The sequence below is a fragment of the Xiphophorus hellerii genome, chromosome 13, assembly GCF_003331165.1.
Source record: "Xiphophorus hellerii strain 12219 chromosome 13, Xiphophorus_hellerii-4.1, whole genome shotgun sequence".
NCBI lineage: Eukaryota > Metazoa > Chordata > Actinopteri > Cyprinodontiformes > Poeciliidae > Xiphophorus > Xiphophorus hellerii.
The window spans coordinates 28,763,961-28,903,377 of record NC_045684.1 but is presented as its reverse complement, the minus strand read 5'-3'; the positions used below and the strand labels follow the sequence as shown (position 1 = coordinate 28,903,377).

The following is a 139,417-nucleotide window of genomic DNA, read 5'->3' as shown; positions in this document are numbered from 1 at the left end:
TGGAAAAAATAAAACATTCAGTTTCTGAGACGATCCTTTGTCTGGTAACTTCATGGCATGATTGAATGATTTTAATGTTTCAGTGTCAGTCATGAGTTCTTAAGTGATTGTGCATAAGAGCAAAAGTGTTAATTGAATTTTTCCACATTTGTCCAGTTACAACAAAAATTGTACTTTGTGGGAGGATTTATGTCACAGACCAACACAAAGCAGTGCATGACTGAAGTGGAAGGAATATCACACGATTTTCATTTTTTTAAGTGTTCAACAAAACATGGATATCCATGTGAACTAACAGGCTGAATGAGTTACGAGTTAGCATGGGTTGTTAGGCCTATGCTAGCTACCACTGGAGGAGCTGTAGAGATCCACAGCACAGGTGGGAGAAAAAATAAATATGCAAAGCTTCAAGATGGCTTTGCACAGATGCAGTCTGACTAATCTTTTTTTTTTTTTCAATTTTTTTCTCCGAAGAGTTTTTGCAGCGCTAGTGGCTCGTATTTTTTTAGACAGGAAGGAGGGTAGACATGCGGCAAAGGTCGTCGGGACCGGGAGTCGAACCCGCGACATCCGCGTCGAGGACTAAGGCCTCCAAGCGTGGGGCGTGCTAACCCCCTGCGCCACCACAGCACGGCCCTGTCTGACTAATCTTGAGCACAAATTGCAATCTTTAGAAGTGCAAAGGTGGTAGAAACACTTGCTGAAAGACTTGCTGAAAATGCAGCTGAACTGAAAAATTTTTTATTTCTTAAAAAAGAAAGAAAAAATCTCAAAATGTGTCGTTTTTATTCCGAATTATAACCAGAAAATCCCTTCACTGCAAAACACTTTACCAAGTATTTTTGGTCTAGTTACTGGTGGAGATATCTTAGAACAGTTAAAATAAGACAAAAAAAACAACTTACAAGGAACTTTTCAGTTAGATATATGAGCTTGCTTTAAGTCAATAAATCCTTAATATAGATGAAAATGTACTAATTCCACTAGCAGATGAAATGTCTTGTTAAAAGTAAAAGTCTGCCTTGTAATGCTTGTTGAGAAGTGACTTTTGAATCCGTTCTGAAATTAGACCAAAAAAACTTGGTAAATCTTTTTTTTTTTGCAGTGTAGAGAATATGCTAGAGTTTGTGAGTGCCTTGTGACAAGATTTGAAAAAGCGTAATGGGTGTGAATACTTTCGGGAGGCAGTATACAATTTAATCTCAATTTATGTTGTTCAAAATTCACAGCACAAGTGCGCCTGATTTTCATTTAATCGTGTAATCCAGACTCTCCGTCTCACACAACACACCCACCAAGGAATGTGAGCAACATGTCAGCCCAATGACATAATGACATTTTTTTTGTTGTTTTAAGCCTGAAATTTATACAAAAACCCCTTTTGGTGCTCGACCGCAGAGGGTTCCACGGAGTTGTGGAAAATGAGAAACAAATGGCTTCAAACAAAGCTTCATCTCGTATGACCAACAAGCTCTCCTGTAAAACACGACACCACAACTATGCAGCTTGGCCAGGGGAGTGTTCACAGCCGTGTTATTGTGGATCTCTGACTGGACGCCAACTGGAAGGAGCTCAGCCACGCCAGGTCCTTTACACCCACTGCTCGGCCCCCGTCCCGCTCCCGTCCTTCCAGGCTGCTGAGCGGAGAGCGGTGAGTCCCGTTGCCTTGTTGTGGGATAAGTTGTCCTCCAGCTGGCGACACATCGGTCCCTCTGTCCTTGTGGCCGTTCAGAAGTTGTTGTTTTTTTTGTTTTGTTGTTGCTGTGATTGTTGTAGGAGAAATGAGGTCAGGGGCTTTTCAATTAAAGAGACGTATTTCCCTGCGAGTCCCATCCGGCCTCATTATCCCCGCGTCTGAATGATCTTCTGCAGCTGAGGCTTGTTTCACGTTGCCGAGTTTAAAAGGAGGAGAAGACGAGAGTGCTTTCCAGACTGGAAAAAGGATCCTCAAGGATCCACCAACAAAACATTGTGGTATGAAGATGAATTGTCTCAGCGGCGCCCATTCTTAATCAATCGGTTCGATTGATTAGGCTTAGCAGTGGAATAAGCTTCACTATGATTCATGGAAGCTCCACTTCTCTCCAAATAAGGCCTGTGATACCGGTTGATTATAAATGGCCTTGACCCATTTTATAGAAAGGACGAGATACTCACCACTCCAGTGCTATTTCATCATTTATTTCACGCACTAGTGAGCTCAATGAGAGCTGGAACTGAGCAGAGAACAGGGTAAATACTGTCTACTGGGTTGGAAATGAAGACTTTCAAAGGCACGGAAAACCTACCAACCGCCTCGTGTGTTAGCATGTAAAACCCCATTTTTACATGCTAACAAGACGCACAACCTTATTTGTATCGCAGTTTATTTACATAGTGACAATTCATGACAAAATGTAATCTCAAAGCACTTTATTAAAAAAAGAAAAGAAGTCATTTCAGGTTCAATCACACCTAGTAACAAAACCGTACGTTAAGCTCAGTTAATTCTGTACGTTAGTTTCATGGGTGTTCTATTTAAGGAAACCCAGATTGTATCAAGTCACTAGCTGCCTTTCCATTACAAATGTGCACAAAACTTTGTTGAGATTATGCTAATGTGGAAAAAAATGTAAATTTCGCAATTACGGTGTTCCTGTTAAATAAGAAACACAAACTCGCATGAATAAGCTTGTTCACGTGATGAGTCATAATAAAACATGGCCGCCATGATCCTCCAACTACTTCCTGTCATCTTCTTTGTTTTTTTGCAACAGTGGCAACATCATGAGACTGGTGTTTTGCAAAAAAATAAAAAGTGTTTCCATTGCACTTAATATAATAAACCGCTTTTGATTTGAACAAAAACAACAGGAAAAAAAAACCCTACCTCATTCTAGTGCCAAAACCTTATTGACAAATTAGTTGGCTTTTTTTTTCTTTACCATGTTTCCATTGAACAAATTTATTTTCAAATTGTCAAATTGCACAATCACATGATCAATGGAAAAGAATTTTTGCGACATTCTCTCCTCGATGAGCACGTTGTGACAATCCCTTGGTGATGTGTTGTTAACTTTATGGCAATCCCTCATACCGAGCATGCACATAGTGACAGTGGAAAGGAAAAACTCCCCTTTAAGAGAAAAGAAACCTCCAGTTAAACCAGAACCTGCCACAACCAACTGCTGAATATTTATTTTTTTTTTTTTACCCCTCCAGGGGGTCTTTTGTGGGCTCTAGTGTCCCTTATATGAAAGTAGGCTGACAGGAAACGGGGAAGGAGAGGGGGGAAGACATGGGGCAAATGTCGCCGGGTCTGGGAGTCGAACCCGCGACGGCTGCGTCGAGGACTCAAGGCCTCCAAACATGGGTCGCGCTAACCACTACGCCACCACGGCACGCCCCAACTACTGGATATTTATGCAATTACTTATATAACCTTCTGGTTTTTGTTATAAATGCAAAATTTTGTTGATCATGGCGCATATAGAAAAGCAATAAAAAGGGTAAGTCTCCCAAAGGGGTGAAATCTTTTATAGGCACTGTCGGCCTTATCTGAATGTCAGAAGAACATTCAAACAGGACCACACACATCTGTGTGTCCATGTACAGTGTATATCTCACTGAGTTTAAAAATCTATTTTTCAAGAGAGGAAAAAGATATTTGAAAATAGACAGCACAACAAAGACAATTATAAATCATAAAACCACATATATAAAAACTGAATCAAAATACAATATGTAGGGTAAATGAAGGAAGAAAAAAATTGAGCAAACATACCCAGAAAAGTAAAAATGTGACTAAAATGCTAATTGTTACAAACAAATACCTTATTTACCAGCTGATCTAGCAAGTGTTTCTGCACCTGATTCCAGTCTGAATCAGCAGCAAACTGGGAGGATTATCTGAGCGGACCTCAAGGTGTCTGCATCATCTGAATCCCTATAAACAAGATCAGAGAGCAGCTTCTGTATTCCTCCAAGCTGCTTGAGGAATGTGCTGGGTGTAAACTCTCAACAGGCCCTTTGACCTCTCACCCTCCCCGAAGAGAGGAGACTTAAGCTCATTATTATTGCCTTCGTTTTTTGTTTTTTTTCTAATTTTGGACCAGATGCCTAAGCAGGAGGAGGCATTGCACACCCTATGGGAAACGGAGGCACCTGATTGGTCAGGGGGGGAGGAAAAGTTCAGAGGCCAAAGGGAAGATTCTTCTTGAGAGGAGATGCCATCTGCTTATTCTTTATGTCTGATTAGATCATTTTAACTATGTTATGGACTTCAACAAAGACATTTTTTACAGCCTCTTTTGCAGCGCCTTAAAGGGGCAGTATTATGTATAATTGACTTTTTTGAGATTTACATCATGTTATAATGTTATTCCCTCATCAAAATCACACCTGGAGTGTTGCCTTGATTCTTTCATGCATGTTTGAGAAGCCCTTTTATCTCCATGGCAACCATCGAGCTGTGCAAAATGCCTGGTCGGGACTGAGCGCCGCCTGCAAGACACAGCTCCTCCTCAGAGCTTCTGTCTCACAGAGCAGCCCTCCCCCCCGACTCAGCTCCTTCAGACTAGCCAGCAGCAATTAGCAAACACCAGCTCCTTCTCAATGCAATACGAGCAAAAACGTTGTTAACAAAGGACCCATGTTGTGATGACTTCCTGAAGGCGGCGTTTCAGAAAGAGCAGGAGTTTCTTAAAAAGACAGAGACCCAAATTTAAGGCAGTAAATTACGAAATCAAAGTTCTTTTAAGTCAAATTTTATATACACAGTATTTTTATAGTGACTCTGTAGTTACTTGATTGAGCTATAAAATGGCACAATGTGGCTTGAAGATACAAAAGACCTTAAAAATAATAAAATTATATATTCTAGATTTGATTGAAACAAGGAATATGAGGTACCTGAGGTAAGGGAGAAATGATCTGGTCTTTTGCTCAGTGGTTCAAATTTCTCTTTTTAGATGAAAATAAAGTTTGCATTTCACTTGGAAATGAAGATCTCTGATTCTGGAGGAAGAGTGGAGAGGCACTTGAAGCCCAGTGGGACGTTTGCACTCAGTGATGGTTTGGGGTGCCATGTTATCCGCTGCTGTTGCTCCTCCGGGTTTTCTCAAGTCCACAGTCACTGCAGCTGTCTACCAGGACATCTTGGAGCATTCCAGCTTTCCATCTGCTGACGAGCTTCATGGAGATGCTGATTTCATTTTCCAGCAGGATTTGGCCCCTGCCCACACTGTCAAGGGTACAAAAAGCTGCTTCGACGACCATGTTGTGTCTGTGCTTGATCAGCAATGGAATATTGTCAAGAGGTAGACGAGAGACGCCAGATCCAAGGACACAGAAGACCTGAAGGGATCTGTCATAGCAACCTGAACTTCCATTTCACCTCGGCAGAACCACAGGCTGACGGCCTTCCTGCCACGCTGCATCGACGCAGTAGTTCTTGCAAACCATGAATTGAGTACATAGAAATGAACACACTTTTCAGAAGCCTGACATTTCTGTTTAAAATATCTTTTTTTAAATAATCTTCTGTAACATTCCCTGAATTTGGGGTTTGTGTTATCCATAGATCTGTGACTTGACGCATGACTGCAAGATAACCCAGACTGGGTTGCTTTTTCCCGTACAAGAATGTGTAAAAGAAATGTCCATAACACCTCGATCTGGGTATCTTTACTCAAAAACTCACTAACCCTCAACAAATGAATGCCTAAGCTACAAAAACTAGATGCTTAGTCAGCTGGTGCAGTAGGATCTCACCACCATAGCCTGCACACACAGGCATAACCCTGTCTTACACTGGTACCTGGCTCGGTGGAATCCTTAAATAGGACAGGCACTTCCATGTCACGGATCTGTGCATGTAGAACAATCTGTTTCTCCTGCAGGAAAACTTCTCTGCTCTGCTGAAATCAGCACAGAGGCAGAACACCAAGCTAAAAAGAAAGAAACATGATGCAGGTATAATTTGAATATAAATGAGGGTTTTTTTTCCCCCTCCAAAAAGGAAACGTTCCACCCTCTGTGATGAGTTTAATTTAGCACTCTCCTGCCTCACACAATGCCAGTGTCCTGTGGAGATTCCAGAGGAGGCTGACGTAAAGGTCGATTGGCAGAGAGGGAAATAATTCAGAAAGGTGGATAAATGCTCTTAGAGGAATTTTTTTTAAAGTCCTATTTAGGATTCCTTTTGACGGAAAATTGTGTCTTTGATCTAAACCACGACACTGATATGGTTATTGTGGGAGAGCTGCCCCTCCTTCCTCCAACAGAGAGAATATCTTCTGTTATCACTCACAGAGTAGCCTCTTCTGAAGAAGGGGAAATAATACAATAGCAAATTTGAATAAACCCGGGTTTAAGAGACGCACGACCAAAGGAAATAGTTTGTAAATCTGGACCAAGCGACACGGTTATCCGGACGTCACGTCGTGCGTCTTGCCTCCTCTGCAGGGGAACTTTCATGATAGAACACGACTGACCAGGCACAGTCAGGGACAAAACCTCACACCTGTCAGAAAACCGGGGAGTGTGTTCTCTTAGTGTGTATGTGTTACTTACACAAGAGGTGGAAAAGTTCATCTGCCTGTGGAGAGTCCCACATGGCCACAGATGGGTCAGGCCAGCACAGGAAGTTGACGCCATGCTCACAAGCCGACATAAAGTCACGTCTCTGACTCCTGTCAATGGCAGCTGGGTCTGATCAGGTTCAGATATTACATCATCGCCGGCGTTTGCCAGAGAATCACAACTAATACGAGCCAGAGTAACGTCTTAGCTGCGCGAGCAAATCCTCGTTTCATTCGCTTTCTCAGATTTTGACTTTACTATAGCAGCACCTGCAGACAATCGGTTCATCAAGCAGTGATTGATTACGGGCTGCAATAAATACCAGCCCACTGCTGCAGCATGCATGCAAAACAAGCAGCTACAGGGAAGATGGGCTGCTTTTCGCTCTAACCACGATGAAGAAATTGAAAAATTAGTTGTGGATTGGTTTTTGGGGTGAATGTTTGAGACTGAAATCCAAGAACAGCAACACACGCTGGCCTCCCTCTACCCGATAGCGGACGAAGCAAGTTCAGCAGCGATCTCTATGTCCGGCACTTGTTTCTCCACATTCAACGCTGACCCTGCAGTGAACAGTGGTTATGATCAGAGACTCTCTGCTTCCAGATACTTCTGGAACATTTCGAATGTTCTGAAATTCGAGAACATTATGTATTTCCATTTTAAAGTACAACATTTTAGATGTATGATGTGTTTTTCCATGGCCCTCAGTAAAGCGATTTACAGAACATTAAACATGGCATCTGTTTGTGCTCAGAATATATTCTGCTTTTTGTGCATTTTTGGTTCCACTTGACTGATTTTGTTTGGACTTGCAATGACAGAGAGCAACAGAAAAGGGCAGTTAAGGATTCAATGGCATGCTCATTTTTTTCTGTTGAGCTCCCACAAAAGAAAAGGAAACAGAAATCCTACCAAAATTAATGGGTGAAACAACACTGAGGAAATATTTACTGTAAATATGAACATATTGATGGTTTATTACACCGAAAATGATGAAAAACCCTGAAAGGATGTATATCTGGGAGTGAGACGGTAAAGACATTTGGAAAAAAAGAAACAGCCAGGAAGATTTTGTTGAGTACAAAATATAGATTTGAGTAGTCTGTTTTAAGAATTAGAGGGACAATACTTGAAGAGGTAGAAGAAGGTGGGTTACATTTACATGATTTTCACTATTAAATTATCTACAGTTTCACAAGAGATCATTGTTGCTGCTTTGTCACCTGAGCAACGTCCATGCTGCTGTGGTGACAGCAGTATCAATGTGACTGAGCTGGGACTTTTTAGTCCCCTTAAGGCAGGGGAGCTCTAGTCCAGTTCTCGAGAGCTACCATCCTGCAACTTTCAGAAGCATCCCTGCTTCCAACACACCTGAATCAAATGAATGGCTCATTACCAGTCTTGTTTAGAGCTGAATGACGACTGGTGAGGGAATTCAGCCATTTGATCTGGTCTGATCCTGTAAGAATGCATATAAATGTTGCAAGACGGTAGCTCTCGAGGACTGGACTTGAGCAAACCGGCCTTAGGGCCTCCAAAATTGTGACACATTAGCCACAAAGAGGACTTAGAAGCAGACAAGAGGTGCATGCTAACTCTGTAGGAACTTCAGAGATCCACAACAAGAGCTATTAGTCATGGAAAAAGAAAAAGCCACAAAGAGTCCAGTAGGCACGACTAAACATCCAACCTTCATAGACCTTGTGCTGACATAAGTGTTAAGAACCTAAATGTAGCCATTAATACTAGCTTAGACTCAATTGGCTTTGGCCAATGAATCCACAGTTCTACACATTTTAGACCAATTCTGGACCATTGGCAAATGTTTTAGGTGTTTCCCTTCACACACGTCTGTAGCACTTGATGGCTACAGAGGAAGTCAGGTGTTCTTGAACAGACCCATCTAAAACTTACAGGGTAGGGGTCCCTGAGGACCAGAACTGAGAAACCCAGGTCTGTTCTTACCGGTCCTTGCAGAAACTTTGTGGTTGGTGCCTATCAGCAGCGATCATTTGGGTGAGACCAACCCTGAAAAAGATGCCAGTACCGTTGAAGTGAAATAGGTCAAAGTGAATGCAAGTCTTAGAACAGGGCAAAAGTTCATGAAAATAAATCCAATTGAGAATCTTTGATAAGACTTAAAAAGAAACTGATGAAACTTTGCAGAGTAACAGAAAAAATAGTAGGAACAAAAGTATCTAGATTTGCTAAAAAGCTAGAGACACCGTAAGAGACAGTAAAGGGTGATTTTTTTTTCTTGTTTTTTTTTTTTTTACAAAGTAATGACTTATGCAATTAAACACCTTTCAAAATATTGCTTAAAAATTCCATCCACTTCACAGTTGCTTGCTACTTTTTAAAATCACAAAATTCCAATAAATTATTTATATAGCACCAGTTCACAAGAAATGTCCGGTCAGTCACTTAACCAAAAGAAGTAATTTCAGTTGATTACACAGAGATTATAATAGATTCTAGTGAGTGATGTTGAGAGGATTTTATCTTTATAAATACACCCTCAATGACTATATTTTAAAGAGAAGAGACAATTAGTAACAGATGGTTTTCTGTTATTACAGGACTGAATGGAAAGAAGGTAATTAGAAAGTGTGTTGTGCCCCCTTGTGGTTGATCTGATCTCATTTTTGGGGGTCATTACATAGAAGCAGTGCTCTATCTATTGTGTTTCCAACACTATTTGTAAAGTTTCCTTAGTAGAAAAAAATCCCATGTGGAATGTAGCAGGCCATTAGTCCTGTATACATTAAAATACGGCGGAATGACATAAAATTGCAATTGTGATCACAATCTCAGAGAAATTTCCAAGTCTTTTTTTTCTAGAAGATTTCTGAGATTAATCTAAAAAAAAAGTTTTTCCTGAAATTTACTCCTTTGTTTCTATCTACAATGGCCCTAATACGCCGTTTGTGATTACAAGCAACCACACACGGCTTCAGCCTGCTGCCACCGTGTGGCCAGTCCAAGAAATTAAATGACAAACCTTGCCGTGCTCCCACAGGGAGGAATTAAACAAATAACTTAGAGACCACATTAACCTCATTATGTCCTTCTTGAATCGCAGATTTGTTTGTAAATGTGACTGATGTAGCGATCACCGATTGAAGACAAAGACATAAGACATGTAATTGCTAGAACATAAAATATCAGGCCCCACCGTGGTACAGAAAATAAAATAATATATATAAAACAAAAAAGGGGCAAAGATCAGAATATGAGAGAAAAATTACAATACATCTTTGTATTGATAGCTAATATTGCAGTTTGATGATTAAGTGTGACAAGGAACAACAGCAGCCTGTAGCAGTGAACCATTTCAGGTGACTACCTGTTGAAGCTCATCAAGAAAATGCAGAGTGTGTGCAAAGCAGTGATCACAGCAAAAGGTTGCTACTTTGAAGAAACTAGAATATAAGGGCTATTTTCAGTTGTTTTACACTTTTTTGTTTAGTGCATATTTCCACGTGTGTTATTCATAGTTTTGATGCCTTCAGTGTGAATCTACAATGTCAATAGTCATGAAAATAAAGGAAACTCATTGAATTAAAAGGTGTGTCCAAACTTTTGGTCTGTACTATACATCTGGAGCAATCAGCTCTCTGATGGCTTTAAATATAAGGAGAATTTTGAATTCCACATTGAATTTAACTAGAAATCAAGGAAGGGAAGCTAAACGATCAACAGTACGATCGATTCTTTTAATTCTCGTCAGGATTCCTGCTGAAGCTGCAGGCTTTTTATTAAAAAAAAATGTTTACTTTCTGACGGTAAAGAATTAATATAGAATCCAGTCTTGGTGTCAAAAATTCATAGACTGGTTTTTCAGGATCACTTTGAGATAGAGAGAGAATATTTCTAAGCAGTATTTCTTCAGTGATATTGCTGAGGTTAAAGAAGGAAATTCTAAAAAGCTGTTTTAATAAAAGATTTGAATGACATGTCCTGGTGAAAGATAACAAGCTTCTTTACTTTATAACTACTTTTCCTTATTTTCTACATTGTCACCTTCCTAAAATAATGGCCTTAACCCTAATTAGGGCGAGGGCCGAAAAAGTGTACATTTGGGGGGAAAAAAGGGCCTTTTTCTAAAAATTCTGGAGGTCTAACCCTGGGTCGTAGGGTTACGGGGTCAATCTCTAAAAATCCGGTTATCCCTCGTTACCCCCGTGACCCACCCTACCGATTTTTAAGACCCCCGGTCTCCCCGTGAGAGACCCCCAAACAGGACAAACTTTTCACAAAAATCATGGATTTTGCTCCCTCGTGGCAAGATTCGCTGTAGTAACGTGTTTCTGCCACCAGAGGGCATCGTTGCCATCTCGGTGTTTCTCTCAATGGGGAAAACTGCCACTTGGGTACCGGACCCGAACTTGCCACTTGGGTAGTCCGTCAATGGGGGCTTGCCAACTGGGTATTCTTATCCATACAACTGACACTTTGTCACATTTTCACTCCATGGGGCTTGCCAAATGGGTGTTTATGCCTATGGGGGTGTTGCCACCTGGGTATTCGAGAACATGGGGGTTGCCACCTGGGTATTCGTGAACATGGGGCTTGCCACTTGGGGACCAGGGCAGATCATGGAGCTCACTTACCCAGGGATAGGGCACCCAAAGCCCGCATGGAGGTTGGGTGACAGACCCCTTGGACCTCCAGAGAACCAGGGGGGGGACTCATGGAGCTCCTTTACCCAGGGACAGGGCACCATGGGGCTTGCCACCTGGGTGTTTATTGCCACTTGGGGGACCAACACTTAAGCACCATTCGAACCTGGGGACCCAGACTTAAGCCAAATGGGTGTTTAGGACTATGGGGGTCTTGCCACTTGGGGGACGGACCCACACTTAAGCACCCTTCGAACCTGGGTACCCCACACTTAAGCACCCCTACGCGGACTACACCCACCAGCCCGCACGGCCCAGAGTCTCGTGCCCCTGGTAAGGCTCCCTTTGTGGACATGGCTTGCCACCTGGGTGTTTATGCCTATGGGAGGGTTGCCACCTGGGTATTCGAGTACATGGGGCTTGCCACCTGGGTGTTTATGTCCATGGGGGCTTGCCAGCTGGGTGTTTATGCCTATGGGAGGGTTGCCACCTGGGTATTCGAGTACATGGGGCTTGCCACCTGGGTGTTTATGTCCATGGGGGCTTGCCACCTGGGTGTTTATGCCTATGGGAGGGTTGCCACCTGGGTATTCGAGTACATGGGGCTTGCCACCTGGGTGTTTATGTCCATGGGGGCTTGCCACCTGGGTGTTTATGCCTATGGGAGGGTTGCCACCTGGGTATTCGAGTACATGGGGCTTGCCACCTGGGTGTTTATGTCCATGGGGGCTTGCCACCTGGGTGTTTATGCCTATGGGAGGGTTGCCACCTGGGTATTCGAGTACATGGGGCTTGCCACCTGGGTGTTTATGTCCATGGGGGCTTGCCACCTGGGTGTTTATGCCTATGGGAGGGTTGCCACCTGGGTATTCGAGTACATGGGGCTTGCCACCTGGGTGTTTATGTCCATGGGGGCTTGCCACTTGGGGGACCAAGACTTAAGGACCCTCCGAACCTGGGTACCCCACACTTAAGCACCCCTACGCGGACTACACCCACCAGCCCGCACGGCCCAGAGTCTCGTGCCCCTGGTAAGGGTCCCTTTGTGGACATGGCTTGCCACTTGGGTTTTCGGCACTATAAATGCTCTGCCATCTGGGCACACTGACCCTGGCTTCCCCCGTGGCACAATGGTTAAGGCTGGTGCCTCCCACCCGGCAGAGCCTGGTTCGATACCAGCTTGGGACGCAGAGCTGCAGGACTTGCCATCCGGGTATCACTTTCAAATGCATTGATGCCAAATGGGAACCAACATTCACGGGGGCTTTAAGGGGGGGTCCCGCGCATTTATTGGGCCAAAGGTGGGCTCGGGTCATCACACACACTTGGAAGAATAAACGAAACCAGGCACAACCTCCTCTGATGACCCCCTGCTCTGGGGGGGCTTTGCCAAGGAATGGAGCACCATAACCCCGCATGGAGGTTGGGAGACAGACCCCTTGGACCTCCAGACAACCAGGGGGGACTCATGGAGCTTCTGTACCCAGGAATGGAGCACCATAACCCCGCATGGAGGTTAGGAGACAGACCCCTTGGACCTCCAGACAACCAGGGGGGACTCATGGAGCTCATTTACCCAGGGCTAGGGCACTGAAAGCCTGCATGGAGGGCAGATGAACCACCCCCATGGACCTCCAGAGAACCAGGGGGACTTATGGAGCTCAAGTACCCAGGAATGAAGCACCATAACCCCGCATGGAGGTTGGATGAACCACCCCCATGGACCTCCAGAGAACCAGGGGGACTCATGGAGCTCATTTACCCAGGGCTAGGGCACTGAAAGCCCGCATGGAGGGCAGATGAACCACCCCCATGGACCTCCAGAGAACCAGGGGGACTTATGGAGCTCATTTACCCAGGGCTAGGGCACCCAAACCCCGCATGGAGGACAGATGAACCACCCCCTTGGACCTCCAGACAACCAGGGGGACTCATGGAGCTCAGGTACCCAGGAATGAAGCACCATAACCCCGCATGGAGGTTGAGAGACAGACCCCTTGGACCTCCAGAGAACCAGGACACCTCATGGAGCTTAAGTACCTGGACCTCCAGACAACCAGGGGGACTCATGGAGCTCAAGTACCCAGGAATGAAGCACCATAACCCCGCATGGAGGGCAGATGAACCACCCCCATGGACCTCCAGAGAACCAGGGGGACTTATGGAGCTCAAGTACCCAGGAATGAAGCACCATAACCCCGCATGGAGGCTGGATGAAACAGCCCCTGGACCTCCAGAGAACCAGGGCACATCATGGAGCACAAGTACCCAGGAATGGAGCACTATAACCCCGCATGGAGGTTGGATGAACCACCCCCATGGACCTCCAGAGAACCAGGGGGACTTATGGAGCTCATTTACCCAGGGCTAGGGCACCCAAACCCCGCATGGAGGACAGATGAACCACCCCCTTGGACCTCCAGACAACCAGGGGGACTCATGGAGCTCAGGTACCCAGGAATGAAGCACCATAACCCCGCATGGAGGTTGAGAGACAGACCCCTTGGACCTCCAGAGAACCAGGACACCTCATGGAGCTTAAGTACCTGGACCTCCAGACAACCAGGGGGACTCATGGAGCTCAAGTACCCAGGAATGAAGCACCATAACCCCGCATGGAGGCTGGATGAAACAGCCCCTGGACCTCCAGAGAACCAGGGCACATCATGGAGCACAAGTACCCAGGAATGGAGCACCATAACCCCGCATGGAGGCTGGATGAAACAGCCCCTGGACCTCCAGAGAACCAGGGCACATCATGGAGCACAAGTACCCAGGAATGGAGCACTATAACCCCGCATGGAGGACAGATGAACCACCCCCATGGACCTCCAGAGAACCAGGGGGACTTATGGAGCTCATTTACCCAGGAATGAAGCACCATAACCCCGCATGGAGGTTGAGAGACAGACCCCTTGGACCTCCAGAGAACCAGGACACCTCATGGAGCTTAAGTACCTGGACCTCCAGACAACCAGGGGGACTCATGGAGCTCATTTACCCAGGAATGAAGCACCATAACCCCGCATGGAGGTAGGATGAACCACCCCCTTGGACCTCCAGACAACCAGGGGGACTCATGGAGCTCAAGTACCCAGGAATGAAGCACCATAACCCCGCATGGAGGCTGGATGAAACAGCCCCTGGACCTCCAGAGAACCAGGGGGACTCATGGAGCTTAAGTACTTGGACCTCCAGAGAACCAGGGCACATCATGGAGCTCAAGTACCCAGGAATGGAGCACCATAACCCCGCATGGAGGCTGGATGAAACAGCCCCTGGACCTCCAGAGAACCAGGGCACATCATGGAGCTTAAGTACCTGGACCTCCAGACAACCAGGGGGACTCATGGAGCACAAGTACCCAGGAATGGAGCACCATAACCCCGCATGGAGGCTGGATGAAACAGCCCCTGGACCTCCAGAGAACCAGGGGGACTCATGGAGCACAAGTACCCAGGAATGGAGCACCATAACCCCGCATGGAGGTTGAGAGACAGACCCCTTGGACCTCCAGAGAACCAGGACACCTCATGGAGCTTAAGTACCTGGACCTCCAGACAACCAGGGGGACTCATGGAGCTCATTTACCCAGGAATGAAGCACCATAACCCCGCATGGAGGCTGGATGAAACAGCCCCTGGACCTCCAGAGAACCAGGGGGACTCATGGAGCTTAAGTACTTGGACCTCCAGAGAACCAGGGCACATCATGGAGCTCAAGTACCCAGGAATGGAGCACCATAACCCCGCATGGAGGCTGGATGAAACAGCCCCTGGACCTCCAGAGAACCAGGGCACATCATGGAGCTTAAGTACCTGGACCTCCAGACAACCAGGGGGACTCATGGAGCACAAGTACCCAGGAATGGAGCACCATAACCCCGCATGGAGGCTGGATGAAACAGCCCCTGGACCTCCAGAGAACCAGGGGGACTCATGGAGCACAAGTACCCAGGAATGGAGCACCATAACCCCGCATGGAGGTTGAGAGACAGACCCCTTGGACCTCCAGAGAACCAGGACACCTCATGGAGCTTAAGTACCTGGACCTCCAGACAACCAGGGGGACTCATGGAGCTCATTTACCCAGGAATGAAGCACCATAACCCCGCATGGAGGTAGGATGAACCACCCCCTTGGACCTCCAGACAACCAGGGGGACTCATGGAGCTCAAGTACCCAGGAATGAAGCACCATAACCCCGCATGGAGGTTGGGAGACAGACCCCTTGGACCTCCAGAGAACCAGGACACCTCATGGAGCTTAAGTACTTGGACCTCCAGAGAACCAGGGCACATCATGGAGCTCAAGTACCCAGGAATGGAGCACCATAACCCCGCAAGGAGGCTGGATGAAACAGCCCCTGGACCTCCAGAGAACCAGGGGGACTTATGGAGCACAAGTACCCAGGAATGGAGCACCATAACCCCGCATGGAGGACAGATGAACCACCCCCATGAACCTCCAGAGTAGTACCTATGAACCACCAGCACTCAGACACTTAGCACACCCAGCTAAGCCACTTTGCCACGAAGGAACACCGGTCAGAATACCCAAGTGGCAGGCCTCCCAATCCCCCACAATGCCCGTGGACCACACTACCCATGAACCACCAGCACTCAGACACTTAGCAGACCCAGCTAACCCGCTTTGCCACCGAGGATCACCGGTCGGAACACCCAGGTGGCAGGCCCTCTGAGCTGAAACTGAAAATCTGACTTGATTTCATTCCTAATACAAGAGCTCCATCCAGGGGATTTTGCATGAACTGCATCTGCACCGATATGGCACCAAAAGTGCCCAAATGGCCCATTCAAAGGAATACCGAGGTGACAAATAAGCTCTTGCAGCCACTTAGGCATAGTGGCAGAACACGGCGGTGTCAAAGCCTATGGGAAAATTTTGCCACTTCGGACCGTGACCCTAACCATTTTTTGCCAATAGTGATTTTTTAAACAGTGATATTTCTTTCCCCTTTTTTTGGCCAAAATAGAATTTAGGCAACAAAAAAGGCACAAAAAATGACTTAGGCCATTATTTATTTTAAGAAGATGGTGACATTTTTGTTTCTGAACCAAGCTGTGAATCATTTTAACAACAGTAAGGCAGTTTCCTGAAGAGCTAGAGGGTAGCTTAAGTTTATGGTTAATAAAATAATTGAAACAAGTGTGTCGCTTGTTCTCCCAACACTTCTAAGGCCAGTATTAGAGCAAACAGAAATGCCGCATGTTTTTCAGGCGCTGATTAGTGGAGGTGATTAGAGCACGTGTGCAGGGCCCGTTACCGGAGCGAGGCCGAAAAACAATCTGTTTTTCTTTTCAACTGTTTTAGTTTCCATTTGAGAGGAGACAGAATTCCATAACAAAGATAAAACTAATCTTTCCAACTGAAGGTTACTGGCATCCGGAGAGTGTGTACGTTAGGTTTAACAGGGTAAAAGTTAGCTGATCTTGGAGTTTTTATGGCTTTCACACTAGCAGTAGAAGATCACCTCACAGAGCATTTATCAAATGTATCGACATGTGTCTAAATAAACAGTTCTTTGTAAATATTACATTTTATGGTTTAATAATCTAGTGATCGGCATCGGCATATTTCTGTGAAGTAAAAGATTACTTTATCTTAATCTCATGTCAAGTTTAAGGCCTTTTGCACAAGTTCTGGTCAGAGAGTGATACGTTTGAAAATCTCTGATTTCTGAATGATTCTCATGCAAACCAAAAGATGACCTGCTACTTGTTCTGCTGCTTCAAGTCGTGCGATGTGGCTTCTCCCATTTCGCAGTGACACTGTATCAATATTTAAATAATAGGTACAATATGTGTTGGGATTTAGATGGTGGACATTTAAGCTTGAGTGAACCCTTCTGTTAACTAGAAACTCCAATGAGAATGTGACAGAGAAGTTAGGATGCAAGTTCATCTGAGGTAATAACTTCCAGAATATTATTTTACTTGAAGTATTAATGAGTGGTTCTGGATATTAAAAAAACCTGGGCCAGGTCAGTTCATGACGTAGAACACAGTCTTTTGAGTATCTGTAGTGGTCATCCAGTTACAACTACAACAACTCAGGAGGTAGAAGTTCACCCGGCAACAGGTGGGTTGCCAATTCAAACCCACGCTCCGTCCGTCTCAGCTGTTGTGTCCTTGGGCAAGAGGCTGTACCTTCCCTGCCTGCTGGCGGCGGTGAAAGGCCCGGGTCAGGGCAGTAGCTGTTGTTGATGTTTAAGGAATTGAATTAAAATCACACGTGAATAAATTTGTTCACACGGTAAGTCATTAAAAATCATGACAGCAACGGATGTAAACATTTGCATGAGATTTAGATGAGCAAGAGCTCATCATCTAGCAGAGGAGACGCCGGTGGTGAAGGAGAACATCTGGTCATCTTTTGGTGACCTCCAGATGAAACCAACGTGGGTCCTGCAGCAGGGCAATGATCCAAAACACACCAGCAAGTCTACCTCTGAATGGCTTAAGAACCACAAAATAAAGACTTTGGAGTGGCCTAGATAAAGTCCAGACCTAAATCCTATTGAGATGCTGTGACCTTAAAAAGTCGTTCATGCTGGAAAACCCTCCAAATGTGGCTGAATTACAACAAATCTACAAAGACAAGTGGCCAAAATTCCTCCACAGCTGGAAAACCCTCACTACAAGCTATCACAAACACCTGACTGTAGATGTTAGGTTCAAGGGTCAATCACTTTTTCACACCTACCCATGTGGGTTTTATTTTTTTCCTCCCTCAATACGGCAACACCTCCATGGAAAAACTGCATTTTGTGTTTACTTGTGTTGTCTCTTAAAATGGTTTGATGTTCTGAAACACTGAAGTGTGCGAAACATTTTTCACACCAATGTATTTCTCTTCTCAGCGTTTTAACCGTTCAGCCAGGCAGAGATTTAAAGAGGAGCGGCAAAAGCAAAAGAGATGTATCAGCAGTGCTTGCCAAAAACTGATGCTCTCACCCAAGACATGATGCTGTGAAATATTTCCTCTGCTTATTAGACTCACTAAAGACACTAGGGTTTATCACCGGATATAAACAGCTGTAGTTAAATGGCCATCTCGTTCCACATACAGTTTCTCAGTGGTACATTTTTATTTCTAAATCCATTCTTGGCTTGTTGCCCTCATATTTCTCTTCCTATGTGTCACCCGAACCCAGGATGTCGTCACTCAGCCTCCTCTTACTCTGCACCATCACTGTGGAATCGCCTCCGAAAAGAACGTAACTCTGATCTAATTCTTTAGGGTAAATTGAACATGGGTCAAAAATGTGGAGAAAATGGCAGCAGGGTGCCGCCTTTGTTGTTGATCTATCTTTTATTAAATCTTGATATTTAAGATTTATTATCTTAAATATTCTGAGACTGTACTTTAAAGATGTAGCAAGTAGCTTGTACATTTGTTTTTACGTATATTGGTCATTTCACAGATGATCTGTCTCATACTGTCAGGACATGGTGACAATTATAACAAATATGTAAAAAACATATATTTCTAAAATAAAAGTTAAATACTGCAGCTTTTATGATTTTATGTAATGTTGGCACATGTGAATGGGGGTCATGTTAATCCAGATATGAGAAAAAAACATGACAAAATTTCATCAGGGTTTCCCCCGGTGAATTATAGGCATGGCGGCATGCCATGCTTTACGAGCCCCACTGCCAGGCTAAGCCTTTCTTGTTTGTTTTTAGGAAAATATATATATATATTTTTTTTTAAAGCCGGATTGCAAGTGTCTCTGTTGCTCTGAGCGTTTCAGCAGATTTATTCCTAAAAGATATGTTTATAGAAGATAGGTTTATAGTTTATGCATTTAAAGCCGGACCAATCACACCAACTGGATGTCTTAAGTTTACCTCAGTGCGGATCGCTCGCCTATATTTATATATTTACATCAACCCCCTGTGAGGAATTATGTTTCTTTCCAGAGTTTTTGATTAGGGTAAGAGTTTAAAACCCGCCGCGTTAGCGCTGGTTGTGCAGCCCTATGTGAAAAGCAGGAATAGCTTGTAGTGGCGCTTTCAGAGGTGCGTTGAGCGAGCAGTGAGAATGATTTATAATTGTAGACAAAGAATTTTGTGAGGCTTTTCCATCTCAACACGCTGCCCAGCGCCCGGCTCTGTCTGAGCTGATAAAGTTTATGTCTATGGTCCCGGTTGGTCGGTGCGTTAGTGGTTAATGAACCAGGCTAACCTCATCGTGCAGGTTCAGCCCGGTGAGGAGCTTTCGCGCTCGCCACGTAGTCACGCATCAAGGTGGTTTTATATTATTCTATTATTATTTTTAGTATAAACCATATCAAATGCTTTGTCCACTTAGTCAGACAGAGTTAATGTGTGCAGCTCCGAGGAGATCTGAGGAACTCGTCCCACAAACTGGACCAACCAAAATAGTTTCTGTGTCCCCTTGTTAAAATCTCAACAGACACCAAACGGAAGAGCTACTAAATTTAACATTAGCAGCATTAATTTAAATCTCCGTTTGTTGCGCATCTCTGCGCAGTGCAGCGGATTTAACTCATCATGCAGGGCCGGTCCAAGGCTGCATGAGGCCTGGAGCACAATTTGACTTAGAGGCCCCTTTTGTTACTAAAAACATTAGCAACGCTAACAGCTTCTGTTTTAGATTTAATCTGGGAGGATGGGAGTAGCTTAATTGGCCAGCCTAAAAAGCAATAAGTTATAATTGCAGTTTACTAATTTGTATTTGTAAACAAACAGAGCTCAAACTCAAACATTAAACTCAAAGCATCAGATTGTTGCTATGGTAACAAAACAATTTAACTATGAATACTGTTCTTTGAACCTTTAGAAAGTAAGCTTGTCAGCTTCTTAAAATCTTACATATAAATATTAAACAATTTAAAATCTTTTAATTATGTATGCTGAAACCATTAAATCAAATTTAGCAGCATTGATCATCTCAATAAATAAATGTTACATTTATATAATGGGGCACCGCCAGGAATCTCCTGAATTACTAATGCTGGCTAAAGTAATGCAACGTTCCGGCCAAAACAACCAATCAGAACCAATAGGAGGGTCTTAGCGCTGTCAATCAACCTCGTTCACTCACTGCTAAATATTCTAATGGTGGAAAAACAACTTATCATTACAGGAAAACCGTTTATCTGCCATCATTGGTAACTATGCTAACCAGACTGAGCATTCACAACAGGCTGCGCTAGCTACAGCATAGAACAGAGCAAGAGGAGGGAGGGAGGGAGGGAGGGAGGGAGCAGCCACATAAGATTGTGATTGACAGCAGTAAAACTCTCCTGCCACTGATTGGTTGTTTCTAGAGAGCACTGGGAGAAGGCAGAGGAAATAGATTTTTCACAGATTATCTCTCATGCTGTACTGTCACAATATGATGACAGTTTTAACAAATATGTAAAAAAATATATTTTTATAAAAGTTACATACTTTAATATAAGCTTTAATTTCACTTAGTAGAGGACGGGTCAGGAAGGACGCAGGTTAGAGCTGCTGCTGACTGACTCATCTGTTGTTAAGTGGTAAAAGGTACAAGTTCAATATATGGATATGTTGGTAATTTCTTTCCTTAATTCATTAAATGCTGGTGAAATGGAGGCAAACAGTAGTCTGTAGCTAAGCTAACTATGCTGAATGGTTGATAATCTCACACAGTCTACCCACCTCTTGGAGAAAAACTGGGTTATAAATTGACACTCTTGTCTTTTTCTCTCTTATCTGTCAATTTTTTTGAAAACCTGATTGAAAAAAATTTTTAGTAGCAAAATAACTGCCACAGTTGTTCTTGTCTTCTACTGACTGCTGCTGAACATCGTCACCATCACCAAACAGGAACGAATCATTTCATGCAGATCCAGGGGAGTTCAGGGCAAATATGGATGTGTGCTTTTTGGTCTGGGAGTGGCAACATTTAATTTTTACTGATAAAAACAATTTTAGAAAACACAACACGATTAATTTTGTAATTGACAGGACCCAATTTTATTTAATTTCTATGAAAAAAAAATTGTTGAGGGCCCCCTGTTGGTCAGGGGCCCTTGGAATTGTCCTAACTTTCCCCCCCTATACAACGCCCCTGTTTATATATCTGTGGTCTGCGTTAAAATATTAGCATTTATGGAGCCCTGAAGGCTTGGGGGGCCTCATGGAGCCGCTGACTTAATTTGGATTAAACAGAAGTGCAAATACTTGATATTCATTTTGATTGTGTTTTTTGATTTGTTGTTTTTAAGACTAGCTGGGTTTAAATATCGTTTCACTGGCAATGTCTTCCCGTAACATATACGTAACTACCCAGTAATATTTTTACATTTCCTGTCTACTTAACATCTTCTAATACAAAAACACAGTGGACAGCCTCGGCCTCCGGGCTTACCCTGTTCACTCTCATCAGTTGAAACTAAAATCTGTTAAACATGATGTGGCACAACTTCATCCTCTAACTACTGTTCAAACCAACACAAACAGTGCATTTAGGTGACAAACATGATGTGTGCATATTTATTTTGATTATATGTGGCTGGCATGATGCAGCAGTTAAATATTTATCTTCTCTGCTTCTTTATACTCCAAAATAATTGTAGAAAATGCCACAAATTTTATGATTCATATATTATTTTTTAGACATATTTAATCATCAGTGCAGAGGAAGACAAGAAAGCACAAATCAGAGGAGATGAGCTGTGTGACTCCGCCACCGCAGCAACTATAGATAATCAGTTCATCACGCTGTGATTGGCTGCAGGCTACAATAAATACCAACTCACGGCTGCGTACATGCAGAGCAAGCAGCTTCTGGGGAGTTGGGTTGCTTCTGCTTTGACCAGACTGAAGAGGCATGGAAATGACTTATGGACTTGGTTTTGGGTGAGTGAACGTTTTTTTTTTTTTTTCTTTTAATCAAAGTTTACAGATGAAAGTTTTCTTTTTGGTATTAATTTCTTCAATGTTTTTTCCCTGAACAGAATCTTGCTGATTTGCTTAGTTCAAGCAGAACTTGCTGGTTGTTCTTGGGCTAAGGACGGTAAGAACTGCAAATCAGTCACACTTTGCCCTAACTGTCTCCATCTCTCTAAACGAAATTTGTCTCTCTGTCCTGCAGCACATGGACCCCAGAACAGCAACACAAACTCTGCCTTCCCTCCACCAGATGGCATACTGAGAAAATTCAGCAGCAATTTCCAGAGTCAACTCAAACAAGACTTCTTCTCTCCTCCCTCAATCCAGGTCCAGACCAGTAGTTTCAACACTAAGCCTGCAGCGAAAAGTGGTTACGATAGGAAGCCCTCCACCAGCGGCCTAACACAACCCCACCCTCAACCAGTTCAAAGCTCAGGGAGGCTGGTGAAGAACACCAGCTGGTCAAAACCCAAGAGCCAGAGCACTTTGCCTGCTCAGCAGAGTCCAAGAGTAAGCCAAAGGGAAGGCTACTCCTTCAGGTCAGCTTCCTCTTATGGGCAAAAGGGCTCATCAGCCACCTTGTTCGGTCCGGTTGGTCCTGGTCCACGTAGTTCTATTCAGATGCAGACGTTTGCTAAGGGTCGTGCAAGAAAAGTCCCATCAGGCCGTGCATCTCAGGGTGCCAACGTCAGGAGTTTCTCGCCTCACACTGCAGCTGGGAGGTTTTATCCCAGTCCACAGTTCGCTCTAAAAACCGGAGACTACAGGCCAAGGAGTCGGCTCACTAGCCTGGCTGGTCCCAGAAGTGGAAGAGAGGGAGAGTCCGTTCTGGGGTTTGCTCCAGTAATGGTCTATGACCTTCCAGAACCCTTCGGCGGCTCGGCCATCAGACGGCTGAAGAGACCTATTGAGCAGGCGACACCTCCCCAGAGGGCACCGCCTTACAAACCTGAACGAACAAGCAGCCATTCGGGATATGATTGGAGCAGGATGAAGCAGAACCAAGGGCGAGTCCAGAAGCCATTTTGGATCACCACACCATCACCATCGTCTGATGGTGAATCACCACCATTCACCATCAGACGGCTGAAGAGACCTATTGAGCAGGAGACACCTCCCCAGAGGGCACCGCCTTACAAACCTGAACGAACAAGCAGCCATTCGGGATATGCCTGGAGTAGGATGAAGCAGAACCAAGGGCCAGTCCAGAAGCCATATTGGATCGCCACACCATGACCTCAGAGGGCAGCGGCGTCCAATCCTGACCTCCCCAGTGTTCATCCAGCCTCCAAATGGTCTAAGTTCAAGCTGCCCTATAGACGCTAAACCTAATGTCTTCAATTTTAAAAAATAGTGTACTGAAATAAAACAAATGTTTTTTTAAAGCTCTTGTGTGTGTGTTTTTTAAAAAAATTCCAGTTATAGTTTAAGATCAAACAACTTTAGGAGCAAAACAACTTTACAGGACAGTATTTCAGGTGCTTCTCATACAGTAGTCTCTATGAATCAAATGTACCACAAGTATCTTATTCCATTTGCTCAAACACATCAAAAACTTGGGTCACTAGCAGAACTCAGTGGGCAAATTTGTATTTTGAGATGTTTAACAGATAATAGTAGCAAGAGTGAAGTCAGTCTTTGAAACAATAACACTATTTTTAGGGAGCCCCTATAAAAGTTTATTTTCTCAGACAGGAAATATAAGAATTCAAATGTAGCTTGCTTCAAGTATGTAGAAACTTTAAAAAAATCCCTGAATCTTTTGTTGTATATAATCCTTTATTTACACAGGAACAATCTCTTAGGTTTAAACTTACATTTTTAACATGTAAATAAGACGCTAAAGAAAAGAAGTGACAAAGCATCTTTGTGCTCAAACATGCAAACAAATGTTTTTTATATTTTCTACTAGACTTGTGTTGAGAGAAAATAGGTCATTGTGCTAAAGGGGAAGACTACTTCCTGCAGTGCAGCGTGACATTGGAAAAGTGTGTTGTGCAACCTTGTGGATAATCTTGGGAAATAAAACTGTTTTTTTTTTCTTTCCAAACTCCCACAGAGGAATGAGATCTTGGTAAAACAATTATGACTGTGTTTTATATTTCCATGAAGGCTTGTCTGTCACTATAGTCACTATCTTCATTATTGCAAAACCCTCCACTCAGACTGGAGGTCAATTACCCAGTATGTATGGCTTTGGACTGTTTGGAAAAGGTTAAAACCAAGGATCATCTTGCTGCAAGACAGAAGTGCTAACACTGCACTGTGCAGTATTCTGCAATCACCAGAGAAACTCTTATTTTGAGCTGTAAGGGTGGCAATGTAGCTCTTGTATTTTCCTAGAATAGATAAACTATTATCTTTTCATGAACAAAACCTGTAATTACAAAGTGTGTGTGTTTTCTGTTGGGCTATAAAGATGAGGTCCTGTTAAAAGAGCTCAATTTTAGAGAAGAGAATGCCTGTACTTTTTGATCTGAGAAGATTAAAGTCAGGATGTTTCTTTTTTCTTAAGCTGGGGACACAATTCAGCGTTTTCTACCTGATTTTACTTCTGATTTATACACAGAATAAAAGGATACACTTTTTTTTTTCTCACCGTCTGAAGTTAAATCAGACCAAACTTCTCAAAAGGTTTGACCCAAGTCATACAGTTTAAGTAGACACTATCCCTGACCAAATGTATGTAAAGTTAGGGGAAAAATCATGCTAAAATTTCCAGAATTTCGGAAATAGAAATAATTTTGGCGATTCTAACCAACCTAAAACAAGAAAAGTTTGGTTTGATGTAGCTGCAGAAGTGGAGGGAAAAATGTATTCTTTTTCGCTACATGTAAATATGTACAGTAGTTTCAAGCATGTTGGATGAATCAGGGTCGTCTTTTCAGTTAGGCTCCGTCATTCACTCTGTCTGACTTATCGTCCTCTACTGAGCTCTGAGAGATCCCAAACAAGACACCACCATGACATCAACATGGTGATGAGATGTACAGTCTCATCATCATGGCCAAAAGGCATCTAGTATTCTTTCAAATCTCATTGTTTCAGCTTCAGAGGGACAGAATTTCAACCCAAACTCTAAAATTATCCAGTCAAGGTCATGAACACAAAGTCTTTGTTCGGTCCAGCAAGTTAAAAGTAACAATAAAAGATCATCTTTTTTTTTAATGATCCTGCATTTGAAAAGGACACAAAACAGATGAATAAAGAAATAAAATATATATTTTTAAAATATTGATTTAAAAAAAAAAATCTTCTCAACAATAAACTACATTGTAAAACTTTAAATTAGTTTTTTTGTTTGTTTTGGAAAGGAATGTGTATATCATATCAGACCCAGAACATTAAAAGGACTTTGCAGGTTTGCCTCATTAAAGAAAGAGATTTACGTTGTGATTTAAAAAAAAAAAAAAAAAAAAAAGGGTGTTGACTTTAAAAATATAGATATTTTGTTGATTCTGAGCAATGAAACAAGATTTAGGTCACTTTTATGGAAAAGTATGTGGACACCTTTAATAAATTCATTAACAGCAGATCTGGATGAATCAAAGTCAGAGAGATGTCATACACCTATCACTATAACTTTGTATTACAGTCAACATTTATATTGTAAGATTTTAATTTGCTTCCTCCCAGTGTGACTCAGCCTGAAGTTGACTGCTAAGTGTAACTGGTTTGATGTAAATGAAACAGACTAAAATGTGACCTCGTGACCAAAAATACGAGAAAACCATAAAAAACATATCTGCATCTCTAAAGCAGACATGACGCAGCGGTTCTGACCGGAAACTATCTTAACCATTCATTTTCCAACTGAACTCATCTCGTTTCCAGTCGTTCACTGAGAACTGCTGCGTTTCGTCTTCTAACCAGACGAGGGCGCCACAGCGTCAGAGACACAAGAAAGAGCCAGCTGATATGAAAGGTGACGTCTGGAAGTTCCTCGGAAATTCAGCAAGTTGTTTTTTTTGCGCATATATAATCAGCCTGTTGGAAGCGTGTGCGGATGAGTGGGACTGAGCTGTGAGGGATTTGTTCAGTACTCTCTTGATGGGATTAGAACAGCTTGACAATCTCTTTACAGAGCCGAGGAAAGCTCTGGCAGCGCGTTCACCGCTCACTGCCACGATTGTTTGTCATGGCTCAATAAAGAATCCATGACAGATGTCCTTAGCGCTCTCTATTCTTCAAGTGACAGGTTTGAAGGAAGTTTTAAAGCATGGACGGGTTGGCAGCCGTTTCCATGGCATCGGGTTGTTTCAGTTGTGGTCTGGGCCAGAAAAGGTCCTTCCAGTGGTCACTACTGACCCTTTGCAACTACGTCCCTTAATCACTCGAGGCGCCATGATGGACGTTGGAAGTGAGGGACGGGAGTATTGAGCAGAGCGACTTAAGTTGTTTTCCCAAGTTTGTTTTTGCCAGTTTTGTTGGAGTCGAGCTAATTTGTCTGTGAACGTAACACACCTGGTTCTGGCTCATAGACGGCGGGATTTACAGAAGCTTGAAAAGGCTAGCTTAGAAACCGAGCCATAGCTCCTCCCTCCCATGACGTGTACATCAAATTACCGACTTTGCCTGAATTCACAGCACAAGATTTACATCACTGTGCCATAAACTGCGGTTCTCCTTAAACCGGAACAGCATTAGAAATATAAGACGAGACGCCAACCAGTTTTTTCAGTACATGCTAGGCTACATCACGGTGGGCACTATTTCCATGGTTACTGGTGGTTAGACTCGTACCTTCGCCATAAAGCAATATTTGATATGTTTCTAATCATATGTACTTATAAAGTATATGAACGTTAATCTTCTTACCTTGTAAAAAGTGCAAATCCGCGGTTACACCGAGGGCTGCCAGTCATGGTTAGCGGCTGCTAGCTAACGCTGCCGTGACCTCCCAAATTAAAAGTTATACAATAAAATGAAAAGTTTGGTTTGTATCCTTGTCCGTTTGTGCCGCCGACCGCGCAGCACGCTATGACCATTTTAATGTTAAATGAAAGCGATATTAGGCTACCAGATGTGCGTGTGTTGACGTGACGTGAGTCCTGGAGGAGCGGGCCGACTTTCAAAGAGAGTGACGTTACGTGCAAAGGGCCAATCATGGTTTATATGATGAACTACGGTAGCTCTTCAGGCCTCTTGAACTTTGCTACAGCTACAAAATGTTATTGTATTTTGCTGGGGTTTCATGAGACTGATCAAAATGGATTGGAATAGTACCTAAGAGGCTCAAGGGAACTCTGGAGAAGCTGCGGGGGTCTCCAGCTCAGGTGGGTGGATCTGTTGACAGGACGGCTGTCCAAAAAAAAAATCTATATATATTGACTTAAGCGCTTGTATCTTAGTTTTGTCTTATTTCAAGTGTATGAGGATATTTGCACTAGAAACTAAACCAAAAACAGTTGGTAATATTTTGTGTAACTTTTAACTCTAAAAATATTTAAAACCATATGTCATAGTCCTTCCAGTTCCCAGTTATGTGCTATTTTGTGTTTTTCTCTCACATAAACACCCAACAGAATTTACTGACGTTTCTGGTGTCCAGTTATTTCCGTCTCACTGACACACTTCACAGAGTCCAGCTCTTTCAGACAAAATCCTGGCAACTAAAACAAGGACTTCACTTAGTGGTTGTTTTTTTCCTGAGGGCATCTTGATCTCAGTGAGACTTCCTAAATGAACAGAACTTCAGTAGAGCCACATGAAGAAGACGCAGGTGCCTTTGTGTTCAAAGGACCAGCATGTAGCACCAGCTGGTGCTACATTTAGCTCATGCTGACTGTTTTTGCTCTAATAGATGCTATTTTGTTCCTTTCCTTTCCTTGAGGACCACAATGGAAATAAATATTTGCAATTTTTTTTAATGCTGTCTGTTGTTGCGTCGTTTCCTCTAACAGTGCATGTTCTAAGTTAAACCTCCTGCCATATTTCCGATTGGTTATTTTACAGCAGTCCTTTGTCAATACTTTAAGTAGGAACAATTTTTCCACAGCTGTCTTATCAGTGGGGGTCGGAGGGCTTTCTAAACCACCCACGTAAATATGTCTGACAGGATCAGCAGTTTTTGATCCAGGTACAAAGACAGCGGTGCATCGTCGTGTTGGCATGTCAATCATGTCATGCGCAGCAAACTCTGCTGAGTGGTGTGCCTGCAGAGTGATTCAATTTCAGAGATGTCAGCAAAAAAAAACCCCAAAAAACTGCTTCAGTGCCTGAGATGTACAAGCCACATGAAGAATGTAGAGCTTGTTTAGCTTCCACAACCAAAGAGTCTGATGTATTTTTGGAAAATCATTCATAGTTCATGAATGAGTTTCCAAAAAATTTTTTAAGTAATTTGAGCTGCTAGCATGTCATCAGTCCGTCATTCAGAAATGGTCTTTGGTCAGAGGCCTCTTCTGACTTGTTTCAAGACTGACTGCTATCCTTCCTGACCCATAACATCACCTTCCATGACAACTTGGAAAATATTTGAATGATACGAGTTATGGCAACATTTAATTTCCCTTTCGGGCAAAGTTTTTTTTAATTCAACTGAATAAAGACCAACCTTTCAGAGTTCACAAGTAGTATGTGTCCTGTGGATTTCCCCCACCTGACTAGTCAATATCTGCAGCTCCTCAAGAGTTATCATGGGGCTCTTGGGTGCATCTCGTAACACATTTCTGTCAAAACCCTGGGAAGACTGAATTGCCTCTGGTCGTTCACAAACCACACAGAGGTTTTCAAAAATCAAGTCAGAATCAGAGAACAAGAGGAAGCATGGACATCAACATATGTGGGTTCATAAAATGTCAGAAAACTCTTGAAAGGTTAAACAGACATGTGATGTAAAACCTTTAATTTTTGTTGTATTTCAAGTGTAACTGATGCTAAAGTAACTACTCTTGGCAGAAGCCCAGTAAGTCATCTAGTGGCATTGACGTGCATCAAACACACACAACCCACAGGAGGACACTGTGTGTTGTTACTCTAAATTCCTTCTAAAGACCGTCTGTAATCATTGCAGCGTAGTTTACCTCAACACAAAACGGGCCTGCCTCCTCTGGTGAGTCATGGACATTAACAGTGGGTTGACTTCAATCTGCTTCACCACAGGGGGCTTTCAGAAACACAGTGGCTGAAAAAGCTGCTTACAACTGCTGTATGTAACTTTTATAAATATGTTTTTTTTAATATATCATTTAAAATTGTCACTATGTCAGAAGTCAGGTGTAATATGAGACAGAATCTGTGAAAAACTTGAGTTCTGCGTCCTACCTGTCTGTGGGCTCCGTCTTTTTAATTGCAGATAGGCAATGTTTTGGCGCATTACCGCCACCTGCTGGAATTTGATGCCAAATATAAACAGATTTGTAAAATAAACAAAAAAGATAATGAAAATAAACAAAAGAAAAACTAACAAAAACCCTATATTCTCTCTAATAATTTTCTTCTTAAGGTATCCCTACAACAACAAAAATGAGATTCAGAAAACTTTGTCCAAATGATGAGATGCAATTTGTCCTGCCCTTCCTGTGGTCCTACAGTGAACTTAGAAATACACTGTTTGTAAGAAACAACCAATCAGATCTAGGAGGAGGGTCTTTGGGCTGTCAATCATCCTCACACTGGTCACAACTTTCCTGTGCCTTCTGCTACACTACAGCTGGTTGCTAAAGCTAGTTAGCATGGCCACCAATGAAGAAGCCTGATTCAAAGTGTAAAGATCCTCCACCTAGCTCTGATTGGTCATGTCTGACCAGAGTGGTGCAAATGGCCATCTCGTCACAACATGGTGAGTTTAAACAAATATGTACATAAAAAAACAACAACATGGTTTATATGGTTACATGGTTATATATACAGTACATACTGCAGCTTCGGTGGCGACTCTCTACAGGTCCACCTTCTCTGATTGCTGCATAACAAACATGGCTACCCTGAAATATTTTCCTTCAGGCTTCAGGTACGTAACTTTGTGTTAACTACCCACCATGGCACAGTCTGGATTTTCTCCACTTCGCATAGATTTCCACCGGTAGAATTTGTAACGGGCCAATCGGCGAACAGAAGAAGACGTCGTGAACGATTACGTCATTTTCTGCGCCGTTTTAAATTTGGATTCTGCCTGTAGTTTTAACAATGGCAGGGGAGGAAGGGAAAGAAACCGTTCAGCCCATGTTGACCACGCTTCCCAATATTGGGAAGCTGTATGGTTTGGCTCGCCACTTCTCTGTTGGCAGTGAAGGTTGGTTGTTTACAGCGCAGGCAGTTTCCGGTTAGCTTCAATAGCGTCGAACGGGCGCATTACATACGTCATGGACAAACGTTAACGATTGGGTAACATTTCAAACCTCAACACAGTCCACATCTTCAGGAAGCAATTGAACATCTGCGGGTCCAGACCCGCTGGAGGAAGTGAAGTACAGAACAAGGTGCTGGTTTTTTACCAGGCTACAATAAACCCAATTAAAGTCTGTTAATATCTTTTAAGAGCAAATAAGAAATAAAAGCACAGCAAACATCTTATGAAGATTTAATGTACATTTATTCTTAACACGTGGAACATATAGTATAAAGATTTCATACTGAATAAATGATATTCATTAAGCCAAAAAAGGGGAAAAAAGGAATTTACATCAAGTCTTTAGCTACATCATCTGAGATACAAATATGCAGAATCCGCATCACTGGAAAATAAAAATAAACAAAAAGAAAGCTGGTTTCTTCATCAAGGTTTAGCTTGTCTTTATGAGGGAGCTCTAATGACACTGCAGACATTTCTTGTTAATAAACTCTACACTCGCCTCGGAGACAAGCTGAAACTTGACGTTTGTTTAGATGTGGCATCGGACAGCAGCTGAACACCCCGGAGCGCTGAATGGAGCAGGGATTGGGGCGCCGAAATAACGGAGGGGAAGGGGGGGGCATCAAGTAAATCACATGGCATACTTGATGAGAAAAGAGGGGTGATAGGGTGCAGGAGGGGGGACTCAATAAAGGATTAAAAACGATGAAGAGCAACAGAAGCTGAGAAAGAGAGAAGTGTAATGTACAACGTGATATTTACACTGCAGCCTGGACTGCGTCTAGCGTTGAGGACCAGTCCTATAGGTGACTTTTTAATATAAGAGGGTCAGGTCATACAATCAAGGGACAAAGAGAAGAGGTCGGGGTGTTGTAGGTTCACCATACTTTGGGGGGAAAGCCGTTTTCTCTCGACATGAACTAAAACTGTTTTTAAAAACTACAGTTTGCTGCCAAGCCAGCATATCTCAGTGTGAAACAGTATTATTACAGTATGTTTACAGTTTTTAAGGTGTACAGTACAGAAAAAAGTCCTACAATCTACTGCACAGGCCTCCCATGACAGACGTCTGTTCACAGCCAATAATGTGGTTCCTGTGAGGCCGAGTATATAGCATCCAAAATTACAGCAATTATACCACACCACAGTCCATGAGTCTACGTAGCCTCCAAACATGAACCATAATATTGTTTCCTTTGTGCCCTGCAGACCTCACTGAGGGAGAACGCAAGCACAAGTATCCCCCAAACTCACTGTAAACGAGACAGCAACTTTGGTTACAGTTTTTTTCTTCTGTTTTTTTTTTGTTGTTTTTTTTTTTGAATGGAGTTTTTTTTTTTCATTAAAAAACAAGTCCAGTCCGCAGGGCAGTGCACTCTGTCCTATGCCTGGGTCCCGATCTGCTCTTTCCTGCCGGTATCGCTCCATGTGAGACGGTTAAAATCCACAACTACTTCATGATATTCCTTCCTTTTAGTGAGAAGCAGGGGTAAAAAGACAGCAGAGTCCGAGGTGATTCTTGCATAAATTAAAAACAAAGGACAGTCAGTTTTTACTCATTTCACTCACGCGCATACGACACATACATACGCACACACAAAAAAAAGGAGGTCTGGGGGTGGAGGGGTGGGGAACAGAAAGAGGCAGAGCTGAAAGCCCCTGGCGGCTGTCATGACTGGCCAATCAGAAAGAGTACGTCACAGATGACTTGGGACACCAGAGGGTTCATAAGTGGAGACACGGAGATGTCTAGTAGGCGCGACTCGTACAAAGTGAACTCTGAGTGGTTCTCCTCCACTTTGGCCAAGGCGTGCAGCGCCCGGGCTGCTCGCCGCATCATGTCCACGCTTGTAGGCTCGAAATGGGGACTGCCCTGCATTTGAAGCAAGGAGCTTTGGCTCTGTTGGTACTGTGTGGCGGCTAGACTGTCCTCCAGGAAACCCAGCAGGTTGCCCACGCTGCCTTTCTGGACAGCGATGGCCCGCGCTGCTAAGCTGTCGCCCTGAGCTAAGTTAGCTAGCAAAACGACTGCCATTTCCCGGCAGACGGCCACCTTGCGTTCACCGACAAGGCGTACAAGCGAGCCGTAGAGCTTCTCCAAGCGGCTGAACGGTGGCGTGGCCAAAATGAGGTCGACGTTGTTGTCCTGGATGCTGAGCTTGCTGAGGGTCTCTAGGACCAGTCTCTGGGGTGAAAGTGAGCTGTGTGGGCCGAGTGTGGGGAAGGGATCCAAGGCCTCTGCCGAGGGGCACACCGCCCAATGGAGCAGGCCGTCCAGCAGTGGTAAGCATATACTCTCTGGGTAGATAGAAAGGTCCAGCTGGCCTGAGATGTTGGCCAGAGTGACTAAGCAGTTCTCCCTCAACACCTCGAGGCAGTCCCACCACCACTCGTCTCGGTCGCAGCTCACTCCCTCGTCTTCTTCCTCCTCCTTCTCATAGGTGACTGGCGCCTGTTTACGCTCAGGGTGTCTGTGGTGGAGCAGCACCAGACGGCCCAAAAGCAGGAGGAGGCCCGGGTGTTTAGACATTTCCAGGTCGTTGCCAGGGACAAAGGAGAGGCTCCTGATGATGTTGGAAACACAGATGCAGCGGCGGGCCAATGAGTCCTGCCAGTCCGACAGAGTGCTGAGAGGAGTTTCGTCCTTGCTGTGGGGCTCGTCTTCCAGGATTTTGACGTTGCGTCGACTCTGAGGATCAGGGTTGATGCTAAATAGATACTTGCCATTCTCTTTCTGCTCCTCTGCACCTCCACGGACCACTTCCATCGTGACCGACCCCGGTCGGGCCGATAGTACGTCATCAATGGTGGCAGTGACTGGTGCACAGAGGGAAAGAGAGGAAGGACTCTTCTCTGTTGAGGCCTTGTTGGGATCAGAACACTGGGCCTGCTGCTGCTGAACCTTCTCTTCCAAACAGAACTTAGATTTCTCTGGGTTTTCCATCGTCCCAAGCAGCTTGACCTTCTTGCGGCCTTCAGTGGCGGGTAGCGTGCGTTTCCGCTGCTTAAGGAGATCCATCTGACTTTCGAAGTGGGTCTGGATGTGTTCAGTAGTGTCGCCACCGCCAATACTCCAGTGTATCAGGCCACTGTCAAAACTCTGTCGCTGCCCAAGCTTGGATAAGTGGTTTAAGCGGAAGGGGTTCTTCTTACGCACTACCTTGATAGGGAGTTTATCAAACTTGCTAGCCTGCTTTGGCTTTTCCAAGTGGATGTTGGGGTCCTGAGAAGACCCTGAGGTAGAGCTACTAGCTTCCTTGGTAGAAGACTCCTTTTTCTCTTCCTCATCATCGTCTTCTGAGGACTTGTCTTTCATTGAGCTTTCTTCTTCCTCTTCTTTAACCTTCACCTGTGAGGAGGCATCATGATTGGTCTTTTTCTCTTCATTCTCCTCATCTTCATCCTCTTCCTCATCGGTGTCCATGTCTTCACACTCGGGTATGGGAATTTCATCATCGGAGTCCTCAGCTGCGTTGGGATCTATCAGGGTGCGCTGACCAGGGTCTCCCACTTCGTACTCCTTTAGGATGCCAAATATCTCAATGAGGCAGCGTCTGAAGTACTCCACTATCAGCTCCAGGAACCCAGGTAGCTGCAAAACCAAACAAAAAACTTAAATGAATATGACAGCTCCAAGAGACAAGACCACTGAGTTAAGGTGTGTAGCTGACGGAAGGCTCCTGCCAGAGGAGAGGTACTTTATTTACCTGGCAAAGATTAAAAGTAGTAATGCTGCCATCATCATACAGTAAAATGTTAATGGTGTCCAAGGCCCAGGTGCTTTCAGCCAATAACCCTGACTTTAGGGACATCATAACTCTCCAAGCCTCAGGAGTGCCTTTAAAGAGAAAAAACAAATCGCCCATGAGTCGAAATGACCTAAACCCTACATGCTTATATGTGATTTTAATTTATTGAGCCTAAGACATAAGAATTTATTTACCTATGTCTTTCATGGTGAGCCGCCTTCTGGGTTTAAGATGGGGCTGTGTAGCTTCCACAGAGCCGGGAGGGAAGGCCACATCTCGTCGAATCATGGGTTGCTGCACAGGAGCCTGGCCGATATGCGATGCGGGAACTGGAGGGCCGGCTTTCTGCACCTTAATGCCAGGGTGCATGTAGGGAGACTTGCTGGGGGATGTCCTGGTTTCCATGGACCGGGACATGGGAGCTGGGCTTGACACCTGAGGAATGTGGTTCTGAGAAGTCTGGTAAGTCGAAGGTAAAGGTCTGGTCATAGGTGGTCCAGAACTAGCAGGTCCAAATGGAGGCTGCCTCTGGTTTACGTGGCCGGGCCACTGCCCCTCATGGTTAATGCGTTGGTCTGATGGCATCATCTCCTCTCCTGAACGGTTCATACCGTGGTACCCGGGGCCCTGGCCTGGTACAGGAGGTCCCTGTCGGTTGGGATAATTGGGATAGCCCATCTCGTTGCGGCCCTGCCATACGGGGCCCTGGGGGCCGTCAGGACCAGAAGGCATCGAGCTTGTCATCATCTGAGGAGGCATGTGAGACTGGGAGTTTGGCCCTGCAGATGAAGGTCCTCTATCTCTCCCAAAAGGAAAGGGGAACTGGCCCTGTGGGCCTGGTGGTCTGCGCTCTCCTCCTGGATATGTGTTGTACTGGTTATAGATGTCTTGCTGGCCCTGATGCCCAGAGGACTGGGGTCCAGGCTGCTGCTGACCACTGTAGGGAACGTTGTACATTTCCCCCTCGTGGCGCTTGGCTGGAGGGCCGTACCCCGCTTCTACAGGCCGCTTGTAGTTCTGTTAGCAGAAAACAATGAGCACCATTATTTCTGCTCTCACATCTGTATATACCATAGTGTTCTATTTAAACAACACAGATATAAAAGGAACATCCAGTAGTAATACATAATTGACTATTGATTTAACAAAACAGTAAAAAAGCTGGAAATGCTAAACAAAATGTCCTTACAGGTTGCTGCTGTGGATACATTCCTGGCTGTTGATTTGGGTAAGGGCCACCAGGGGGAGCCCCTTGGCCAGGGTATTGATTTGTGTAGGAATCATGCCTGAAAACAAGGATAAAATTTTATAAAATTGTGTTTCATGTCCACAGTAAATCCATAACCTGGGATGTTAGAGAGATTGATATTGCAGTCATGATCACAAATGCCTTAGAGGAAAAATGTATGTCTTCTATTGGCTGTAAGACAGGCCAATTTGCGCTTAATGGTACTGACCGTTGCTGAGGTGGGGGACGGCTAGGTGAGTACATCCCTGCATCAGAACCAGAAGGCATCATACTGGGCTGAGGCGCTGCGGGTCCCATGTTGCCTTCAGGGCCCATGCCTGGTTCCTGCCTGTAAAAACGGAAGTTGCAGCCGTCATCAGCTTTCATAAAAATACAGAAAATGACTGAAAATAAACAACTTCTAGTGTTCTTACCTTCGGTCATATCCATAAGGATACTGCTGCCTTTGACCCATCGGCATGTTACCCATGGGACCTGGTGGTCCTCTGTTGTACTGTTCGCCCATTCCACTATTAGGGTTAGGGGGCATGAACTGTTCTCCAGCTTAGAAACACAAGGAAAATTACCATTTTGTTAGTTTTCAGCTCCAACACCTGCAGTCTGGGAACGGGTGCCTGTCAGTTCGCCCACTTGGAGATTTGTTGAAGTTTATTTTTTACATGTGTGACCAAGCTTATGAAGCTATTGGTGAATTTAAGTGTGCTGCACTGGTGAAGAATTAGCAAATAAAAGTGTAGTTTAGTACAATTGTCTGTATAAATGTTTTTCTGTATTGGGTTGGTATCAGTTGGTACTAAACCCCAGATATCCAAATTTGTATTGGAGGTGAAAAAAAGTGGATTGGATCATCCCTAGTTATTATTGTTCCTACCTTTCCTCATGCCCCCGAATGGGTCTTTGTTCGACTCATAGGGAGCCATGCGACTCATCATCTCTGGACCGCCCATGCCCGGCTGGTAGCCCTGAGAGTTGGGAGTCATGGTGTTCCTTCTGGAAAACGCTGGGTCTCCACCATCAGCAAACGGATCCTGCAGATTCACACTGCTCCTGCAAAATGACACAAGATTTGTCAAAATGTTCATTAAAATAGCAAAATCTTATTGCCACAGCCAATCAGTGGCAAGGAAAATGAATAACACTCCTGGATTGGCTGCTTTCTAAGTGCCAGCCAATAGTGGGTCAAGTAGCATTGCATATTTTAGATATGCTTTAGAAAAAAAATTTCTGCGAATGGTCAACTGCAAATAGGCAGGGGTCCACCTAAATTCTCATATTACTGCATTCTAGTTGTTGATGTAATGCTGCAGTTTCACCACAAGGGGGTAGGTTTAATGTTATGGTGCCTTCCAGACAAAATTAGCTTTCCCAAAAATAGCATGTTTCCCAAACATGATATCTTTTGACATCATACCTGACACCAGGCATCGGAGGCATCTGTGAGTGCGGGGTGGAGGCTGGGGTGGGAGGCTTCAGGTCTCCTTCTGCCATGGAACTGGTGGCAGATTGGGGAGTTTGGGGCCCTTGAAGGGACCCTGAACCAGCTGAAAGAACAAGGATACAACAACAATCAGCACTTTGGCAGCAGTAAAGACTCTCTGGATAAATCTGTAAATGTTATTTGTAGTCTCTTTGCAGCAGTGGGAATCAACTGCATAGATTCTAATGCATAAAAAAAAAAAATCCAGCCCCAGAACCTTTGCTATGCGTGTCTGATATGCCCATAAATCTGATGCACAAGCAACATCCTCTAACAACAGTGATCGACAGCAATGCAGACTGCCCACTGTGATTTCACTTTTGCTCCAAAAACAATCTGTTGGGACGCTGGAAAAGACTTTTTGTGTTCAAGTTGTGCAAACGTGAGTTAGCCTATGAGTGAAGTTATTCAAGCCTACAGTAAAATAGCATCTCAACGCTAAACATGTAGCAGCAGCAGCAGCACAGCCGTTCCCAACGCTAATGTCAGCGTCCACAGTCCACGCTTCTAAGGAAGTTCCATGAATGATCAGGAGTTCCTGGAACACTGGAAAGCTAAATGATAGAATAACACTTTGTTCCAATCTGATGGTTGAAGAATCTCAACAGATTAAAAACAAGAAATATATTTGATGCTGAGCTTATATGTCTATAATCCATAATTTGGCAGCAAAAAGAGTTTTTTAATTAAAAATGTTGCTTATTGTGTCCATGCCTTCAGGGTCCATGCCTGTATGGGCATGGACCCTGTATGTATAGTTTTTGATTAAAATGTGATTAATTAATTAGAGACGCTGTAATTCACTGTTCTACCTCCTGACTCTGACCCGTTACTGATCCTGAGTGTAGAAGACGGCAGTCTGCCATCTGACACAGTGTGTGTGTGTAGGCGTGCGTGTGTGAAAGAGTGAGTGATGGTTTGTTTGTGTTGTGAGTGTGTGTGACATAGCATCGCTCATCCTTAACTTGAGCCCAGGACTTCTCACTATTAACACGGCAGTCTGATGAGTCACAGGTTCCCATTCATTAAATTGGCTGGCACACCAACCCACACACACAGGGGTCACTGGCAGGTCACATTTATTCACATTTTCTCACATCAGCCTCTTCAGTTCTCACACTGCCCCCCCCCCCCTCCTCCCTCTGGGCAGGGATTTCCCTCCACTAAAGATGAAGGGGGGTGGGGGGATCTCGTAAGGATGTAAAAAATGTAGCATGGCAGAAATGGAAAGAAAGACGCTGAACTGTGTGACTTTTCCACATATAAACACACGCACACAAAACACACAAAGCGCTGAGACCTCATTCATCACCGTCCTGATCTCCAGGGAGTGTTGCTCTGCTGCAGTGGCTCTGGGCCAATCACAGAGCCATCACAGAGCCATCACCAGATCACCTAACGGCCCCCACGTGGTCCCCCTGCCGCCCCAACCTCTGTGCCCACATCTCCCTCACGGTGCCAGCTGATCATCCCTCCTTCCCCCTCCCTTCTCTGTTGCCTTTTGTGCTGATTCGGAGCCCAGCGTCTGACGGGCCTGGGGTCCGGCCAAACGGAGGCAACGGCAGCACGCGGTCACTCCTGGTGGTGTTGCTCCTGGCAGTCACGACTCGTATCCATCCAAAACAAACAGCTCCAGGGCGACACGCCACGCCCCGGAGCAGAGCGCTGCCCTTTCTGACCCGACTTCGACCCAACACAGGCACAGTATGGAGGCATTTACAGTCGGATAACGCAGAAGACCTCCAATGTCGGTCCAGACGAAAGAGAAAAAGCGCTACAAAAGAAGCTGCCGGTTGTCACATATGAACCACATGCATTCTCTGACTTAGACTTAGACTTAGACTTGTACTTTATTGATCCTTTGGGAAGACTCCCTCAGGAAATTGAAGTTACCAGCAGCTCCCAGGCAAAAAACAAAGTTAACACACAGTAAGCAAAAGTGCAAAAGAATACAAAATACAAATTAAATACTTAGGTACACACCAAATGTGAGTAACCAAAACCTTAAATTATGCAAGAAAAACCTTAAATTATGCAAGAAACAAGGAATAAGAATATAGAATATAAGAATATAAGTAAATATAAATACAACACAAAAAAAATATAAGAATTTGACGGATAGATTGACCAGTGATATCGTATTGCACTATGTGGTTTGACCTGATAAGTATGGAGAAAAATACAAGGGGTCACTACTCCTTCCACCCTCTGTCCTGTGTCACCTCCCCCCCCAATGAGGAATTGTACAGTCTGAAGGCATGGGGGACAAAAGAGTTCTTAAATCTATTGGTCCGGCACTTGGGAAGCAGCAGTCTGTCACTGAACCGGCTCCTCTGGCTGCTGATGACGACGTGTAGAGGGTGGCTGCTATCGTTCATGATGTCCAGCAGTTTGTTCAGTGTCCTCGCCTCTGCCACCGTCACCAGAGAGTCCAGCTTCATGCCGACCACAGAGCCGGCACGCCTGGTCAGTTTGTCCAGTCTGGACGTGTCCTTCTTGGATATGCTGCCTCCCCAGCACACCACGATGTAGAAGAGGACACTGGCAATCACAGACTGGTAGAACATCCAGAGCAGTTTGCTGCAGATGTTAAAGGACCGCAGTCTCCTCAGGAAGTACATCCTGCTCTGCACTTTCCCATACAGGTGGCTAGTGTGTTTTGACCAATCCAGTTTACTGTCCAGCCACAGCCCAAGATATTTGTAGGAGTCCACGACCTCAACCTCAGTTCCCTCTAATGCGACTGGTCTTGGCTTTGGTCTGGACCTCCCAAAGTCTATAACCAGCTCCTTCGTCTTAGCAGTGTTGAGTTCCAGGTGGTTTGTGTGGCACCAGAGAGCAAAGTCCCTCACCAGACAGCGATACTCCTCCTCTCTGTCGTCCCTGATACATCCGACTATGGCTGTGTCATCAGCATACTTCTGTATGTGACACAGCTCCGAGTTGTAGTTTTCTGTGCTAGAGCAGGGATCTTCAGAGTGTGGGGGACACACACTTTGAAGATGTGTGTGTCTTCACACATTCACAATGTGTTCTCTTGTTCTCTAGCTAAACAAGAGAACACATTTAGCTAACTTCACCACCACTTCTACACCTGTTCATTCCACCAGCCACACTGCTACAACAGTGCTAGATGTGCACTGCTGGAGTGAACCCGTCCTTCTTTTACATCCCAAAACTCAATGAAAACTTGATATGAAGTTACCTAATTCAGCGGTGAGTAGCTCAACATTCAGATGGTTTGTTCTTTTGTTTAAGGTTGTTCATTTTATGCCAGGATCGGCTTTCAGGTCCTGTTTTCTCTATTTTATCATTTCTCCGTTCGTAGAGTGGAACACCACAGTGGAGTTTGGTTATTTGTGATAAGTATCCAAACAATAACCAAATAACGACTGGTTGTTCTTTGTTAATGTCCTAAGGTTTCTTAGGATAAACTGCCACTGACCCACTTAATTATTTTCATGGTGTTTCTGAAATCTTTTGACATGCTAATTCTTGTAGAGTTGTTAGTGATGCTTGGGGCTATTTTAGCTTTAGGCTAACAAGAGTATTGAATGTGTGTTTTTTTTTTTTTTTAATGACTTGATTGTTTGTTGTGTACCACGTGATTATTGAATTATTAATTTGTGATTTTTTTTTTCATTAAAATCTGAAACGCGTTCAGTGGGTTCCACAAAAGAAAGCTTATCAATGTCACATGAAAAATGTGAAAAGTTTCATCCTATGTGGAATATCCTGACAGCAGGTCTCACCTGGGCTTGGAGGCTGGATCTTGGGTTGGTTCTTCTTTGTGTCCGTGTTGAAGAAGTCCGGGGGTGGGTCCTCGCCGCGCTCGATCTTACACTCGAAGGCGTACAGACACTGAATGTACTGCTTCTTGAGCGAGCTGGCCGCACTGCTGGACGTGCCCACGTTCAGACTGGTGGCCAGCTCCCTCCACTTCTTGTTCTTGTTTACCTGGAAGAACGAAGGGAAGAAGGAAAAAAAAACACCACCACCAAGTTAGATTCACAAAGGTGGTTTGACCAAACCGATACGTTTGTGCAAAACTGCCGGCTGACCTGGGTGAGGCCGCCGATCTCTTTGACGGACACGTAGAGGCGGAAGAGGTCGAGAGGCTTGCGGCCCACGGCGGGCAGGTTGCTCATCCCCATGGCCTTCTCCTCGGCAAAGGCCAGGTACCGGTCCACCCACATCTTCCTCTCTGGCTCCGGGCCCAGCTCATATAGCCGGGTGATCTTCTCATTGGTGATGGTGGAAGAGCTCGACTTCTAAAGGGCGACGGAGATAACCAGTAAGACGGAAGATAAAATAAAAACAAGAATGAAAAACAAAAAAAACTTTTCAGATGATAACTTTTACCTTTTTGGATTCAGGTTTTGGAGTCCCATCAACTTTGTTGTTGATCTTTTGGGCAGGGTTAATTTTGTCCATGCCAAACTCAGAACCAGGTGCCATCCCTTAATGTTTGGGAGAGAAAAACCCCAGCCGTATAAGAGGAAGTGTTACAGTGTTACAGGTGGTACCATAAGAGTACGTTGGACTCACCGGGGGTGTTGTTGGCCATGTTTCCACCCACTGGGTAAGGCCCCGGCGCTCCCTGGTTCATCACACTGTGCATGCTGTTCATGCCTGGGCCATAGGGAGGCGCTGATCCCATCATACCTTGGTTCACGTTAGGATAACCTGGTGGCCTGGAGGAAGAAAAATGTATTTTTCTTTAGAAAGGACCAGTTTTGTCATTAGTAAAACTACATGTAGAACACTTCAGACTGATTTTATCAACAAATCCCTTCTTCCTTTCACAGAGTTTATAGCTTATTTTCTTGGAAAGGACAGTTTACCCTATCAGGCTTTCATGGTCTTAATGCTTTTTAATTAATTAATATTTATATAAAAGTAAAGGGAATGGACGGGGAATTACAAAAAAATGGAGTTAATTGTCCAAGCGTGAAACTATGACTGTAAAGATATACTCTGGCCTTAGAAAAAATATTAAATAAATAAAAGGAAAGTAAAAAAGCATGTACCTGGTGTGTATGGAGTTTGCAGGGCCATGGTGCATGGTGGGCCCCCCATCCTTCCTGTTCATACCTGGAGGCGGGCACATGCCGGACCCCACCTGAGGAGGCATGCTTCCCATGTTGGGGCCCATACCAGGACCGTAGGGCCGAGTACCCATCTGCCCCGGGCCTATCCTGCCGGGTGGCATGCTTCCGTACGGACTCCCGCTGCCCTGAGCCGGCATGGGGTTCATGGAGCCGCCCATTCCAGGCCCACTGGGGTAGTTAGTGTTGGGCATCCCTGTGTAGCCCGGTTGCCTGGGATAGCCTGGAAGGATCAGAGATCTCATTAAGTAGTTAGTATTTTTTGTAAAACAAGGTTATCTTGTACCAAAAATTTGTCGGTGATGGGAATGTGTCTCCAACTCGGCTGAATTTAAATCTGTGCTGCCTGTTCCGATAGGCCGCCTGACTGTAGCGGCCTCTATCCGGCCTCCTCTGCTTGCTGCCGTGACTCATGGCAGAACTTCTTCCAACTTCAAAGTGAAGCGATATCTCATAATTTACCTCGAGTAGGAAGGAATTTCAAAGTGTTTTTTTTTTTTTTTTGGATGTTGTCAATCACAGAAAAACACTGCAGCTGCTCTATGATGACTGGAAATCATTTTTATGAAGACACAAAAAAAATCCTGCAAAGAAATCAATTCTCACCTTGTGGGCCGTACTGGGCCCCCTGAGGCCCATAGTTTCCCATAGTATTGTTCTGGGGATATGGTCCCATTCCACTATGTATCTGGCCTCCTGTCGACTGGCGTGGGGATAAGGCAGAGCCAGGCTGTCCAGGGGACCCATAAGGAGGCATCTGAGGGTTTCGCATGTACACTGGAAGAGATTCGGAGGGATCACTCGCTCAGGACAGAGCCCATGAAAACAACTACAAGCAGCATCAAAAACGCCAGTCTGCATTTGGTTTAGCATCAAACCCTCCATGGGAACAGGGAGGGACAGAAGCAGTTTATTGAAGCCAAGAATGAGTGCAAATTAGGATTGCAGCTAACAATTATTTTAGCACGCAATAATTCTATCAGACATTCTGACTGTCAATTGATTATTACGGCAATTAATCGATCATCTCGGCGGTTAATCGATTATCCTGGTGATTAATCGGATAAAGAAATTACTTACATTCTGTTGACGTTTCAGTTAACCAATTAAGCTCAATTTATGCAATATTAGAAATACATAAGAAAATGCAAATAAATAATTCAATTCATTCTTTAAATAAGAAAATCAACATGTCTTTGCCTAAAAAGTAACAACATAACGCCGGTAGCTAAAGATGCATCTGCAGCTACATAACTACTTCTAACGTCAAAGCTAACGTCAAACAAAGCTCGAGAAGATCTGGGTAGAACATATGTACTGAAATAGAAGGTTTTTGTTTATCTTTAATGCAAAATGTATATATTTTTGTGTAGTTTTGGCTTAATTACTACTAGGACTGTATTAGTCTTTCTTTGAGTCTGTACACTCTAGTTAATAAGTAATCGATTACTAAATTAAGTGACAATTATTCCAATAATCAATTCATTATGATTAGTCATTTCAGCCCTGCTGCAAATGCATCCAGTGTACAGAGTAAGACACAACAAGCTTAGACAAGCACTAATTAAGACACTCAACAGTCCAATCAATTGAAAGCATAAAGAAAAGAAGAATGGTTCAAGACTTTTGCACAGTAGTGTACGGAGGTCACAGTGTGGCTTAGAGAATCTCTTCCCTCAGACTAAACACAAACTAATAATGTGTCTGCTACCCTCATTTAACTTGGCAAGGGACAACAAACAGTCCCATTTAAAGGAACAGTCCACAATTATTTTGTCCATGTAAACAGAGGTTTAGCTGGACTGAAACTGCAAGGCAAGCTGTTCAAAGCCGGATGATTAAATCCAGCTAATTTAGATCAAAGTCTGTATAGATCCAATAGATTAGACTCAAACTAGCCTCTGCTCTCTGTGCTTCGCCCACGGACCGTCACTGTAGGCTCTGACTCTGAGGTAAATCATGAAGGCGGTATCTAACGCGCAGTAACAAGATATTCCTACAGAGCAGCACAGATCCAAACACCTTCAGTGTTTCTAATAAACACCACTATAAAGCGCTGCTGGACACGATGGCTTCTGTGAAATTACTCCTTAATTGTCTCGATCTGAAGGCTGCCGCACGTTTTCCCTTTTGACCAACTGACATATTCTCTGTTGATTTCCAGCTAATTTTGGATGTTTAACCTGTTTCGGTTTATTTATGATGAATTATTTTTGTGCAGGGATTTTGGGGTTAGGCTTTAAAAGCACCAAAAACCAGAAGAAAACCCATTTTGACACCTGAGCCACAGCCAGTCGCATTATGGATGTACAGAGCAAAACAAGATGGAGTTTTCAATGTACAGCGAGAGTTCAGGCGTGTTTTGATATTTATGTTATCTCATCTTGAGATAACGAGATGTTTATGATGTAACAATTACACAAAACCATGTCAAGATGACTGTACGTCAAACGGGACTTTTCCAGAATTTATTCACTTTCAGATAATATACGTTTATTCTCTAGAAAAGCATTTTTTTGTCTTGATATGTGGATGGAATTATTTTTGTTTTGAGAACATTTTCTTATCTTGTCATCTTAAAATGTTTTGAGCCCATTTTGACACAAGTTTCACTATGTAATTATATCAAGACAATATCTCTTGACTATTTTAGTTATCAAAGCTGAAATTCTGGGGATTTGGTGAAAATACGATGAATTTAATCAAGAAATGTGGACAGTGATGCTTGCAGCTTGTTTACTCTCAAATGATCACAGATCAAACTATTGCTGTTATACAATAGCAGTAATGAAGTGTATCACAAATAGAGCTGCAACTATTGATTATTTTAGTAATCAATCATTCTGACAATTGCTATTGGATCACAAAAGAAGCTTAAGACATTTTTATTTTACAGAATTTGAATTAGATGAAGCTAAAACTGCTACTACCACTAGAGTTATAGATAAAACATATTTATATACAAAAGTTTTTTTTCTTATGTTAAATGCAAACTGTATATATGTTTTGTACAATTTTTGCTTATTTTTCTGTCTGGATTTGCTGTTCGTCCAGCAAATGGCCCGTTTCTGAGTACCTAAACTCCAGTTTTCGATTGATCAATTACTACCTCAGTTGACCATTATTTCAATAATCGATTAATCACGATTAATTGTTTCAGCCCTAACCACAAAATAATCATCTTAGAAAAATATGTTCAGTAAGGTGATGTTGCAGCTTTTCTCAGATTTTGTACATTCAGCCTGAAAATTCTTCATGATTTTGACCAACTTATTTTAGACACATTTTTAGATTCTAGAAAACTGAAGAGTTGAAAAACACCAGGATATTTTTTCCAAGACTTTTGTTTATAACTGTGTAGAAACCTTGCAGTCTGAGGTCAAAGGTCAACACACTGGCACCTATTTCTACTGGAATCTCATAATTCATCAATAAATAAATTCTCCCTCATTGCTTATATAATGTAAAGATGCTAAAGGACTTTTGTAGCTCAGTGTGTTTACAGTTACAAACTGATGCTGAACAATTAGCAGTTTGTCCTTCCAGAGGCGCTCACCTCTGTCGGGGCCCATGGGTGCCTGGTTCATGGAAGAATGCATCATGCTGTCCGACTGAACGCTGGGCGGCCGCGGTGGCATCTGGTTACCTGGGCAACAGCAGAGACACAACGGCTCAAGACAAACAAAACAAAACAAAATTTCAGTCTGCAAAGCTTCTTGCTGCTAAGACGGCTGCAGCGTCTACCTGGCACAGAAGCAGGGGACAGCGGGCCGCTGCGGGACGGGGTCACGCTGGCTGGGGAGCCCACGGGGGATGGCGAGGGTCCGCGGATGCCTGGCAGGTGGGGCGGGGTGTGCGGGGAAAAGGGCGACTGGGCCGGGTTGCTCTGCTCTCCCTGACTGCTGGACACACCGGAGGTGCTGACGCCCGGACTCAGGACGGCCTCGGTGCCAGTGGGCAGGTCATCGATGGAGCCGGACAGATCCTGGGAGGACGAGAGAGCGCTGCGGTTCAGGAGGGCGTGCAGAGGCAAATCACTTCTACCACCGAGTTCTGCTTTTAAACACAAGGCTTTATGGATAATAAGCCAAAAAGTGTGATAAGAGGAAAAAAAGCATAAATGCAGTGGAGTAGAAGTCTGATGCGATGTAAATATTAACATAAGTTCACTCATTCACAAATTTTGCCTAGAATCTCACCGGTTATAAGTTTTCCATAAATCTGACCAATCACCTTTACGTTTTCTGTGATTCCTTCTCTTCTGACCAATCACAGCCACGGAATTTTGACCAATCCCTTTAGCCCCCTTTTAATTTAACTTCCTGTTTCAATTCATCTCCTGGAAGTTGAATATGGAATATGAAAGTATATTTGATGCTAAATGTTTGTCTTTTTTTATGTTCTGTAGGATTTGCTTTTAACTTGGAATTGATCCTTTGCACTTTGACCCCTGCTCAGGACGTGACTTTATCTGTATTACGGGTACAATTTCAAGAAGGTACTTCAAATTTGTCATTTGCACTTTAAATGTTAAATAGGTTAAAATCATGAATTTTTTTGTGTGTTCGGTTTCCTGCTTTTAACTTCCTTTCATCCCACGATTAGCTGTATTTGTGCATTGTCAAGAAAACTGGCATAGGGTGTGAGATCTTTCCGGGTGCATGCAGAAAAGGTGCATAGAGGCCTGAGAGAGAATAAGTAATCTTGTAGTTGATTAAAAGTTAATTAAGTTAAATATGAATGAATATAATTAGTAAACTGACTACCAATAATCACATAATAACCTTCAGAAATGTACTTTTTCTGAAATATGATCTGTAATGATTTCTGTAATGATTTAACTTGATTTCTGTAATGATTTAACTATGAAACGATTATGGTTGATGAATTATAATAAGTGAGAGATGTGATTAATTATTAACCAAGGATCAAACTTGTGATAATTTGAAGTCAATGTTCAAATGGGTTTAATACAGGTTAAATGTGTTTAATGATTGTAAAAGATGGAAAAGTGAGTTAGAAAAAGAGAGGAATACAGCACAGTCCTGAAACAGGAAATGTCGCAAGCAGTTCTGAACAGATGGCCAGGGCGCACAGGATGGTTGGTGTGTTGAGTTTGGCTGAAGCAACGGAGAAAGGAGAAGCACGGGACTTTCCACTATGGTCAGCGAAAACAGGTTGAGAAATGTGGGGGCTTTTTCATGAGAGACAGAGCAGATGTGAAGAAATTCACGTAGACCACACCTCCCCATACACACACATGGTGGGGAGATGCATAAGAAGGGGCTGAAAAGAGGAACCAGCCGTTCTCAGTCCGGCGGCGCAGAAGGAGAGACAACTTGCAGAAGCAGCTACGGACCGCACTTCAGAACCACCGGGAAGCTCGGACTTCACACCGCCAAGAAAGGACTGGGTCCCATTGCCCCATCTCTGGTTCTTATTCGACCGTTGGTCTCGTCTCAACCCAGCAACAATTTCAAATTCTGCAACAAGACTTGGAGGAAAGACAAAGGTCCCTCAGGGATAAAGAACTGGGTTATGCAAAAGGATTCGGACCCGTTCTGCTTTGTTTCCTTTCTAAGGAGGATTTTTCCATACAAGGCAAAGACCTCAACCAAGGCTGCTAGAAATTCCTGTTGCCAAAAGATCCTCCATCTTCTGGGTATGAGTTGAATCTGCTCCTTGAAATTCCATTTCAGAATGTGCGACTTATCTCTTAGGGAAAGAAGACAGGGTAGTAGGATTGTACATGTAAATTTTATTACACTGTTTTTGAATCATATACGATTGATTATTGATTTGTATGTCGCATATCCCTGCTTAAGCTTGCTTAATAAATTTATACTATAAAATTCTAATGAGGTTGGTGGACATTGGAATTAATAGAGTCATTTAATCTTTGTCCAGTTCTTTTAATTGAGGTAAAACTAATGTACATGATTCCATTAAATAGGAGGCTTCATAATATCCTTTGGTGAGAGTAAATAATGACCCTGGGACTTACATTCAAGTCACTAAACATAATCTAGCCGGTTCCAAGTGCAAGTTATGATTTAGAAAGTGGGCTACCGTTAACAGAAGTGGTTATTGGAATTATGCAGCTGCGAGGGCTACTCAGCTGATTGTTTCTTAACTGTAAAGGGTCATAACTTCTGGATTGGAGGTAGTTAGAGCTAGACGAATCACTTTCGCCACCAGTTTAAACAGATTATCTCTTATAGAGTGCTTTTAGGGTAATACCCAGGTCTCAGAGATTTTCCGGACCTGTTAGACGGAGAACTGGTCAGTAGGCAGCCCTGTGAAGTAGTGAGGAGTGGGCGGGGCTGACTACTGCAGGATAACCTTCATGGCGCCCAACGTGGGGCGGCGCACAACTGAGTAGGCGGGCCCCAAAGAAACCAAGTCAGTAAAAACAGATGTGAGACTCTGAATAGCTCACTTGGGTTACTAACTCTTAGGGAAGAGAGTTAGTGGTGACTGATAAGGCCTTCAGTCACAACCCTCGCAGTAACTGTATAGCGTACAGGTGAGGGAAAGCTTCTACTGAGGATAGAATGACCAGATCCAGACAGTGAAGCCAGTAGCCAACACAGCCTGGACCCATCCCTACTCGAAAGCGCAAAGAGAGGCTTTGGGGAATAGGCGACTCGAAGACAAAGACAACTATGAGTGAAGACGAAGAAAGTGGGGAACTGGATTCCCCGCAGAAGCCAGCAATGAAACAAGGGGCAAGCAACATCAGCCGAGACGAAGAGAGTCATCGACCTAGTCTTTCCCAATCCACGTTATCACAATTTCCTGTGAAATTGATATTACTCGGTGATGGATTGGATTCCTGGACTGAGATAAATAAGAAGTCTTTCTATGAATCCCACTACACCCTCAATAAGGAGGTGGCCCAGAGAACGATGAAGCACTTAGTGCAAACTCGGATATACTTTTGTACACAGCTTGAAAGTGGCCACCGACTGGGGGTCGTCAAATGCCCGATGAAGGTGGCTAAGAAAATAGAGATTAAAGAATGGCTGGAATGGTTCGCCGAGCTCCTTGAGAACTGGGAGTTTGGCAAACTGCGGGTCGTCTACAGCCCCTCCGAGAAGTATGACCGCGTAGTAAAAACAGCTACCTTGGCGGCAGGCATCGACGGAATCCTGGTGGACCCGAACGCCAGGGGGGTGAGCCAATACAAAGACTACACTGAGGCCATGCAGAGACTCTCGACCTACAAAAAGGACAAGGAAAAGGAGCAAGCCCTCGACGAGGTAGGGTCGGAGGTGGCTGAGCCTCCGTCCCACCTGCCCAGCAGAGCTACAACACCGACTCACCAGCGGGAGCAACCTTCGAGGGTTCTGATAGACCTGACGGGCGGCAGCGACGACAACGACGGCGGTAACAGCAGCGACAGCGGCAGCGACGACAACGATGAGGGTCCCTCAGCTCCGCCTGGTCCATCGCGGAACGAGGACATCCCACCTGCACCGGCCAATGAGGACGACCCCGAGGGAGCGCTCGTCGGCGGACTCACAGAGAAGCAGTGGGAGGATGCAGCCAAGGAATGGTCCCCTCAACGGGACCCGGAGCTCGGGTTTCATCCCCGAGTCCACAGCACGGAGAGGAGGCCTCCACAGCCACCTACGAAAACTTCAGCGGCCAGCAGTTCCGACGAGGACGAGGAGGAATCGGACGAGGAGCAGTGGGGCCCCGGCCGCCCCAAGAAGAAGACTCAGAAATCAGATGCCTGGAGGATGGCCCGAGAGTTAGCCGAAATACCACTGGGGACAATCAGCATAAGGCTGCAATCCGGGCACATGATTTATCAGTTTATTGGAGGAATATGGGATCTTGAGGGAGATGGACTAATTGTGTTCACCAACGATAGATACAAGATCCACAACAAAAACTTCCGACGCAACCTAAAGAACCAGGCAGGAAAATGTTACAAAACAGAGTTAAAATTGCTGGAAACATCCTGTAGTGCAGCAACTCGAGGAGACGTAATAATAATGAAAGGCTATAGTCTCCCTTATGGTGCTGTAATCTTGGTCCCGATAGACGGTTACCAAAAAGGAGAGAGTCTGGAGGAATATCGGAAGAAGATGTGGCACGGACTCGAGCGGGGCCTAGTGATGGCCAGCAACGAAGGCATGAGAAGAGTAATGGTGAGCGTGCAGGGACTGAGATCGACGGACCTGCCAAGGGACACCGCCAGGTCGATCGCAGAGAACGGAGTGGTGAATATAACCAGGACCAACAGTCATTTCTTTGTGTTCAAGGAAGTGGTGGTGGTGGTTGACCCCCGTCTGCATCGACTCCGCACTGAGCAAGGGGTGCAATTGGCAGCTGAGATGGAGGAGCAATGCCGCATTAGCCATCCGTCACAAGAAGTCAAGAAATATCCCTTAAAAGTTCCCCAGAGTGAGGTTTCAAACACCACCCAGATAGGTAAAGCCAAGGCCGTGCAGCCACCCAGGATAAAGATAAAGGAGGCACCTGTTGAACCAGGGTTCTCCGCAGCAAAGTACGTTAAGGAGTTCTCATTTGAAGAGAGCCGCAGTGAACTGAGAAAACCCAATGCGGGAAGAGTCAAGAATGAGCAGCCGACGGTCCCGAAAGAAGAAGGACCGATGAAACCAGCTAAGATTCGACCGCTGAACTCCCCCAGGAGAGAACCTCTTCGACAACAGCAGTATGAGGACATCAGCGACTCGGAGGACGAAGAGGAGCAACCGGAGATCGAACATCCTAGAGAAGAAGAAGAGGAAAGTGATCACGGCAGCGTCCTCTCCGACCCGAAGCAACCACCGACAGAGCACAAGATACTCCGAACAGGACAGCACCGGGGTAAGAAGAAAGAAATGGAAACCTTTGACATCGAGAAATCCTCTGAAAGACTGGCAAGAGATGTGACCTGGGGTCCAGTGCAGGCTAAGGACGGACGGCGTACGTATATACCCGAGGTCGGCCAAACCGAGTACCAGATCCCGGCAGGATGGGCCAGCAGATTGGGAGACCGGGTGCAGCTCGAGGTGGAAGCGACAATCGGAGAATGGGCTAACATCCTGATGACACCATCCTGCTCCACTCTGACGGCACACTATTCCCTGACTACCAACTTTAGGAACGCATACATTGGAATTATGTATGATGTGATGCTGCGACGACTGAAGAAAGCCGCTTACAAGTACTCCAGGGAAACTCAACAGCAGCTGGACGAAGTGTCGGCTGATGAAGAGGAACCTCAGGCGACGTCTTCGGAGCCAGGACCGCAGATCCCGGCGAGACAACCAGAGGTGTCAGCTCAGCTACCTGCCACTAATACAGGACAGGACGCTTACGCCGAGCTGAAGAATTTAAGGCTGGTGATTAGGAGTAAAAACGCAGATGAAAACAATGAAGAATACTTGAAAGATGTTTGGCCAACCGTGCTGTCTACCACCAACCATGAAGGAGCCAAAAAGTTGTGGCTGACCAGCGTGACCACGGACCCGATGGTTGGGACGGATTCAGCACAGAGCAACTACGAAAGGCTGGTATTGGAGGACATGGATGATGAAGAGTCCCAGGTGAAGAGGGCCAGAGGACGGCTGGACAGAGGAAGCCGGTTGGAGCCGCTTTGGCACACACTTAAGCAGACCGTTTCCCCTGCGAGATATGTGAAAGTACTGCGTGAGGTGACAAAAGGACGCAGAGGAGAGATCGTGTTCGTGAAGTTGCCAGTGAGAAGCACAACAGTCGCTCAGATGGATGTAGCAGTGCAAGGATTCGACCTGGAACAGCAGTACTACGAGGACAAAAGGAAGAAGGAGGCTAGCCAGCCGGCAAAGCCACCTGGAAGGGTTAACATCCGACAACCATCCAACTTCCAGAGCAGACCGTTCCAGCAAGGAGCACCGCCATCCAACTTCCAGAGCAGACCGTTTCAACAAGGAGCACCGCCATCCAACTTCCGGAACCGGCCGTTCCAGCAGAAACCACCAGGACCACAAGGGAAACCGACCAACCCTCCGGCTCCATCAAACCAGCCAGGAAAAGGTCAGTTCCTGACAGATGAGGAGTATAGAAAATTGAGCCCAGAAGAGAGGACGGCCCTCCGTGAGTCCCGTAAAGCCGGGGCCGGAGGGTCATCAAAGTAATGGCGTCCAGGTCGCGGGTCATTCTAGAAAATGCCTACTGGGAGGGGGACGAAATCTACGCTAGAGTGGAGGGAGTACCCTACCTGGTAGACACAGGAGCGGAGGTGTCTATGACCCGCAAAGACCTAATAACAGCAGGACACCTGAAGGTTCAGTTTGCTAATGGAAAAATAGAAGAAATGCCATATGGGACCTGGAAAGGAGTAGTGTGGGTGAAAGGTCCCTACAATCTCCTCACAGTTAAAGACTTAGACGAACTCAGTAAAAAGAAAGGCACACATCGCCGACTGGAGCGAAGGCTGACAAGCTTGAAAGCAAGATTGGTGAAAGTCGGCCCGACCCAAACAGGATCAGAAAAGCAAGACTGGTACAAACCGGTCGACATACCAACGGTGACAGAACAGAAACTTGAAGAGAGTGACTTCTCCCCGGCTGGGAAAGAGAAGCTGCGTGAGATCATCGTTGCGGCGCAGGTGGCACGGTTCAAGAACGATTGTGGAGATCTGGGCCCAAAGTTTGTTCATCACATCGAAGGTGGGGTTCATCCACCTGTTCGGCAGTACCCGTTGAACCCAGGAGCAGTCGAGGAGATGGACAAGATCGTAAAGGAGCTGGGTGCCCTAGAAATCATCAGAGAGGAACTCAACCCGATCACCAACAGCCCCATCCAGGCGGTGAAGAAACCTGAATCGGCTGGAGGGGGTTGGAGGCCAGTTATCAACTTCAAGGCCCTGAATCGGAGAACAATAGCAAACCGAGCCAGTCTAATCAATCCACAAGGAGCGCTGAAAACTCTTCGAGTCAAGAAGTTCAAGTCTTGCATCGACCTAGCTAATGGATTCTTCTCCCTACGCCTCGCCAGACAATCGCAAGGTAAAACTGCATTCACCCACAAAGGCAAAAGCTATGTGTGGCAAAGGTTACCCCAGGGCTACAAGAACTCCCCAAATGTGTTCCAGTCAGCAGTGATGGAAGTACTAGGGGACGTAGGTGCTACTGTGTACATTGATGATGTTTTTATTGCTGATGACACGGAAGAAGAACACCTAGAGAGGCTACAAAAAGTGGTCGAAAACCTCACAAAGGCAGGTCTAAAACTAAACCTCAAGAAATGTCAATTTGGACAGTTCCAGGTGAACTATCTGGGTTTCCAAGTCACGTCAGACTTGGGACTCTCGGATGGGTACAGAGAAAAACTGACGAACATTCAACCACCTCAGTCAGAAAATGACTTACAGAAAATATTGGGACTGTGCAACTATGTCAGAGACCATGTGCCCAACTATCAGAAATATGCCAAACCCTTGTACCACTGCCTGAGGAAAAGTGAGGACGACGAGAAAGACGGAAAAAGACCCTGGGTTTGGACAGCAGCCAATCAACAGAACCTAGAGGAACTAAGGAGGGCCATTCAAGCAGCTGTGAGATTGGAGCCAAGGAGTTTGTCAGAAAGACTAGTGGCAGAAATCAGCTGCGAGAATGACGATGCCATGATCAAAGTGAGTAACGAAAATGGAGGCTTGGTTACCCTGTGGAGTTACACCCTAACTTCTGTTGAAAAGAAATACCCGCAGGAAGAGAAAGAACTAGCGGTGTTAGCCCGCTATTGGGGCGTGCTGAAAGATTTAGCGCAAGGACAACCAGTTAAAGTCATCACACAAAGCCAAGTTCACAAGTACCTAAGAAAAGGGACTGTGGAAAGTACTAAAGCAACCAATACTCGGTGGGGAAGATGGGAGGACATCTTGCTGGACCCGGAGCTTGAAATTGGGCCAGCACAACCCACCAGTAAGAAAAAACCACAAGAAATACCTGAGAAGCCAGGACAACCGGAATGGACAATCTACACCGATGGATCCAGAAAGGGGTCCGACCAGTCGGCTTACTGGGGATTTATTCTGAAGCAAGACGGCAAAGAGAGATGCCGTCAGAAAGGAAAAGCTCCCGGTAGTGCTCAAGCCGGAGAAGTAACGGCAGTACTGGAAGGATTGCTGGAGCTGGTGAAAAGGAAAATCAAAAGTGCCAGGTTAGTAACCGATAGTTACTACTGTGCTCAGGCCCTTAGAGAGGACTTGGCCATTTGGGAAGAAAATGGTTTCGAGACAGCAAAGGGCAAACCAGTGGCACACAAAGACTTGTGGAAAAAGATTGCTGAGCTAAAACTGCAGTTGGAAATAGATGTTGAGCATCAAAGAGCACACACGCATGAGGGAGCTCATTGGCGTGGGAATGATGAAGTGGACTGTTATGTCCAACAAAGAAAGATCGTCTTTGTCGGTACCGAGAAGTGGGACAGTACTCCCAGAGGACGGGAGGTCCCAGAAGAATACGTGGTCGAGGTCGTGCGGAGCGTGCATGAGGCCCTTGGACATGCAGGCGTACGACCTACACGTAAGGAACTGGAGGAGCAGGACCTTTGGATCCCAGTGAAACAAGTCCAACGCGTGCTAAGGGACTGTGAAGTGTGTGGTCAATACAACGCAGGTCGCCGAGGGCAGCGGATGGATGGGTTGTCCATCAAAAGCACGGTCCCCTGGGGCTCAGTCTGCATGGATGTTGCAGGTCCCATGGGGATAACAGGAAGGAGAGGTGAGAAGTACCTCTTAGTGCTGGTGGATTCTATGTCGGGGTTTGTAACTACAAAAGCAGCCAGGAAAGCAAACGGCAATAGCGTTGTCGGCATGCTGGAACAAGTATGCAGTGCCCTGGGAATCCCGAAAGAGCTGCGCACGGACAATGGGACTCATTTCCGTAATTCACAGGTTGACCAGTGGTGTCAGAAGTATGGAGTAATGCGAGTTTACTCGCCACCCTACACCCCACAAGCTAACGGAGTGGTGGAACGAGCCATAGGGTTAGTAAAAAGCTGGATAGCTAAAAATGCTAACACCAACAGCTGGAGCACCCAAGCGGTGGAAATAGGGCAGGCCCTGAACGACAGAAGCAGAGCCGAAAGACCCGCCCCTGCGATGGAACTCAACCAACGGCCGTTCACCACGAAGGAAGTGGGGCGGGGCTCCAGCGACAAAAAGGAGAAGCTGACGCCCAGAGTGCCATTCCGAGAGGGACAGCGCGTATGGGTCAAAGCAAGAGAGCAACCTGTACATGCAGCAGTAAAACCCAAGTTTGAGACAACTGACATCGTCAAGCAAGTACTGGACAGGAACACAGTATTGCTGGAAAGAAAAGGGATCCAAGGAGTTGAGCAGCTCAAGCCAGTTCCTGACTAAAGCGAAACAGAAGCCGGTGAAATGGCCAGTGAATCATGTACCATTCCACCCTATCTCGGACTGGCCACCGTGAAAGGGGTGGTTGTAATTAGAAGAACACCTTCAGGGATTTGGGCAGGACGAGCCCTGAAGAAATTGGATTGGGCTAAAAATGGAGTCCTGTCGGAGGAGAGAGAAATGCTGATTTGGGGAAAAGCTAAGGGTCGCTGTCCAATCTGTTTGGCAGGCAACCAACTCCCCATCATCTGGGAAGGACCGGGCCGTGACAAACCCGTACGACAAGGAGCTACTGCGGAGGCACTACAACATCTTCGTGTTTCCCCGGTCACGATTTTGAGCAACCTGATCTGCGGGAAATGCCGTGTGAGTTACCTACCCCGGCTTAAGTTGGAGACCCACTGGACCTGGCAGGAGGACGAACCAAGTGGTTGTTTTGCATGTGGGATGGGGACGATCTAAGCCACTGTTCTGTATGCCGGGACCAGCTGCGAGGGGGAGAAGTTACCCTAACAGGTGAAGCTGAAGGATGGCAGGTGGCACGATTTTATAGCTCACTGCGATACTACAGAACATATGGACAAGTACAGCCAAACTATGGGAGCCCCATACCCATAGGATTACTAGGGCCTTCAGCTCCCCCGAACACCCCAGAGGAAGCAGACCAATGGGTATGGAGAAGGGACGAGGGGCCCCATGATATCCTGTGGGAATCTATTAACGCCGCCTGGCCGTACGATCCCGCTAGAGCGTCCCTGTCATTCCCACCACTGAACACCATCCATTACCCCATGGTCTTCCGTGTCTTACGACCGCAGGAGTACCAACCGTCGGCTGGGGGGCTTAATGCACTTCCAGATGACACAAAAGAACAAGCCATCGAGGGAGGTTGGACAGGCCCCTGGGAGCTGACTACGTGGGCACATCTGATCCTGGAGGTCATCAATGACTGCACCATTCCTGTGACGGATCTACCGGACGTACCGAGAGAAAGTGGAGTACGCAGCTCGGACCTGTATTATTGCACCACTGAAATAGACGGGTGGGGCAGTAGTACGGTGAGACCGAAGGAGAAGTCCCGCCTATACAGAGTAACGGCGGAGTCCCGGTTTCGGGATGGGATTTTGCAACACCCAGGAGGCGTGGCCCAGAGAGTGGGAACGCCCTCTGATCCCAGCACCACCTGTCAGGTTCAGCTGTCAGTGCGCATGGTCACCGTCCCCTATAAAGGGATCTACTCGGTCGGAGCAACCATTACTACGGTGCCGGATGACCAAACTTTTGCCACCGCGTCCTGCACGGAACCAGAGCCTCCTAAGAAGAAACCAAAGACGCACGCCTGGCAAAAACTCACTTCAGCATTTCCATGGAGGAAGACAAACCAAGACTAACGGACAAACCGGACGGAGGAAAACGAGTCGTCAAGACTAGAGGTCAGCAAAAGCCCAAAAAACGCAGCGGAAAACTGTTTTTCATGACTAAATTGTTCAAGGTAGGAACAGGAGTCTTATCGGGACTGTCCGACAAAGGCCCTTTTCTGAAACTACCTACTACTTCCATCCTACTAGATAAGCCAAGAGAAGATTTCACGGTCCCCTATCCGCTTACCGAGGCCTACTTTCTCCAATACTTCATATACCTCCGACCCACTGATTTTCAAAACACAAAAGAGGTGAGGGAAAGTGAAGAGTCCACATCACCCCCTGTGCATAAGCCATTTTTGTTCGTTCCCTCATTGCCGGCCACGTGGCAAGGACGAGGATCCCCTAACACGGTTAATTATGCATCGATTTCACCGATGTGTCCGAGACCCCTGCCATGGACTTTTAACACAGTGTACCTGAGAATACGGGGAATCGAAGTGCGGATCAGATGGGGTCCCCATTACCTTGAACCATTGCAAGGACTGTATTGTGAAATTTCGATTAACGGTATGATCATCTGGACTACCTCACCAGGTATGGCGAAAGCTATAGTAAAGAAAGAAATGCACCCAGAAGGTTATGTATTTAACAATACCAGACTTCCATTGTTGTTGCAAATAGATAGGGTTTACCCCAATCCACCACACCAGAGGATTTTTACTCCGTCAACCTGGGGGTACCGCACCAGACTGACTTTGGATGGGCAATCATTGTACACCTACATCACAGTACCCGCCCCGATTGGGTACAACCACGACCTCTGGAACGATCCAGCATTGAAAAACGGCACCGCCCAAGGCCCGTTTCCTCGGCCAGACTATTGGAGAGTCTTCCTCTGGAAGTGGGTGTGGAGGGGGTTGGAGCCTGATTTACCCTACCCCTCTCCAATATATAAGACATTGCTGCAGGGACGAGCCACCAGACGGGTTGCGAAGAACCCTACCACACAAAGCCGCCTCAAGGTTTTGAAAAGAATTTGTGCAACACCTGATGCAGCTGATCCCAGAGAATCACTGATCTGGCCCTTGTACTAACCAGGATGGAAGAAATCTACCTGCGGCGCAAGCCTACAGACCCGAGTTTGCTGGATGTCACCTCGGATTCGGACAGCTCTACTGACACTGACGACGACTCGGAAACCTCTAACGAACCCTTGCTACGGAAAACGACTACGATAACCGGAAAATCCCTATGCCTGAAAGGGCTACTAACGCTTCTTGCCCTGCTGTTTGCTGTTGCTGTTCTTGCAACTATCTTCTACTTCATCGGAGTTGGACCGTGGTATCTTACGCATACAAGAGTCACCTATGGACATTCCAAATACGCTAACTTCAATTGTTGGAATACAAGCACCACGGCTATTTTTGTGCCATGGGACAACGAAACTTCTGTCCAGAACCGAACCGGACTGTTCGCCAAGGACAACGGCAAAAAGTACGTAGAAAGCCGAGCCTACAAATTGAACGACTCCACACTGGACGACCTTCTAAATCGCACCTGGGAGATCTACAACTATGACTTCCTCGACACCGGAGTGCTCTGCTGGATACGGGTTCTGCAACACAAAGAACGACGGACCGTCAGATGCAACTGGATTCACCCGGACCGAGGTATGCCAGAATGGCATTGCAACATGGCTTGTCGATCGCTGCTATTGTTGCCAAGTCAAGGGTACTGGGATACTGAAGTAGTATACCCAGCCCCACACAGGTCCTCAGGCTGCCGAGCCTGGCTTCCCCGAGAGGAGTTTTGGGGAGATTATCACCTGAACTGCAGAGTGGATGACACCATCCCAACAGCACCGCCGGGGAACTGGACCTTCCGAAATGCCTCCCGAGGTAATCTTCCGGTCGATGCAACGATTTCGCCTACACCAGCCAATTTGACTAACATGACGGCTTTCCTGATCAGACAAGGACCTAGACAGTTTATGTATCAGGCCGAGCAACAGCACTGTTACAAACACCACTTTCTTTGGTTAAATCCTTGCCTCTGGAGCAAGTTTGTGAAATGTGTAGGACAGAATTATATAGTATCAGCCATAGAAGAGTACTGGGCTGATTTTTGGCACTCTACACGTCCACACCGTACAGAAATTGAACCCTGGCTGAACAACACGTTCCCGTGGACATACATAGCCAAAGACCAAACGTTTTTTATGGGAGACTTCCCAGAGGGGACAGTTCGCTCTCACACTGGATTAACGGATCTATACATTGCCAACTTGCGCACGCAACCCCTTCCGACTCCTGATGACCTTCTCACCGTTCCTAAAACGGACTTTGCAAAAATTGACAAGTGTGTTGCACACAGGATTTTTGAGAGCCTAAATGACACCTGCTGGAAGAAAACCCTCTCATCGCCACGGTGCGACCTCTGGCAGGTCGGCAACGCTTTGCACTCTACCTGGAGGTATAACTGCCCTGACCCTGATAAAGCTCCTACGGCCAAATGGGCCCTACGAGCCTGGTACGAGGATTACTATCGGAAATGGGACTACGAGTGGTGGGGACTCCAACAAGATGAGTTTGAAGCCTGGGTAACACCATGCCTTACAGAATCAACAAATTATTGGGTAAAGTACCAGTACATCGCTACGGTCTACTCGAAGGAACGCATGATTTGGCCTGGGATTTTTTGGAGACCGGACAGTTACGTAAGCCCAAGACCGTGGCGCATGACTTGTAAAAACAACACCAGAAACGTCCTTGAATGTGTAATAGGTTTGGCTAGACGACCCTGCGGACAGGTCCGAGGTTGGGAAAGTTACTGCCAAGACCATTATGCAGACGAGTATGACACTCACTCTTCTGAGGTTACTTGGCGGAAATTCAATGGAACATGGCGAAGGGCGATAGTGAGCGGACGGACCTGCACCGATGCAATTCTAGGATATCATCTCCAGAAGCGCAGGAGTATACTTGGTCTTCCTGTTCCGTTCATCCCTGACTCCCTTATAGCCATCGCAGAAGGACATGCTTTCCGTCAAAGTCTGTGTGATGGCCACATAGATTCAGGATTTGACTGGGTAGGACCTAACCTTTTGTATTCCAATCTCACCTGCTCAACCACTACTGAGAATTGGCAAAAATGTGGAGAAGGCCCTGATCAACATGACTGTTACTGGTACGAGACTATGGGGGCAACATTGGTGGCCGCTATTTCTGAGGTTGCGGAAGAAGTTGCTCATGTGGTGGAAGAAGGCCTCAACATTGTAGAACAATGGTTGATGAGTGCTTTGAGTCTGCTGTGGCCATACCTCTTGGGCCTCCTGGGCGTCGCTGTGGCGTTGATCATCGGTAAAATCGTCCTGGAGGCGTGGCTAAAAGCACTGTGTCGTTGTAAAAAGAGGAACTACCAGCCCCTCCCCCCGAAGGAGGAGCCTACTTCTGCATAAGAGAGAGCTGCCGTGTGCCTGCGAGCCATTCCACCTTCACCGCAGCTGCCGAGAAGACCTGATCCAGAGCAACCATCATCGGACATCATGGAAACCAACTCTTCGACTAACTCTTCAACCAACTCGTCGGATCCTAACTCACTTTTTGCACCAATTCAAGTGAGTACCCTTGAGCATTTAGGGATTACCCTGGCCTGGGTAGTCTTCTGCCACACCGGTCCTTGGCCTAAGGGACACCCTATGAGGATCTTCGTCGCGCTACAAGGATATGCCAAGCTGATCCTCCGTCCCATCGTACTCCACAAATGGGGGTTGGCTTCATCCCTCTTCGCTTGTTACCTGATGGGCCGTACCCGTGTCAATTGGCGCAGGGGTATTGTGGTCTGCCTGTGGCTCATCACCGATACCGCAGCCCTGATATTGGAATTGGTCCTTGGGGGCGCACAAGCCACACGAACCGCCCCATTTAAGATCCTCACAGCTATTCTAGAAGGGCTTTTCGCAGTATCCATCCTCATCTACTTAGCGCGCCAGGCCTTGTCTATCAAGGGTCGGGGGCGGCGAATCTGGATGCAAAAGTGGATAATTCTGGCTCTTTGGGCAACGGTTTGGGGGATCCTGGTGGTCCTCTACTGGCTCCATGAGACCTCGGACCTGGCCATTGTTGTATGGCTGATGACCTACGCAGCAATATTCCATGATTCAGCTCACGTCTATGATCGAGGTGAACCAGCTCCAGATCATGACATTCCGGCTCCTGTGATTAACTCACCTTGGCTCGCAAAACAAGCCGGCACACGGGCTTAAACCAGCCTATTCTCTCAGCTTTCGCTTTTGCAGTTTCGTCGTTGTAAGTACATGTAGTTAATCAATAACCACTGATCATGAAGTTACCTGGGTTACTGTTTCTCCTCAGGCATCAACCTGCTGTGTGGGGTGTGGAATAGCTGCAGAATCTTATGGATTCATTTGGGTTGCATCGTCTTCCCGTTGGTGTCACAACTGCGTGAGCAGTCATTTCACCGATGTAACGGCAATTCTCTGCGCCACTGGGCGAGAGGATTTGCCCTACATTGCGGCTTCCACATCTAGATCCCTGGAACGGGTGCACAAAATCGTGTGGACCTCTGCGTTTGGCCAAGAAGACGAAGAGCTTACAACATCTCCGCTGTACAGGGGACTACAGCTGCCCATAATTCAGAAGTTATGGGAACACCAGCTTACTCGGCAATGCCTCCCAACTTTACATCTTCTGGATGGACGAGTTGTGGCAGTGGGCAACTACCTGCCGCCTACATGTCCCATGTCTCCGGATTTGTTTATTGACGTCGGATGCCAAGCCTGCAGTGCAACTAACGTGAAAAGTACCCAAACTGAGACCCTCAGTTCATCTCACCAAGCCTGCCAGACTGAGGACACCCTTTCCCCATCATCTCCATCACCAAGTGATATGGATTTCCAGGATCTGCTAGCAGAGTTGGACAGCTACTGCAACAACCCATCAACGACGCCAGACTTCGGGATGGACCTGCCCTCGCCTCTGCAGCCCCCGCCGGAACGAACCACCCTTTCCGTCTCAGGTGGATCTACACTTGACAACGGTTTGGGCGCAGAAATCTGGCTTTCTCCGCCGTCCAATCTGACGGAGTATGAGGTTGTGGATTCCTGGACACCTTCATCATCTCCGGTTACCTGCTACGAGCGGGATATCCTGACTGCCGACTGTGGTGATGGGCTTGACCTCTTTTGACTTTGGACTGTGTGGTTTCTGCGAAGCACCGTCCGATCTCAAGGAGGGGGTGTCAAGAAAACTGGCATAGGGTGTGAGATCTTTCCGGGTGCATGCAGAAAAGGTGCATAGAGGCCTGAGAGAGAATAAGTAATCTTGTAGTTGATTAAAAGTTAATTAAGTTAAATATGAATGAATATAATTAGTAAACTGACTACCAATAATCACATAATAACCTTCAGAAATGTACTTTTTCTGAAATATGATCTGTAATGATTTCTGTAATGATTTAACTTGATTTCTGTAATGATTTAACTATGAAACGATTATGGTTGATGAATTATAATAAGTGAGAGATGTGATTAATTATTAACCAAGGATCAAACTTGTGATAATTTGAAGTCAATGTTCAAATGGGTTTAATACAGGTTAAATGTGTTTAATGATTGTAAAAGATGGAAAAGTGAGTTAGAAAAAGAGAGGAATACAGCACAGTCCTGAAACAGGAAATGTCGCAAGCAGTTCTGAACAGATGGCCAGGGCGCACAGGATGGTTGGTGTGTTGAGTTTGGCTGAAGCAACGGAGAAAGGAGAAGCACGGGACTTTCCACTATGGTCAGCGAAAACAGGTTGAGAAATGTGGGGGCTTTTTCATGAGAGACAGAGCAGATGTGAAGAAATTCACGTAGACCACACCTCCCCATACACACACATGGTGGGGAGATGCATAAGAAGGGGCTGAAAAGAGGAACCAGCCGTTCTCAGTCCGGCGGCGCAGAAGGAGAGACAACTTGCAGAAGCAGCTACGGACCGCACTTCAGAACCACCGGGAAGCTCGGACTTCACACCGCCAAGAAAGGACTGGGTCCCATTGCCCCATCTCTGGTTCTTATTCGACCGTTGGTCTCGTCTCAACCCAGCAACAATTTCAAATTCTGCAACAAGACTTGGAGGAAGGACAAAGGTCCCTCAGGGATAAAGAACTGGGTTATGCAAAAGGATTCGGACCCGTTCTGCTTTGTTTCCTTTCTAAGGAGGATTTTTCCATACAAGGCAAAGACCTCAACCAAGGCTGCTAGAAATTCCTGTTGCCAAAAGATCCTCCATCTTCTGGGTATGAGTTGAATCTGCTCCTTGAAATTCCATTTCAGAATGTGCGACTTATCTCTTAGGGAAAGAAGACAGGGTAGTAGGATTGTACATGTAAATTTTATTACACTGTTTTTGAATCATATACGATTGATTATTGATTTGTATGTCGCATATCCCTGCTTAAGCTTGCTTAATAAATTTATACTATAAAATTCTAATGAGGTTGGTGGACATTGGAATTAATAGAGTCATTTAATCTTTGTCCAGTTCTTTTAATTGAGGTAAAACTAATGTACATGATTCCATTAAATAGGAGGCTTCATAATATCCTTTGGTGAGAGTAAATAATGACCCTGGGACTTACATTCAAGTCACTAAACATAATCTAGCCGGTTCCAAGTGCAAGTTATGATTTAGAAAGTGGGCTACCGTTAACAGAAGTGGTTATTGGAATTATGCAGCTGCGAGGGCTACTCAGCTGATTGTTTCTTAACTGTAAAGGGTCATAACTTCTGGATTGGAGGTAGTTAGAGCTAGACGAATCACTTTCGCCACCAGTTTAAACAGATTATCTCTTATAGAGTGCTTTTAGGGTAATACCCAGGTCTCAGAGATTTTCCGGACCTGTTAGACGGAGAACTGGTCAGTAGGCAGCCCTGTGAAGTAGTGAGGAGTGGGCGGGGCTGACTACTGCAGGATAACCTTCAGCATGCAGACGGTAATGTTGCTTCACGTCCGACTATATGAATTAACATTTAACGCATCAATCGAAAACATCTGTCACAAAGAGGAAAAACATATACAAGTTGCTCTGGATAACAGTTCACAGAATCAGCCAAATTATGAAGAACAAAGAAAGAACTAGACTCAGAATACAGTTTAACAGTGGCTCAGACACTTAAGGTTCATAAAGCAGAGGATGTTTTATTTAATGATCCAGGGTTTCCCCCCAGTGTATTATATTTACTTTACTTTTTATTTACCCCCCAACAGGCTAAAAACTGTTAGCTTGGTTATGTTTTTATTTTTATATACCAGTAACAGTGACGGCAAAGACGGGATAAATTGTCTCCTTGGTGAAACGGTAGGAAGCACAATGGTAACAGAGTTTCAGTATATATATATATATATATATATATATATATATATATATATATATATATATATATATATATATATATATACATATATATATACATATATATATATATACACTGCCTGGCCAAAAAAAAAGTCGCCACCAAAAATGGTCACACTCTCTAATATTTTGTTGGACAGCCTTTAGCTTTGATTACAGCCCGCATTCACAGCAAATGCGGGCTGTAATCAAAGCTAAAGGCTGTCCAATAAGCTTCTGCTTATTGAAACAATAAGCAGATTGTTTATTGTTTCCATATTGTTTATTGTTTGTGATTTATTTCCATCTTGTGATGGAAATAAATCACAAGATTTATTTCCATCCAGTGTTGCATTAATCTTTCACCAAGATCTTGTATTGATGATGGGAGAGTCTGACCACTGCGCAAAGCCTTCTCCAGCACATCCCAAAGATTCTCAATGGGGTTAAGGTCTGGACTCTGTGGTGGCCAATCCATGTGTGAAAAAGATGTCTCATGCTCCCTGAACCACTCTTTCACAATGTGAGCCCCATGAATCCTGGCATTGTCATCTTGGAATATGCCCGTTCCATTTGGGAAGACAAAATCCATTGATGGAATAACCTGGTCATTCAGTATATTCAGGTAGTCAGCTGACCTCATTCTTTGGGCACACAATGTTGCTGAACCTAGACCTGACCAACTGCAGCAACCCCAGATCATAGCACTGCCCCCACAGGCTTGTACAGTAGGCACTAGGCATGATGGGTGCATCACTTCACCTGCCTCTCTTCTTACCCTGATGCGCCCATCACTCTGGAACAGGGTAAATCTGGACTCATCAGACCACATGACCCTCTTCCATTCCTCCAGAGTCCAATCTTTATGCTCCCTAGCAAACTGAAGCCTTTTTTTCTGGTTAGCCTTACTGATTAGAGGTTTTCTTACGGCTACACAGCTGTTCAATCCCAACCCCTTGAGTTCCCTTCGCATTGTGCGTGTGGAAATGCTTTTGCGTTCACAATTAAACACACTCCTGAGTTCTGCTGTTGTTTTTCTTCGATTTGATTTGACCAAACGTTTAAGTAATCGCCGATCATGATCATTCAGGATTTTTTTCCGACCACATTTCTTCCTGGAAGACGATGGTTCCCCACCATCCTTCCAGTTTTTAATGATGCGTTGGACAGTTCTTAACCCAATTCTAGTAGTTTCTGCAATCTCCTTAGATGTTTTCTCTGCTTGATGCATGCCAATGATTTGACCCTTCTTAAACAGACTAACGTCTTTTCCACGACCACAGGATGTGTCTTTTGCCATGGTTGTTTAAGAAATGAGGAGTTACTCATTGCATCAGCTGGGGTTAAATAACTTGTTGCCAGCTGAAAGATAATGGCCTATGCAGTACTTATCCAATAGGAGGCTTGTACCTATTTGCTTAGTTAAATCCAGGTGGCGACTTTTTTTTTGGCCAGGCAGTGTATATACAGTATATATATATATATATATATATATATATATATATATATATATATATATATATATATATATAGTACAGACCAAAAGTTTGGACACACCTTTTAATTCAATGAGTTTCCTTTATTTTCATGACTATTGACATTGTAGATTCACACTGAAGGCATCAAAACTATGAATAACATGTGGAAATATGCACTAAACAAAAAAGTGTAAAACAACTGAAAATAGCCCTTATATTCTAGTTTCTTCAAAGTAGCAAGCTTTTGCTGTGATTACTGCTTTGCACACACTCTGCATTTTCTTGATGAGCTTCAACAGGTAGTCACCTGAAATGGTTTCCCTTCATAGGTCAACCTGCCCTGTCAGGTTAATAAGTGGGATTTATTGCCTTATAAACAGTCATGAAAATAAAGAAAACCCATTGAATTAGAAGGTGTGTCCAAACTTTTGGTCTGTACTCTATATGTATGCTTTACATCTTAAAACACAAATATACAGTCATAAAACACACAGTCAACAATTGAAACATTACATTTTGTTGTCATTACAGATCATAATCAATGTTTCATTGCTTGTTTTATTCACCAGAACTCCATAACCACTTCCTGTCTTTTCCGCTCTACACTCTAACAACTTCAGCAAATAAAGTGACAAGGATCAGAAAAATGTGAACACTTTAATTAGGATGAAACAACTAAAGTGCAAAATAATGTATATTTTAATTGAATTTTTTTATGTTAATACAATAGTTATTGTGTATATGGATCTTACAATAACATAGTAACCTAGTGTAACCTAGTAACCTAGTGTAACCTAGTAATATTTAAAAAATTTCTGTCAAATTTTTAAAAAATTTAAGTCAAAAACACAACGGGTTGGCAGCTCAAACATCCCTAACACCGGGCTCAGCAGGTTTTCTGGGGGAAACCCAGATCACCTGACCCGACGTTGCAGTTTTGCTCAAACCTGGAGCAACACACACATTACATCCACATTTACTGGAGAGAAACTTAAGCAAACCCAGTGGATCACAATAAAAAGCACAGACAACTGAGTTTAGTTGTGCTAAAATATCAGCAGAATCTCTAGTTTCTATTAAAAAAAAAAAAAAAGCTCCACATTCCTCCTGGAAGTCTGATAATGATCCATGTTGGCAAAGAGAATTGCGTCTGTACGAAACAAGGGGGTTTGAGGGGAGGTGGGGGGGCTTTTTGAAGCAAGTCATCTCAGGAGGCAGCAGAAATAAGTGGTGCTGGCCACAGACTCTGCTGCCATGTGGTGTTGTTATTGAGCCTCGCTGGCTGGGACGCAGAAACAGGGAGGGAGGCGGGGAAGGAGGGAAGGCAGCCGGCGGTGATTGTGTTAGCGGGAAGGTGAGTGTTTACACATCGGCCCGTCACGTGGAGAACATGTGCTCGCTCTGAAATGCAAGCTCATCTGCCAGTCACACCAGAGGAGGAGAGAGGGGGAGGTGGGGGGGAAGAGAAATCCGACGGCGGAAGGAAGGGAGGAAAAAAAAAAAAAGGAGCATGCTTTGGAAAGTGGCCAAGTATTCCCATAGAAATCTCACACTCGCATGCTGGCTGCAGCCCTGAAGCCGGCGGTTTTGCACTTGAAACGGCGCCCGTTGCTATTTTTGGGACGTGACCTGATGGAGGAACCCCAGAGGGAGTGACAGGAGGAGAACGCTGATTCAGAATACACCCTCCTCCTCCTCCTCCCCAACACCACCACCACCACCCGGTTGCCTCTGCCCTCCCTCCCTTCTAAGAAAGCACAAGCTCATGCTTTCCTGGTCTGAGCCGGGAATGTGGCTCCTGTAAAACCCAGGAGAATAACACAGTGGGTTGGATTAAAGGAACAGTCGCACTCCAAGGTGGCTCCAACAAATCTTCATGGGGGGATAAAAAGAAAAGAAAGACAAGAGTTTTCTGTGTAGCAGGAGATCCGGGCCCACTCTGCAGCAGCAGCAGCATCCTGGTCAGCTGACTCCCCACCCACCCCTCAGTTTGTTTCCATCCAGCACCCACCCACCTCTAAGGAGACATCACAAGACTGGTCATCTGATGGAGGCCTCCACCTCCTCGGTCTGGGCACGCCACCTCTTCAGCTGCAAAGCTCACTTTCTTATGGAAGGGGACTATAGCTTGCTCGACATGGCTTAGAAATAATATTAAAAAAAAAAAAAAAAAAATTCATACCTGATCTGATTTTAACTGCTCTTTTTTTTTCTGGCTCGCTTTCTTTTCTAAGAAAGAAACGACAGAATATACGTTCAAAAGGCAGGTTTTATTTCAACGAGCTGTTTGACGGAATAATAAAGGCCAGGTTACGAGAAGCTTTGGTTCAATTATGAGAATATACTCATAGTATTAGCAGAAAAAAAAGACACAATTTTACCAGAAAAACATTTCTTAAAATTAGAACATAGGTGGTTATCGGGATCTGATGTAAGCAGCTCAAGCGGCGTGTTTTTTTTCTCCTCAAAATGGACTCACTTGTTTCGCTCTATTGTATAAAAGTAGAGCTACTGATGAGAATTTGATGCTGATGTGTTAAAAGATTAATTATTTCCAGATCTGTAAAACTTACACCACCGCATAACTTCACAACATGCCCAACATTCCTCTTTTTAATTTTTGTAATTGGGAGTTTTTATAAAAATTACTACATTATTCTTCTAATATTACGACATCATTCTCAAAAATATTATTAATAAAAATAATTCTTAGCCTGGCCCTAGCATTCCATCATAGAGTTGACGTAAATTATAGTATTTCTATAAAACTTAAAGTGGAGTACAACTTCAAGAGATGCTCAACATTCCTCGTTAATGTTTTGTTTTTCGTGTTGAAGCTCTTACAACTTTATTTTTCTAATATTGTGATTTATTTTCCTAACTTAAAAACTGGATTTGCACTGGTACGCCGTCGTAGAGTAAATAGAAATTGTAAAACAAACGAGATGAAGGCTGTGGGCGTTCTGACGTCACTCTGAATATGAAAAGCCAAGGAGAATAAAGGTGAATTTAAAAAAAAATTTTAAAGATTATCCAAAAATGAATTCTTCAAAAACGAGAAGTTCAACTATTGGACAAAACCGTGTTTTGGACACTATTGGACACCATGCAGATTCAGAACCGGACCTGGACCAAAGAGGCCAGGTGTTGTTTAATGAAGCTGTGTTTAATGATATGAAGCTCCTGCATCTGCAGGTTAGAAGACCAACACAACACTTTTACAAACTCTAAAATTAGCATATTTTTTTGGGAGATTTTATGCAACAGTCTTTTATTTTTCAACAAAAAAATAACAAAAACCTTAAAAAGTGAAACGTTGGCATTCGGGGAAAAAGAGCGAACATGTTCACATGTCTGTAAAATCGTTTTTCAGGGAATTTCTCAGTTGTCGGTTTCAGTTCTGGTCAACGTAAATGCGTACACTAACATAACTTTTGTTTCTCTCGTGCTTTGACAGTGACTGAACGAATACTATTCAATTCTTCCGAGTGGCGTTTCCACAGTTCATCCAAACGTTGTTCTAGATGTACTGTATTGTTTGACAGTAAGGATGAGGACTTACTTAAAGCAAATAGTGAGCACTCAGTAGCTCAGTATTCAGAGCTGCTTTTACTCAAGTCAGAACCGGGCAGGTTATCAATAGAAAATGACAGAATCAGTAAGTTGGCCGTTTAGACGGTAAACAAATCCAATGAGAAAACAGGAAGAGAGTATGAAAGTCTGAGAAAAAAAAATCTGCTGATCATCCACCATCAGTTATATAATCATCTGCACTACAACACAAACATAAACGAGGAGGAATAAAATTAAGACATTGAAAATGTTGGTGAATTTCAGACGAATATAAAGTTTTGAATCAGACTTTGAATCAGATGGAGAAAACGATCATCATACAAAATCATGTAATTAGATAATAAAAGGCTTTTTTTCTCTTTAGCTTCGTTTTTTTCGGTTGCTTGCTTGTTTGTGTTGTTGGAAATGTCCCAGAACAATGTGCTGCTGAGTTCTGTGGCAACGTTAAAGAACAGATTCTGAGTTCAGCTCAGAGATGTGCCACAAATCCATATAGTGCAGACAAACGGGACAAACTTGCAGGCATAAACTAACCTCCCTGTTATCCTTAAACAGAGCCTCAAATAGGAAGGCAGGAACTGAGCCAGAGCCAGATTAGCAGGTCGTTCTCTGCTCTTAACTAGCCTGGCTAACGGCTGTTATCCAGGAAATCTGTTCACAATTGCTTTTGCCAGTGTTATAAGAAACGACAGAACAACTTTAGACACCACATACTTGTCAACCCTATGACAGCCAAATAACCAGGTCAGAAAAAGGTTTTAATTAAGAAAAAAGATGTGAGGGAGAGGGAAGTAGTTCAGTTATGCTAGCTTGACTTTGACAACCTTAACATGTAGATGTGATGTGAAATTCGGTGTTTCGGTTCAGTTGCAAAATTAAAAACAAAAAGGCGACCCACACACCAACTCTGACAGATGGTCAGTAGTGCAGGTGTTTAAATTAGCTAACCTACCACCACAGTGTTAGAGTAGCTAATAGCAGCGGCAGCTAATCTAGATGACTTATTAATAATCGCAAAATAAACATCAAACCTAAAAACATAAAACTGTAACGGACTGAATGTTCTGTGTGGGAAATGTTTGAGTGTTTAGATGCTGAATCCTGAAACAAAGTGGTGTTGTTGTCAGTTGCTAAAAAAAAAAAAGTGCTTTTGAGTTATTCCTCAACGGTTTTCCTGCGTTAATTTTCCCTTTGCTGTGGTGCATATCAATAAATTAATAATACCTACATCTCCAAATTTCATTTAGTTAACGGAACTGTTGTACCGCGGCAGCGCGGCTATGGGTGGTACGCAAAAGAATCGTCTCTTTGCCCTCCAGTGTTGTGCGCATGTGTGAAATTTCCAGATGTAAACAATTACCTGGGCACCACATGGATGTGATTTTTTTGGTTCATGAAAAGATTGCAATTGTTCCGTTCAGACCGTCATGAAAAAGTCGGATATGGATCACAGCCGTCTGCTGTGTGAACATAGCCTAAAGCAACATATGGAGAACTTCATAAAGGATTTAAAAAGGCGAGAGTCAAGAGGCAGACTTTCTATCCAAAGGTTTTCACTTCACTTCACCTTTTAGATTTGACTCAGAAGAAGAAGCAGCAGCAGCAGCTAGTGAGAACTTTTCACGAAGGAGCAGAATCAGATCAGGGACACCATCAGAGAAGCCTGGCCTCTCCTATTTAATGCAAACATGAAGGTTTTATAGGAATAATACATAATTCAACGGCAACACAACTAAATCTAATCCACCCCCCCCCAACCCCCCCAAAAAAGGGCGGGGGTTTCTTTCTTCAATGTGAAAACAACAGCTACCAACAAACCTATCTAAGAGCCTACAGCAGCACATATCGTATGCATGGCTTACAAAGTGAGCTCTCTTGACATTCTGTAAATATCTGACAGCTCTGATTCCTCAGCCTGGCTTGGCAGAAGCATTGTATACTACACACACACGCACACACACACAAGCTCCTACCTACTCCCACTCTGCAGTCATTGATTTTTCCTAACTCAATACTGCACAGCACCAGCCTGTTCTGCTGACTGCACAAGCCGGACAGCGAGCGAGCGACGGGGGAGAGAGAGAGGGAGGTGGAGAGGTGGGGGGCTGGCAGTTGATGCTGTTGCTGAGGCTCTGCTATTCAACAGTCATTATTAAAAGGCAAATGATGAGAAAAACGTGGAGCAGGCATGAGTTGAGGGCTGGCTAAGTAGGACTGATACATATACATATGTGGGCATGTGTGTGGGTGTGTGTGTGTGTGTGTGTGGTAATAATGAGCTCTGAGGACGGTCACAGCAGCATCATGTATGGTTATTACAGCAACTAATGATGGGAGTTTAGACTGAAAATGTGGATTTTTTATCTTTTTTTTAATATTCATGGAAAATGTGGAAGCTGAGTTGTGGAGAGAAGGAGAGAGCTGCAGGTCTATTCTGCAGGAGGCTCACTCTATGGCAGCCATTTTGTGCCTTTCCCAGCACTGCCTAACATGGAACTACAGGGCTGAGAACTGCTAAACGGGATCCATCATCTCTTAACATCTGAGAACACGAACCCCGCTCCAAAAGACGATGCCTGCGTGCTGAAGACGTCATAAAAACTAAAAGGTGTCGGTGAAACGTCCTGGGAAGGCGGTTCGTCTGTGAAATGTTGGAGAACAGCAGATGGTGTTTAGTGTTTCCCACTATTCCGACGTTCTCCGCTGCTCCTTCTCAGCGAGCCTGTGCCGTCTCTGAGTCATCTCCTCAGCTCTCCGCCGTCCTAATATATTCCATTTGCAGATTACTTCACTGAATCAATCAAGCCTGAACAGAGCCATTAGTCTGCTCTGCCTACCCTCCACCCCACCCCCACCCTTTTTTCTCCATTCCAAAGTGTGAGAAGCAGAAAGTAGGAGCAAAGAGGCAGTAATGGAACGTGTCTTGAACATGTGACTGTGGCCAGAGCGGGTGCTGCTGGTGGCGTTCGAGTTCCGACGTCGGGGTTTCGACCGAAGCGCGACAAAAAGCTAAACCTCGTCAACGTCAACATTCTCACATTTGTCATGTTGCAACCACAAACTGCAAAACGTTTTATTCGGATTTTGCGCTTCACAGGTCAAGTTATAGTTAGGAAAAAGAAAGAAATTGTACACACTGTTTTAGCATTTGTTTAGAAAAAAAATAATAATAATAATAAAATCAGTGTGTAACAAACTTTTAGGGTTCATTCACACCAGCTCCGTTTAACTGAACTTTAGTTTTGTTTGGTGTGGTGTGAATGCGTAAGCAAACTCTGGTCTGGCTGCTGTGGAAATGAACTCTTGTGTGGTTCGAATGCATATGTGAACGTCAAGTGCACCAGAAAGCACTCCAAAAGCAGGAAGAGGACTACAGCGCAAGGCATTCTGGGTAGACACAACTAAAACAAACGTGGGAGTCCAGCGCTAGCGGAAGAAATGGCTCCTGGTCTTTTACCAACCGCTAAAATCTAACGCCACTCCATTTTTGTTTACATTTTGTGAAGAAGGAAGTTGGACTCAGCGTCTTCGTCAAAGCTGTTTGTGTTGTTTTCTTTAGCAGTTCTTGGTGCAGCGCCCCCACAGGCAAGGAGGGGAACAGGCTGGTTGGCAAGTAGCAGTGTGAAAGTGAACTGCAGCAGCTGGAAATGGAACAAATGATGACATTTTGGTCCCCAATCAAACTGAGCCTACTGGACCACAAGCTGTGAAAACAACCTTACATTCAACCCCTTTACTCTGATACCACCAAACAAAACGTAGGAGAAACAACTGCCTTCAGAGTCCAGCATGTTACAGAATCATGGCTTGGAGATACTTTCTCTGGCAGGGACACAGAAGATGATGGATGCAATCTGATGCAGCTCCAGCCATTTTGAAAAAGCTGTTAGAGACGCACTGAAGATTTCCACCAAGAATAAATGCGGGGGTCTTTATACAAGACCCCACTTTCAAATTGTGCAAGGAAAAAAAAGTCAAATAAAATCTCAACAACAAACACATTAAGGTTTGTGGTTGTTGGAAAAAAAAAGAAAAAGTTGTAGACAGGAATCCTTCGGTGAGGTCCTGTGTACATTAAAACATGAGCTCACTCCCTTCATTGTAGACACATGCCTTATTAGGGGAGGGGAAAAAAAACCTGGCTGCATCTCAAGTGCTGCCATGGTTACTGTGATCCATGTGGTTGACACATTAGAGCCCCCCCACCCCCTGTCTGTCTGTCTCTGTGAGGCCTCCCTGCGTGCCTGGCAGGGTCACGGTGCAGTCAGCGACTACAAAAGAAGAAGCCTGTCATTGTTACAGGAAGCGCAGAAGCACCAAAGTGGCGCTGCTGCTCCTCCTCCTCCTCCACCGTCATCATCGTCACTGCCTGCACTTTAATTACACACACAGCCGCTGGTCCTCTTATGCTCAGGAGGCCTGAGACAATCAGTGGACAAACATGAGGCACCAAAACATCCAGCATCCCTCACGTTTCTGTTTATTTCCTGACTGGCTTTTCCTGCTCAGGGTCAGCTTTTGAAATCAGAGATGGGTCACTGTAAGAGTCGCCTCTTCTTCTCCTCTGGTAAGCACAACGCCAAATGAGACTCCAGGCTCCAGCAGGGGAAAGTGCTGATGTGACACATTATCATCAGAGCGTGATCGGAGTGGAGCCCGCTTGGTCCTGAAGCAACTCGGTGACTCTGGTGTCTGGGACAAGTTCCAGAGTCCAAATGGGAAAAGTGGACCTGTATGCGCCTCGGCCAGCTGACCTGCTGACGCACAAAGGCCTTGCAAGTCCACCGAGGGATCGGCGGAGGAGGGAGACAGCTCTTACCCAACCCAACACCCCCCTCCGCCCCCACCATCAACACCATAGCTCAAGATCTGCAGGATTGAGCACAACCATAAGGGGGCACTCCCACCCCTACTATGAGGGAAAGAAACTGAGGAAGGAGCCGAGGCAAGGCAGTCCCCCTGCCTGGAACAGCAGCAGCCATTACAGGCGTTCACACAGGATGTAGAGTGACTCCTGGGTCCATCAGGGGTCTCCAACCACGACTGAAATGATGTCAAACATGATGACCGGTGGGTTAGTGCTTAGGAGGAGGATGACACCCACCAGAAACCAGAAATGTATAAAAGCAGAAACTGAATTCAGTGTACTGTGCTTAGATTCCTACCAGGGAGAGAAAAACTGAAGGATATGAAGTATGACTCTTAATCAATGAGGAGGGAGGGTTTTTTAAGGCTTCTCATTTGCTTAATTGAGCTTCTCTGTGTGGGGGAGCAAAAAATGTGGGGAAACACTTCAGCAGAGATGCTGAAGAAGAGGAGGGTGGAGGGGTGATGGCTGTGAATAATGAGGAGATGGTGTATGTGTTGTGGTGGGGGCCTTTTGTGGAGATGACAATAGTAGCAAGGAGTCCCAGGGCAGCGCACAGATGCCCCGAGTGAGGCAGGCAGCTGCCCAGCTCGAGGTGAAGGCTGCTGGGATACGGAGGACCAAGCAGAGGTGGGGAGGAAGGTGGTCTGTGGGGAGGCTCCAGACCCCTAGAGCCAGACTGACTGCTCTCCTGGACCGACAGGGCCCCTCCCCTCTTACTCTAACTCAAACAACCCGATGTGAAAGTGGGAGCTGTACCAAAGCACATGACTGTTGGTGAACTAACTAGGAAGAGGGAAGATTTTTCTATGTATACAACATGAGCGAGTAGGAGATTAGGGTTAAGATACTAGGGGTAGGATAGTCGACATAGAATATTAGGGGTAGGAGTGGGGTAGGGGTAGGATACTGGACGTGGAATATTTGGGGTAGGAATGGGTAAGATATTAGGGTTAAGATATAGGAGTAGGGTTTAGGGTAAGGTTACAAATTAGGATTAAGATAATGGGGTTAGGGGTAGCAGGAGTTGATTTCATCATGAAGCTGCTTTCATCCATCCAGCCTCAGCAGCTTTTTTTTCCCAGCTCACACAGGAGAAAGCAGAGGACAGACAGTGCTGCAGTCAGCCACAGTCTTTGTGCTGCAAAACTAGCTCAGCCCAGCAGAAATGGAGGCAGAGGGGAGGGGCATGTGAGTGTGTGTGTGTGTGTGTGAGAGAGAGCGAGAGCGAGAGACTGAACGGAGAGAGCTAAACGAAAAGAGTGTGTTCTGGGTGTGTGGAGTATCTTGCAGAGAGCGAAGCGCGGTGTTCTGCAGCCGAGAAACAGTCCAAAACGCCGCACTCCCGTCAGCAGATTGAATTTCCTCAAGCACGTTAATTAAAAATCATACAGAGGAAAGAAGAGAGAGGGCAAGCTAGTGGAGTGGAGGGGGGAGAAACAGAAAGAGAGAGAAGGGGAGGGAGCAAGAGGCGCCCTGGAACCTGAATGAGACACGTCCACACAGGAAACCAGGGCCCCAGAATAGCAACAGGAAGCTGGCCCCGGACTCTGAATTCTGTCAGCGTCAGAGGCTTCGCAAAGCAGGGCTGTGCTGCACGGCGTTATGAAAGCTGATTTACTGAGAGAGGAGAGGGAAAGAGAGAGAGGAAGGAGGGGAGGAGGCGGTCGGCAGAGGGCACGGGCGAGGAAAAGAGAAAATGAGAATTTAGACTGAAAGAGGAATGAGGGAGAGAAGGGATATAGGTGTGTTAAACGTGGAGAGAAAGAGAAATGCAGGAAAAATAAGATGATGGTAATGTAGGGAAAGCTACAGAGGGGGCAGGGGCTGGAAGGAAAAGGGACACGAGGAGGAAGAAAAAAAAAGAAAAAAAAATCAAAGTGGGCCGGGCCTTATCGGGCTGATTGCTCCAGAGCTATGTCGCAAAAACAAGCTTAGCTGCCGCAGGAGAGCCGAACTGGGCTGGGCTGAGCGGGGAGCGCAGGATGGAGAAGGGGCTTGGGGGTGGGGGGTTTAAAAGTGTTACAGGAAAAGTAGAAGATCATTTAGTTTCACATCAGGAGGCTTGGTACATAAAATTAAAGGTCATTAAGGCAGGGGGAGCTGCTGCTGGGAAGTAGCTGGTCTATTGCAAATGCACAGAATAACAGCGTTTCTCTGGGGGGGCAAATGGTAAATGATCCAGTCAAAAAATTAAAGGGAACAATCTGCATTAACCCAACACGTGTTTGGTCTTTACGTATCGAAATAAAAATGAAGTAAAAGCTGAACCTGCTTTTTTTCCCCCCTACTGTTCACAAGAAACTCAATTATACAAATACTGTAGGAAAGTTTGGATCATATTTATGCTTACAGGAGATGTATAAAAGTTATTAATTGCCAGCAAGCATCAAACACTTTTGCTTTCTAGTCCAGCAATTGAATTAGAGTCTTTATTCAGCTCCACAATCAAAGTCTTATTTCCTATGCTCTTGAATGCACCATTAAGCAGCCGCTAACAAGACCAGGCTGGATGGAAACTATTATTAGCCTCTAGAAGTTTGAAAATGAAAAGAACAAACTCAATATGTAATGAAAATTTCAGATGCAACAACAAATCGTCTGGTTAGGAAATCCAATAATCTTTTTCTCTTTCTTCTTTGTTTTTTTTTTTTGAAAGTGAATGCCCCATGCCTTGGTGCACACTGCTCACAATAATTTAGAAATGTTTGAGATGCAAATGTACCTGGAGAAAAACACTTGGCATCGTCTCCTTCAGGGAACTTTTTTAACTTTTTACTCTGAGCTCAGCTTTATCAGATTATCATAAACTCAATAATCCCAAGTTCTTCATTGCTAAACCTCAACAGTTTGAGTTGATCACAACACTCTTTGGTGTGGAAGTTGTTTAAGACAGCCTCAAGAAGCTTTTAAAAGGAAACTATATTTTCTACTAAAGGATGTTGGCTTTTAACTCAGGCTTGTATTTTCAGAAAATTCACTTATTTATGTAATTTTTTGTGAAGCACGTCTAAAATACTTGGGAAAAAAATTCAGCCTCGGAGGCTGACATACCTAAGTGCAACGCTACTGGACATAATATTGGTTAGTCTTCGAAAAGCCACCAAACCAGGAATAGCACTTATTTTCCTTTGTGCTGATTGGCTGGACTCTAAAGACTAGAGGGAAACAGCAGCTGTGTTTCCTTTACAAATGAATGCAAATCTTTGTTTATATTCTACTAATGCCGGAAAAAAAAAAAAAAAAACCCACGCAAGTTCACAATTGTGGCGTTTCCATTAAATCTTTTATTATTATTATTTATTTTACATTGACTATTCCTAATTGCACTGACTGAACAAATTAAAGTTGTGTTGTTTTCACATATTTGACCCAGCTTGTGAAGCTCTTGGTGGATTAAAGTGTGCTGTGCTGGTGCAGAGATAGCAAAATAAGTTTGTAATTCAGTCATTTATGTCTGTGTTTTAAAAACAGAAAGGAAATGTCTTAAGTGAACTCGGATGACTTTCTGTATCGGACAGGCTGATACTAAACCTCATATCTGTATTGGTATCGAAAGTGAAAAAAGTGGATCGATGCATCCCTAACAGAGACAACGCACTGAAATCTAACTACTGCGTCTTCATTACTGATTGTTTAGTGAACACATGTTCCCCAAATAGCTAACTGCTAAAATTACTAAAAATAAAACAGTTTTCTTTGTGAGAAAGTTAGAAAGCTCTAACTACACTCACAGGCATTATTAGATGGCCTTACTACTGTAACTGTGTTCGATTCTGATGAATCATGTAAAAATGTCCGCTTCAGAGTTGGTGAAGGGAGAAAACTGGATGAATGACAGCTGCAGCACAACTACAAATGTAGGAAGTCAACTGGCGATACCTCAGCTAAATGAGGTGTTCGTCCAGCATTAGTCAGATTGAAGTGTAAAATCTACACAAAAACACTAAGCTTAAAAAAGTTAAAAACCTGTCACGCTGAAGCTCATGTCATAGTTGTTAAGGTCAGAGTAATCCCGAGAAACGAAAGGCAGGACATGGGAAGACCAAAAAACCAACTTGGGCCTGAGAGTGTGACCAACATGTGACCTTCCTCTCAAATCTGAAGCACTTTCAGGCATGTCAGAAGAGCAGAGCGCTACAAGAGGAGGGCGGTGCTGCCTGGGATTAGCCCCTCAGGGTGCACAAAAGACCAGAGAGACGACAAGAAGGAAATTTTGTAGGGGGGTGAGTGGAGGAGCAGAGAGGGAAGCAGTGAAAAGAAGTTAATGGTGGTCTGGTAGTTAGTTCCCTTCCTATAGGCTGACAACAAGCGGAAGTGTCACATCCAGAGAATTGAAAAGCCCGGCGGTGACGACAAAAGGCTGCTCTGCTTTCCATCTGCTCCGGGTCTGCCTCAGAGCCCTCCAAAACAACGCACACCCCTTACACATTTACACAGTTGGCTCCAGACACAGACTTCAATGGATCTTAATGAAACTCATCTGAAATAATATCAAAGTAGCAGCTGCTCCGGAGTTTGAGTTGAGCAACAATTACTCAGAATTCAAGTCAAATTCAAAAATACTTTATATATATAAAAATATGAAACATTTTTATCCAAATATGTTCGAAGAGGCCTCTGACTGAAGACCTGCAGCATGCTGACAGCTCAGTTTTCGGGCAGTAGAAACAATATTCCACCGTAGCAGGTCTGGGATGATGCAAAGGGTTTTCAGCCAGAACCGCTAATCCACCTCATCTGCTTTTACCACTCCTCTTAAAACCTCTGTCTGGTCGTTTGGTCAGAAAATAGGGCAGCATTGCCTGTTATGACAGATGGTTTAAACTTCTTTCCTCTCTCTCTGCTCTTTGGTCTTACTACTGTAACTGTGTTCGATTCCATGAAGCCTCCTTTTCAGCTGCTCGGGGATCTGGGGGCAAAGGTAAAGTTTTACTTTACCTTTTCATGCTTGCAGCTGTGCTATAACGCTGCCATTTTGCTAAATTTTAAAAGATTTCTGTGAGGTAAGACTGCAAATTATTTTAATTATTGATTAATCTGTCAATTATTCTAACGATTAATCAATTGTTCTGGTGATTAATCAATTCTTCTGGCAATTAATCAGGTAAAAAATTGGCACATTCTGCAGATTTTTAATTTATTTCATTAGAAATAAAATAAAATATGCAAATAAACAAATAATTATATTCCTTTCCGAATTAGAAAGCAAACATAAAATGCAACAGTGTTCCTGTCATTTGTGCAAAGAATACCTCTGAAGCTAAATTAATACTTCTAACAACATGTGAATAGCTCGCTTCTTTCTGCTAGACTTAACATCAGTGTAGGATTGATCTGCTGATTATTTGTTGGATTAACAGATTAATTTGCTTTTCAAAAGGTGCTTGAGATCTGTTTTTAAACGGTATTGAACCAGGTGAAGCTAAAGCTAGGCCACTTGAGGAGTTCTCGGTAGCACATATTTACAGACAAAGGTTTATATGTATACATCTTTAATGCAAAATTTATACATTTTTGGCTTAATTACTGCTCTGGTGATGGTGTCCTTTCAGCAGTTGGCTTTTTTTTTAAAAGACTGTATACCCTAGTTAAGAATTAATCAAATTAGCTGACGATTATTTCAATAATTGATTCATCGTGATTAATCTGATTAATCGAGTCAGCCCTGTTTAGAGGAGAATTAAAAGAAAAACCACCAAGAAGTGATTTCTCACCTGAATACAGAGTTCAGTTTTAGAAGGCTTGTTATTCCTGACAGCTAAATGATTCACACTGACAAAACAGCAGATCCCTCCTCACTGTATTTCTCAAAAAAGCAAAAAAACCCCATCAATGTTGTGTTTCTTCTTTGGCTCATGATTTCATTTAACCCCTGATTCTCCTGCTTCCACTCTTCTATTGGCAACAGGCTGTACTGAGTTTTATTTAGAAGTGTCTGAGTTAAGGGGACTGAACAAAGACATAAGCCATCTATTTCAGATTTTTATTTCCAAATCATGTGTATGTAGTTTTTTTTTTTGCCACCTTGCGATATTGTGTTACTTTGTGTTGGTCCATCGCACGGACTCCAAATAGATTACACCGTGAGTTTTTTTTTGGTTGTGACGTTACAAAAAGTGTGAACAAGTTCAAGGTTTTCATGATCAGTTTCTGTAAAGTTACAAAATATTGTTTTGGAAAAGAAAGAAAAGCCATTTCTACGTACATAGCAAAGCTTCCAGAGAATATTTGTCGAAAACACGGCTGACTGCGCTGAAAGCTCCCACCGGACCTGCAGGAGACATTAACCAACTGTTTTCACAAGCTGTGCAGCACTCCTTGTGAAGAGCAAAACCCTTCATGAGTAAAACTGGTGGAGAGCCCTTTTAATTAGCAACTAGGGTTATTCATTACAGACTAAGTCAATAATGTGACTCATTCAAGAGGACAAAAATGTCCTTTTTTTCCCTCCTCACAGCACTGAATTCACTTTCTTTCCTAGAAACAGCGTAAACGTATGTAGGTCACAAGAAGATCTGAAAACCACGAGGACTTCTACCATCTAGCCGCCTGCTTTGGGCCCAGGCTTCGTTACGTGTCGTTCTATGTTAGCTTAATGCATTGTAGTGACTTGAAGAAAAAAAAAAAAACATAAAAAGATTTTAGTACACACAACAGCAGCCCTGTGTGGGAAACAGTCAACAGTTGCACTGTACATGTGTCCCAGTACCAAGGTGCAAACAAACCAGGAACCAGTTCAGCCTGCTCAGCTAGTTCCACGACTGCTGTCTGTTTTTTTTGTTGTTGTTGTTTTTACTTCCTCCCCCCTCCTTCCCTCTTTCCTCCTCCTCTATCCACAGCTCTTCTGCCAGACTCAGTTTGTTTTCCTAACCTGCAACTTCTAGAAAACACCAAACTCTTCCACAGTCTATGCGATGCTAGCTTTCTCTGCTAGCCGACCAGCCTGGACGAGGCTATGGAGAAGCTAAATGCTACTTACCCCATTTAGCTGCTTTAAGCAACAATCTGAAACGTGACCATGCCTTGGTGGATATACAGTATGTCCTTCAATATTATGATCAAAAACAGGAAAAAAATTTTTTATTTGACTTCATATTTTAACGTGGTTCTAATCTATAGATCACAAGGCTTCCTGAAGGTCAAAGTTTCCATTTCTTTAACTGTCTCAATGGAAGCTGCTAATAAGGTCAGGTAAGAAAGAATAAAGCAAAGATGTGAAATAGGATCTGAGACAAAATGCTGTCGATCATCAACTACGTTCTAAGTAGCGTTTCAGCAACAAACACCTAAAGTAGCAGTTTCTCATTCACACAATGGAATCTTAGGAGCATTATATTGATTCAACTAGATAAAACATCTGCTTAGAAACAAAGTAAAATACTTCCAATAAAGCTATAATTGTAGACATTTTTTTAAAAGTGGTTTACTCTGGTTTATGGTTACCATCTCAAGGGATTCAATGTAAAAGGCAGAGTACACCAAAGACAGATACTGGTCCCACAAGACAATGACAGGAACCTGAAAGATTTTAAAGGTTAGGGCCAAATACAGCTCTGGAAAAACGCAAGAGTCCACTGAACTGCACCCCATTGAAAACCTCCTGCCTTTCCCACCAAATATTGATTCTGAATTCTTCCTGAGTTCAAACATTAGTGTTGTTGTTTCTAAATGAATATGAACTTGTTTTCTTTGCATTACTTGAGATCCAAAAACACTGCATCTTTTTTTTTTTTTGTTATTTTGACCATTTCTCATTTTCTGCAAATAAGTTCAAAATTTCTGCTTGTAATTTCAGAGACATGTTGTCAGTAGTTCATAGAATAAAAGAACAATGTTCATCTTACTCAAACATATACCTATAAAAAGTAAAATCAGAGAAACCGATCATTTTAAGTGCTCTCTTCATTTTTTCCAGCGCCGAAGACACGCTGCATGTTATCGTTTACATCCGGAAATTTCGTGCCTTCGCACAACGCAGGAGGGCAAAAAGACGATTCTTGTACATGCCGCAGCCGCGCTGCTGCCATAGAACAATCCCGTTAAAATGAAACTTGGAGATGTAGGTGTTATCCAGAGAAGTGCTCCACAGCAAATGGAAAATAACGCAAAAAAAACCCCGTGAAAAAAACAAAACAATCTAAAACCACTCATATTAGTCTTTTCTCTCTCTTGGCGTTGGCTACACTACACACCGAGCGACACAATGACACTGAGTTGTCATTGTGTTCAACTCAATGGTCGCTAATGAATAATCTGAAAGAAACTGTTTTGTTTAGATAAACATTTTCTTTACTATTTTCAAATATATGTTTCAGTTCAATGAGCCTTGCATCTATCCATCAGAAATATTTGCAGATTTCACATTCTTGACAGCGTTCCTGAATCAGCTGAATGCCAGGTGCAGAAATATCCCAGGTGAACATGAACTGAAAACACCTGTAGGAATCACCCCAGCTGTTTTTTTTTTTAAACCAAGGATGTCAGGGGTCTGTTCCCAGGCACTCTGCTCTAATCTGCACCCAAATGTGTGCGCTCCGCAGGGATGGATGGGAGGAGGAGAGGAAAAAGGATTGGTTTACGTCTTCCTTAGGAAGATTAATGCCTCTCTCAGCCAATCACACGGCACTATTAGGGAATCCCTGAGAAGTCAGAAGGGTGGGGTGGGGGGGAGGAACAGAGAAAAGCTAAATAAAAATAGCACTAGCCCAATGAGCTTGGCCCACAGAGAGATGTATAAATAAATAAGAGAAATAAATAAAAGAGAAGGGAAACACATCCTGAGGGCATCCCCTAATGGCGTAGACAGCTCTGCCTCCCTCCCTCCGTCTCCAACATCTCCGACTCCGACCAATCATTCACACTATTTAAAGTTATTTGCCTGAAGTCCCTCAACCCCCCACCACCCCCACCCCACCCCACCCCCCTCACCCCCTTTCCTCCTCGCTCACTTTCATTCTCTTGCATTAATGATCTCATTTCTCACTCTCCTTCCCCGAGGCCCAGAATGAGGTTAGCGCCACAGTCTGACCTATAAACACTGCCATGGAAACTGCAGCGTGTTCCAGCGAGGGAGGGGGAGAGGGAAGGCTAGGGGCTTCTCTCACCTTTATCTCAGCCAGAGGGCCGTCGCTAAACGCTTTCTCTTTACTTTGGGTTCGCGCTCAGAGTATTTTGTCCCTGGAAGTCGAGCGAAAACCTGCGAGCTTGTCTTCACGTCAATCAGCTCTCGGGTGAGAGCGCTCTCCATTCTCTCTGTTTTGATCCGAACCGGATCTGGTACCGCAGAGTTAATTCTACAAAGATCCACCGGCTCTGCTGCCACCTCCAGAGATGTCTGCTCCGACGGCACCGTGAGGATTGGTACGCGTCGCGCCGTTTCTTTTGACGTTTTGACACAAAAAAACGTCTGAGTAGTGGCTCGAGCCGGGACTGGTGGCCCGACCAGAAAGACTTGGAGGGAGCATCTTTGGATGAGAGGAATAGTGTTGTTCAAATCAAAGTGTGTCAAAACAAGCAGTCAAATGTGTGATTTTAAAACCACCTCACTCCTGGCTGGAAATTAGCAAGCATGTCAACTAGGGATGCATCCATCCACTTTTTTCACATCTGAACATGTAAAAATCAACAACTTTAATTTGTTCAGTATAACAGCCAATAAAAACAAATAAAGAAACTGAAACTGACAAAAATAATAGATTGACTAACTTGGTCAAAAATGCAAAAGTAAACCGCCACAAACCTTCTTTCAAATGGTTCAGAAAGTGCAATTAAGAATTCTAAATGTAATGTAAAATAAAGCACGACGTCGAGAACAGCACAAAGTATAGAATTAGATTAAATAGATCTGCCCTCATCGACTGGGAACATTGTCATTTTTTTTACAATCCCAATCCGATATATATCGGATCGGTGCATCATTAAACAACTAACGTCAACAAACATGGTTTACTGATGCATATTGAAGACAGATTAACTACTAAAAATGCAACAGGAAAACGGTTGGATCTGAAAAGGGAACAGTGCTGTCTACATATCTCTGTCCCTTCAGGTAGTTGAGATATAGCAATTCCAACTATTAACAAAAAGTCACTCATAATTTGCAAATTTTGCACCAACTTGCCATTTTCATAAAATTTCTGGAACAGGATTTTGCTCGTACCAAAGGTTGCTGTTTCATGAAGCTACTTGAAAATGCTGCTTGCACTTTAAATATTCACCATGTTAAAATACTTTTTTTAAGGAAAGTTATGTGGAGCAATTTCAACGTTTCCCCTCTAATAATAGTGTCAAAAAATAAAAGAAATCACAAGTTTGGCTGCCAGTTTTTTATGAAAGGTGCCACAAAATCAGCCATTTTACAATCACTAAACTTCCAACAAAATAAGCAACCCATCATCAACTAAAGCTGAGTGCTGCTCAAGACAACGTCTAGGTGGGTAAACAATGGGAAAAAAAACAAAACCCATTGGGTAAACACATCCAGATTCACCACCAGGGCTCAGGTCACAGCTTATTTTGGGTTATTACTCCAATCCAGGCATTTTTAAATCACTGTCATAACTAAACCCTGACTAAACTCAACCTGCTGTTTGTCTAGTATCTGTGGTCGTGTCAGCCGGAACCCCAAGCGAGATGTGAAGCAGCAATTTGCAACTAAATTCCCAAAAATCACAGCTTGCAAAACAGTTCTAGGTAGAGCGCATTTTATCGCACAAACAGATTTGAGTTTTGGTAAAGGCGCAGAAAGCAGCTGAAACCCATCGTTCAAAGCAAAGTGTAAGAAAGCAACCTTATTCCAGCAAATGTAGTTTGCACACAATTAACAAGCCAAACGATCAAAGAATATGCTAGTGCTGGTCCAGCGCTTCAAAACCCATAAAAGCTAAAGAGTGTGGGGGCTCACCGGCAGACTGGACGGCCGGCCCTGCATGCTGTCTTCCTGACCGCTCTTGGTGGGCTGGTTAGAAGGAGGAGCACTGGACTGGGAGCTGAAGGAATCCTGGGAAAGCTCCTAGTTGGAGAAACAGGAAACAGATGAGCTGTTAGTGATTACTAGCAGTTTTTAAAGGGACGATATTGTGTGTTTTCCAGGCACATAGTGCCATCTTATAAAACAATGAGGTAACTGTGTTAACTTTAAACAGGAATCTATCCATATAAAATATATTTACAATTTAACACCTTGAAATTGGGTCATTGTCACTTTAAGAAACTCCTGCTCTTTACACTTAATATTTTACCAACATTGCACTGAGAAGTAGCTCCTATAATGAGCTCAGCAGATGTGCAGTTGTACCAGCTAATTGCTAATTGCTGCCACTAGTCTTAAGGATCTGAGTGGAGGAGAACTGCTCTCTGAGGTGGAAGTTTGGAAACTGCAGCTCAGAGAAGGGCCTTGATCTTTGAAGGCGGGGCTAGGTCCAACCAGCCGTTTTGTACAGCTTTTAACTAGGGGTGTAGCGCTACAATAATCTCATGATATAATATACGGTATACGATATTCTGATCACGATACAATGTGTATCGCGATATTTGGCAAACGCTATAATTCGATGCACTTTTATGATTTTCTGAAAAGCTTTAGGACAGAGTGATTTTAGTGACATTTTGTGTTCCATAGACTTGGATTTAATTAACTGAAAACTGATTAAAAGCACCAACTACACAATACCTGACTGATTGGACAGAGTCTAACAGTCTTCAGCTGGACAAAATGAATCAAAGATGCAGTGAGAAAATTAGTTTCTGTCATTTAATTCATGTGCATTTGACATGAAACTCAAAGTTTCCACAGTGATCTGGGAGCTGAATGGGAAGATTATCAGCCTCTGTAGACTCTCAATATGCAAATGATTGCTTTTATGTTTTTCTTTTGGACATACTGTGGCTGCATTTTGGAGTACAAAAAAGTCTTTTGGACTATAGGAGAAAGGCTTTTCTACCTTGGCTCCCAGAGTTAGCCTTGGCTGTAAGCTGTTTACTACTAGCTGCTGGAGGCGCGGCTCTGCCTCACCCCGTAGTGATCGACTCCTTGCAGCGGCGCAGCGCCGCCATTCCCCTGTTTGGATCTCTGAGTAGCTGCCTCTCAGACTGCCAGGATCTCATCGTTCTAATAAGAATGATCGATCCGCCATCGTCACCATGGCAATCCTCACTGCGCCCAGACTGCGGCTGCGGGTTTCCCTTCTTCGTTTTCCAGCTCAAAACAGAGCGCCACTGCATGCTGCGTGTTCATTCTTCAGGTAACCCTTTATATACAGAACAGGAACCACTAAGCTAAAAGCAAATTAGGAAGTGGATGCCACAATCGCTCCGATATCCAAACTTTGCATCAATTTTGCGATCTCACTGCTTTTGCTGCTACTCCGTTTGCGCCGCTACTCTGTTCAGCTTCTCTTTCACGGTTACTTGCGCAACTTTACTTTGTTTCTTAGCAACAAAATACAGACCATCGTTATTTATTGAAGATTTGAGATTTCCAAAAACAGAGGAACCTAATGTTGGGTTTCGTTTTTTACATTTATAAGCTCATTCCCTTTCACATAACTGGAAAAGCCGGTTTTTGACATTTCTCTGACATTCGGAAAAACATGGTTTAGTTATTTTAGCATAACTCCGGTTTTACTTGGCATATTAATACAATTTAAAAACTGGTGTGTAGTTTATAAAATGCACTTTAAGCACAAGTTGAAAGTGAGACTGGGGGAGGCGGAGTCTTGCTGCTATGCTGGCACAAACCAGATATGTTAAAAAGACGGTATAAGCTTATGAACCCGTATGGTTTAACGTATCGATACTCGCGGATGAAAAATCGATATACCTTCTGAGGATGGAAAAAATCTATAAATATTGTAGAACCGATATAATTATACAGCCGTACTTTTAACCTTTATAGGAGATTAAAAGATTTCTCAAACATGTATAAAAGAATCAAAGCAACACTCCAGGTTTGTATTTGATGAGGGAATAACATTATAACATGATGTAAAACACAAAATGTTGATTTTATATAATTCTGCCCCCTTAAACATTAAAAGAGCAAAGCTATACTCTCATGTCCTCAAGGTGAAGATCGTACCTGTGGAGGAGGCGGGAACCTCTGATATGGAGACTGTTGCTGTTGCTGCTGTGGTTGTTGCTGCTGTTGCTGAGGTGGTTGCTGCAGCGGGGGTGTCTGGGAGTAAGGTGACTGTTGGCTCTGCTGGCCGTGACCTGGGGGCTGCTGGGCTTGGGGGGGAGGACCTCCTAGTTGCTGCGGTGGTCCTTGCTGCTGTGGTGGGGTTTGCTGCTGGGGTGTCTGCCCTGGTCCGGTGGCTTGTTGATAACCAGGTTGGCCCTGAGGCCCCTGCTGACTCTGGGGACCGGGACCTTGTTGCTGCTGCTGTTGAGTCTGCTGCTGCTGCTGCTGCTGCTGAGGAGAGACGTACGGCGGCTGTCCTGAATGGGACTGTGGGGGCTGGCTGTAGGAAGGCTGCCCTGCAGCAGGTCCATGGGGCCCTGGGGATTGTTGGTATGGGGGCCCAGACTGGGCGTGTTGGCCCGGTGGTTGCGAAGGGTGACCCTGCTGAGAGTAGGGAGCAGCAGAACTGCCCTGGGTCTGGCCAGAGTATGGAGGCTGCTGCTGGCCGGGGTGGGGCGGTGGGCCATGCTGGCTGTAGTAGCCCTGGTTCTGTTGGCCGTAGCCTCCTGGACCCTGCTGTCCATACGCAGACATCTAGACAGGAAACAGTTCAGGTCCAGTTAGGCTCAATAAGTGTTTAAATGCAAACTTCTAACTATTCAAACCATTTCAATACAAGATTTAAAATAAGGCGTTTAAGAGTGTACTCATAATCTACGTTACGGGTGGGCATTTATCATATCGGATAGCATTTATCGCAATTTCTCAGTATGATAAGAATTCAGATTTATCGTTGTTAGGCCTGTCGCAGTGACAAATGTTTGATGACTATAAATTGTCCCAATAACTATTGGATAAATGTTAATATTGTTGGGTTTTTTTGTTGTTTTTTGGGGGGGGGGTTTCTGTACCCCGCCAGGGGGTCTTTTTGTGGGCTCTAGTGTCCCTTATTTTTTTGGAAGTAGGCTAACAGGAAAGGGGGAAGGAGAGGTGGGAAGACATGCGGCAAATGTCGCCTGGTCCAGTAGTCGAACCCGCGACGGCCGCGTCGAGGACTGAAGGCCTCCAAACGTGGGTCACGCTAACCCCTACGCCACCACAGCATGCCCTAATATTGTTGTTTTGAGACCATTTTTCACTAATAAACTGATATTGGCAAATTCGCTCTCTCATAGACCAATGAATTTTTATTTTGCAAAAACACTTAACACTGAAACTGGAAGATGTTTTAATAATATCCATAATTAAACACAACAAAAATAAATAAATAAATAAAAAAACAAAAAAACAAAAAACAAAGCTCCACTTACAACCAAAACCATAAATGAAGTGGGTTGTGATATTTCCGAAAACAAAATTGACTTTCAAAAAATATTAATCATCAAAATGGAAATTAACAAGCTCATTTTAAATTATGTAAGCAGATTATTTCACCTGTAACAAAATATTATAAGTGAATTAATATGCCAGTGGAACTAGAAACTGTTCATCAATATTAAGGAATTATTGACTTAAAACAAGCTACCATGTTTTGCTGAAAAGTTACTTTTAAGTAATTTTGCATTATTTCAAGTGTACTAAGATATTTGCGCTACAAACTAGACCAAAGTTACTTGGTGAGATTTTGTGTTTTTGCATTCTCATTTTTAAGGTTCTTTCGTGTATCTTGTAGTTAACTGGCTAAAATTCATTTCAGGAGGTCAAAGCTTTTGAAATCAGTGCATCTCTAAATGTTAAAACTTGGGATATTTTGAAGGCTGTTCTATACAATGTCCAGATGTGCGATAAAACCGAAGTTATATTAAAACAGATTTTTTGCTAAAAAGCAATTTCTGCTAAAATGGCAGAAATTCTTTTCAGTTCTTCAGCCCATTTACAGCTAATTATGTCCATAATTTTAACGTAACTTTAATTTGTTTTGTACAACTTTTTTTGTTGTACAAAACAAAAGTTAGAACAGAAGTTAAACCAACATTGATGCTAAATCAAAGTTTTTACTAAAGAGGAATTTATACTACAAGAACAAGTTATGATAAACTTGCTAGCATAACTTCAGCTTTAGCATTACTTCCAATGTGGGAAAAAGACGCATGAAATTCTGTTTTAGCATAACTTCAGATTCAGCATGCATTTTTTTGTTAGCAAACCTTAGCATACCTTTAGCATACCTTTGGTTTTAGCACAAGTTCTGTTTTAGCATAAATTCTGATTTATTAAAAAATTATGATTTTAGCTTAACTTCAGTTTTAGCATAAATTCTGCTTTAGCTGATTTAACTTGCATTGTGACTTTTTTCCATTGTTGTGGCATAGAAAAAATGGCATGACCCTTCTGGGCCACCGTACATGAAAAGCATGAGTTTGTAGCCAGATGACAGGTTGCAGCAAAGCAACCTAGTTGTACAGAGTAAGGTGCTCCACATTATAGCATTGTATCATTATAACAATGCTTCTTCAGACTTTGATAGTCAGAAGCTGTTTATATGGCAGAGTGTGGAGTAAGCAACTCACAGAGGTGAGAATTGTCAAAATATTTCAAGCGTGGTGTTTTAAATTAGTCCCAGGAAAATAAAAACCAAATGTGGACTTCATCTCTTCCAACTATAAAAATGAACCTTTTTATATTCTGCATTTTCATTTCATTACGCTCAAAAAGCAGGCAAGGAGAAAACTCTGACCTTGTGAGGAAACACTTGCATATAAAAAAAAGGAGAGAGAGAGAAAAAGAGGCTTGTCTGCTTTGTGAGATGGATGAGGGATGGTGGAACTAAACTACTCAAGGATTCAAAGAAAATAGAAGATGGTAATAAAGAATTTGCGGCGTGTTAAAACAACATCAAGTGGCTGTATTGTATCACGCCGACGAAGGCAGGGAGGCTGTTTTCTTCTCTGCAGGGCACTTATCGAGTTCATGGTCAGACACCAGCCAGGCCAGTATGAGATAATCACGGCGCACAATGGGCACGAGACCACCGGCGGCGGACGTAGAAGAAAAGCCTTCGCTCGGCGGGATTCCCTGCGTGCGTTTCTCTGTTGAGACGGCTGTCTGGCTGGGAAGAGTTCAACAAGGGCCTGTTTCCTGGCTATGTGGAAGTAGCAAGTGCAAACTGGATGTTTACAGTGTTCAATTGGATGAAGGTGCTGCCCCACTGTGCCTGGCAGCACAGCGGGAATGTTCTCCAGTTTTGTTTTTTGTTTTTCATGCGTGAAATAGAGTTGACTGTAAAAAAAACACAACAAAAAAACAACAACAACAAAAAACGTGATTGCATCCTAAATTTTCAGGTGTTTTCTGGTCACTTTCAGGTTGGTCTTTACATTCATCGTATATAGGTTATAAAAAAATGCTAGAGCGGAAAAATCTATCTCAAATTTATTATTATCCCAATATCAATATTGCAAAAAAATAAAATAAAAATAAAAATTTGCAGGCATTGCAATAAACACTGCCTTGTTATTGACAATCAAGACGTTTATGCTGGTACTATCTTTGATGAGGCTTGTTGTTTATTGCGGCATAAAAATGTTTTAGAAGGTGGACAACATGTTGTGTATGTTTGTATTGACTTTAGTACATTACAAGTTAGATTATTATATTTGGTATTCCCCCAAACAAATGTGTGCAGAGTTGACTCCCAGGATTTGTGGGGCTTATGGACCAGAGTCTCCCACGAAAAGATAGCATCACTCTTAAAAACACTTGGAGCTACTTATTTTAATAGTTCAAACATCAAATATACTTTAATATGCGTTAATGTTCACAGTGGAGACTGCATTAGCTAGTAACACATAAACTAATATCTACAGTTTTTCTTAACTCCACTTTTGGGGCTTCAGCCAATCAGAGCCAAGGGAAATGAATTCCTGGATTGGCTGCTTTAAAAAAACGTTCTCAATTAGAATAGACCTTACCAGAGGGGCTGCTTTTCATTGGCTGATGCCCATTCTACGTGGTCACGTGCGTGGCCATCTCACAAACACACTTAGCTTCCCGTTAGCTAAGTACAGCATAATGACAGACCTGATACAACTTCTTCACCTTGAAGCCTGTCTGCTACACAGTCGTTAGCTAAACAGATCAATATCCAATGTGTCTGTATCTGACATACACTAAAGATTTTATTTTAGCAGAAAAGGCTTTGGACTAAACTGTTACTCGTGTTAGCCACGTTAGCACCAAGTACAGCTAGTCAGTCAACCATCGCTGTGTTCAGGGAAGCGCTGATTAATAATCGAGAAATAAATAACAAGCCTGGAAACTTGATATCGTAACGGACTGAATGTTATGTTTTTAACGTAATCTTTGCTCGTCTTGCGGGGCGCAGGTGGTTGCCATGGTAACAGGTGTGCTTAAACTACAAAGAGAGAGAGAGTAAAAAGGTAGGAGTGGTTTTGAGTTCATCACCTGTTCAGGTTATTTTACCTTTGTTTCCCTTTGCTGTGGCTCATTACAGCCGCTGTAGTTTCTAAACGTTGGACTAATTACCTCGTTCGTTTGTGAGTTTACGTCATTCACAACAAACATCAAATAGAACAAATATATTTCATGAAATTTTAACAAACAAATGGCTTCTACCGTGGTAATTATGTGAAATTAAATTAATTATATCCCAACTTCAGAAGATTTGCCTTTACCTTTACAGAGCTCTTTGGTTCCTCCTATCAGTCTGTAGCTTCTCATATTGAGGTCAAAGTTCAGATCTACCATAACTGACTGACACCTGCTGGCCTCAGGTTTGCAACCAGCTTGTGACTGAGAAACCAGTAACCTCCTCCCAGATGATGACATGAACTTGTTAGTTCCTCTGTCCATTGTAGAAGCTGATATATTGTAAAAATTCAGTAGAAATGATGCACTAATCGAGTCATGTTTACATAGAAACAACGCGCAACAAGGCTTTGTTTGTGAGACTTGCGGTCAAGTGGGTCGGTTGTGGGCGGAGCTTGGTAAGGTCCACTGCTCATAAGTATTCCAGCTTTCTGAGCTGAATTTTCTTTAGAATTTATTAGATATACTCTATGAAATTATCCATGAATCCTCCAACTTTCTACTAGTTATTTGGAGTTATGTTCCACAAAAAAATGTGCAAATCCACAAATAAATTTTTATGCAAGTGGTTTTCATAAAATAGCAACCACTGTCAGCAGGAGAGGATTAAACTCTCAAACAGTATTCTGAGAATCAAATATCAAATTCTGCAAACTACGTCCATTAAATGACCCCTAATACTTTCTTTTTTTGGAGATAAAAGTTTACAGCAACTTTTTTAACATCACCTTGCCTAATCACTGGTTCCAAAACGGTCCGGCCACATTATGAGCATCATTTAATCTTCCTCGTTAAGTTCCAAACAAACAGCCCACACAGTTCGTAGGAATTCTTGCTACAAACCCAAGCATTAGTTTGGGCTGCACCAGAACAAATTAAATTAATTTATATTGAATTTAGACCAAATTGGGTTCTATATAATTGGATATATATTTGGAGCAGTTTGTCTTGTAAAACGCTTTGAGATGACATTTGTTGAGTTTAAAATGTGCATGTATTGTACATAGAAATATAACAGATATTTGCGCTGTTTCAAAAAGATGGTTTTGGTGCAATACTGACCTGCTGCCCATACTGCATACCACCCATGGTGCCCGGTGTGCGGCTCTGCATCCCCATTGGGTACCTCTGGGGACCCGGAGCTCCGTAGCTCTGGGCTGGGTAGGAGCCTCCCTGTTGGGGTCCCGGAGCAGAGGAAGGGCCCTGCTGATGCTGGGAGTAGGGGTTAGGCCCTCCGTACGGCTGGCCCCGCATCTTCCCTACCTGGTCCATCGGGCTGGGAGGCTGGAGGACACATGAAGAAAACATGTCACTATGACGTTAGAGAGTAAAGAAAAAACTTGTTGGGGTGGATGGTGTTTACAGTCACCATCAGACTTTGCGGTATCTACCAACACTTTTAATCTTTATAGTCTTACACTCTGTAAAGACTCTAAAGTATACTGTAAAGTCAGTATCAGATTTTACAGAATCTACCATCAGTGTCAGAATTTACAGTGTCTCATGTCACTATCGGATTTTACAGCGTCTACTGTCACTATTGGACAGTCACCATCAGATTTTACAATCATATCAACAAGCATTGATACAACAGACCCTGAAAACAAGGTTTTAAAGCCTACTTCTGGAACCATTTCCATTTCGCATTCTTAAACTCCTCATTGACAAATACAGGCAATGGCATGACAACCAAGTGTCTTGTGAGGATCATCTCATAAACCCGTCACAGTATAATCAAACAAAAATAGAACAAAATGCCGAAGGAGAAGAAAAATGAAAAAAAAAGAAAAGAAAGAAAAACAAAACACAAGTGGATTTGCTTTCCCAGTAGAAAGGGGGGGGGAAACTGGCTAAGAATGAATGAATGGGCCCACTACACCCGCCAGGAGCATTTTTCCTGCCCAGGAGATCATTGTGCCAGTGGGTGGATACTGTTACAGCAGACACGTTGGGGAGAGTTTCTGTGAAAATATTGTTAGGGAAGTGGAAGTTGTCTGCGGCGTCTGGAGTCGGGCCCGCCGACTCTCAGCTGGACCCGGGTCGGGTTGGAGCGCCGCGAAGTTTCGCAAGCCAGCGTGACTGAGCTGGATGATGCAACCTCTCATCTGTAAACAGCTGGAGCAAAGGCCCATAAAGTGTGTGTACGTTTGAGGGACTTTAAAGAAATGCCTCAAAAAAAAAAAAAAAACACACCCCTCCTCCAGCAGTCGCAAAAGTACTAAAGACCCTTGAAGTTCTTGTGAAAATGAACCAGGAATCTGAAATCTAATGTCAGCTCATCACATCCCTGGCAGCCCCTACATGTTCCCATCAAACCCACCACAGAACCATCTGAAGCTACGAGCCACAAAGAGAGGCTTTGAAGTAGCGACACCTCTCGGCCCGCTGACCTCGGGTAGCAGACACAAAGCTTTCATTGCTTCCCACGGTTATTAATCTGTGAGTGTTTTTTTCCCCCTCCTCCTTCTCCTCTTTCTCCCCCCAAAAATACCTCTTTGCCTCGGTTGAGAGAGACAACCGCCGTTGCTATTTATAGCTGGGGGGTGTGTGGGGGTGGGGGTGGGAGAAGAGAGGGCAGCCTGCCGAACATGTAACAGGTCCCAGCTGCACTGCTGTTTGAACCCGGGCCAGGCCCTGCTCTTCCTGGGCTTTCAGAAAGCAGCAGGCCTTGGCATCTCATGAATGACAGAGCAGCGACGAGAGGGGGAATGGGAGGGGTAGAGGGGATCGCAGCAGGAGAACCTTGTGTCGGGAAACACTCTAGGTGTTGGCATAAATCAACAAGCTGTAAGTGCGGTCAACCAACATTATCCAAGATAACATATTCCACTCCACATTTTCCCTCTAGCCTGCCCCAGGCCACACTCTCCTGAGCTCCTCCAGGTTCAGGAGAATGTGTGTGTGAGTGTGTGTCCAGGAAAGAGAAGGCTTGGGGTGTGTGTATATGTGTTACTATGGTCCCTGGGGTCATTACGGACCACTCTGTGGGGGGTAAAGGAGCGAGGAAGAGGTAGCAAGCCCTGCTAGGAAGTCTCCTGTGACCTCTGTTGCACTTTTAACCCCAGTCTGGAAGGAAGGACACCATAACCCCCCACCACACACACACCCCATCTGACACCATGCCAAACAATACAGCAGCTCAGCTGAGCGCTGGAGAGCAGAGTGTATTTCAGGCAGGTGCACGTGTAAAACTGAGGCAATGATCGCCTCACACTCTAAAGCAACTTTTTTTTTCTTCTTAACTGAACAGAAACACACAATCAGTCTTTCGTAATGAGCTGCTTGGACAGAGCCTCCGGTGTCATTGGTAAAATGTGGCACAGATCAGCTGTGTAGCATCCTCTGATGCCATGTGAAAAAACAGGCAGTACGCAAACTACTTATAAAGCACAATGACAAAAAAAATTGGGGAGAGGAAACAGAAAAGAAATCTGTTTCTCATTCAGACAAAACCTCTTGGAGATCACAACGGCCGTATAATTTACAAACCCTCTCCCTAAATACAACTTGGGTCGATGTTCTTCTGGCACTGAGAATATTTTTACAGCAGCTTTATGTACCTGTCGCAGTGTTGAGGCTCAGCAGGGAAAGAGTCAGACACACATCTATGGTCAGGATTTGGAAGTTTGCATTTAAACAGGAAGGAATCGCAAATGTTATTCCCAAACACAAAATATGAGTTTAAGTCTTGTGCAGCGGAAACTTCTACGGTGTTACAGCGGGAAGCATCATAACTGCAACACATTTTGCTATTTACAAAAACTACACACCCAACTATACGTGACACAAACACAAGGTAGCTGTAAAATATAATATCGGACATCGCCAAATCTGTCAAAAATAATTCACCGATATAATAGTTTTTTTATATGACAAACCACTGACAAAGATGCCTGCAGCACAGCACAACGTCAAATGTGCACTGTTTGAGTGTTGTCATTGTCTTAGACAGAGCAGATGTCATGAATAATTTTGATGTTAAACATAATACAAGTTGAAAGTGTTACATCATTTTCAGCCTCCTTTTTAGCATTTGCATTTGGTAGCAGGCTAAATTGACAAAGATACTGCAGTATTTTGATTCCACAGTAGAGGAAGCCATATAGTTTCAGTAAGTAGGTGTAGGAAAAAAATATTGGTATTGTATAGGTTATTGGCCAAATGAGTTTTAGTATATCAGCATATCAGATATTGACAAAAAATCTAATCCCTAAACCTAACAGTCAGGTTTCTGAGCTGCGGAAGGAAGCTGGAGTACCTGGGGAGAATCTATGGCGCCACACGGAAAAACCCAACACTGGAATTTGAACCAATGACCTACTTTCTGCAAGTCAACCACATATACTGTGCAGCCTCAAAACAGAGACTCCGTTTTCCAATTTTTATGAAAATGAATCAGAATATGGTGAAGTGAACTTTGCTATTTGAATGCACATGTGAAACGGAGGCCGCTCTAAAAATAAGAAGATGACTATAGTGCAGGGAATTCTGGGTAAACACAACCGAAACAAACGGGAGAGATGGAGCGCTCGCCGTGTTTCATCAAAGACAAAACGAGAAATACAACCACTAAAATCTGATGCCACTCCCATTTTTGAAAATGTAACAAATCTCTCAACTTTGGTCTCCAATCCAACCGAGTATACAGTACTGGACTGTCAGGTGAGAAATCACACTGAGGCTTTTAGCCTCAGGGTGGCGCTACAGAGGGCTAATGTATAAAACTAGCCGACCTTAAGAGTTTCTGTCCCCGGTCCTCTCTCTGCTGAACACAATGCATACCTAAGAGCTAATGCTACAACTCAATGTGCATTTACATGTATGTGGATACATATATATGCAAATGTATATACAGGCATGTTGCAATAAGCAAGTCAATTAATCGCATGATAAATTAAAACAAGCTCAATAATTTCCATTTGCATGATTTATAGGTTTTTTCTTTTCTCTCTCGACCAAGAAATGGATGACAGTCTTCAGTCAGGGTCTCATCTAGTCCTTTTTTGAACTTTAATTTTGTTTACAGACTTTAAAATGTATACATCTTATACTGGATATTTCAAATGTTCCGATTTGTTGGAATTTAAAGCTTGTGAGAATGTGTTTTTGCATTGTTGTACTACTATCACTATACGAGGTGAAAATGGTCTCCAAGTCAACAATTTTATCGTTTATCATGATAATTTCTGGGACAACTTATCATCCAGTAAAATTTCTTATTGTAAGTGAGATGTCAAAGGGAAATTTTTTTATTATTATTTTAAGAGCTTTATTTTTAAAAGTCGAACATGACATCAAACATTATGCGTCTGCTTTTGATAAATAGAAGGTATATTTTCAGCTGAAATCGTCAAGCATTACAGGAGAACGGAACACAAATGAACATAAACTTTTGTTGATGTGAAACAACAAAAAAAAGGAATTGAAATATGAATTCTCAAAATCTCTCCTTTGCTTAGCTCATTTTAAATATTGCTTTTTTTAAAGTTATAAACAGAGAAAAAAAAGAATAAAGAGACAAAAAAATATTGCACAGTGAAAAGTTAAGGGGAAAAAAACCCCCAATAAAATAGACGTCTATGCTCAGAAAGAAAATAAATTTCTGTTCTTTATATCCTCTCTGCAAACATCAGCAGCTTTCAAAGACATTAATTAAATAAATAAAATAGACATTGTCTTCACTCAAGAAAGAAAAAATGTCCAATTCTGTGAGCACCGAGTCAGTTCCGCTGCACAGGCATAGGACTCACTGGTCTGGGATAGTGAAGCTTTGCGTCCTTGAAACACACACCACTTTGTTTTTTGGTCCAACTTTAAATAGCCAAACGGTCGAACTGTTTGGCTCCTTCTCGTCAACGATGTCACTCACTGTGTTTCCATCTTTTCTTCCTGGGGGCGTTTATTCCCCCATGCCAGTCGGGTCCTACCTGTTGCCAGAGCTGCCCAACACAAGATGCATTTTCCTGGCATGTATTTTGATTTCTTTTTTTTTTTTTTTAAATCTAACCCACTAGTAGAAATTCTTCAGATTCCCAGAGAGAACTGCATTAGATGGGTTGAATCCCATCACATCTTGAATAGAGGTGATTGGCTGCTTTCCAAGGCTCTGCTCCTCTTTAGTTGGGTCACTGAATTAGCAGAGAAACAAGAACAGAAGCTTCGCTGTTAAGTCAGGATGTTGACATGTTTTGTTTTGTTTGTGTTTTTTTGTTTTTGTGATTACTGTGGACTAATATTACTGACCACATTTTGACAAATCTTTTTTCAGCTTTATTTTTGCCATAAGATGGTCTTACAAAAAAAAGAAATCTAATTTGCTGCACATAACCTTCCCCACCCCCCCAAAAAGTCAGGATTTTAGCATCGTTAATATTTGATGTGTAAATAACATTTTCAAGTTCTTGAAGTATCACCCATAATGCAAGTAAAATCATGTCCTGAGGAGAGGTCAAAACACAAAAAGGACCTCCGTGTTGGTCGTTCAAGTCAACATGAACTGTTTACACCGTAGGAGCAAATCACACAGAAAAGGCTAAATGTTTCCGATTAGAGTCACACATTAATTCCTCTCACTAATCAATGAAGGTTCAGCTTTCAAGAGACATTGTGAAACAGGAATTTAAATTAGAGGGAGGCTGATGGGATTGGTCAAAATTCAGCCATGTTTCAGTGATTGGTCAGAAAAAGGAGGAGATACAGAAAACATGAAGGCGATTGGTCAAATGTGTGGAAACGTTGCCATTTTAAATCTGTGCAAAATATCTGAATTTGGACTAATAATCGTGATTACATTATGGAAGATCTAACTGCACAGTTGAGACTGATGAAAGACAATTTTGTTCAGACGTGGTTACCAATTTAAATATACTTTTAAAAAAAAAAAGGTAAGGGACAAACTCCAAACTCCTACCACTATCACCGCCATCGTCCCAAGACTAATTTAAACGTTAATCAGAAAATGTTGATCTGTGTTGAAACACCATATTTATATTTGTAACATGGTTGTTCATGTCTGGAGCTTAATAAAGTGATCACAACTTCCTGGATGGACAGGAAGTTGTGTTACTGATGGTTACTGACACCATCAGTAACCAAACAATAATTAAATGGAGAATACAGACTCTAAATGAAAACATGCTATTTTCTGAAACAACAAGGCAGAAGGAGAGACGTTATCTCCTGTAACTAAGCCAGAACTGTAGAAAAATATATACATCTTGCATTTAAGATGTAAATTTGGACAAGTGGCAGTTTGAGCTTCACCTGGTTAAAAAATTAAATAAACTATTAAGACCCCTTGCTGTTAATTGGTTAATCGAAAAAATAGTCAACAGATCAGGCGTACACTACAGAAATATTAAATTTATGCAATAAAATGTTTAGGTTCTTATGTGAAAATTTTGTTAAATTAGTTTTTGATTATTGATCATTCAGATAAACACACAACAAAGGCAAAAAGCTTTAAGTGCATTTCTAATACTGTACAAATAAGCTTAAGTGGTTAAATGGGAAATCGGCAGAATGCGCCAACTGTTTTTATCCGATTAAATCGGCAGAATAATCGACAGAATACTTGATTACTAAATTAATCGTTAGCTGCAGCCTGATATTAATATGTTGAACATGTAAGCTGGTATTGAACAGGAAGCCAGAGATCAGAGAGAAATGTCGGAGGCTGGAGGTGAGCAGCATCACTCATCTCCCTTCATTAATACGACAATCAGACTCAGAAAAAAAAACTCTCCAAGCTGTGAGAAACTTTGACGAGACAAACGATCCGCCTGTCGGTTCTGCTGCTACTTTTGAAAAGCCTGCGGTGTTGTAGAGTTTGTCATTTTACAGTCAAATTACACCTTCACCATTTTGCGTCTCATCCAAACAATAATTAAACAAGAAGTTTCTCATTTCAAACTTGGTTCAAAATAAAATTCAAAAAATACTTTTTAGAGGAAATGATGCCGATCCAGTGAGGAAGCATTCATAAAAAACACACAAGAAAGGCAAAAAAGACCTAAAAAAAAATCTCATCAAACTCTAGTTTGCTATGACTAATTGAAACTGTTTTATATTCAAAAAGCTGAACTATAACACTTTGAACACACCATGAAACTTGGTAGTGGCAGCATCATGCTCTGGGGATGCAGTAGACCCCCACCGAATTGAGGTTGAAAATTCACAGATTTTTCTGTGGACTGCAACTCTGAATTATTCAGGGTAAATTCACCTATTCACTGATTTTCTTTTCTCTGTAAAGCAAATCTAACATATTTGACAAACAAAAATACAGTTTGGGAAGCTGGGCACAACGCTACTTGACACACTACTGGCTTACTTTTACAGATGAAGTCTGAAATGTCCTGGACAGAAACAACCTTGTTCTAGATCTTGCAGCCTTAATAAACGAAAACATTTCTCTGTTCTTGTGGAGAATGTAATCACCTTTAGCATACAGGTGGAGTTCCAACAAACGGATTTAGATCAAAGCATACTTGTATATTAGAATGGCCCAGTCAAAGTCCAGACCTATAATTCAGAATCTCTAAGTCCGAAGTTGCTTGAGACCTCAGAAACTTGCTGCTTTAAGTCCAGGAAAAGGTGAACTGCAAACAAATACACAACGCTCAACTAAAAATAATCCTTTCAACTTGTACAATGACAATTATGCATCACTCCATCTTGATTTGATCAGATAAGTCCAAATAAAAAGGATGCTGCTGGTGATTGTGGCAAAACATTAAAAACGTTTGACATGAAAACTGTTTGGGACTCCTCTGTTTTAAAATGAAAAGAAAAAAAGCATTCAACATCTAATCCTGAGTCTTTCTGTGCACCAAACAGTGTTTCTGCCCAGTCATCAGTCACTTCAAGAGAAATCTCTCCTCTCTTTTCTCCTCCTCCTCCGCAGTTAAACAATAAATAAATGACCAAAATTAGCACATGGCTAATCTGCATAAAGGGAAGCCCGCTGGCAGAGGATGCTGAACTGAGAATATTGTGTCACGGCCCGGGCCAACGGTGGATATCGCAACGATTCAGAGGCGCGCGCGCATGTGTGAGCGTCAGACGCACACGACGACGGAAGGTGAGGGTGAGGAGGGTGGAGCGGGAAGGCGGCGCTCTAGTCGGCAGGGCCGAGTGCAGCAGATGGACCACGAGGGGAGAGACGATAAACAACTGCTGCCAATTTAATCCGCCACATGGCCTCGGCTTGGCGCGTGCGCGCGCACACGCCATTGTTCTGCCTGGGAGCCCCACAAACACGCAACACGACACGCCGGCTACAGCGCGAGCCGTCTAAGACCGCCGGTGGAGTCATACGCAGCGCGTCACTGTGACATGGGAGATCCCGCTGTCTATAACCCCCCCCCCAAATTCCACCTTTTGAAATTGTTTTCATTGTTCCGAATTCCATTTTAACCTCATTTATCAATCCAAGAAGTATGCAATTATAGCGTGACTGAATATTTTTTAACAAATCAATAGCTAGAGGTCCATATTTCCTGTTGCTCTGCATCACAAATGAAGCAGATTGCTGTGGTTTAAGGTGTTAAAAAGTGCTTCCCCCTCATTTTATGAAGAACTCAAACTTTATGTGCAGAACTAATAGCCTTGTTTTTAACATAAGAGAAAATCTACCTTTTAAAAATTCTTTATAATACCAAAATAATACTTGTAGCTCCAACTTAGTATAAACATTCATTTAACTAAACTAAATACAATATACGACCTGCATCCTTTTATTATTTTAATATGCCACAGAGCTTCTAACCCACAACTCAGGTGAGTTGAAGCTAAACCATCTCTTCGATTTCTCTTTGAATCTCTTCACTTCCACTCTCCTGTGTTCCGTCTCCTCAAACCCCTCCCCGGTTTTCTCCCAGCAGAAGAAAACCGGGGTTTTCTTGATTTTCTTCTTTTAAAGAAAATCAACTAAAAGAACCGAGTCCAAATCGTGTTTGCTGGCTGTGGAGCGGAGACGGGTTAGCAGCAGCAGCTTCATCCGTTCCATTCATCATGGCTCAGCTCGCCGCGCTGCAGTGCGGTTGGAAGGCTGATATGAATCAAGATTTTGTTCAGCTGATACAATCAGTTGTACTTTCACAGAAATGCACTCCAAACTCTCTCGCAGTGGCGACTGTTCAATAAGCTTTAACAGGAAGAAAAGCTGCAGTGGATGTGTACGTTTAAGGTGTAAAGGCAACAATATCACAAGAAAAATAATTACATTTATCTTACTGTTATGTCCAAACGGTGAGCCTGAATAAGCAAGACAAATTAAAGGTTGTGTTCTTAATTAAGAGATTAATCTGAACCAATTAAAAAAAACAACTCCACCTCCCTTCTGACCGCTCCATGACTCGGAGTAAAAGTGAAGATTACGGCAGTACAGCGTAGAGGAGGTGGTGCCGCCGACGTCATCCACGCGGAGCAGAGGCACCTCACTCACCCAGATGTTCACCCAGCTGTTCACGACAACTTCTAGAAATGCTCAGTGGAGAGAGACGGATGGGATCTGACACACTGGGATGAGAACACCAAAAACTAAAATACAAACAAACTGGAATTCAGGGTTTCCCCGAGTGTGCTATGAGCCTGGCAGCCCGCCAGGCTTGAGTTGCCCTCCCACCAGGCTAAGTTTCATTTGTTTCTTAGTTTTAAATAGGATTTTTTTATATACACCAGTAACAACGATAGTAAAGACAGTTGACACATTGAACCTGGCCTGAGAAGGTGCAGGTATATAGAAATTTCTTCATTATCCACATCTAGGGCACTATGATTTCCACATTACGGAAAACACAAATGGGCTCATGGAATTTAATAAACAAAATGAAATCCACACTAAAATGTGGAATTTTACAACATTAGATGATATCTGATAGGTAAGGTAAGGCTGAAGGGTAGTTTCTGTAGTGTTTTGGCCACTGCAGCTCCTGTAGATACCTGGTTACGCGGGGTTCGACATCTGCTCTGCTAACAGCTTAGCCATGGTGAAAAAAAGGCTCTGAAACAACAACAACTTCTTCCTTTGCAAAAAAACAACAACAAATAACTCAAACCTTGGCGTAAAGTTCAGTGTCAGCAAGTTTTATGAAACAGAAGAACAGTTTCTGTCCACTGACTGGAGTTAGAAAGATACAACACAGAGACATAGAGAAGAAGCTAGCTAGCTGCAGCTAGTCACGTCTGCTAACTCTTGGACTTTATAATAAATCAGTAGAAGCAAGAGTTGAAAGTGCTTATTGCTATGTGTCTAGAATCAGATATTCTGTTAAGAAAATAATTTAATATCAAACTGCTCATTTTTGGTAAAGCAGAGCAGAAACACACTAATACCTTGTAGAACAACTGCTCTGTTGAACCACAGCAGTTTGCTATATTTGTCAAACGGATTCTCAGTAAATGTTAACTTCTACGGATTTGTTCGACGTTTTTAATTCTCGCCACAACTACATACTTTTGGGTTGATAAATATGGGCTAATAAATATGGTTAAAATAGAAAAAAATTGGAATTAAAAACAAAAACGGAAAAAGTGGAATTTGGAAGATGAAACGAGTTTCAAATGGCCCTACAATATGACAAAATTCAAGGCGCAAACGCAGCAAAGTGACTGACTATCACAGCAAGTAGGTTCACACAAAGATGGCATTTATTTATTTATTTTTTCCATTTTTTTCTCCAAAGAGTTTTTGCGGCGCTAGTGGTTCGTATTTTTTCGACAGTAGGCAGACAGGAAGGAGGGTGAGGAGAGGGGGGAAGACATGCGGCAAAGGTCGTCGGGACCGGGAGTCAAACCCGCGACGTCCGCGTCGAGGACTAAGGCCTCCAAACGTGGGGCGTGCTGACCCGCTGCACCACCACAGCACGGCCCAAAGATGGCATTTATAAAAACAATTGTGCCGTCCCCGCTATTGCGGCATCTCGTCGTTCACCTCGGCGCAGATCGCAAACCCCAAAACAGACGATTGGGAAGGTGCTCTTTAAACCAAGTTTACCTGTGTCAGTTTTTATAAAATCCATCTATAAGGGCTCATTTTCAGAGAATAATGCACCAATGTTATGCATCAAGTAAAAGCCCCACTGCTTGATCTCTCAGCCTTTAAGAGCAACCTTCTGTATATGATGTTAAATTTGTGCCAAAACCCAGAGCGTGCAGTGAGCCTGACGTGAGCGCATTTATATTTGTGAACAATGAATCGTGTGTGTGGGGTGTAAAGGCAAAAACACCATCAGATCTGTTCAATTTTAGGCTGACGGCAAAACATTTGTAAAAACCCCACAAGTTTTTTTTCTAAAGCTTCAATTTTATAGAGAAATTTAACAACAGGGAGAAATACAAACCAGACAGACATTCTGATGGGTCAGGAAGCCACACAAGAACTTAAAAACTCCATCCTCATGTAAAGGCTTAAAAAAAAAAATCAATTCACACATCCTTCCATTAAAAGGAACTCATCTTACTTTCAATTTAACAGCACTGACTGGCGCACAACACTGCCTGGTGGATAATAATAAACATATCAGTACCAGCTGAAAGATTCTGTGCACTGAGTGGGAAATAAGGCAGAAAAACAGTCCTATCAGGTAGATCAAAACAGCTCACCGAGGCCATCCAATAAAAATAAAAGCAGGTTCCCTGCTGCCAGGCCTGTCAGTTCAACATTACAGCTGCACACGCCAAAGAGTGAACATCCACCCAGACTGCCAGCTGTCAAGCAGTCAGCCTAAACTTCTATTTCCAGGTGACAGCGGCTGATTCCAAGGAGCGAGTGGAGGTGGCTGCTGTTTTATTTGGAGCTACCTGAAGGGCTCTGAGTAAGACCAGCATGTAGAGTATACCTTTAATAAATAAGTACTAAAACACAAGGTTATTTTAGATGGCTATAGCTAACAAAATAAAACTTTTACTGAAATACAACACTTTTGTTAACAGAAATAAATAAAAACGGTGAGTAATGAGGGAAAACTATTGCTAACTGGAATGATATTGTGTATGACATGCTGAAACTATAGATATTATATTCTTCAGTTTGGTTTATTTTTTAGTCTTTCGAACTGATGTGTAATTTATTTATTCCCCCCCACCAGCAATTGGATTTCCATCGTCCTGGAAAACTTTGAGTTTTTAAGGAGAAAGCTGATGGAATAAAATCAGGCCTCTGAATTTATCCAGCTTGCTCTTGGGCAGCGGTGACTCCAAGGCGAGGCGACGGCGGTTACGTCATGACAACGCGTTGCTGGGAAGGATGCTTATTCAGGATGACCACCGGCACCCTGGACGACCCATTACGGAAAGTGTGTCACTCACTAAGATGCCAAAAATACACACGCTGCTGAATGAGGCAGAACCACTTAAGGACCTGGCTCTGACACCGACTGTCTCATGGTGAGAGACACAATACTGATAACACACACACACACCCACACACACACCCCAACAAACCATCTGAAGGAAACAGAATCTAAAGCCGACTGACATAACTGTATGTAGGAGTAATACGGTTAACGTCGTTAGAATCAACATTAGCGGCCGTGTGACGGATGAACGGAGCAGAACCGTTTGAACCAGTGAGGTCGGTTATTTGCATACTGCAGAACACCTGCTCATTCTGATGCAAATCTGCAAATCAGAAGTGAGGAGACATACCAGCACACTTCACATACAAACTCTCCCCTTTCAGCTTTATCACGATATTTTGTGGTTCTATTGTGATGACGATAAAAGTGGTAATAAGAGCTGTTTACTCCTCCTTTTCCAGGTAACTATCGCTGCTACCGCACGGCACTTGAAAAACACTCACGTTGTGAGAAGAGTATTATAAATGTCACTTAAGAAAAGTGTGACTGTTATCACTAAACTGTATCCAGTGACTGCATTTAGCTGTACTTTCAAATTCACTAATATTAATACTTTCATTGACCAAACAGTGGAGAAAATAGTAAAAAATAATCCAGACAGTACTGAGGGACTTTAAACATCATTATTGAAATTTATTGTGGAAAAAGAAACAAATAACATTTTTTGTCATGACGCGAGATTTATCACGATAAATGATAAACAATCCTAGTCTGATGTCAGCTAAAAAACAAGTAGCGGATTTTTTCAGTCTGCATCTAAACTCTAAGCACAACAATAGCAGCGCTCCGCTCCATCATCTAGTCCACCCCACAATTTTTATCCAGCTACGCTTATATCCTTCTGGGAGACCCATTAGTTAGTAAGAAATGTCTCAGTTGTTCTCAAATCAATTGTTGTTACTATCTTCTCTGAGCAACATCACCTGATGAAGCCATTTCTAACATCCCACCCTACAAAATAAGTCATAAAATCATGTATGATTTGTGCTGATTTCGTATCGTGGGTGAAAAAGGTGCATCAGGACGCACCTAATAATGTTTTAGAATAATGTGTTAAGACCGTTTTCATAATGGCAACGGGCAAAATAATGCAAGCACACTCTCTCAAAGATAAAACCTTAAATTCTAACGAACATTTAACACTGGAACTGCAAGACATTTTAAATGTTCAACATAAATAAACAACAGAAACAACAAATAAAATGGAAGTCTCTAAACAAAAGTGTCTTTCAAAACAGGACTAGTTGAGACCAAAACAGGACTAGTTGAGACCAAAACAGGACTAGTTGAGACCAAAGCACCAGTCTGAGGACTTTTTTCATCCAGACTTTGATGGAGACACAAGAAAAACAAACCATCATGCAAATGGAAATTAATTAGCTTTACGTTACAAAGTTTGTTCCCTCAGAATGATCAGAAACCTGCCAAATATCCTCCAGATTTAAGGATGCCAGTGTTGGCATGAAACAAACAAACAAACAAAAACAGCTGAAAACTTATTACAGCTCAATCAATCAGCTGGTTTTGCACAACTGGAAAAAATAAAAATGCACCCTGTCAGAGAATTGCTCACTTGTTTCTACAAAATCCATTTCAAATAACTTGAAGAACCACCCAACAGTATTCGAGGAAAAAGCTCTGATTTACAGTTAGCTGTCTTAGCTTGCTTAAACATCCAGGAAACAAATGAAGCCAGTCTTTTAGAAAACCCTAAAACTTTCGACGTTTTGAAGGAATGTATTGGGGGTGAACAACACCCATTAAAAAGTGAGTGGAAAATGTTTTAAATTTAAAGCAACCAAAGTGCCAAAAAGCTAACCTAACTCAAGATTCACCAAAAACCAACGTTCCCATGTGCAGCATACTCCATGGCAGACGGAGGTTAAAAGCTATATTCATCCGTTGAGGATTCTTCACGTTAGTCCCAAAATAATCGCTCCTGTAGGTGAGAAGGAGATGACCAGTCCATCACAGGTCAGCACCAGAACTGAACTGTTGGGGAAAAAAACAAAAGAAAACTACAAAAACTTGAAGCTTAGCTCAATGTTCATGTTTATGGATTGACAGAAGGCGCAAGAATACACAAGACGACAACTTATAGATTAGAGTCGCATCAAAAACACGGAGAAGAAGTGAGCAAACGTGAGCCGTTGATGCATGCCAACTCTTAAGCATTCAACTAAAATCAGTAAAATAGAGCTGAGAGTTCAGTGGAGATTTTGTTGAGCTACTTCAATATTCAAGAAGGGAGGAAAATGTATAAAAACTTTGGACTTTGGTTGAGCAACACAAAAAGGGGGAATATGTCTACAATTTCTTTATGAGACAACTATTTCTGTTGAGTTCAACTCAAACATTTTTAAAAGGTAGATTTTTCTTTCAAATGTGAAATTTTTTTATGAGATGTTTAGTTTTAATGATGGCGAAACACTTCAAAAACATCCTGTGAAAGAACTCGATGTTCTGCTGAAACAACTTCAACAGCAGCAAATACGCAACTATTTGGCTATTTACTTGTCGAATTGTTTCCGTTCACTCTACCCATTTTGGGGGGTTAATGATATGGGTAGAGTGGAAAAGGAGGAATTCAAAAAAATAAAAATGGAAAAAGTGGGATTCTGGCAGGGAAAAAACTAAACACTAAAAATAAAACTAATTTATAGGGCCTACTGATATGGAGAAGATGGACATTTGTGGGAAATGCTTTTACTCAGCAAAATAAGTCTCAAAGAAAAAGAAAATTACAAAGTAAAACATTGATCCCTCTAATGAACAGGACCTTTGTTTTTATTTCTTCCATCAGTCACACACATCTCCACCGAAGGAAAGTTCTGGTGTTGCAAGAAGCCTTTCCAGCATCACTAATCTTTATTTTCTGTCTTTATAAACAAAGAAGTAAAGCTAACCCCTACCTAACCAGGTAACGGCAGGTTCAGGAGGATGCAGCAGTCAAAATACTTCAAAAACTACCACTTTGTTGTGGATCCCTTTTCATTTGATTAAATTTTGCGAATCCGTCTGTTTTCCACTCTGCAGAAATCACAAGGCCCTAAAACTGGCACTGTATGACTTAAGGAAACGTTATAATCTAACCTATACGAGTGAAGAACCTGGAGCAGCTCCTGCATTGCTCATGTTGCCGTCTTTCTGCTCGATATTTAAGCCATTAGCCTTTTCCTGTGCAGATCAAAGGTGAAATGTGTATAAGAGGAGGAAAGGAGCATCAGTCTCTACCTTTGGAGTATCAACAACTGCACCTATTTAAAGGTTAACCACTTTATTCCATAAAATCCCCCCCCCCCAGAACCCTCATACGTCATGTAAATGAGCCAGTCGTACCGCACAGGCTCCGAGGAGGATATTACTATGCTAATCTGGAGCATTTTCGAAGGTAAATGTCAAAAGAAATAAATTACTTTTACATTCCAGCGTGCCCTGGTGCAATAGCCTGAGTTTGACATTTGTCCATGAGGTGCTTGGTTCTGCCACTGTACAGTCAGATGCAACACAGAGCGTACAATTATTCAGATCACGGCCTTTTCACTATCTGGATGTGTTTATTAACTTCTCAGGGTGTATTCACATCAGCCCTGCTTAGTTCGCTCTAATCCAACTCTAGTTGGTTTTCTCAAGAAGTCCGGTTGGTTTGGGGAGGTGAGGATGAATAAGCAAACTCTGGTCCCCTCCAAAAGCAGGAAGTGGACTACAACGCAGGGCATTCTGGGTAGATAAAACCAAAACAAATAAGCCAGTCTAGAGCCAGAACTTTAGTCTTTTATCAAAGACAAAAGATAAATCCTAAAACTTGGGCTACAACAATTATTTTAGTTGGCCAGCCGATTATTCAACGATTAACCAGATAAAAAAAATTGGCCCATTCTACAGCTTTTTTATTTAACCACATAGCACTTTTTAAAACAATATTAGAAATACATTAAAAATGAACAAATATTTCAATTAATTTTTTAACAGAAACATTTTATTGTCTAAAATGCAACATAGATTTCTGTTAATGAATTTGAACTGAGTGAAGTTAAAACTAAGCCAGTTGAGGAGTTTTAGGTATGTACAGACAGTCGTGTTTTCAACATAAAAACAAAGTGTATGTGTATTTAGTACGGGTTTGGTTTAAAAATATGTAGTTTTTTCATCAAATAGCCTTTGTTTGGGTCTGTGCTCCAGTTATCAATCAGTCGATTACTAAATTAGTTGACAATTACTTCAATAGTAAATTTATCACAATAAAATCGATTGATAATTTCTTCTCTATCAAAAACCACTAATATCAGAAGAAGGAAAGTTGTGCTTAGTGGACTATCAGCAGGGTTTCTGCAGGTTTTAGCAAGTCAAATTTGATCAACTTTACGAGACCTTGTTAATGAAATTTAAGACAGAAAAAAGCATGTATGCATACATACATACATACATATATATATATACTGTATACACAGTATATATATATATACAGTATATATATATATAGGGTATGATGGTGGGATCCTGCTGGCTTACAGAATGAGTCAGTGGCAAAAAACAAACATCGTCCTGCCAACTGGTGATACATTCGCATCACCAATATTAGATGTAAAAAAGCTGGCTAGCTAGCCAGGGCATGTTAGAAGCTAGTTACCGGCGGAAGTGGTCACCTTGAATCACAGAACTCCAATGACAGAAAATAAAAAAAAACAGTACATACAAGATTGAATTGTCTTGCTAAGACAAAATGTAAAACCTTGATTACCATATTTAAGGCCAAATAAAAAATTTTCTATGAATTTAAGATATTTTTACAGCCTTAACTATAGATATTATTTTAGATTTAACTTTAGAATACAAGACATTTTTAGGCGTTGATTTTAGATACATAAATTTAAAACTTTTTAAACATGCATGAGCGCCCTGTATCAGCTGTGAAAACACTGCAAATTTCTGAAAGTTTTCAACCGTTCTGAAAACCCAGACAACGCGGAGGTGCTCCTCTTCACTCCTTTTTGTTTTAATATTTGAAATGAAAACATTTCCCCAGCGGACTGTTCCTGAAAACAACAACAACAACGAGAGGCGTGACTGTGCCTTGTGGTTGTCAGCAGCGTGAAAAAGGCTGCTGTTGGTACACAAAGACGGATGGCTGGTGACACGTGGAGTAAGAGCAGGTCAGAGAGGAGAAGCTCCTGAGGCGGCACACACACACACACACACACACACACACACACACAAACCACAAAGTAACTGCCGTACTTTATACACAAATACACACAGCTGTCAGGGACAGACGAAGATCATTCACAAAACACCCCCCGCCCCTCCACCCTCCCCTGGGTATCACTGACACCGTTTCTCCCTCTTCCGCAAACACTACCACAGTATCTCACACACACACACACAGTTGCCAGGAGGCAGCGTGCTGTCCATGTGGCCTGTGGAGAATCATTACTCAGCAGTGAAGACTTAAAAGTCGAAAGTAACCTTCCCTCTTTTTAACTCTTTCACATCTGAACTCCTCTTTGTGTTTTGCCGGGACTTCGCGGTGCGTTCGCTGAACACAAATTATTTGGAAAAATGCTGTTCTGGTTGTCAGGACAACTGAACCGGCAGCAGCAGATTAGATTATTTAGGTTTTCCTACTGAGTCCATATATCATTTTGCACATTAAAGAGACGATACTGTAGAAAATATTTGTCAATTACTAGAATAAACAGATGGAAGCATGACAGGAGATTCATGCTTCTGAAAACTGGGATGAAATTATTGACTGAAAGGCTGCTCTGTCACCATAAAAACAACAAAACATGAAACTGAAATTTTTCATCAAGCACAAGGTGTGTCGTTTTCCTGGAGAAGGTCTATTGCATCCAATCACCTGCTGCATGTATATCCTAGAAAGTCAAGCTCAAAGTCTTCCAGGAATCCACCAATCAGGCAGGTCCTAGCCAAAGCCTGGTTTCAGTTCTCTGACATCTCACATGGTTTCCGATTTTTGGCCGTATTTCCAAACTTGAGAATAAAACGCATACAAAAAAATGTGTTGCAGTAGATGTAGAGGTAGTAAACTTTATGTCATGTTTACTAAAACTGAAACAAAATGCGTCAGAGGTTGCTGGTGTATTTACAGCTTGACAGATATGGGCAATTTTCAATTTTAATTTGAGATACCATCAAGTATTCTCAACAATGTCTTGCAACAACATGTCATGTTATTACATTTCCTGTAAACTTTTAACATTTTTAACACAAAATGCACCAGGAACCCTTAGCAGGTTTTATGGGGGGAACTTTGCTGTTGTTCTAATGCTAACATCGCTAATCCTATTAACACAAACAATCAGCAGAAAATGATAAAAGTCAGTTTACAATTTCAATATCTTGATCAAAAAGTCCTGCTATGCACCATCTTTTCTCCATAATACTTTGACTTCACCTTGAAATGTGAATAATTAATAACTACTCAAGGCGGGGGAAGCTAGAAATAAATATTCAGAACAGTTAATTATTCTTAAAGAAGCCACAGGATTATGCATGTGCTAATCAAAGCTTAACAGAACCAGAGAACAAAAAATAAATAAAGAAATCACCACCATCATCTGATCAGTGCCACTTTAACTTTAGTTTCACTCAAAAGTCAGAATCAGTTCATAGAAAACAATAGACTTGGATACAAACTGATCTCCTAAACTGGTTTTTAAGCCAAGAGAATTAAGCAAAAATGAATAGTAAAATTTTCCGTAGAGCTTTTCAAATAATTTCTTTGGGTAATTTATTAATCAATAGATTTCCTAAGAAAAGGGACAGAGCAATAATTAGCTGAATTCAAAATCTTCTCTTCAGGTTCACCTTCAGAAACTTGACCTAAAACCTCCATAGTAAGCGATCCCTGGTCATATCTTCACAGATTCCCCTATAACATGTAGAACTGCGTATTTTAAAAGTTCAGACACTAATTAAATATACATTAATACGAACAGTAGAAAACAGCTCAGCACTAACACAGAAGCTAACATCTTCTCTTCACTCTGAGGAGTACAGCCAATCAGCGCAAAGGAAAACAACTGCGCCTGGATTGGCTGCTTTGGAAACATCAGCCAAAATTGTGTCTAGTAGTTCTGTCACTAGAGCATCTGCTCTCCACCATACAGGGTATTTCAGCTTCACAAGCTGAATCGTCTTTAAAATATTTTATTCTTTATATAAAACAACACTGTGAATCTGCAGATTTCCAGGGAATATTTTGCAGTTACGTTCCACAGAAAGATCTACAAATACTGATCATATATTATACATGCACAGAAGAGTTATTGTTTCTATAAATTAATTTATTTAGCAATTAATAAATTGTTAGCATTTTAAGGCTATTTCCACAACTGATAGTCTGGTTTCAACATTTGTTCCATTTTCAGCTGCTGGGTTTTTCTTTCTTACTGCACTGTGTCAAATGAACCAAACTCTTTGGAAAAATCTGTTCCCCTCCCTCGCCAGTGGTGGCGCTGCACCAAGAACCACTGAAGAAAACAGCACAAAAACCTCTGAAGGAGACTTGAGAGCAACTTCCTTCTTCATAAAATGGAAACAAAGACAGATTTTAGTGGTTGTAGGATTTCTCTTTTCTCTTTGGCAAAAGACCACAAGCTATTTCTCAAGCTTGAAATAGCACTATGTTAATAGTGCTAGTTCTAAACTAACATGTTTGGGGTTATTTTTGGTTGTATTTACTCAGAGTGCCCTGAACTATCGTTCGCTTCCTGCTTTTGGAGCGGTATCCGGTCCGCTTGGTGTTCACACGTACATTTGAACCACACCAGAGTTCACTTCACCCGAACCCAGACGAAGGTTTTCAGGCGGACCAGAGTTTGATTGCTCATTCACGTCTTCCCAAACAAACTGTACTTTCTAGACAAACTAATCAGAGTACAGTTAAAGTTGACTAAACATGTCTGGTGTGGATGCACCCTAAAAAAATGACAAACCAGAGCCTGGTCTGTAATCAGGTAAACTAAATTTAACTACATAAAGCTTCCATAATGTGTTTTTCTGCAAGCTTAATCAACCACTTTGTGGTAAAACTCCTCTGTTGGTTTCATATGAACCAAGGGAGTTCACCGTTTCCCTTCATATCCTCAACCGCGGGGATTTCTTTGACAGGTACACCCCTGCTTCAGTTCATGCTCGGTGTGGGATGGAGGCATCCCTGACGGCTCACTTCCCGCCGTGTGTCGGGCCGGGGGAACCACCTGGCGCACCGCCATCCACAACAACCCTCACAACAGCCGTCTGTCAGGAACCCGTTTATGTGCCCGTCATGATGAAAACCCACAATATTAGCCCCTCCGCAGCCACTCAATTAACACATTAATGCATTGATCCCGTGGCCCAAGGCAGGTGAGAGGCACAATAAAAACATGCTCTGTGGGATTATTACAGGAGATATATCTGCAGCAATTAAAAGGCCAATCATGCTGATGAATGAGAAGCTAAAGCATTTAATAAAGCGCACAATGCAACCAGGAGCACTTACTTGTAGTCAAAATAAAAAAAGCAGCCACTTAAACTGAAGCCACTACGTCAAACAAAAGGATGGTATGAAGCATTGCCCACCTCCAGATGTAGTTTTGTGCAGCATCTCTACTAGCTTTTTTTTTTTTTAGTTTTTAAACACTGTTTAATATTATAGCTGTCAAGATAATGCGTCCTCCCCACCTGCAGTTCAGATGTGTAGGAAAACACTCGAATCGACAGTCACCGTGGGAAACCACAGAGATTGACACTGCCTTTTCGCCCTCGTCTAAATTTCAGCCTCTGCCACCTTTTAGAAAGCTTAACAGGCTCAAATAGTGAAATTACCATCCAACGCTTCTGTCACCCATACAATATGAGTGTGTCTTAGAATATTTAAGCAGGAAGTGTTTGAAAGGTAGTTAGCGCATGTGAAAAACTTAGGGGGCAACTCCAGAGTCTCGCATTGGACTTTATTGCTTGACATTATAGTTAACAGAGTAGGCATTGACCGCTAAGAGGTTCTCACGTTATGCAAGCTAGGCGTGTTGCAATAAGCAATAAATCAATTAATCGGATGATCATTTAAAACAACCTCAATCATTTCTCTTTTTGCTCTGTTGTTTTACCAAACCTGGATGACCAAGTCATCACTGTGGTGTTTTGGTCTCAACTAGCCTTTTTTTTTTTAAGGCTAATTTTGTTTGCAAACTTTGTCATTCATTTGATTTGTTGTTTCTGTTGTTTTGTTTATTTATTTTGGATATTTAGTATGTCTTCCAGTTCCAGTGTTAAATGTTCATTAGAATTTATAGTTTATTGATCTACAAGAATGTGCTTTTGCATTATGAAGCCATTGCCAATACATTACTTGAAAATGGTCTCAAAACAACAATATTATCGGTTATCACAATAACTTCTGGGGCAATTTATCGTACAGGAAAATTTGTTGTTATGGTAATAGTGCTAATGCTAGCCTCTGGTAAAAAAGAAAATACAATAATATCATGATATAACAAAATAAATTCTAGATCACTACAAGTGTTTGTCATTCGCAACCAGAAATACTTCCAAACAATCAAATTTGAGGTTCTAGAAAGCAATACAAAAGTGTATTGGTCGTCTTTCAGCTGACTCTCTGGGCCCATACTTCCAAAACAATTCCTTCAGAGAAGTTGGAGGCAGCAATGAGTTTTTCATTTGGTCTTCAGATATCAGAACCACAAGAGTAATGGCCCCACTGGTTACAAACTAAGCTTTATTCACACAGAGTACTGGATGGTAATCCTTCAAATTTGTTGAATTAATAAAAAATTTCCAGTTTTTGTTCATGACACCCATTATCTATAATCATTTATCCTTCCAACGTTGGGGGCTGGTCCCCATCTCTAGCAGTCACTGGGCAAGAGGCAGAGTACACACTCTGCATGCGTCGCCAGTCTATATTACACACACACAGAGGAAGAAACAACCATCCACACATTTAGTTGATGCTTTCTTTTCCTCCCCTTCAACAGTGTAAAGAAAAAGTCTTTAACTCCAGTCCTTGAGAGCCACCATCAGTGTTGGAGCAGGGATGTATCTAGGGTTCTGTTTCCACAATGCAACTTTTTGGAGGATGGCCAAATGCAAAAGTTTGGTTGAGTTTTGGTCTCTTATTTTGGTAATGGCGTTTTGATCCCCGGTTTACGTATCCATTTAAATGGATTTTGGCATCCGGTTTACATGATAACATTTTAGCATCTCGTTTACACTGTAATAATGTTTTGGCCTCTCACTTTGCACACAATGGCGTTTTGGCATCTTGATTACACGAGAACAGCATTGTGGTCACTCGTTTACAATGATATGATGTTTTGGTCGCTCATTTATACGGCAACAGCGTTTTGGCTAGACAAAAATGCAAATGTTTGACAAAGGGCTCCACAGCAAAACTTGTTACAAACAATGCGAATCACATCCATGTAATGGCAAACCCAAAACAGTTAACTATATCCCCAGTCACATCACGAACAATGGCGGACCTCCACCTTCTGTCTGTGCTGCTACACCTCTTCCTCTTCGGGTTGTCTGGCATGATGATGCTAAATCTGCTGACCGTTGAACATTTATGCCATCAGCGATGGTGCATAGCTTACATGCGCCAGATCATATTTCCATGCACGTACAAGCAAAGGCTTATGAAAACATCCTCTGAATCAGAAAGTTCCCAATGTTTCACTGCCTTCCACAGGTCTGGCATGCATACTACATCGCTTCCAATGTCATCTGCGTTTTTATTAGGTTGTCTACATGCAATTTTGTTTTCCTAACTTAACTGGAAGTGGCCACTAGGATTTTGGAAAACTGCCCTTAAATTAAACTATGAACAGCCTTAATACTGTTATCAAAATGGCAAAAATTTGAAGCCACAATACTTCTTTTTTTTTTTTCTCCGAAGAGTTTTTGCGGCGCTAGTGGCTCGTATTTTTTTTTTTACAGTAGGCAGACAGGAAGGAGGATGAGGAGAGGGGGGAAGACATGCGGCAAAGGTCGTCGGGACCGGGAGTTGAACCCGCGACGTCCGCGTCGAGGACTAAGGCCTCCAAACGTGGGGCGTGCTAACCCCCTGCGCCACCACAGCACGCCCCACCACAATACTTCTTAATGAAATATGCTTATTTATATTTCGGCTCTTTCTGTTTTGCAACCTTGTTCGTCAATTAGCACAAGTTCAGCTCCCACACAATCATTAGAGGAGGACTCCAGCCTGGTAAAACCGGAGAAAACCAAGTGTAGCTGAATCAATTGCTCTCGGTACGAACATAATGACATGACCGTCGGTGAAAACAAACAGAAACTTGACCTCTGATGCATTTTTGTCAACATAAAATTGCATAAGGGAACTGGAAAAATAAGAAATTTGATTCGACTATAATTCCAAACTGAATCCATGTTCCAAAGTTAAAGTTATAAACGCAAATACGTAACTGTAAACTACACAAAAAAATGTTGGGGGGAATACCCACTGCTTTGTCTTAACCATCAAACAGTGATCTAGAAAACATTTTAACTGATACTTACCAGACAAACTGATTTGAATGATGAATAAAAGACATAATTTAAAATGCTTAAAACTTTTATGACTCATCAATCCAGGGAATCAATAAATCATTACGCAGTGTGCCGTTTCTCATCGTTTCTGGCAAGAAGCCCAAGTATTTGCCTATCTGGTTTAAATTATTGTGAGCTGAATGCCTTCACAGCCATTTAAGTGGAGGCTATTTACCTTGTTGTGATTCAGGAAAGCGGTAAAAATCCCTCATCTACATTGTTAGAAATTAAGCACAACAAAGTAGACGTCTAGGTTTTTGTACTGGACTAGTCTCGTTGGTATTATCCCGGAGAAAGTTCTGGAATATTGGGTTGGCCCACGCTTCGAAGATCCCTCAGAACTCTGTTCAATCAATCACCTGGAGACGGGATGAGTCTGGCAGAGTTGCTAACGTACCAAGTTAGCAACTCTGCCAGTTGCCAACTTGTGCACCTAACAAACATGTGTTAGGTGCACAGCCAAGACATGGCTGTGCACCTAACACAAATGTACGTGGAGGAAGATGTTCTGGTCATTTGAGACCAAATCTTCCTGTTTGTGATGCAACACACTGGGTTCAGAAGACAACTGACACTTTAAAGACATGACTTTGAAATAGAGACAGAGACTCTGGCTTAAAAGGAAGAGAAACACCAGGAAGGAGATCTATCAGGGTGTTTTCACGCCTGGTATACTTGGTTCAATTGGGGACCAAAATTGAAACATTAGTTCCATTTTTAGCTGGTGTGGTTCTCTTTCATGTAGCACTGTGTCAAACAAACCAAACCATTTGAAAAACCTGTTTTCCTCCTCGCCTGTGGTGGCGCTGCACCAAGAACCACTGAAAGAAACAACACAAAAACCTCTGAGCGCAACTTCCTTTTTCATTAAAGTCTTAAACTTTATATGTATCTTAAGGACTTCTCTCATAATGCCAGGAAAGAGTTGTTAGAAAACCAACAGAAAAATAAAAACTAATTTAGGCACTAGTGATTACAGAGCAGATGTTTGGCATTTAGTACTATATATGTTGTAATTTTATGACTTTGTGCAGTGATTGTATAATAGGATTAACTCATCCGCTATGGATCAACAGACAGAAACTAGCTGAAGCTAAATCAGGTGCAAGGCAACTTTAATTGATGTGTTTTACACATTATCACTGTTATAAATAAACTAATAAACTAAACTAAATGTAAAAACTAAATGAAGTGGCATCAAATTTTAGCAGTTATTATTTGTTTAAGACCACAAGCCATTTCTCTCACTGGCACTAAATCTGAACGTTTGTTTTGGATTCATTTACCCAGAATGCCCCGCGTCCTACTCCGTTTCCTGCTTCGGTGTGCTTGGTATTCACGTATGCAATAGACCTGTGCCAGGAGTTCATTTTAACCAAACTGACACCTGGATTTTTAGGCAGAGCACTCTTTTGGAGTTCGATTGTGCTCACACCTCCCCGAACGAACCGGACTTTCACGGCAGACAAAATGGAGTTAGAATAAAACTGATTAAACACCTACCCGATCTGCTGAGCTGGGAACTAGACTGGAGGTTCGCCTTCAAACTAGAAAACAATCGTAAAAGCAGCATGCTACAATATTGCCTAAACAAATTACACAATAAATCCAATCAAGTCATGTTACAAAGAACGAGGAAAAACGTCCGCTTCTAGATGTGTAAAGCTGGTAGAGACGTAACCCAAATGACTTGCTTCAAATGAAGGGTAATTCTACTCAGCTTTGCATTCAAAAGCACGCCACACTGTTCAGATTTTTTTGTTTTTGTAAAAGATCTTGAAAGTATGCATCACTTTATTCTATAAAACATGTATCAATGTTTCTAGGTGTGACATGACAAAATGTGGAATAGGATAAGGAGTAGAAGGGCCTTTGATGTAAATATAAGGACAACCTAATAGAACAGAATCCCCCCATCAATCTGTGCTTTAATCAATTTTATTCCACAGATATTCTAACATAAAAACTAAACATCATACAGAGCACTGTGATCTGCCCCATGACACATGAGGTGGAGTAAAAACACCACAAGTGCGCCGAGGTGCAGGTAATCACTGGGGACATGGAAACTCTGCCAGTGGAAGTAAATTAGGCAATTGAAAAACCTACAGTAAAAAAAGAAAAGAAAAGCTGTGACACTTGGCTGACACCTCGGGGTTTGCTTGTAAACAGAACCGCTGCCAGTCCAAGTGTCACATGGCGGAGGAGAAGACATTCGAGCTCGTGGGCCTCCTTCTGCACACCTGATCTGGAAACAGCGGAGAGCAACGCTGCAAACGGTGGCTACGTGACCACACCTACCCGATCTGCTGAGCTGGAGTCGGTGGACTTAGAGGGGGAAAAAACCCCAAAACAAAACAAAAAACAGACAAAACAAGAAAACTCCTTGTGCACTGAAAATGATAGAAATGACTTAGGAGTAGAGAGAGGGAGGGTTCAGCTAAACACATGAATATAAACAAAAATAATATAAGACTCACAACACTACAGTCAGCATGCAAATTACTGCAGTGGGAGGTAGTGGGCAAAAATTGTGCTCGAAAATAAATAGAACCAAATCAATTTGTACCGTTTCTGGTGTTTATACAGCAGGTAATATTAGCGACCACAGAAGATTTCTAAATAAATATGATATGCAATTAATGTTGTAAAAAAAAAGGGGGGGGGGGGGGGGGGGGGGGGGGGGGGGGGATTAATATTGTTTAAATGATTCTAAAAAAGACGAAAATGAGACCCAACGAATGTGGAGGAACACATTACCAGGGCAGAGAGGAGGGTTGGAGGGGGTTGCTGTTTTTCTGCAGCCCTTCCATTACTGGCAATTATAAATGGCCAAGAGCGGAGGAGCAGGGAGCCAATCAGATCTCAGCTCGCATGTCAACTCAAGACCAACTGTCTCCTGGCTCTGACAGCAGGATTTTTACCTCCATAATTCAAATCCCAAAGCAAAGGCAATCTGCACTTTGCCAACTGTAAGCGAGCGGGGCCACGTGAAAGGCGGCGGGGAGAAAGCCGAACCGAACCCGACCGAGCCGCGTGCCCGGTCGGGATGAGTCATTAGCGGGTCACAGATCGCAATGTTGACCCGAGCGCGCACGGATTTAGTCGGAAAAGAAACGGTTTTCTTTTTTTTCTTCTTTAGATCTATTTTTCTCTCCCTCTGTGTAATTATGCAAATGCTTTTTAACGGTCATCGCTGTCATTTGCATCCTGTTTGTAGCCCTGACAGCCGCGGAGACAACTTTATCTGCCCCCCTGCCCCTCCAGAGGGGAGCTCAGGATCACAGGCAAGCGGTTTGACCGCAGATCCTCACAGTACAAAAAACTAAACAAAAAAAAACACACAGCAGGAGCTGCACTGATGTCAACACAGAAAACTAGAGGAGATTTGAGAGGGAAGATCACCTCATCCCTTCCTCTATTCACACACACACACACACACACACAGTAATACACACAAGTTTTCCTCGCTAACTCTTGATCTACTTAGTCAAACTCCTGCCCCGCACCGAGCACACAACCCCGCGTCGACTTTCGCGGACTATGCACCACGATTCTCCCTTTAAACAACCATTGCAGGGCTGGTGTAGAGAGCAACAGAGAGGCAGCCATTTTATAGAGCTCTTGCTTTACAGACAATGGCTGATCCAATGCAAAATGCAGCTCAACGTTGCCTCTTCTCAACCACTTGCCCTGTCAAAGTGAGGCGAGAGCGGCAGGTGGAGTTTACCTGGTTCCTGCTGCCTGGCTGTCCAGTGTTTCCCGGGCTCATGGGAGAGGGGTGGTGGGTCCTTTGTTGCCAACCCGGATGGACCCCACCAAACTGAGTGCTGCTCATATCTCCTACTCCCTTGTTGGCCCCTTCTTGATTGTTGTAGTCTCCTTGGGGGTAGCTGGAGTAGCTCCTGGCGGAGCTGGGGGATGTCAGGAGCTGGTTCAAAGTTGGCGTGGATGTAGGCTGCTGGTTCCCCATGTTGTACCTCTGGTTGCTGTAGGAGGCAGCCATAGCGGTGGTTCCTCCTGCTGGCTGCTGCTGCTGCTGCTTGCCTGGCTGCCCCCCAGCCGCCGGAGGCTGGTTGTTCCGCGGGGAGCTCATGGGCCCGTATCCCTGGCCCTGGTAGGAAGTCCTGTTTTGGAACGGGGTGTAGCTGTTGTAGTTGTTGTGGTAGCCGTGTTCGTGTGAGTTAGCGGGGTAAGGGTCCATCATGCCCGGCCCCGATGCAGCTGCCATGCCAGGGCTTTGTTGTCCGCCATGTTGAGGAAAAGGGCCCCGGCTGTAGGGCTGGTTGTAGCCGTAAGGAGGTGGAGGAAAGGGTCCGGGGTGGTGGTGGCCCAGCCCGGGCAGGTTATTTCCTTCGGGCCCGCCTGTATCATTCTGATTGCTGCTGTTATTATTTACCCTGGGTAGATTCCCGTTGCCGTTCTTCATGTCAGGATCCCCTCCTCCCCCAGTGTTCCCATCATCGCTCCCGTCCTGCAGCTCCTTCTGAACCGGAGATCCCGCGTCAGGTCCCGTGTCCCTGTTTTCATGCTGCTTCTCGCCCGGTACCGACTCGTCCTGTGGGTCCCGGTCCGGCTTTTTGAGTTCGGAAGGCGGGCTAGTGTTGAGAGCAGCGACGCTGGCGACCTGAGCGGCCATGATATCCCCCTCTCTCTCGCCTCCACTCTTTCTTTACCTCTCTTTCAGCACGGCGACTCGCTCGCAGTTAAACTCCGAAGAAGCATTTAATAATAATAAAATTACATTTGTAACAACATACCCGTCGTCCCGGTTCATTCCCCCCTTGTTCCTCCGGTCGCACCGGTGTCCGGTAATCCACAGCGACCGCGTTTGAACTTCAAACACAGAGGGTAAAGTTTGTGAAAGAAAGAATGTATAAATACAGAGCCAGGGAAATGAATTTCACCGACACCAGTCACTGTGCCTTTCCGTGCGTGCGTGTGTGTGTGTTGGAGGGGGGGCGGGGGGGTCTGTTACAGAACGAGAGCGCGAGCTAGAAATCAACCAGACCAGCACGAGGCTCCGCGAGACACAGCCATCTTACTGACCTGTCGCGAGAAAACTAAAACCCGGAGTGGAGCACAGCGCGAGATCTGGATCTGGATCGAGCTGGCTTCCGTGTTTACACTGTTGTGTAGAGCAAACAGGAGGGAGAAGGCTCACTGAAACGGTGAGGGAACATGTTGCCTTCGTGAAAAAGTTGATCAACATTGAGTAGTTTTTATTAAAAAATGACTTTAAATAATAGATATTAAAAGAAACAAAGTTAATAATAGGCCAGTTAATCTGAAGCTGGATTTGTAAATGTATGAATTCTAACTAGCATGTTCTGAACAATTCAACAAAAGTGGATCAACAAAGTTTTAAGCAACGGCTATGAATACTCATGTAAATGTGATTTCTTGTTGTTTTTTTTTTAATTTGCAAAGCACTCAAAGAAAGTTTCCACATTGTCATAAAGTTGTGTGTAGAAATTTGAAGAAAGAAATTAATTTAATACAGTTTGGAATAAGGCTGTAATGTAGAGACATAGAAAAAGGGGAAGCACTGTGAATGCTTTCTGAATGGACTTGGACTAATAGTTCCAGATTTTCTTTTAACTTGGCAACTTGTAGGCATATCATCATTTTGTTAGTGTTGATGATTTACTGCAGCTGGCAGGTTCTCTTCTCCGGCACAAAGGTAATTAGTTTGAAAGCACTACTTAGACTGAAGACAATTCGGAAAGATGGCAAATTCCAAAGAACGCAGAGATGATCTGAGACAGAAAAATAGAGATGCATATCATGGGGAAATCTTGTGGCCCTCTAAAACCTTCTAAGATAAGTTCAGCAACTTTCGGTACAATGGCGAGAAGAATGCAAGGCGAGGCTTTGCATGGGTCAAACCTAGGATCAGTGTACCAACTGTCAAACATGCTGGTGGTGGTATCGTATCCATCGTCAAAAGGAGGAGTCCTAATCTTCAAATTTGTCACCAAAATTCAGCAACTGAGACGGTAGAAACTGTCAAGCACGGTGGTTTCATGCTGCAGGGCTTAACTGCACAAAAGGGATTCACTAAAGAAAGGAAGATTACTTCATAATTCTTCAACTTGGTCTGAAATAAACATCTGGATGGTTGAAATGTGTAACTGAACCATACATTTCAGTATGATTCCTACTGAACAAGGTTGAGCCACACCGAATCTTGTTTTGGGACAGATAAAGCAGGCTAAAATTAAACTTCTAGATTTGTGTTCAGAATGAACCAACCAAAGCCCGACGTAAAAGGACGCTCTTCACCAGGAAACGCCTGATTTAGATGAATTCTGCTAGTTCTGCTAAGAATAGCGGTCAAATATCCAAATCGTACTTTTTAAAAACTCATCTAAGTTGAATGTTGTGCAACCAATCTTTATCACCCTGGGGAAAAAAATATAATATTTATATAAGCTACTATACTTATAGTATAATATAGTATCACTGAAGCCCAAAAACAAACATGACACACATGGTTGGTGTGTAAAACTGACTGTAATGGTTTTATGTACAGCAAGGCTTTTTTTTTCCTCATAAGATCTTAGTTTTATGCTAATCACAAATTCAAATGTCTTTTCCTCCACTATCCTGCCTTAAAGTTAACCATGTGAGTGGATAAGGAAAAAAAAGGTGATTGTGTTCTGGCCTACATTCATCTAATCACTGCGCATCCAGGATTCTTACTATCTTATCTTATTAAGTGGTGAAAAGAGTGAAACAAAATAGGTTACAGTGTCATCTTCTATGAGAGTGGGCTAATGGGTGGAAATGACTGCCTCCATGTGTCTGCAGCTGCAAATGAGAGGAGTGAGCACAGCGCAGGAAAGTGGAGGAAAGCATGAAATTACAACCTGTGTGTGCCTGCGAAATGTGTGTGAGTGTGTGTGTGTGTGTGTGTATGTGTGAGAGAGAGAGAAAGAGAGAGAGAGCAGAAAGAAGGATGGGGGATGTACCGAGCCAGTAATAGAGCAGGAAGTGAAGACAGAAAAAGAGAAACAGCGCTGGTGGAAAAGTGACAGTGTATGGGTCACCAAAATATAACGCGCAACACAATGTTTGCCGAGACGCAAATCTCCCCCCAGCACGCGTGAGAGTGAGAGGAGATTTGGAGGAAGCATAAATTCGCTGTGTATGGTTGATACAGAAAAGGATTGTAAAGCTCTTCAGCAGTCTCTCCATCCCCACCCCCTTTTCTTCATCTTCTCTGCCTGCCTGCCTGCCTCGCGCTCTCCTAGCAGCAGCCCTCATGCGTACTTCATGTGTTGTCGGTATTTTCTAAATCGCTCGATCTGCGACATAAAATACGATTTATCTTAGGCTAAGAAAAAAAGACATGCCAGTTAAACCCCATTTAAAGGTGCGCATGTCCTAGTAGGACGTGTGATTATTCGGTGTCTGAAATATATAAAGAATAAACACTTGCCAACAATAGTTGACTTGGCCTGTGAGCAAGCCCCGCTGGTTCTCCGAGAATTACATTAGAAGACTCTGACCTCTAAGATAAATGGGGCATAGAATGAGATTTCCCAAATGGTACACAGAGTTCTTACCCATTTTAAAGAAACAATGGACAACAAGAAATATGCAACACAAATAAATTAATCATTTGAAAAGTTAGTCAAAGAATACACAACAGGTCTAATGACGTGAACAAAATCTCACCCAGCACATGTGAACCACGTTTTGAAACTCAGAAAATTCTCATGAGGAAGTCAAGCTAACTCTTACGCTAAACATCCAGTGAAGGATGATTGTTACCACAATTTAAAAAACAATACAAGCTAAAAAGAAAAACAAATTGGTTAAATTCATGGCTAGGTGATGTTATACCTAGATGTCTCTATGAATTCACACACACCAGTCAAAACAATTCCTGGACAGGAAGTTGAAAGCTCCGAGTCACCTGGTGAGCTAACAGGTAATCTGAAATGGGTCGAAATCAAAGCAAAACTCACAGCTTAGACAACTTATTTTATAGACCTGCCTTAAAGTTAAACTGTCACATTTGCATATTATTGTCTTTTACATGCATGATTTTCATGGTAAATAACCATAAATTTATATTTAAACAACCAGTATGGTGGTATAAAGGTTTATCAGATTACATTTCTGTGAGCTGTTTGGAATCTAGAGATATCCTCCTGAGACCCAGCAATACATTTTTGTCCTCTGTGGAGGACATAGGTTTTTTTGTTCATAACTCTGAAACCATACATGCCACTGTGTTAAATCCTGTTGGTCCTTAGAGAGGACATCCTGGGCCTCGAAATGTGTTCATATTTGCCACAAGAGAGTCCCGATGTCCTCTCCAAAGGACATACTGTAATAAATAAATAATAACATGTTTTGAAACTTTTTCAATTGTAGTGATGTTTTTTCACTCCAAAGAGTCATGTAGTGAAAAAAAAAAAAAATTCAAAAACTTTTTTTTTTCTGGGTCTCAGGAGGATATTGCAAAATGGTGGAAATATATGAGGGGAGAGTCTGGTATGCTAGCGGCTAGTTAGCATTAAGATCATTTCTTTCTTTCTTCTTAAGGTCTATGCATGTGATGTCCTCTCTCGGGCTGGGATGAAGATTTGCATTACTCTTCTCTGATGTGCTGTATCACAATTCTTGAGTTATTGCTCATAAATTGATTGTGGGTTTTGGGGAAAAGCTGTAATGTTGTCATCCCCAGGTTCCAGCTGGCATGGATTTCTCAGGAGGTCTGCATTTGGATTTCTCGGGAAAGTTTCTGGCCAGAACTGACCTTCGTTCTAGTTCTCACCATGTCAAGCAGGTTAACAAATTTCTTGGTTCTTGTGGAATACGTATGAAAAGAAGGAAGACAAAACTTGCTGAAATGAGTAGCTTTTAAATGCCATTCTTTTCCCGTCCACTGGGAATGTTTTTTCTAAAACAGTAGAGGTCTAGCTGTTTGTGCCACATGGCAGCAGCTTTTTAGGGGAACCTAAATGGTTTACTGTATCAACGGGCTCCAGAGTGAAAATTTCTCCTCATGTGCACAGCAAAAACACATCTTTTGTGAAAGTCCTTACGTGTTAGCTCAACGTCTAGCCTGACCTATAAACTCAAGCGCATCGTACATAACAACGTCAATGACGACACGAGAAGAAAAGAGGCTCGACTTTGTTGTCACTCTACACAAAAAGACTCCACTCACGCTTTGCTGTTCACCATTTTTGTTTTCCTGTTGTGTTTGCCGCTAACCTTGTAGCTACAATGTCAAACACCTTGTTTGGCGCCACTTACAGGTCTGGAGGAGTAACAGTAGCACTTCTTGGTTCGTTCTCCGCTCTTGGTGATTCCATGTGTGGGTGAAAATATTTCTGGAAATGGTCCTGTGTGGATGCAGGTGCATTTGAAACTATTGACCCATTTTAGACAATAAAGCGTTCCCATGTATACTGGGAATGCCTGGATAGATCTTCACAGAAGACTGCTGAGCTGCAGCAAGCCGTGCAGTGTCACTTTGCTTCATTTGTCATCTGTCATAGCTTTGAAGCCTTGATTCTATTTACTACTTACTATCAAAAAAGCACAAAAGACACAATCAAAAAAGTGATTCTAAGTGAAACGATTTTGAGGTATTAGTGTTGAAACTGCAAATATGTAAAAACCACTTTTATACACATTTGTTGACACATACCATACTGTCACCATGTTGTGACAGTATGGTATCCTCCGCCTTCTCCCGGTGCTTTCAGTGCTAACTAGAAACAACCAATCAGATTATCTGAATAAACAGTTTTCCTGAGTTGTTTTTCTGCCATCAGCACATTTAACAGCACGTTCACAAGGATGATTGACAGCACTAAGCCTTTCCTCCTGGCTCTGATTGGTTGTTTTTGACCAGGAACGATTCATTTCTTGAGACGGCAATAGCAGCACTGGGCGAAGGTGGAGGAGATTGTCTGTCTCATATAGTACTGTTAGGACATGGTGACAGTTTTAAGAAATATGTAAAAACACATTTTTTAAATTAAAGTCACATACTGCAGCTTTATTGGCTTAAAATGGGGGTAGTTAAGCTTTAAGAAGCACGTCAGCCAGAGATCTTTTTGGGGAATATCATGTTCACCACTTTTATATTTAGTCACCATTTAGGGAACTGCAATTTCTGATAATTTTATACAAGCATTCATAAATGGGATGTTTAGTTTGCATCTGTCAGCAAAAGCAGCACGAGTGTTTGAAGGTGTGACTTGAACAGAAACAAAACCAAAATGCCTACGATGCAAGTTGTATTTTAGATTCCAGTGACTTATTTCACATTGCTTCACGTGCTATTTTTTAAATTTTATTTCATTTTATTTTTTTCTAATTACTTTTGAACACTGAAAACCACAGTCGCGCTGCTGCCCGTTTCATCTCCAAGAGCACCTAAATGCTGCAAAAACCGAGCCTCCGGTGGAGCACGTGAAGGCAGCACCGCCGCTTGCAAAAGCAGCAGAACTTTGCTATGTGAATGTGGGGGATGGGAGGCAGCAGCTCTCTGCTCGGCTCAGCCTTTTCTCTCCACATTGCAGAGCTTTGCTGCGTGCACCGCTCGCTCTGTCAGTAGCAAAACGGCTCCTCTTTTCGTTTTGCCCAAAAGTTGCACCGAGAAACGAGCAGAAATGTTCTGGTGTGTTTAAAAGCTGCACACGTAGCTTTTGTATGTTTAGTGAAGGAAGAGAACGCAGGACGGAGGGGGCCAGCTCAGCTGCTGTCTGCTTATGTAGGCTAAGGGAGGAGAGTGTGTGTGTGTGTGTGTGTGGGTGTGTGTTTGGGTGTGTGTGTGTGTGTATGTGTTAGCAGATAGAAGGTCGTAAGAGAGGAGGGGGGTAGGGAGCTTCTTTTTTCATTTTAGCATAAACTTGCTCTTTATTATCAAGGGTTGCAGTCTGTTTTTCTCTCCCTTTCATGCATTTAAAAAGAGCAGCAAAAATCTTCTTTCTGTTCTCTGGCTTATTTTGGAGGAGGCTTCAAAATGTGCTTTTATTTTCAGAGTTCACCTTGAAGAAGAGTTTTTTGTTGTTGTTGTTGCTTTTTTGTTTTTCTTTTTCCAGATGTCTGCGTGGCTTCCTGTTGCAGAGTGATTTAAAAGTGTAAAGTACATATGTTAAATATCTGTGGGAGTGCAAGAACACGATGCTAAAGACCTCCCATGCAGCAAGGAGCGCCATGCATTTATTTATGCAATTCTAGTTCCTGCTAACGGTTCGTCAGCAGCCATACAGCCCGAAATAACATCACTGCCCGAAGTCCAATAGCTGGAAATCAAAACCTCACGTTGGGAGTTGCAAAAGTACTCACTTTTCACAATTTTTCATATTCCGACAACAAACTGGTTGTCATAGTATTTTCTTTTGATTTTTTGTTTTGTTTTTTGTGACAGACCAACACAAAGTAGTGCACAACTGAGATGTGACAGAAAAGTCATATGGCCTGCATTTTGCATTCTACCTTACTTTACTGTGATGATCCCAAATTAAAAAAGTATGGCACAACTTTTTTCTTTTGTTTTTTGGGCCATTATGCAAAATGGTTTGTGCAGCAGCAAGACTAACCCAACACAATCCCCACTGTCAAACACAGTGGTGGCAGTAGCATGCTACGGGGTTGATTTTCTTCTCGGATGTTCACCAGCATCACCCTGATTCTGAACACACAGGCGGAACTACAATGGAGTGGCTTAGATTAATGTCAGATGGCCCAGTCAAAGTCCAGACCTAAAGCAAATGAGAACCTGTGGCAAGACTCTAAAATAAGATACTCTCCATCCAATCTGACTCAGTTTGATGAACTTTAGCATCAAATAATGCTAGAAGTCCCATAAAACTTGCAGAAATGAACACCAAAATAAAATTGAAAATTTTAATTGGTGCAAAATCAGTTTTTAATAGGTACTGCTTTGGGGAAGTAAAGCAAGGCAGACTTTTCAGATTATTATTTACAAGGAATAATAACTTTGCTTCCAATTCAAAGTTATGCCCCACTTCACTTTGTGTTGGTCTGTCATGAATCACCACTTTTGTGGCTTGTAGAGTGATAAAACACACATAAAACAAGAGGATGAATACTTGATGTTGGAAGTGTTTGTTACCAATTGATTAAAAAGTAAATACAAAATGGGCAGATGGAAAAAATGTGACCAATCTCCTACTAGTTCACCTTTTGTCTGAGTTTTTGCAATCATTGGAACAAAGACAACAGCTCCTTTACAAGTTGTCGGTCTGCTGTCACATTTGTCCCCTTGCCCTGACCGTTGATAGTTTGTTTTGATGGAGGAGAGGAGGAGGGGGGCATGGGGGAGTCATGTGACAGGCCCCTCCCCCCCACCCCCATCTGTCCCAGGATGATGATTTAGGAGCGTTTACTTGTGCCTCACCACCGCCTCCCTGCGAGGATGGCTGTGATGTATCACCCTCTGCTTCGGTGCTGCAGCTTCCTTTGCCATCACTAAGGAATCTGATGGAACTTCATCCACCCATCCCTCCCCCACAACCCCTTTGCTCTGGAATCCTTTCTAAATTGGAAGGATTTGATTAAAAGAAGGGGAAAGGAATTTCGAATTTGGATCTAGATGAATACGTTTGTCCCAGCCAAGACAGTGAAAAGGCCCCAGGAATTATCAAAAGCAAATTGTTAGCCCTGTGATAGTCCTAATTTCTCAGCTCCAGATAGTTAAAAACGTCACTCTCGTTAGCGAACAGGTGACTGTTTGTTTTGTTTTTTTTGGGGAGGGAATTTTGTCTTTTATTTTAATCCCTCGGGATCCAGTCTGGGAATGAAGCCCGCCGTCACCAAGACTACCCAATAATGTGGCGTGGAATTTGCTAACAAGAGCGCTGTTGAATTCAGACACACCAGCATGGCGCACACCCACGTGCACAATAGCCAAACACAAGCCGTACCTGACAATAATGTACACAGCGAGAATTTATGGCCGTCAAGAGTCTGTCGTTAGCGCAAGCTAGAGCCAAACGTGAGTGTCAGTCCCACACTGAAGCTGTCCCGCTAACACACGCACGCACACACACAAAGCTGTTGGGTCCTGTCCAGATGGTTGCCAGGCAGCAGTTGAACGCATAGTCTGGAGTGTGTTGAGGAAGGAAGTGCCACTTTACGAAGTGCAGTGGGCATCCGGCTAGTTCCCAGACACGTTGTGTGTTCACCTTCCAACCGCACGCCCACAGAGGAAGAATAAATGGAATGTCGTGGAGACAATCGATTACGGTTCATCGGCCACATATTTAGGCACAAATGTCTGATTGCTTGTAATGATCGTAGTGCATCAGCCAATCATGTGGCAGTGAGTCAACGCTTGTAGGCATCTAGTACCTTGCAGAAATGTCCAGAAAACTGCAAAACAGCCAAATCACCGATTTCCCTTAAATCAAGGCTAAAAACCCACCTGTTGCTTTTGACCTGTAATAACTGGAGCACTGACCAACATATTTGATGCATATTGATCATTTTAAAGATATTACTTGACAGAATGTAATATCAGCTGCTGGTTTTCACAACTATATGATGTATTTATGAGATTTTTATAGCACTTTGAACTACCTTGTTGCTGAAATGTGCTCTACTATTAAACTTGTATTGTTTCCAGTGACAACGACATGTTGGACCGTAACAAGAGAAAATGAGAAGGCAGAAACTATTCGCCCTCTGCTGCTTTAATTAATTCCAAGACAAGTCTGAGAAGTCAATTAACCACACCTGACCACATCTGAGTAATCAATCAACATGGGACCTTTCATAAACAAACTCTGGTTAGGGTTAGGAGGGCCAGGAACTACACTGTGCTTTTGGTAAAAAGGAAATTCCCTCATAGAGCCCAGATCTGAATCCCATTGAGAATCTTTGGCAGGTTCTTAAGGTCACTGGTCATTTTCGAAGACCATGCAACCAAGATGAGCTGGAACAAGTTGCCATGGACGAGTCGGCTTGTTTACCTCGAGAGACATGTGCCAACCTCATGTCAGTTGGCCTCATTATTGTTCAGTTTTCTTGCTGCAATTCAGCAACAATTTTGCCTATGTTCTTTTGGAAGTAATACAATATCACCAGTTTTTGTTATGGTCACTTCTATGGAAATATTAAGAATTTTGTGTGACGTCATCAGGGAGTCTGATGATTCTGACCTTAACTCTAAAGTGACTGAAAGTATCATGGTTGTTGGTGCCAAACGGGCCGGTCTGTTTGAGAAACCGCTAAACCATACGGGGTTTCATGTGAGACCATCTCTAGAGAAGGGAAAAAAACAGAAAATACTTTCAGAGTGTCAGCTATGCGGAGAAAAACACGTCACGTTGATAGAAAATGCAGCAGAAAATCAAAGCCCTTGTTGCTACCAAGATGAGCAGAACACAGAAACAGAAGATTACACCAGGAGCTCCTCCTGACAGCTGAGAGCAGAACTGAGGCACAGTTTGCACATACAATAGCAGATTGAAAAAATGTTGCTTGGACCAATGGCTCTCAATGTCAGCTGCATCATTCACATGATATGTGCAGCAATATGAAAATATGGCTCTATCCACATCAGGCTGCTGCAGGCGCTGTAACCCTTGTAAGACACACACAATGTGAGATTTCTGAAATAACTTTAGACTTACACATTTCACACTGTGTAACCTCAACATCAGCCCGTCAGATTCCACCGAAATATCAGTTCAAGAGCACACGCCGTTATTGTTGGACGCTGACAAGTCAGAGATGGGAAAGAGAGAAAGAGGAGAAAACTGAAGCACTCATGGTTAGGACAAAGAGAACAACCATCAGGCCTTCTCGTCATGGATTGCCCTTAGCTGGTGAAGAATGGAATTGTGGGTCCATGAATCTGAATGACAAAAGGTGACCAATTCAACCTCATGACAGGTTTTTCCATAATTCCTCATCTCCTCATGGCTGCTTCCAGAAGAGAAACATATATCAGATTTTTGCTTAATAGAGAAACTTAGGGATGTCAAGAAATGATTATCGTACATCATGGACGTGCAGCTGCGAAAGCTGCAGCAAGTGCACAACGTTATTATGTCAGTATGACGAGAGCCAGAGTTTTTCTTTTCTTTTTCGAAATGGCCATGTTTCCACTAAGCGAATTTACGTTTGCACTTTCAATTCGCGCAAATTTATGGTTAATGCAAACGCAGCTCGTTTGTAAATATGTAAGGATTTTATGGTCATTTTACACATTTCTTAATTGGTAGTGTCACTTTGTGGTTTTTTAATTTCTGTGTTTCCAGTCACATTGCAACCTGCCAATGTGACTGGATGGAACTTAAAATTAGGTCTTGTTTTGTTTGTCTCATAAACTTGTTCGTTTTGCAGGGATGTGGAGACTTTCGAGAGCTGCTGCATAAACAAATGAAGGAAACACATGTTTACGATTCTATGTTGCTTTGTGTTTCTGTGTTTGTAATGATGTAAAGCACTTTGAAATGCCTTGCTGCTGAAATGTGCTATACAAATAAGATTTGATTGATTGATTGATTGATTAATGAATGTGATTGACATTGCCAGTTTCCAGTGAGTATGTATTTAAACACGTTGCTCCTCTCACTGAACCCTCTCTACTCGTTCTACCTCCGTTTTAAAGTCACACAGAAACATTTTAATGAACAAGTTGGTCATAATTTCTCCTCAACTGTGCGAGAAAATTTCACGGTCAGTTAGATGAGAGGTATTTACTTGGAAAACATCACAGAACTTTTTTTTTTATTATTAAGTCCTAATGTAGAAAACAATAAAAACGAGGTTTACTTCTTTCCAACCCTGACTGTTTTTGTCACCTTGCAAACAGTTTGGTTATGTGGCACAAATACCGTTTGTTTCCCATTTTCCTCTCACTGGGCTTTTGGTGGTGTTTAAAACACATCCCTCTTGCTGTTTCATCATGGACTCCAGCATCCATCTCACATCAGACCGCCGTGCTAATGCCTTCTCATCTTTTTTCTTTTTCTTCTTCTTTCCGTTTTACGTCCCCTCCGCCCGTTATGAGCTGGAGCAGTCATGCTTGAAACAGCGTACACATTAGCCCCCATAAGAGGGGAGAGGAAAGGCATAACAAATCGCGCATCAGTAAACAATAGGCTGGAAAAAGTGGGACACGAAAATGACCCAGGTAGGTTGAAATGCATCCCATCTTGTTGTGTGAAAGGATCGGTCTCCTGGGCGTCTTGGAGGCCCTAAACGTGACTCACATGAGTCACTTTTTTTTCTTTTTTTTCTCCTCCCCTCCAAGAGGTCTTTTTGTGGGCTCTAGTGTCCCTTATATGAAAGTAGGCTGACAGGAAAGGGGGGAAGACATGCGGTAAATGTCGCTGGGTCCGGGAATCGAACCTGCGACGGCCACGTCGAGGACTCAAGGCCTCCAAACGTGGGTCTCGCTATCCCCTACGCCACCACAGCACGCCCACATGAGTCACTTTTCATCACAGTTCCCGCATATTAACACATCGAATTTACACATTGGAATATTTTTAAGGGAACCGCAGCTATGGTTGCTGGAGACTCGTTTTAAAAACTGTTGTGGAAGAAACAGCTACCTGCAATTCTGATGCAATTCTACGTTTCCCCACTCTTAGCTGTTGAACTCATCGCTTTGCGGCCTGACACGGTTTGCACTGATTTATGCTCATGTGAACGACAACACGTAAAATCTTTCCGTCTTCAGCAACGTGGCATTGTACAGTTTAGAATGTGTGGATTTTATTCTACTATTTTCCCTCAAAATGAACACAGATCACCCCCCCCCCCACACACACACACACACGCACATACCCTGTCTGGTTCCTTAAGTGAAATGTGTGTTTTGGGGTCAATTAAAGTCCTGAATACTCATAAGGTATTACTCACATCACAAATGTCTTAAAAATTATAGCATTTTTTAAATGTATTTTTTATGAATGTTTTATTACTTCTACATGTCTGCACCACTCAGAATATAGAATCCTTAAAATATCTGTTGAAAACGCATCTTTTTTTCCTGGTTTTATGTCTTATATGTTGTGTGATACATTGAGTAGTTCTAGAAATCCTACCTCTAAACTGGACATTGACATTGTTCGAAGTATTTGTAGAAATTCATAAAATAAAGAAGTTTATAAACTCTAAAAAAATATCAATTTTTTAGAGTTTATAAAATATGAATTCCACAAGGTATAATTTAATAAAATTTCATTTGTGGCTCTGGACTGATTTTGAGTGTTCAAGAATGTATTCAATAAATTAGGACAAAATTAGAAATTTTTAATTAAAATCTCCTTCTGAAAATGTTAGATGCAAAACAAAGTCATCATCTTTTCCAATCGTTCTGGTTTCCTCATATTTTCATGATAACTAGAACCATATCTAGTCATTGATTTGTACTGTATAGTAACCTCGGTGCACCTAAATATGATTTTAATTGCTGCATTAAAATGGCTATATACAGCAAATGTTTTCGAATGAAGAGTGACCTAGATTCAGTTTTACTGCTGTGAATAGACAAAATATTTTTTTTCCGTTTTCTTCAACCAAAATAAAAAGCAAACTGCTTGCCTTTCATTTAACAAGGACAACATGTCAGAACCGGTTCAAGTTTTGGATCAGTGACCTCATTCTTGCATAAAAAACCTGATTAGTATTACGTGTGTTTAAATAAAAATAGTTCATGCCTTGTTTTGACCCACTGGACAAGGAGTTTGGACATCTCAGATTTAAAGTGATCAGAATGTTTTTTTTTTACGTGCGTTTCCTATTTCGGTTACTTTAAGATCGTTGTGAATACTGCAACTTTTAGGAATTTTTCGGCAGAATTTTGTCCCTATTGTGTGCCATTTAGAAATCAGAACCTGAGTTCAAAGTCAGAAAAAAATAATCTGTAATAGTCCCTGCGGTGCCTCTTGGAATGTCAGATGGCTTTTTCCCCTCCGCCAACTTCGATCCTAAAGTCCAGTATGATTTCCATTCCGTATGAAACTTTGTGAAGACTGCAAAAATAAACTGTGTATATGTCCTTCTGATGTTTTGTCTCTAAGTAAATCTTCATTTTAGGCATAAGAAACAACATAAAGCATCTAGGATATGAACATGAACATGAGACACATTTTGGACTTTTTGCCCTCTGCTCTGGTCAACCTAATGGCTACAGCACAGAAAAGGCAATGTGCCATTTGTAGGAATGGGCTGCTCTTCAACCCAGGTGGGCTTCCCATGTCCTGCGACCAGCAATAAATGCATTCCCCAGTATATTCTCAGAGCTGCCTCTCCTCACCAGGAGACCCCCCCGCCACATGATTTCTTGTCATCCTCACTGAAATGAGAGCAATCACTTCGCTGTCCTTGCAGGGTGAGACGCTGTAATTTGTTGTGCTCTTAACCTTACCAGGCCTCACTGTAATCCAGGCTCTTTTCTTTTTTCCTGAGTACTGAGTAGAAAACTCGATGCTTGGAATTCAGCTCCACTGCCTCTGTGGATGTTCTCGAGTGATTTTGGGTAAATTATAACCCAACACAGAAGTAGGGGGGGGGGGGGGGGGGAAGAGGTTAGAACATGCTGAAGTTTTCTAGTGTTTTATTTAAAACACAGAGTGATGGTTATCAAAAAAAAGAAGAAGAAAAGAGGCAACACTTCGGTAAATACTAAGGTTTCGACAGATTTAGTCCGACAGGCGGAAAGCTGGTCTATGCTTCAGAAATCTTCCCGTTTGATCAACCTTACATTATAAAGAACTATATTTATTTTTACGCTGCTATAGGTTAAGGCTGCTGGAGGACGTAATGACTCTACATTTTACTACTACTCTCCAATTTTGCATTCTTTTCTGTAATTTCAGCTTTTACCTGTAAGCTCTCTGCTTTTTCTTCTCATAGAAACTATAGAAACTACCTCTGGTCTGGCATTCTGTTTAGCTAACCTTATGAGCTAACTCCAAAACTACCTTACAGTTGATCTGTTCAGGCGTGTGTTGACAGCCAATATGGCCCCACACTCTGTCCTTGGTACAAGGGAGAGCAAACAACTCAAAAACCCAAACGGCAAAGCGATCAGGCGCAAGGTATTTTATTACCAAAAAATAATAAAAGTCACGAATAGTGGCACAATAAAACCGCCCTCTTGTCCTCAATAAAATCCAGGGCTCAGTAATTGTCTAAAAGTCACCAATCCGAGGCCACAGGCTGGGCTCCGCTTCTTAGGTTGCTTCTGGTGGAGGTAATCCGTCTGCAGCGCACTCCGTCGCCAATCCCCAGCTGACGGGACGATGCTCCAGCACCGCTCCACTCTTCGGCGTGCCACGCCCCTCTTCCGCCCGATCCAGCTAAAAGAAAGAGCAGGAAAGCGCCAGCATCCCCGCACCAAAACTCCGCCGGAAGACGTACTTCCTGCTAATGGCTACTCTCTGATCAAAATAGAGCGCTACTTACAGGCGCGGGCAGAGGTTCTCCTCTGCCCTAATCCTCTGTACTGGGCCGTTTATCTAGCTCCCGGTCTTCTGCGCCTGACGTGCAGATTCCGTCTTCCCCTCGCTCCGCAGCGTGTCGGTTTCTGTAGCCTACGGAAACAGGTTGTTTGTTCCTCCCCCTCCTTCCATTCAGGCTCCTTTTATTTTGGCTTTAATCAGCCTCTGCTGACACCTGTATCGGCGGCCAATTAGTGCGCTCCGCCTCCCTAGACAAGCACCTTCAGTCTAGTGCGTTTGGATTGTTAACGGGAAAAAAAAGAAAAACAAACCCCAAGCATGCAAAGCACAACAAAAATAAAAACACAATCATATTTTCCCCTGTACAACATCCCCCCACACTTTTACAATGACAGTCCCTGTCACTAATCTGCTGCTCTATAGCGAGCAGGTGGTTGTCCTAGGTTTGCTCTCGCAGAGCGCCGAGGTCCTAAAACCTCTTCCTGAAAAGGAGCTGATGGGGTAAACATGACACCAAAAAATGGGGGACTTATGCAAGTCTCTACCACACTCTCCTTACTAGCCACCAGCTGGGGTTCCTCCTTTAAAGGAGCAATACAAAGTTTCAATGCATTGCGGTGCAGGGTCATTTCACGGCCTCCCTTCTCTGGCTGCACTTTGTATACCACCCCTGTTTCACCTACTTGCTCCAGAATAACATGTGGTTCATCATTCCATCCTGGATGCAGTTTACCTTGTCCTTTCCTATTTCTATCTCTCACCCACACCCTCTCACCAGGTGCCAAAGGCAGGGCCTGCGCTTTCCTGTCATATTGCTTCTTGCCATAAATAGCAGCTTTTGTCATGTGCTTTTTAGCAAGTTCATAAGCAAGGGACAGCTTTGCATGATGGTCTTTAACCCATCCTCCCATGTCATGCTGAGACTGGAGTTGTCCCACTCCTAAGCCCACATCCACTGGCTGCCTCAAGTGTCTGCCAAACATCAGAAACGAAGGGGCATAACCTGTAGAGCCATGAACAGTGTTGTTATAAGCCTGCAACAGTTCAGGTAGATACTCTGGCCACCTGTGTTGTCTCTCTGATCCAAGGGACCGCAACAGATTCAAGAGAGTTTGGTTCATCCTCTCCACACTTCCGTTCCCTGAGGGATGATACGGAGTGGTCCTGCTTTTAGTGATACCGTAGCACTTACAAAGCTCTTGCAGTAAAGCAGACTCAAAATTGGCCCCTCTATCTGTATGAAATCTAGCTGGGCAACCAAATGTCTGTATCACATGTGACCATAGCACCTGAACTGTTGTCTGGGCAGTTTGATCTTTTGTTGGAACAGCCCATGAATATCGTGTGAACCAATCAGTCATGACCAAAATATTCTGGTACCTATCTGTAGGTCTACCCAGAGAAAGAAAATCTAGGCCTATAACCTCAAGGGGGTAAGACACAGATATGAGGTGCAGTGGAGCCTTAGGCTCTGCCCTGTTTTGCAAGCTACAGGCAGCACAGCCCAACTGAAACTGATGCACCTCCTTCTCCATATTGGGCCAATAGAAGAACTGACGAATTCTGGACAATGTCCTCTCCCCTCCTGCATGGGCAGTTGCTTGATGGTACTTCTCCCACACCTCCCTGCGCTTGCTTGTGGGGCATACAACTTGGAAAAAAGTTGCATTAGTTTTACAGTCTGTTACTTTTCGACACACAACACCATCCCGGAGTACGAGTTTCCCCCACTGTTTCAGAATTTTGCGTGTACTGGCTGGCAAGTCCTTTCTAGTTTGTGCTTCTGGTAAAGTCCCCTGCCTCACATACCTTTGCACAGCTTTCAAGTCCACATCTAACTCTTGAGCAGTCTTCCAATCCTGTGTCTGTAGTCCAGGCTCCGAAGGATTTGGAGAAACTGCTACATTGGTTACATAGGCAAATTGGTCCTCTGATGACAGGCCTACAGGAAATCGGGACAAGGCATCAGCATTAACGTTTTCCTTCCCTGCCCGATATTTCACGATAAAATCGAAGGAGGCTAACTGCGCTACCCAACGTTGTTCTGTTGCCCCCAAGTGGGCAGTTTGAAGGTGTGCCACTGGATTGTTATCTGTAAAGACTGTAAATTTGGCTCCTGTCAGATAATCCTTAAACTTTTCGGTGATTGCCCACTTTAAGGCTAACAGTTCCAGCTTGAAAGAGCTGTAATTCGCATCGTCCCTTTCAGCAGGATGCAAACTCCGACTAGCATAGGCAATCACATGTTCTCTCCCATTTTGCACCTGGGCTAGGATAGCACCCAACCCATGTTTACTTGCGTCAGTATAAAGGACAAATGGTAGAGAGAAGTCAGCATAGGCGAGAACAGGGGCTTGTGTAAGTGCAGTTTTTAACTGTTCAAATGCTTCCTGACAATCGGCTGTCCAAGTAATCTTCATTTCTGACCTCTTATTAGCGGGTATCCCAATCAACAAAGAGTTCAAAGGGCGAGCCATTTTGGCAAAACCAGGAACAAACCTCCTATAGTACCCAGCCAGGCCCAGAAAAGCTCTGACCTGGCGAATGGTATTTGGAACAGGGTAACTCTTGACAGCACTAATTTTTTCAGGATCAGGTCTCACCCCATTCTTGTCAACAAGGTGGCCAAGGAACTTTACCCGAGTTTGAAACAACTTGCATTTGTCCAATCTAAGTTTCAGGTCATGCTGACAAAGTCTCTGGAAAACATTTTCAAGGTGTTGCAAATGAGAGGAAAAATCTGGTGAGTATATAATAATATCATCCAGATAGACCAAGGCAGAGTCTGTAAGTTCGCCACTTAAGCATTGCTGCATCAAACGCTGAAACGTGGCAGGGGCATTACAGAGCCCAAACGGCATGCGTTCGAACTCAAAGAGTCCAAGTGGTGTAGTAAATGCAGTCTTCTCTTGGTCCTTAGGGTCCATCTCCACCTGCCAGTAGCCGCTGGCCAGATCCAGTGTTGAAAACCATTCAGCCTTTGTTAAAGATGTCAAGGTCTCCTCGATCCTAGGAAGGGGAAAAGCATCCTTATGAGTGACCGCATTAAGCTTCCTGTAGTCTACACAAAATCGCAAGCTCCCATCTTTCTTCCTCACCAGAACGATAGGTGCAGCCCATGGGCTCTTGCTCTCACAGATAATTCCTTTATTCAGCATATCTGCCAGAAGTGTCTTCATCTCTTTGTACATTAAAGGAGGCAAAGGTCGATGCCTCTCTTTAATAGGTGCTGCGTTACCTGTGTGTATGCTATGCTGGACCAAGTCTGTTCTGCCAACATCTTCTTCATCCACAGAAAACACCTTTTTCCACCTCTGCAGAAAGGCCTGGAGCTCCCCCTTCTGCTGTGGGGGTAAATCCACAGAAG

The 139,417-nt window shown here is 43.3% G+C and overlaps 2 protein-coding genes across 3 annotated transcripts; one reads left to right on the top strand and one right to left on the bottom strand.

The window, feature by feature from the left end:
* The first annotated feature begins 21,833 nt into the window (after positions 1 to 21,833).
* On the top strand, positions 21,834 to 23,464 carry LOC116731749 (uncharacterized). Its single transcript, XM_032581582.1, has 3 exons — positions 21,834 to 22,068; positions 22,167 to 22,225; positions 22,304 to 23,464. The coding sequence occupies exons 1-3, from the start codon at positions 22,040 to 22,042 to the stop codon at positions 23,335 to 23,337; spliced, it is 1,122 nt and encodes a 373-aa protein (XP_032437473.1). The 5' UTR covers positions 21,834 to 22,039; the 3' UTR covers positions 23,338 to 23,464.
* A 7,154-nt stretch (positions 23,465 to 30,618) lies between these two features.
* arid1ab (AT-rich interactive domain 1Ab) lies at positions 30,619 to 121,608 on the bottom strand. Of its 2 annotated transcripts, none has more exons than XM_032580083.1 (20): positions 120,360 to 121,268; positions 92,751 to 92,972; positions 87,099 to 87,734; positions 84,924 to 85,031; positions 45,725 to 45,965; positions 45,537 to 45,626; positions 42,587 to 42,757; positions 41,903 to 42,203; positions 41,421 to 41,566; positions 41,235 to 41,332; positions 40,934 to 41,143; positions 40,625 to 40,829; positions 36,807 to 36,936; positions 36,267 to 36,442; positions 35,809 to 35,938; positions 35,604 to 35,723; positions 35,336 to 35,432; positions 34,341 to 35,163; positions 34,105 to 34,235; positions 30,619 to 33,989 (listed from the first exon to the last, which is right to left on the bottom strand). In XM_032580083.1, the coding sequence occupies exons 1-20, from the start codon at positions 121,266 to 121,268 to the stop codon at positions 32,067 to 32,069; spliced, it is 6,867 nt and encodes a 2,288-aa protein (XP_032435974.1). In that variant the 3' UTR covers positions 30,619 to 32,066. The 2 variants fall into 2 exon arrangements, with proteins under 2 accessions (XP_032435974.1, XP_032435975.1); XM_032580084.1 differs by lacking the exon at positions 120,360 to 121,268 and adding an exon at positions 121,390 to 121,608 and having other exon boundaries at positions 32,067 to 33,989.
* Between the last annotated feature and the right edge of the window lie 17,809 nt (positions 121,609 to 139,417).

Bases quoted from the DNA above. Each gene is read 5' to 3' on its own strand.
- LOC116731749 (XM_032581582.1), top strand. From the start codon at position 22,040: ATGGAAATGACTTATGGACTTGGTTTTGG. The intron at 22,069-22,166 runs GTGAGTGAACGT...TTCCCTGAACAG, and splicing joins ACTTATGGACTTGGTTTTGG to AATCTTGCTGATTTGCTTAG. The intron at 22,226-22,303 runs GTAAGAACTGCA...TCTGTCCTGCAG, and splicing joins TTGTTCTTGGGCTAAGGACG to CACATGGACCCCAGAACAGC.
- arid1ab (XM_032580083.1), bottom strand. From the start codon at position 121,268: ATGGCCGCTCAGGTCGCCAGCGTCGCTGCTCTCAACACTAGCCCGCCT. The intron at 92,973-120,359 runs GTAAACTCCACC...TGTGTCCTCCAG, and splicing joins AGCCAGGCAGCAGGAACCAG to CCTCCCAGCCCGATGGACCA. The intron at 36,443-36,806 runs GTATGATGTCAA...GTCATTTTGCAG, and splicing joins CCTCCGATGCCTGGTGTCAG to GAGCAGTGTGAATCTGCAGG.